Genomic DNA, 144,179 nt, shown 5'->3' on the forward strand with positions numbered 1-144,179 from the left:
CTTTGAAGAAAGAAATTGAAAAAGATATCAAAACATGGCCCAATCTGAAGCCTGGTGTGGTGGTGTATGCTTTTAATTTTAATCCCAGCACTTGGAAGGCAGAGGCAGGTGGATCACTGTAAGTTTGAGGTCAGCCTGGTCAACAAAGCAAGTTCAGGACAGCCAGGGCTACACAGAGAAACCTTATCTCAAACAAACAAACAAATAAACAAAAAGACGGAATGATTTCCCATGCTTATTGATAAGTAGGATTAACATAGTAAAATAGTCAATTTTACCAAAAAGAATACACAGACTCAACACAATCCTCACCAAAATTCCAACACAATTCTTTACAGACCTTAAAAGAACAATAGTAAACTTCACATGGAAAAATAAAAATTCCCAGAATAGCTAAAAACATGTCCAGGAGGATCACCATCCCTAATTTCAACTTATTCTACAGAACTATGGTAACAAATACCACATGGTAGTGTCATAAAAACAGACAAGTGGATCAATGGAATTGAACCAAAGACTCAAACATAAATCTTCACACCTATGCACACCTGATTTTTTATAAAGAATCGAGAAATATACAATGAGAAAAAAAAAGCATTTTCAACAAATGGCACTAGTCTAACTGGGTGTCTGCATGTAGAAGAATGCAAATAGATCCATATCTATCACCCTGCACAAAACTTAAGTCCAAGTGGATCAAATAAATCAACATAAAACTAGATACACTGAACCTGGTAGAAGAGAAAGTGGGGAAGAGCCTTGACACAGGAGGAAACTTTCTGTGCAGAATACCAATAGCACAAGCACAACGACCAATAATTAATAAATGGGACCTCATGAAACCAAAAAGTGTAACAGTGGGTTTTCCTCCCATGCCCCAGTTCCTGAAGTGACAACTCTGAGACTTCATTATTTATGAATAAATGCCTAGACCATAAGCTCATTTCCCCGACTAGCTCTTAACTTGTTTTGCCCGTTTCGTCTATTCTATGTGTGCCGTATGGCTGATTTCCTCTCCTCAGTTTCACACATCCATCTTCCTCAGAGTCCAGATAGTCTCCCACCTCTGACTCTATTCCAGAGCTCATCTCTTTCTCCTAGAATTCCCACATCCTGTTTCCTGCCTTAGCAATAGGCCATCAGCTTTTCGTTGATATATGATGCTTCCATACAACACACAAGAGAGTCTTTCTACACAAAAGCTTCTGTAAAGCAAAGAACACCATCAATAAGACAAAACAGCAGCCTACAGAATGGGATAAGATCTTCAGCAACCCCACATCTGAAAGGGGGCTAATTTCCAAAATATATAAAAAATTTTTAAAAACTAGACATCAATAAACCAAATAATCCTATTTAAAATAGGGTACATATCTAAACAAAGAATTATCAACAGAGGAATATCAAAAGGCCAAGAAGCACTTTTTTAAAAATGTTCAACATCCTTAGCCATCAGGGAAATACAAATCAAAACAACCCTGAGATCCATCTTACACCCATCAGAATGGCTAAGATCAAAGCATAAGTGATAGCTCATGCGGGTAAGGATGTGGAGAAAGGAGAACACTCCTCCATTGCTGGTGGGAGTGTAAACTTGTACAGCCATTTTGGAAATCAATATAACAGTTTCTCAGAAAATTGGAGATAGCTATACCTCAAGACCCAGCTATATCACTCCTGGGAATATACCCAAAGGATGCTCCATCATACCACAAGGATACTTGCTCAAAACTATGCTCATAGCGGCTTTATTCATAATAGGCGTAAACTAGAAATAACCTAGATGGATGAAGAAACTGTGGTACATTCACACAACACAGTATTGCTCAGCAGTTTAAAAAAATGACAGCATGAAGTTTGCAGGCAAATTAATGAAAATGGGAGAAAAAAAAAAAACATTTTGAGTGAGGTAACCCAGACCCAAAAAAACAAATATGGTATGTGCTCACCTAAAGTGGATAGTAACTGTAAAGGACAATCATGCTACAATTCACAGACCCAGAGAAGCCAAGTAACAAGAAGGGCAAATGGGGGGCAGGGGGAGACATATGAATCTCTCTGGGAAGGGGAAATAGAATAGACATTGTGGGTGGAGGAGGTGGGATGGGGAGATCAGGTCAAGGGAGAATGGAGGAAGAGAGTGCTGGGAGAGACAACTGGAATTAGGGGCCCTCTTGGGGATGAGCTAGAAACCTAGTGCAATGGAAACTCCCAGGAATCTACAAAGTTCTCCCTAGCTAAGACTCCTAACAATGGGTGATAAGGAGCCTGAACCAGCCTTCTCCTGTAACGAGGCAAGACTTCCAGTGGATGGATTGGGACACCAACCCAGCCACAAAAGCGTCCACTACAATTTGTCCTGTCTACAATATGAGCTGTAGTAAAGGTGGTGCAGGAATTGTGGGAGTGGCTGACCAATAACTGGTCCAGCCTGAGACCCATAACATGAGAGCGGGCCCATCCCTGACACTGCCTGGAGGACCAGAAGCCAGAAGCTGGATCACCTAGAGACCTAGGATAGAACCAAAGGTAACTGGCAAAAAATAAAAAAGTCAATGAAATGATGCCTAATGATATTCTGCTACAGTCACAGATTGGTGCCTCATCCAATTGTCATCAGAGAGACTTCATCCAGGAAATAATGGAAAACAGATGCAGAGACCCACAGCTCAGAGTATGATTGTAGAAGTCTAAAGGATCAAGGACACTACAAGAAATCAGCTAATCACTAATCAACTAATATGGATTCATAGGGGCTCATGGAGACTGTAACAAAACCAGGAAGGCTGCATGGGGCTGGTCTAGCCCCTCTCTCTGTGTATGTTACAGTGTGTAGCTTGGTCTTTTTGTGGGACTCCTAACAGTTAGAGCAGGGGCTGTCTCTGACTTTTTTTTTGGTTTTGGTTTTGGTTTTTTTTTGCAGGCTTTGAGGCCCTTTTCCTCACACAGGCTTGCCTCAACCAGTCTTAATACAAAGGGAGCGTTGGTCTTACTGGAAATTGATATGCCCTACTTGGTTGATATCAATGGGAGGCCCGCCCTTTTCTGAAGAAAATTGGAGGGGGAGTGGGTGGAGGTGAGTAGAGGGGAGGTGAGCAGGAGGGACTGGGAGAAGAGGAAGGGGGAAGAGGGGTGGAATTGCAGTCAGGATGTAAAAAACAAAAGCAAAAACAAAAAACAAAACAAAAAAAAAACTTGGTAACTTGGAACAGTTACCAAAGTCCATAAAACAAGGCTACCCGCCCCTCCCCCGGGAAGGGGGCTGAACTGGTGCCAGAGACCAGGAGGGGCCGAAGGTTAGAAGAGCAAATAGGAAACATGAAGGGCTTAGAAAGAATGCAGGCTTGCATTCAGCTTCCATTTTTTGTTTGTTTGTTTGTTTGTTTATGTTTTCCTTCTCTGATGAGCTCAGACTTTTCCATAACAAACTAGTCTGTTGCATAAACTTTCTTTACAAGTTAACGATATAAATTTCCATTCTCCTTTGCAGTGTGTTTGGTCCCCTGATGGACTGTGACCAGCTGCAGGAAGCCCTTCATCTTTGATGCTCAGCTATGATTCATTCCTGGGTCAGGTTCAGTCTCCACAACCTTTCCCCTCAGGAATCAGAAGCCAGGAGCTGACACCAGCTGGGAGGTGGAGAGCCACATCTCCCACCTCCTCCGTGGGAGGCTTTCTGGTTAATCATCCAGCCCCTGTGCTTTGAAGGAGGGATGAGAGGAAAGCTGCGAGTGACAGAAGCAGGAATATGAGGCAGTGTCCCAGAGGGTGCATTGTTACCAGGGGAAGAGCTCACATGCCTGAGGATGATGAGTGCTCAAGATCATTTAGGGATGATTTAACATTCTGTAGTCTTCAGATCAAACTGATTACCACTAAATAGATATTTACATGATTAGGACTAAGTCCTCTACCTCATCTTCTGCTAAAGGCCAATCAGAGCACTCTAATATCAGTAACAAGAACCTAAACTCTCTCCAGGTATCTTTCATTTGCAGCCTTATGTACCTCTAAAGATATTTTGTTGGCTGTCCCACATCCATCTCTGCACTGTGCCTCTGGTGGGCCTGTGCTAGAGATATCTTCCTGTTCCCCTCTTCTTTTCTTTTACCCAACTTTGCTCATCCATCAATATCCAATTCACACTCACTTTATTTCACTCATCTAGTACCTGCTGACTCATTCCACACTCATTGTGTGGAATACTGTCTGATGTTCAACTGTGTTCTGAGTGTAAAATGATGTCAATTGTTAAATACAGCCCCAACTTTCTCTCAAGCATAAGGTTTCTATTTGAGTTCCCCCTACACTAGATTCTATTCCTGGGTACCAATATATTCTAATGAAAGCCAAAAGAATCTTATATGTAAAAAATTTGACTGGACTTCATCCCAATACTATAAAGTAACTTATAAAGTCTTAAAATTTCCCAAGCAACAATAGTGACTTTGTTATATGTGATGGGCCCCTGGATGGTAGAGTGAGGGAACCTGCATGAGCTCCTGGAGAGCTATGATAGCAAGATGATTAGGAACTGAGCTAGCCATGTGAAATGTCACCATGTCAGTAGAGATCTGGTGTCCAGGTCTGGAGAAAGGGGAGGCTTAATATTGAGTTCAGTCATGAAGGCAATGGCTCAATGAATTAATCACACATAATAATATCTTGATAGAACTCTAAACACTGATGCTTTTCGTAGACATCTTCCCTGGTGAAGGCTTTCCGTATGTTGTCACATAATGATGGGCTGGAAAGATACATCCTGACTCCACAGAAGAAGAGAATGGAAACAGAAGCCCTTTCAGACTTTGCCCTCTGTGTCTTTTTGCTTCTTGACTTACTCTAATTTGTACAATTTTTTTGTGATAAAACTAAGTCACAAGGTGAGCATGGCCTGGGTTCTGTGAATCTTCTAGAAAAGTATCACCACTGACTCCAAGATCCATAGCCACTTGGTCACAAATGAGTATGGACTAAAACTGCTGGTATCTGAAGTAAAAATGTCCTACAAAAGTTCTGCCTCTGACCTGTAATGGTTGACTTAGCTGGGTAGTTAGCATCCACAGTCAGACTATGTTTTAAAAAATTAATAGCAAATATATGCATGGGCTAGAAAGTTCCAAATTAAAGCATTTAACAATTTATTTTGTTCTAGACTAGACACATCAGAAGAGAAAAATTAATAAACTTCAAGAAATTTGGCCATTTTGGACCAAAAAGAATCTCATTTTCTAAGACTTTAAGTGCAAATATGAACACTGTTCTTTTTATTGTATTTTGGTAAATTTCAACATGGTGAGTCTTCTTTTTGAGGCATCCAGGCATCCTGGAGAATAATTTCCTCTGCTTCCTCACAGGAGCTTCAGTTCTTGAAGTATTTAATATAGCGCTTGATAGCACTCATATCTTCAGTCAGCAGCTCAAAGAATGCCCCCATCACCTTCTCATTAAGTAGACACCCAGTCAGAACACTCAACCCAAGAGTCAGATGATGGAAATTTGCATATAAATAGTTGAAATTATCAATAGACATTTGGTTAATACCTAATAGGCAAAGTTAATAATATTTTCCTTTTTTCATTATAAATGGAATTCTTTTGTAGGTCTGTATCATCATCATCCTGTGTCTGGGATCTTATATGCTTATAGAAGTCAACAGCCCTCCTCCAGTTCCATAAACATATGTGTGGGAGAGGTTGCATGGCACCGTAGGGCTAAGAGAAGTTATCTGAAGTTTCCATGAGCAAAATTACAGTAAAGACCTCTTTGCCTTTTGCTAATTGAAAATAAACTGCTCTCCTTTGGAGAAGGCCTTGGCCCTCTGAGGGCTGCCATGGAAACAAGCTCGCTAGAGGCTCTAGCAACTGCTCAGACATTTAATTTCACGCACAGCAAAATGTACTCTGTAAATGCTCATAATATAAAACATATATTACCCAGGAACAGCATGCAGCCTCATTTTCTTTCTTTCTCTCTCTCTTTCTTTCTTTCTTTCTTTCTTTCTTAAGATATCCACATGGAATGTTTAGGGTGGGGGAAATCTAAGGAGCATCACCACAAATAGCTGTGAAAAACTGACCAAGAAGACCATAGGGCATATCTTCAAGGAAGGAAAAATGGTAAACACACACACACACACACACACACACACACACACACACACACACACACACACAAAATGGAGAGATGACTAGAAGACTCCAAAAAAAAATGTTACATCTTGGCTTAACTTTGCCCTAGCCACCAAACTCTGCTTTGATGCTCCAGTCATTTGTCCAAAACAAAACAAAGCAATATTTGCAACTCAGATGGAAGACAAGGCAAGAGTAAGAACAAAGAAGGATTTCTCTGTCTGTCTATCTGTCTGTCTTCTCTCTCTCTCTCTCTCTCTCTCTCTCTCTCTCTCTCTCTCTCTCTCTCTCTGTCTGTCTGTCTGTCTCTCTGTCTCTCTCTCTCCCTCCCTCCTTCCCTCCTCCCCCCAATAAAAAGGCAGAGTTCTCTGTAGTTTCTAAACCTTCTAGATATTTAGCACAACCTTCAGGACTGGAGGGGAAATGAACATTGAGATCTAACACCTTAGCATGCCAGAAGAGGAAATTAGATCCAAGAGCATAGGAGTGGTATGTCCACAAAAACAGATCTAGGCCCAGTTCCCCTAATGTCCTCAGATCCCATCAACCATAAGGTCTGAGTCTCAGTTCCAGCCTTTCCCATGCCAGTGCTTCTACAAAAGCTCTAGCCCTCATCACCTTGATCCAACACAGAAGAAAAAGTAGGTCAGTTTCTGTGCCAAGACATGGACAAGCATCCCTTTCCTCAGGACAGTCTGTAAGGTGAGTGAATATGCCAGCGTCACAGATAAAGCAACGGAGGCGTGAGAGTTAGGAGACGGTCACACTGATGCCAAGGAGCAAAACAGGACAGGACTCAACCACTCATCTGTCTGATTCCAGGTCTGTGCCCATTGTACCCATAAACCATTGCAATCACTATCAGGTTAATTCGCTTTCCACTATAACCCATGCCATTCTGTTAACTTGTGTTTCACCATATCACTGCCTTCTTCAAAAAACCCAACTCTCATCTTGTCACTGAGAATGGCCACAGTCCAGTCCCACCAATGGGTCTAGCTTTGTCTTCAGAATCTTACTTGCTGGATGGTTGATGAATTTTGCAACCTCATCCCCTCACTTCCTCTCTGAACACGATGTCTTCCTCCCCTGTCTTCTCGCTGCAATCCTCAGCTCTGGATCGTTTGTGTCCTCTCTGACCAAGTGACTGTCTATTAACTGTTCTGTGCTTTCTATCGCCTGATCCGAGTCTCTAACTGTGTAACCCTGGGTAAGTTTCTCGACTTTTCTGTGATTTCATTTCTGAAAATATAACATGAGGCTAATTATAACTCCCATGTGAAAGAGTGTTGGGAGGATAACGTCAATTAGTACCAAAAATAAAAATAAAAAATAAAAAACACTTTGAACAGTGTGCCAAACAGAGCGATACTCAAGATGCTTGAATTGGTCACAGCATTTATTGTAGGCATCTGGTAGTAAGATCCTGGGGGGGCAGGGACAGAGATAAGCAAGCCACAAGCATTTCATCCATTTCATCCAACCCAGTGAAGAACTTAGGCATGGCAATCAAGACTCCCAGTACTTTTAATACCAGAACAGGCGCAAGGTCACAGAGAAGCAGCAGGAGGTAGTGCCGTGTAAGGTTACAGCAGAGCATATTATCCAAAATTAAGGAGATGCAGGCTTCTTTCCTAGTGGCACCTGAGTGCTTCTGGCACTGTCCCACAGGAGTCGCTAGGAAAGGGAGTGGCTAGACCTCAGTGTCTGTGTCAAGTGACACTGGGACATAAGCAGGATTCCGTCTCACAGAGGGCCAAGTACCATCCAGAAGCCTCTTGACATTGTAGGCAGAGGGATTCCCACCCCGGCTTAATGAGCACACTCTCGGCTGGCCTCCCTGCACGCTTTACCAATGCAGCACTTACCAGCTATTCTTTCTGAATTCCAAGCAGCCCTTGCAAGGCTTTCTGAAACACTTCACCAAAAACCCTCCAGCAGCCCTTCTCTGAGGCATCTTAGCCTGGACTCATGGGTTTCGCCCCAGTAACTCTGCGACATTAGCTACAACTAGTGAGGCTGGGCATTAGCACATGATCTACAGACAACTACCTCATCCTTGGCAAGGGTCCTATTGGAGGTGTCCAGAGCAAAAGCCTGGCTCTGTGGTGGCCCTCCATCCCGGAAGCCAACTGTCTGTACAACCAAACTCCCTCTCTCAGGAAGTTGAAACATGAGGTGGATGAGGAGGAAAATAAGACTGAGGCAATGAAAGCAGAAAAGCTCACATTGAGGAAAGCAGTGAGCAGAGGGCACTACCAATCCTACAAGGGAGAGCATTAGCAGACCTGGAACAGCAAAGGCTCAGCAAAGAGCACGGCTGGCTGAGGAAGCTGATGAGAGAAGCAGGATGCGTTCGTTCCCTGCCACGGCCTTGTTCTCAGTCACCATGCTTCTACGTTTGAAGAGTGCAATTTTCTTTTCTTTATTTCTTCTTTTCCCCTTATTTCTCTGAACATCTTCAAAATGAAATCCAAAATACTATTGGCAAGTTCACTGTTTGCAACCAGACTGAGTCTGGGCAATGGAACAGGCACTTGACCTTCCTGCTGCTCTGCAAGGCAAGGTCCGCAAGTGCTTTCTCATGGACAGTCATGCACTGACTGAAAAGGAAGAATGGGCAAGGCTTATACTAAGAGACTTGCCAGATTTTATGAGAGGGGATACTGGCTTGTGAGAGGAAATGGGGAGACATGAAGCAGAAGTTGGGGGAACCAGCCCTGACAAGTAATCTAGACTTTACTCAAGATTCTGTATAAGAGATTAGAACTAGCCCAAGGGGCATGTCCCACGAAAGCCTTCACTTACCAGGAAACTGGGACAGAGGGGAAGGCATCCTATTGGGACTCTAAATGAGAGACGCATGGGAGAATAGCAAAATAAAAGGATACAGAGGGTCCTAGAAATCTACAAGTAGAACAATATGATAGGCAGGTTTGGGCCCAGGGGTCCCGCTCAAACTAAGGCACCAGCCAAGGACAATACAGGAGGTAAACTTTAAACCCCTACCCAGATCTAGCCAATGGTCAGAATATTCTCCACAGTTGAGTGGAGAGTGTGATACGACTTTCTCACGTACTCTGGTGCCTCACATTTGACCATGTCCCCTGGAGGGGTGACCTGGTGGCACTCAGAGGAAGGACAGCAGGTAGCCAAGAAGAGACTTGATACCCTATGAGAATATACCGGGAGAGGTAATCCCCTCAGGAACAGTCATAGGGGAGGGGAATAATGGGAAAATGGGGGTGGGGGGGAGGAATGGAGGATACAAGGGATGGGATAAACATTGAGATGTAACAAGAATAAATTAATAAAAAAAAAATTAAAAAAAAAAAAGAAATTCCAGAAGTGAGAATTCATGGAAATTTAGGCTTATGAAAGGAAGAAAGATAATTGTTTGTCAAAATTCAGTTGTATTTATATTATTGCATTGTTATTGTTGTTTGAGTTGATGTCTCACGATGTAGCCCTGGCTAGCCTACCAATTTGTTTTTATTTAGTTACATTTTCACATTAAAATCTATAATATAGTAAAAAAAAAAAAAGAGAGATTAGAAAAATATAAGCTGGGGATAGTGGTACCTGCCTGTAACTCCAGCACCTAGGAGGTGACAGCAAAAAGTCAGGTGTTTGAGACCAACCTGTGATACAAAAGACTGTCTCAAAGGAAAAAGCAAAATGTACAAGACAGGAAGATGGGAACGAGAGACAAAAAGAGAGAGGGGGAAGATCAGCTTTGCCGTTGCTAAATAAAATGTCGTAATTTCATCTGAAACATATTGTTGACCCCAATATGGACTCTCTTTTGTTACCATTACAAAATATCTGAGAGTAGTGCTCATAAAGAAAAGACGTTTATTTGGTTTCTTATTTGTTTCAAGGATCAAACAAACAACAAAGCATTAGCTTGTTAAAGGCTCCTTGGAAGCATCATCTCAGTGCCTCCATCCCGTAGCAGGTGTACAGTCTCAAGGCAGAGAGTCAGTCTTTTGACCTACCATCAAGCCCCACTTACTAAAAGTTTCACCACCTCTACAGCGCCACTTTGAGGACCAATCGTGCAGCATGTTTACTGGGGAACAAGCCACAACTCCATCACAGCATTATCTCAATGATAAAAGTAGATGCAAAGAATTTGGATATTCAAACCAACTCCCTTTAGCAAAAACCACTGACTAAGAAGGAAATCCACTTCTCCAGGGACACTCACCCAACCAAAAACATAAAGTAACTCATCAAAACAGCACACTCTGCAGGGGTGTCCAACTTTCAACACTATAACATGATGCTGTCTGTCACCTGCATTTGTGTTGGACCACATGTACCCATGGAATTCATGTAACCCAGGACACAGATTAGACACATTTTCTAGTGCCAATATGGAGGGTCCCATCCCAAGAGCAACATTTTCAACCAATATTTCCTTAAGACACATCACATGCACATAACAGAGCCGGGACACCTTTTCAGAAAGTGTATTGTGGTACAATCCAATTGAGCTCCCCCCCGCCCTTCTCTCTCTTTCAGAAAAGAAAATAAATTAGAGATTGTCCATGAATAGCCCCTACTTTACCTGACCCAAGTTTCACCAATGTCAGCTTCCACTCCACAAAGACGAACATTAAGAATTGTCAAGAAACACTCATGAGTTTCAGAGTTTCAGAGCATACCAAATTCCAAAGGGAATCCAGAACCTGGCCTCCAAAGCTTTCTCTGCTTCCTGCTTATCTTTTTTTTTTTTTTTTTTTTTCTTCTTCTTCTTAATTAATGCTTTCTAAGATCCCTGTGTCTTCAAAAGATCAGTGGTTATGCTGCCAATCCAAAGACCTGAGGCTTCAAAGGCAGGAATCATGTGCTCACCCCCAACCCACTCCCACGTTCCTGCGGGCTCTTCACAAGCAGAAAAGGCCTTCAGTGTGATTCCTGCTCACATCGCTGTGGGGTTAAGCAGGGTTCCTAGGCAGCTCCCAGCACCATCTGCTCGCACTGCCTTCTCCCACTGCCAGGGAGACTCATGTTGCTTTTCCTAACTTAAAGACAGAGAGATTCTTATACACGCACAGGACCCTGGGCAATTGGTGAAAAGGAGCCTCCTGGGATGTGGGTAAAAAGAAAGGCAGTGGGGACATCCTGCTAGGACGACATTAGCATCCCCAGCACTGTGCCAGGAAGGGCCATTAGAATGAGGATCTCTGTTTTTCTTCTAGTCTGCTGAATTTGACCCAGCTCCAGTCCCGTGGCAATCTCATTTTGAGAGGGACCACGGGAAGCACAAGACTGAAAGATGCTGTCTGAGACTCAGCAGTCTGTGACTTCTGTAGTCTTGCTCCGCTGCATTTTTCCCTCCCTTCCTTCTTGGGTCTTTCCAGTTTTCAGCCCTACAAAATCCACTTCTCAGGACTTTGTTCCACTTTCTGGGGTGGGGGAGGAGGGTAGGGGTCTTGTCACTTTCCCTTATTTGCCCTTTACTTTCTTTTCCCTTGTTATTCTGGCTTTTCTTCATTCTGTCTTCTTGTCTCCTCTCCGACTTAATGTAGAAGAAGAACCACAAGGTCAGAGTTGGCGTGACATTGAATACTGTTAGAAACCTGGACCACACAGTGATCTACTGGCTAAACTAACATTTAGGAACCAAAGATTCTCTGCTTTTTGGAGTAACAAAGGATGTGAAGAGGTATGAGAGAGATCACTAGATCAGGTACATGGCAATGCCCTCGGCAGTTTGATGACTATGGTTAATTGTTAATCAGTACAGAAGCCCAATCTTTTGATCATAATACAGTTACATAAGACTGTACACATTGAATGGGGGAACAAGTCCTGGCATCTAAGAACCATCCTGGGACTACAGGTTGCACAGTGTTTCTAGGAACACTCTGAGATGAGCCTTACTGAACAAATAATTCATATAATACCAATAAGAAATCAAGCCACTCTAGGACAAAGAAGACCCCATATTTGTGCCCAGACATAGGTAAAAATACCAACACTGCCCAAAGCACAAAAGTCACCAACTTCTGTTTTTTTTATTACATTTTTTTATTAATTTATTCATATTACATCTTGATTATTAGCCCTTCCCCTGTTTCCTCCCATTCCTCCCTCCCTCCCACTTTCCCCCCTTTCTCCCCTCCCCTATGTCTGTGATTGAGGGAGACCTCCTCCCCCTATATATGCTCTTAGAATATCGAGTCTCTTCTTGGTAACTTGCTTTCCTTCCTCTGAGTGCCGCCAGGCCTCCCCATCCAGGAGACATGGTCAGAAAAGGGGCACCAGAGTTCGTGTGAGAGTCAGATCTCACTCTCCACTCAATGATGGAGAATATCTTGGTAGGGGTTCAAAGTTTACTGCCTATATTCTCCTTGGCTGGTGCCTTAGTTTGAGGAGGACCCCAGGACCCAGATCTGCCTGTCATAAAGTTCTTCTTGTAGGTTTCCAGGACCCTGTGGGTCCTACTATTTCCCCATTCTTCCATGCTACTCTCGCCTAAAGTCTCAATAGGATGTCCTCTCCTCTGACCCACTTTCTTGGTACAACTTCTGTTTCTTTACCAGTTAAAACCACCACCTTATTCAGTCCTTCCTCCGTACAAAGAATTTTTATGGTATCCAACCACAGGAATCTCCTGCTTCCTGAATGCCTCAAACCCCTGTTCCTCAATCCTCCCCCAAACTACCAAACAAGCCAAAACACTTCTACAGGCCTGTCTTTCTGCTGCTGTGACTAAAAGACACAGTGGGATGATTAATAAAGCATAGAGCTTTAGTTAGTTCATGATTATTTCGAGCATGAGGCTAGAATAGCATCTGGTAAGAGTCTTCTTGTAGAGCCATGTCAAGACAGAGAGACAGAGCACAAAGATGCTTTCTTAAATCATGTCTCCTTATCTGGGGACAAGGTCTCATTTGCAGCCTGGGCACACCTGGAATTCGTGACCTGCCTCAGCCTCCTTAGTGCTGGGATTACAGGTGCACACCACACACAGCTCTTTTCTTACAAACCCACTAATGCATCATGAGGCACCACCCTGATGATCTCATCAATCCTAATTGCCTCTCAAAGAGCCCACATCCCCAGGCATGATTCTTTTGAACATGTGAATTCTACCTTCCTAACTCCTTTCCGTCTCTGCCATTCACCAATCTTCATTTCAACTAACAATTAACAACTTGCTCAACCCTAGATGTGCAGTCTTTGGCTGGAGGTCAACCATAAGCCATGAATTTTGTATCCTGACCAAAGCCTTGATGTTACTTAAGGATGGGCAGAAAGGACCTCACCTCATCTATTCAGTGAGACTAGCTAGTCAAGTAAAGTAGTTCCTGTTCTCCTTCTTATCCCCTTTTCAGAAGTTTAATCCTAGAAAACTTCTGAGGTAGGAACATAACAAAGAAAGTAACCTCTAGCAATAAAAAAATCCAGTGACTTCTGGATCTAGCAGACGAGACCCTGACCTTACCAAGAGAGCCCCACCTTAAGAAGACTTCCTTAATCAGGAGAAAACTCTGATAAGTTAGATAAAGGTGGATCTCTTTACCTATTTGAGAGAGAGTGTGATCACATAAGACAGCTCTCTTGGAGTCCTAGAATGGTTTTTAAAGCATCTGTGTCATTGCTGCTTACTTTCCTGCCTCAGCCCACTTCCAAGCTAGAACTTGGAGTCTGGGATGGTAGGGAGCAAGTGAGAACAATGGTCCTATTTCCCTCCTGCTGCTCAGTTTCCAAGACTGATCCAGTCTTGGTTCCAGGGTATATCAAACAGTCTTTTCCCTGTCAAGATTGTCTTCAACTAACCTGAAGGGAAAAGCTTGGAAAAAACAAAAATGTGCAAATCCATGAATGCTGCTATTGGGTGATAGAACCAACACTGGCTTTTCAGAATTAACTTCAGAGAAGTACCAGTTTGCAGGAGCCTGGCTGTCTATAAGACATGCCCAAACCTAGGTAATGAGTTTTCTCATAGAGTAGTTCTTTCCTGATTCCAGACACTTGTGTACAGCACACTACTTCTAAGAGATGCCTAATTGCCAGACAACAAATTAGTCACAAACAAAAATTGAAGATTGCTCTTAAATTATTCAAGATGTTGGAAAAAATACTTACACAAAACAGATCAATCAAAGGGATCAAACATATACCCTGCAGTTTTGAGTCAATTAGGTGAGACAAATTTTGCAATTGAACACTGGCAAGTATTTCTCCCACTGAGGGGTATCAGAAAACATAGAAAAATTAAATTGTGGTTTTCATATCACAAAATAGAAGGCTGCATTGTGAGCATTGGATATCAGCAAACAAAATTACAAAGCTTAATAGAATCCTAATACAAACCTCAGAGAATCACCATCTTGAAAATAAAATAATAGTTATCTCCATGTGTGATCCTATCCATACCAGGGGAGCCACTAGCTATTTCAAAGTTCTTACAGCAGTAGGACCAGCCCCTGCCGAGGTAGAGGAAGAACTGCAGCTTCAGTGTCCCCAATACCTGTGGTCTACAGTTTAATCAAAGAGAAGAGAGCAGCTGGCAGGTGTTGGGACTAAATGCCAGCATTCAAAGGAAGCATTTCCTCTGTGCTCATTAAAAAGTTATATCCTGAGCTACTGTAACAAACCCCAAGTTTCCAGGGGATTTCTGAAATGAAAGTTTCTAACTTAAAGTATAAGTGTTGTGACAAACGGGTAGCTTTCTTCCATCTTCTGATTCGACCACCCCACCCACACTTCCAGACCTCTGATGTTGACATCTGGAATCACTCTGTCCTGATCTACCCAGATCAATTAAATTATTTGTGGGGATGAGCTCTGAGTGAGAAGTGGCCCAGTTGGAACTCATGGACAGGGAAGAGGTAGGATTTGTTCTAGCTCTTCAAAGCCATGGTTCTGAAGTGGGCCTTATAGCTGGTGCCCCATTGCCAGGCAGTCAAAATTGTTACCACTGACTGTATTACCTACCCCTCCCAGTCACATTCCCACTTCATGGAAGGAGAGCTGGTGAGCAACTGTCTTAACAGAATACGTGGAAAGGCCTAAGTAGTATAAAGGAAAAAAGAGATGAGGGTTAGGAGTAGAGTGAAAGAAGTAGAGAGATCCATGACAGTTAAAAAGTCAGGTACTGTCACTCACCTAGGAATATAAGCTCTAATCCATGTCCTGCTCTATCCTGTTTTCTTTCTTTCCTAAACATATGTCAGTTTTATTTGTAGGTTAGTTTCCATATTGAGTCCTCTCCCTCTCTCCCTCTTCTTCTCCCTCTCTCTCTCCCTCTCTCCCTCTCCCTCTCCCCCTCCCTCCCTGTCCATGTATATGAGGGTGTATGTATGTCAGAATGTATACACCCACAGATACGTGTATGTGTGAGGGTCAGAGGTCCAACTCCCATCATTCCTCAGGTGGTGCCTGTTATTTGGGGGAGGGGGGCTCTTATTTGGTGAGGAACTAACCAAATAGTCTAGGCTGGTTGACTAGTAAGACACGGGGCCCATCTTTCTTCAGCTCACCAACACTGGGATTTCAAGTGCATGCCACCATCCCTGCCTTTTGACCTGGGTCTAGGAATGAACCTCATTTTTACAATGCAAGCACTTTACCATCTAAGCTATCTTCTTGGACCCAAAGTTCAATGAAAGACCTCACTGAAGAAACCATTGTTTCTGAAATCAGCATCAAATAGAAAGTCAAACACTGGAAGGCATTCTGATCTTGCCAGATCACTTGCAGATTGTGTTACAGAAGCATGCATAAACCCAGAAGCTGCCTAGACACAATGCGGCTGAGTGTGATTGTTCACAACAGCAAGGGAAGCAGGCCATGAGCCTTAGGACAAGAAACCCTTCTAACGACTGAGTTCACTGGGAAGCACAGAATTGCTAAGCCCGCTGAGGGACATCAAGCTCCCTTAAATGTCATCAACATACACCCTAGGATGAAAATGAACTTGGAGCAACAGCAGAGCTTGACCCAAAATGCTCTGCAGAGGCCAACAAGAGCCAGATACAAACAAACCTTGACGGGGTCAAGAACAGACAAGGTCACACGAGAAAAGATCACCCAGATGACGACAGTATGAAGAAAGATCCAGACCACAACTGAGACTGCCACTTTGCTAAAGTTTTCGCCTAAAAGCTAACAAGTAGAAATTAATCTCAAAAATGCTGCTGGAAGCTGTTACTGATGGCTGTCAAAACTCAAGTCTGGATTACCCTCAGTAATTTGAAGTACTTGGTTCTTCAGTTAGTGTTTGGTCATTGCAGCATACCATTTTTTACATATAAATAGTATGGTATGGTATGATATGGTATGGTATGGTATGTATGGTATGGTATGTATGGTATGTATGGTATGGTATGTATGGTATGGTATGTATGGTATGGTATGGTATGTATGGTATTTAGGTATGGTATGATGGTTATGTATGATGGTATGGTATGGCAGTATGGTTGGTATGTTGTAGGTATCATGGTATTATGTATGTTATGGTAGGGTATTGTATGGTATGGTAGGTATGGTATGTATGGTATGGTATGGTATGGTATGGTATGGTATGGTATGGTATGGTATGGTATGGTATGTATGGTATGTATGATATGGTATGGTATGGTATGGTATGGTATGGTATGGTATGATATGGTATGGTATGGTATGTATGGTATGGTATGGTATGGTATGTATGGTATGGTATGTATGGTATGGTATGGTATGGTTGTATGGGTATGGTATGGTATGGATGTATGGTATGTAGGTTGTTGGTATGGTAGGTATGTATGGTATGTTTATGGATGGTATGTATGGTAGGGTATGGATGTATGGTATGTGTATGGTATGGTATGATGTATGGTATGGTTGGTATGTAGGTATGGTATGATGGTATGGTATGTTAGTATGGTATGGTATGTAGTATGGTCTATGATGTATGGTATTGGGTATGTGGTATGGTATGTATGGTATGGTTATGGTGTATGGTATGGTATGGTATGGTATGGTATTATGATATGTATTGTATGGTACTGGTATGGTAATGGTATGTATGGTATGTGGTATGGTATGATGGTTGGTTTATGTATGGTATGTATTGTATCTGGTATGGATGTATGGTTGTCTGTATGGTATTGTATGATATGGTAGGTTGATGTGTATGGTATTGTATGGTATGGTTATGGTCATGTGTCTGGTATGGTATGGTATGTGTGGATTGGTTGTATGGTATGGTATGGTATGGTATTGGTATGGTATGTATGGTATGGTATGGTATGTATGGTATGGTATGGTATGGTCTGTATGCTAGTGGTATTGTATTTGTATGTATCGGTATGTGTATGGTTAGTATGGTATGTATGGTATGTATGGTATCGTATGTATTATGATATGGTATGGTATGGTTATTGTCTGGTACTGGTATGGGCATGTATGTTGGTAGTTGTATTGGTATGGTATGGTCTATGGATATGGTGTATGGTATGGTGTAGTTCTGTATGTCTGGCTGGTATTCTGGGACTGGTATGGTATGGTCATGTATGTATGTATGTATGGTAGGTGTACTGGTATAGTATGGTATTGGTCTGGTATTGGTCTGGTATGGCTTATTGGTATGGTATGTATCGGATTATGGTTGGTATGTATGTTGCTATGGTATGGTATTGGTAGTGTTATGGTATGGTTGGTCTGTATGGTATGTCTTGTAGTATGTCTTGGAGGTATGTATGATATGGTTCTGGTATGGTAATCGTATGGTATGGTACTGTATGGTATCGGCTATGGTAGGTATGGTATGTATGTATGGTATGGTATGTATGGATGTATGGTATATGGTATGGTATGGTACTATGGTTGGTTATGGTCTGGTATGGTATCTGATATGGTCTAGGTATGCCATGTCTGGTATGGTATGGTATGGTTATGGTATGGTATGTCTGGTATGGTATGGTTATGGTATGTATGGTCTTGGTTATGGTTTGGTTTTATGTTGTATGTAGGTATGTTATGGTACTGGTATGGTTATGTATGGTCTGTATGGTATGGTATGGATGGCTATGGTTCTATGGTGTTGTATGGTATGTGGTATGGTTGGTATTGTATGGTCCTTAGGGTATGTCCTGGTTGGTTGATATGGTTGATCTTGTCCTATGTACTGGTATGGCTATGGTATGGTATGCGATTGATCGTATGGTATGTATGGTACTGGTCTATGTATGTTTGTCTATCTGGTTTCTCGGGGGGGGTGTTATGGTTGTGGTTATGGTACTGGATGGTATGGTCTGGCTATGTATGGCTCTGTTATGTGATATGGTTGTATGTATGGTATGGTATGGTATAAGGTGGCATAGTGTGATATGTTTTGAAACTACCATGCTATGGTATGGCCTAACATGATGTTCACTGTACTTGCCCTAACTTATTTATACAGATACTTAAACCAGAAGTGCCCTGACAAGACTGACCCAGACATAATCGCAGTGTCTAGTGTGTGGTATCAGAATGGCATTTCTTCTAAACTTGCCATCAGTAGTACTGGGGGCGGAGGATGGGGAACAGAAGAAACAAAAGGAAAAAAAGAATGCAAAGAGGGAAAATAGGATGAAGAAAGGAACGGAGAGTGAGGAGAAGATGATTAAAAAGGTTCAGGCATTTGATAAATGTAAGATAACAGCCCCAAGCATGAACAAAGCATATGACTTACTGCAGGATCTAGAAAAAAAAAAAACTGATTTTTGTGACCTTTGAGAAGTGCTTCATTTGTGGACTTTGGTGCCTTCTTGTAAAATTAGAATGTGAGACTAGACTATCACAAGAATCCTGTTCTGTGACAGTCTATTCAGTGCTGGAGACAACTGTAAAATAAAATAATCTACAACAATCAAATTGGCATCTTTTAAGAAAGAACTCAGGAAAATCTCTAGACACCTCTAAGTCACTTATACAAAAAAAAAGGGGGGGTCAGATTAGAAGTCCTGCAGCTTTCCGCTTCCACCTGCTTCTTTCTGGTTCTGCCAACCTCAGCTGTTGCCCTGCTTGCCAAGGCTGCCACAGGTCAAATAGCAGAGAAAAGAATGTGGCTAAAATTCCATCATTTGGCTTTTCTTACTTAGTGAAGAGCAGATCTTGGACAGCATCTCAGGGTGTGCTACCAAGATTCAGCGTACAAAACAGGAAAGGCTGAGATTTGTATGCTGAATCTTGGTAGCACACACTGATATGTTGTTATTTAAGGTGAGAGCTGCCAGCCAGGCATGGTGGTGCATGCCTTTAATCCTAGCACTCGGTAGGCAGAGGCAGGTGAATCACTATGACTTTGAGGTCTGCCTAGTCTCCAAAAATGAGTCCAACATAGTCAAGACTGTTACACAGAGAAACCCTGTCTAAAAAAAACAAAAACAAAAACAAAAAAATTACCTGACCCTGTGTTTTGCTTCTCTGTCCTTGACATGCAAAGACCAGGCACAGGATGCCTATCTGTCCTTGCTCCCCACTGAGGCCTACAAGAGCATGCCAGAGGTATATTGATGACTTCTCAATACCTCAAATTTAGTGTGTGCTTTCCATTAAATATCTGGTCTTTTCATTCTTACAGATTAGTAGTTTTGTTCATTTATGCTGCTCCATGATGCATATAAGAAGACAGCAGAGATCGTGTGAATTTGCCATTTGTCAAGTTCAGTCATTTCTGAGTTCATGATGGGCTCCAAAACTCGCTGCTCAGAGACCACCACTCACACATGCAGTTGGCAAGAATGTTTTTATTTCTGGAAAGTAAGAATCCTACATGCAGGGATCAGCCACTTTACAAAAGGTGAGCTCTCAGGCTCTTTTTAAAGCCAGTTAGGAGAATTCTAGATACAGTTAGGTCATCTTTATTAGAACTGGTGTAAACTAGAGGTGCAACAATGGGTGCTTTGGGGATTGGCTGGTGCCAAGTCAGGAGTTAGCCATGAGTTAGGGGCCCACTTAAACCATCAGTTGAGCAAATTTATCTCCCCCAGCCAGAAGTCTTGGCCAATTCTGATTGGCTACCCATTTTCTGTGTTTTTTCCTTTAAATATAATCTCTATTTCTGTGAAACAGAAACTTAAACTTAGGATAAGTAAGAAAATGAAGCCTGTCATGAAGCCAGTTAGGCTAATTTAACCACGTCCTCTCAATGAGATTTTTGGTACATCCCCTCTTTTCTATTTTTTTCTTCTTCTGTTTCTTTCTTCTTCCTTCTTCTTCTTCTTCTTCTTCTTCTTCTTCTTCTTTTGGCAGAGTTTCTCTGTAGCCTTGACTGTTCTGGACTCTTAGACCACTCTGACCTCAAACTCACAGAGATCTGCCTGCCTCTGCCTCCCAAGTGCTGGGATTAAAGGTGTGCCCACCATGCCCCAGCCCACCACTCCTTTCTTAGATATATTCTACTCCTGTATGTTTACTGAGAAGTAGCTTCGAGCAGCAAAGAACAGCATTAAACAGAGGCCTGTATCACACTAACCAAATCTCCACTTGGTCATTAGGTGAGTGAGGACTACCTTACCTGCCCTTACAAACAACTGCAAAGATGCGGCAGTCTTCTTTACAAGCTGTGGGTGTGACAGGGGGCTGTAAGCTTAGATTCTTTAAAAACCTACTTTATTTTAGGTTTCTTAAAAACTTCTACCTCCCTTCCAACCCACTTATGAGAGGTTGGAGAGAACGAAGGTTGGTAGTGGCAGGGGATGTGGACATTTTTAGACATAGTTCCTTGGGCCACTCCCACTCTGCATTGTCAGGATATCAGCAAACACCAAACAGCAACACGAATCAGTGGTGGCAACATGATCCAGCAGGAACAGCAAGGCTCCACCGAATTGGCACAAGTCAGAGGAAGCATCCAGACTCAGCCAGAGTACCATGAGAAGTTCTCTGGAATGTTTCTCTCTGCAAAGCAAAGACAGTGAAGTGATGTAAACTGATGCAAGGTGTAGCGATGCAAAATCATCTCACTGTTTGTGGGCCTCTATTATATTCTTTCTAAACATCACACGCCCTCTCACGTGTCTATTCTCAGCAAAACATCACGTGCCCTCTCACAAGAAACCTTCCAGCAAAACATCACGTGCCCTCTCACAGGTCTGTTTTCAACTGACCAAGATCATGTTCCATATCGTGAATTTCTTTCAACCGAGGATGAGCTAAAAACATTTCTATATCCCACATTTGGGACCAACACATAAAAGAAACCAAAACTTTCTCTACAGAGGGTCAATGTCAACCCATATCAGAGAGTTTCCATTTGCGATGGATAGCCGTTAACACAGAGAACCATGGCTAGCCAAGATGCAGAGAATAATGGACTCCAGGATGCTCAGTCCTGAAGGGAACGCTACATGCGTGCTCGCGAGTGCACACACGCACACACACACAGAGCTCAGGTGTCATTGTAAAAGAGAAGGTGAATGAACGTAAAAGCCAAGGGTGGTGGATGAGCACAAAGAAACATCTTCTGCACACAGCAGGGCAGATGCACATATGAACTCACAGCAGCCGTGACAGCAGGCACCAGACTGATACAAGTCCAAGCCAGAACAACTCCTACAAACATAGGAGCTGGGCACACATGCTCACTCCTCGACCAAGCCAGAGCAAACTCCACACACATAGGAACTGGGCACACACCCTCACTCTTAGACCAAGCCAGAGCAAACTCCACACACATAGGAGCTGGGTACACACTCTCATGCCTAGATCAAGCCAGAGCAAACTCCACACACACAGGAGCTGGCCACACACGCTCACTCCTAGACCAAGCCAGAGCAAACTCCACACACATAACAGCTAGGCACACACTCTCATGCCTAGACATGGAGCAACTGGCAGTAGTTAGTGCTCGGAAGAGAGCGCCAGTAAGCTGACAACACTCCAGTGAAACACCACATATCCAAGAATATTTTGAGCAGCACAAATTGGGTTTTGAAGGGTTTTTCAAAAGAAAAAGACACAATGTTTTGAAGGGTTTTTTTAAAAGGAAAAGAGACAATGTTGGGTGGACCTAGGAACTGCTGGTGGGGGTAAATACTCTTAAAATACTTAGAAACTCTCAAAGAACTAATTTTTTAAAAAAGAATTTTTTAAGATTTAGCAGCCAACAGAACAAAAAATAATAATTTCTTTCTTCTACAACAGTTGAAGTGCCTATGCTGACAATGGCTCTGCCTCCTTCAGAAAGCAGGTGCTAAGAGATCTCTGGGAAGTGTGCACAGCTCACTGGGAAAGGAAAGAAATTCAAAATGACCTACCAGGGAGGTCTTTATGAGATATGCTTGACAGCATATAAATATAACTATTTCCACTGGAGCTGACAACATGGCTTACACCTAAATGCACAAGGGTCTCACTGTAACATCATGCCAACATGAGATCTGCTTGGGCACTCCAGAGTTGTCAGAATACATCTGTGTATTCATAGTGAAATAAAATTTGGATTGGAGTCAGCAAACCAGGCCTTATATTCAATGATTAGGCCATTTCACTCATGCATTTACTCTACAAACATGTACTGAGTGTCTAGTCTGTGCTAGGCACCACATGAGAGGCTGGACATAGAGGATAAAGCAAGGACCATAACATCACTGGAGGCTGGAGAGATAAACAAGAAGAAAGGAAACAGATGATGATGGAACATGAGAAACATTTCAACCTTTTAGTGCCTCTACTCTCCCACAAATGGTTGTTGCATAACGCATACCTTAAAGAAGTGTGAGCTAGCTTTGAGTCTAGACCTTGAGGAACTGGTGCTAATTTGTTTATTCAGCAACAACTTACTGAATCCTGGCCTTATGCCTGTTAGCCTACTAAGGCCATGGAGGTTAGTTACTAACAAATCAAACAACCTTGTTGTGAAACAACCTCACCTGGAGCTGTAGATTAAATCATGTATCCAGAAAGAAAAGTTGACGTTCTAATGCCAAGAACTTTAAAAGGTGATCTTGTGGAGGCAGAGTCTTTGCAGAAATATCCAAGGTAAAGCTAATAGAATTGGCCCTAATGCAGTCCAGTTTCTCAAGTAGTATTCATTGAAAAAGGAGGAAATTTCGGATGCAAACATGCATAAGGGAAAAAAGACACATAAAGATGAAGGCCTCGCCTGCTTGGCAAATTCTAAGAGAGATCCTGTTTTTTACCTGCCTCCCCAAAATATGTGGATGACACCAGAAAGGGTATCCCCTGAACTCCACATGAACATGGAGAGACAGAGAGAGAGACAGAAAGAAAGAGAGAGAGAGAGAGAGAGAGAGAGAGAGAGAGAGAGAGAGAGAGAGATTCACCTATGCGTTGGAGAATTCCAAAGGCTGCAGTAAAGTAGAGGGTGTTAGGAGGATGCTTAGAAGGAAGACTTCTCCCAGGACCCTGATCTCAGGTTTCAAGCCTAAAGAGCTGGGAGAGGACAGTAGAGTTTCTGCTCTCAAAGCACCTGGCATGTAGTTCTTGTCTAGGGCGGCCATGGCAATCCAGTATACAAGGGAAGCAAGAGCTGAGGGACAACATGAAGAATTCGGACAGCTTTGAAGCAGGGCTTCCTTTGCTGGGTGGACTACAGATTCTACGGGACCACAGGGAGATGGGTTAAAGGCCAGCTGCTGAACGGAAAAAACAGAAAATGACGGCCATGTTCATCAAATTATCCTCATTCTCTTTCTTCTCTGCAGGTGCCGGAAGAGGGAAGTTATAAACTAGATATAATGCCATTATTAACATCATTATCAACAACTCGCTCATTACAGAGCTTAGTGAGAAGTGCAGGGTGCCGGCTACACCCAGCTAATGCAGGGTGACAAAGCTGGGTGAGCCCTTACGTGATTTATTCTCACTCCTATGGGATGTTGACAGTTTCTTCATTAAACTACTCCCTTTACCATATTTCTAAATCATTGCTTTCCACTCTGATTCCGTCTAGTTTTCATTTCAGAGTTTCAGCTAGAATGGCTTTCATAATGAATTCTTTTTTTACCTGACAAGGCAAGTTAAAACCTCCCCCTACTGAACATTTAAAAGGGAAATTCAGCCCCTTTTGTCAGGCTGTTTATCATATCTCGCAAATACTCAAATCCATTTGCTTGGGAGAAGGTTTGTCTTTCTATGACAGCCATATAAAAGGGTTTTATTACAATGCGCTATTCATTGGCACTGCTCTGCCTGAAGATAAAAAGGAATTCATTTTCTGGGTTTTCCTTGAATGTCAGCTCTATAGTTTGCTTCTATTATCAAAGTTCTTAACCCAAGGAGAATGGAGGGGAGGGAGAATTTAAGCTGATATTTCAAGCTTTAGTATGGAGTAACATAGAAATTGAAAATTCTAAAAAAAAAAAAAAATATATATATATATATATATATATATATACTTAAATGTAAATAATACGTGAGGACAAAAAGCACTGTGGATATAGTATCCATTACTGTATTTATAGGGAACACAGAACCGTGCATGATTCCCCAATATCAAATTAATGAGAAGGAGAGGGCCTTTGGCAGGTCTAGGCAGGGCCTGAGACTGGACGGTCCTAGCCAGATCACTGGGGGAAGCTTTAAGTCAAAAATAACACATCAAGTAGCAAAGAGAAACAACTTAAAAGGCCAAAGTGCGTGCTCCAGGCCTTGGAAACATTAGCTTCTCTCTAACCCCAAGTACCAGTCTGGAGATCACATGAGAAGCTGAAGCCAGGATCGCACCAGCTGTACCCACTCCTTGCACTCACTCTTGAGCAGGGTGTGTCTGAAGGGCAAACGGTGTCTATGCTTGATTCTGACCTCAGCCATTTTCCAGGGCTCGTGTAAGAGAAGGCTGTATTTGGAGAAGGCTCCAGAATGAAGCTAAAGGAACTACATACGGATAGAAAAACTGAAGAAAAGGCGTAGAGCATAGCAGGGTCTTCCATGCAGGAAAGATTGCAGCGAGGATGGGCACCAAGGCCACAGTTATGGTTTGCAGTTTAGGAAGAATTAGGAGACTGAGCCAGGTATTAATAAGCTTCTGCTCTCAAACCATAGACATTGACAAAAGAGCACAAAATGGGAACAGGTAGGCCCAGAGGCTCCCAGCAACAACTTAGTGAAGGCATGAACAGAGATGAAGATTACTCGTTACACACCTGGAGGCATGAGCAGAGGAACTCAAGTTCCTAATTTGCATAAACTCGGGAGACTAAAAGAAATCTGGATTACAGTGAAATATAAATGAGTCACTGCAAGACTATCTCTATGACCAGGAAAGCAATGCAAACGCAAACAGCTTTTAAATGTGAGTCATCTTTCAGTCATAGGCTTCTGTTGCTTCATAAACCAGTGAGGTGGTCAAGCCCCAGGCATGAAAAATTAAGTATTCTATAGAGGAAAACAGGAGACTGGAGGGGGAGGCTGACCATCTACTCAGTGTCTGTTACATAAAAATCTGGGGAGTGTTGCACAAATTCAAGCCCAGTGAACAATAAATAATAGAAATCACCCTCCATCTTTCTTACCAAACTAAAGACATATGCAATACATTTCTTTATTTTTAATATTACAATTATTGTAATTTGATTAATTTACCTATACTTTTTCTTTATATTTGACAGTTTTATTTGTATATACAATAATGACCATATATACCTCTCACACTCCTCTTGTCCTACACTCCCAGTATTTCTTCTAGCACATGCCTCTCTCATATGCCCATGTGTCCGTGGGTATATGGCCATACACTAGAGCATGTGTTGAGTGACATACTTTAGCTATGGAGATGTTACACACGTATCTACTCACCCCAGATAGAAAGCCCATGACAGAGCAAAGTACCGATGTCACACATCCCAATTTCATGAACCAGTGAGTTTTATTGAGGTTACTTTCAGGAATGTGGGTAAGGGGTAACTTAATGGAACAGAAATGACTAAAAGACACATGTATCAGCAAAGCCTGCCCTATCTCAGAAAATCTGAGAACCAGAGGCACGTTGCGCAGCCTGCAGGCAGTTCAACAAATTGGAGAGGGCTTTTCCAAGACTCAGTTGATCTAAACCTCTCCCAGGTAGCCGGGCTGGTTTCTGCTTCTTCCAGGCAGTTGGTCTGGCCTCATAATCTTCTTTGCTTATCTGAAAGTGGCTCTCAACAGCCATTATTGTTTACTCTTGGAAGAGAGGGGCTATTGAATCTGATTAAGGTTCAGAGATTTCCTAAAGCTATTTTGTGTTGTTTATTTTCTATCTTAAAAAGCTTTCCTGTAGGGTGAAATGTTTCAACCTGGAAAGAAACTACTACCCAGTAGCCTGGGAGAAATATCAGTGGATACACCCCTCCCCAGAGAAAAATGATTCTCCCTCCTCCAGAATCTATCGACTGGCAATAGCTCTTCAGGAAGAGATGGGGCTAGAAAGTACCTCCCCAGTCTATGCTGGAATTATAGCTGTCTTGATCTTGTGCAGGTAACCACAGCTTCTATGAGTTCATGCGTCCTATAGCTATGTCACCTCCAGAAGACAAGGTTTCACGGCAGTCTTCTCTACACTCCATCTCTTAATCTTTCCCTGAAATTGGCCACATGGCTCCAACGTGTAGCCTTGAAGCTTTGCTTTCAGTGACTTTTAAATGCCACTGTTTGCTCTTCCTCTTTCTCACCCAAAATAGATGAAGAGTTGTACTAGTAAGAGGGACCGAGTGTTGTAGAGTGTGGTGTTTAATGTTGATTGTCAAATTTAAATGCCTATGGTACTGGAGAGACATACACCTCCAGGCACATCTATGAACATTTTTCTAGAGATGATTAACTGTGTGACTGTTGGGGAGAAAGCCACCCTTAATTGCCATAGACTGAGGTTCCAGCTTAAATAAAAAGAGGAAGCAGAGAAAGACAGCTGAGGACTAGCCTTCATCTCCCTTTGTATCCTGCTCAACCAAGACATGAGCAGGCAGCTCCATGCCCCCTGATGACACGGGTAATCTATTTCCACAGCCCCACCGTCCTCTCTGTGGTACATTACACCCTCAAACTCTGAGCCAGAATAATCCTTCCCCACTTAAGTTGTTTCTTGTCAGGTGTTTGGTCACAGTAGCAAGAAAAGTAACTAACAGGATAAATAAATCTAAAATCATCTCCCATTTTTTAATTATTATGAACAACCAAATGATCTTATCCGTCTATCTGTCTTGTCCATAGCCAACAACCAGAAGACTTTGCTATCATAGGCCTGGAAGGCTGCCATTAAGGTAGTGATATAATCAGAGCAGTGACAAGTAGGACCTTGCCAAAGGTAGTGTGGCCAATAGTTGCTATGTAAAACAGATTTATAGCCCCGTGGCTATGTCAAGGCCATTGCTCTGAGTATGGAACTCGCATACTTGTGCATGGTCAAAGCATTCTTACAATCAGTTTGTGATGCTCCAGGTTTAGCCTCCACAAAAACTTGCACACATCCCTAACTTGTGCTTTTAGTCAATGTGGTGGCCCTATTAGGACCAGCTGATACTTCACCACAGCCCCTACTCCCAGCAGCATTCTATTAACTATGTATTCTTTGCCTCAACTGACTTGTCTGTAAAATAGGAACACAGCAGTGACAAACTCATGGTGTTATTAACAAAAATAAGTAAATTACACATGAAGAAGAGTTACTTCAGTGCTTGGCATGTGGTAAGTACATGCATGCCTGCCCATACACACACACGCGGAGACACACAGATATAGACACAGAAAGAGAGAGGGAAAGGGGAGTGGAGGAAGAGGAGAGGAAGGAAGAGGAAGAAGAGAAAAACAAAAAGAAGAGAAGGAGGAGGTTAGGAGGAGAAGGAAGAAAAGTTTTAAAGCCTTATTAACACTACAAAAATAATTTTTAATTATCTGGATTTTTCCCCACTTTCTAATTTCTTACAATTTATCTAAAATATGAAGGCATATGCTTAAGTAAATGAAAAATATTTTCTTTGGGGGACTTAGGGGACAGTTTTTGGTGTGTGTGTGTGTGTGTGTGTGTGTGTGTGTGTGTATGTGTGCTGAGACAAGGTCTCCCTATGAAGCTCTGGCTTTTCTGGGACTTTCTATGAAGACCAGGCTGCCCTTGAGTCATAAAGATCATAGGGAGCCTCTGCCTCCCTCTGACCCCCAAAGCTGGAATTAAAAGTGTACTCCATTGCCTGAAATCACCACCTCCTGTAGCCAGGTGGGACTTCCAGTGGAGGGAGGGGCACACCAACCCACCCATAAAACCTTCTACAAACATATCTTTGGTTGGGTTTATTCTGTGTTGTCTTTCAGAGGACTAAGCACAGTCCCAGTATTTACATAAATAAAAATAGAGTACATACCAGATGCCAGGCAGTGTTAGGACCCAGAGACACACACACACACACAAAAAAAAGTCATATTCCTAACTTTGAAGACCTGTATACTATATGAGAGAGAGAGAGAGAGAGAGAGAGAGAGAGAGAGAGAGGAGGAAGAAGGAGGAGGAGGAAGAGGAAGAGGAAGAAGAAGAAGAAGAAGAAGAAGAAGAAGAAGAAGAAGAAGAAGAAGAAGAGGAGGAGGAGGAGGAGGAGGAGGAGGAGGAGAAGGAAGAGGAGAACAGGAAAGCAGCACCACCAGCAGCCATCCTGATTTTGGAAAAGCTGTCAAATTCCACAATTCTTACTATGGCCAACATCAAGCTACCCACAGCATGACAGCCAACTGGCAGCATTCCTAAACCTAGACCATCAGCTCTCACCAGGTGAAATGCTACGGCTCCTGTGTGAACAGACCTCACAGCGTGTCAAGGGACACCGCGTTTTAACCTCCAGACTCCAGAAGCAAGCACAGGGTGCTGCAGAACCACAAGCGTGGGAGGCAAAGTCAGCCTTCTCAGTGCCAAAGAGAAAGAAGCCACAGCGTTCAGCCACCAAAGCAGCAAGTTTAATTTTCACAATGTCCCTGGACAGAAGGCTATCCGAAGACAGACATTACTTTGTTTCTCTCACCATCTAACTTTCAGTGGCCTTCAGTCCATAATACAGATGCACATTATGGCTCCTACATGGAGATTCTGAAAGACGGGGCTACGATGAGCAGCTTGGCCCTTGTTACTGGTGGCTGCATGAGTGGTTCTCAGATTTTACAAGAAGAAATCTTGTCGTTGCTCAGTCCAGCCTGAAGACTCATCTCATCATTTTGACTTCTGTTTTAATTAACTGTGCATATGGCTGCTCAGTCATTAGGGTCAGGCAATCCAGCTGGGATGAATCTTCCTGGCATCTGGGCTGAGTCAGGAAGTGCCTCTGGGATTTGGGACTGTGACAAGAGGTCGTGAAGGAGAAATTCAGGAAAGGTTACGAGCTCAGGTGCCAAAAGCAAATGTGCTGGCTCCTCCAAAGGGAGACTAAAGAACAAACAGCTATAGAGAAATGTTCCAAAGAAACCAACCATTCATCCCAGTCCACACAGAGGTTGGATAAGGTCTGTGGAAGACTGCAGACAGTCTGGAAGGGACCAAGGTGTTTGCAGCCTTCAGACTAGGCAACTTTCAAAATAAGACCTCCACAACATGATACCCTAGCATCATATTCAAGGGGAGGAGGTCCCCATCAGTCACAGTCATAGGGAAGGGAAATGGGGTGAAAGCGGGAGAGGAAGGAGGAATGGGAGGATGCACAGGATGGGACAGCAATTGAGATGTAATACGAATGATTTTATTTTTCAATAAAAAAAAATAAGGCTTAAAAAAATAAAAAAATGGTTATTGATAATTTCGCTGGATATAGTAGTCTTGCCTGGTATCTAGGGATATGTACCATGAAAAACTTTACTTACCAAGAAAGTGGGTCAGAGGAGAGGACATCCTATTGAGACTTTAGGCGAGAGTAGCATGGAAGAATAAGGGAAATAGTAGGACCCACAGGGTCCTGGAAACCTACAAGAAGAACTTTATGACAGGCAGATCTGGGTCCTGGGGTCCTCCTCAAACTAAGGCACCAGCCAAGGAGAATATAGGCAGTAAACTTCGAACCCCTACCAAGACCTAGCCGACGAACAGGATATTCTCCACCGTTGAGTGGAGAGTGAGATCTGACTCTCACATGAACTCTGGTGCCCCTTTTCTGACCATGTCCCCCGGATGGGGAGACCTGGCAGCACTCAGAGAAAGGATAGCAAGTTACCAAGAAGAGATTTGATATTCTAAGAGCATATATAGGGGGAGGAGGTCTCCCTCAATCACAGACATAGGGGAGGGGAGAAGAGGGGAAGTGGGAGGGAGGGAGGAATGGGAGGAAACAGGGCAAGGGCTAACAATTGAGATGTAATATGAATAAATTAATAAAAAAAAGAAAAAAGAAAAAAAGAAAAACTGCCACTACACAAAGGTACAAGTTACCCTGACAATCACTTTTGTTTGTTCAAACCCTAAACCTCATCTTTAATGTAAACTCCAAAAGGCACATAGTACAAAACAAGATCATATAATCTCATAGGCCACATGGCACACTGCCTTCCAGCAAAGACGCCTCCTTCCCAGCAAGAGTGTGTGACACGGACTTAAAATGTAAAACTGAAGCCATGTCTGCCGGCGCTCAAAAGAAACCCAGCTCGCCTGGTTATTTTTGTTGTGAAAACATCTATCAATCCACAATTAATAGTGTGGAAACAAACAGCTGAGCCAATAAATTTTCAGCTGGCTGCGTAAAGCACCTGGGATGAACACACAACTCTAAACATAGAAAAGGAGTGGGGATGAAAGGGGTGGATGGAGGAAGGAAGAAGGGAGAGAAAGAAAGAAAGAAAAACAGTGGTTGAATTTTTTTTAATAAATTATGGAAATTTGTAGGGAGGTTCCTCAAAAATCTGCAAATAGCCAGGCATGGTGGTGCATGCCTATAATCCCAGCACTCAGGAAGGCAGACCTCTGTGTTCAAAGCTAGCCTGCTCTACAGGGCTAAGTCCAGTACAGAGAAATCCTGTCCCACAGAAAAACAACAACTCTGAAAAAAAAAAAAAAAAAAAAAACTAGCTATAGCGCCAGGCATGGTGGCACATGCCTTTAATCGCAACACTTGGGAGGCAGAGGCAGGTGGATTGCTGTGAGTTCAAGACCAGCCTAGTCTACAAAGAGAGTTCAAGGCCAGCCAGGGCTATTACACAGAGAAATCCTGTCTCAAAAAACAACAAGAAGAAGAACAAAAACTAGCTACAGCATTTTGGGGAACAGATACAGAACTCTTGAATTTACACAACACAGACACACATCCATATACTGCTGCAGTAGTCACAATAGCCACGAAATGGAACCAGCAGACAGGTCCATCAACAGTTGAGTAAGTAAAGAAAATGCAGCACACATACACAGCACACAGTGGAGTTTTATGCAGATACAAGACAGAGCTTTGAAAAAAAAAAAAAACATACAAAACCCTAAAAGGGGAACCAACTTGAGAAAGAAGGGAAAACAGCTTGGGGAGGGGCCCAAGAGTAGACCAACGGGGAGGAAGACACATGACACATACAGAAGAAGACAGCACAATAAAACTCATTACTTTGCAAACCAACCTTAAAAGGTAATAGGTAAGCAAATAAAAAAGAAAATGGCTGCCATGCAAGGTATTAAACCAAGTTTTGGCCTGAAGGTGATCTCATGCTTGTGCCCACAACAACCTGCAATTTAACTTAGTAAGTAAGCTATCTGAAAGCCTAAGTCAAGAGTAACAGTTGTGACAGTAACTGAGTTTTAGCAATCATGTGTGGCCAACAGATCAGACTAAGTTTAAATAAGGCAAAGACAACACTGTAGCCCAAGCCAGTCAAACCTTCTCTACAGCTCACTTGGGCTTGCCTGTCAGCTGTACAGGCAAGCGTTCCATTCCTGTCCCAGGAGTTGTCCAATTCACAGACACTTCTTTGCTCAATTCAATTCTGCTAAGTTTAATTTGTCAAAAGTCTTTATTTTAATACAAGTGATTTATATGTTAATTAGTTTGATGGTGACAATTCTTCCCCAGTGCATATGTCAAAGCGCTAAGTCATAAACTTGAAATGTACACAATTTTTATTTGTCAATTATATATCAATAAAGATGGGGAAAAAAAAACAAAAATGAGCAACACTGCACAACACAAACTAAAAAATGAGACACAAGGACAAACTTTTAAAAAATTACTGTTGAAGCCTCTAGCATCCCAAAATATTAATTATGAAAGACTAGCTACTACCATGTTTCTTTGATTCCTTTATTGAAATGGGTAATTCTGGCCCCTCTCCCCCCTTCTCAACAAAGATCTTTACATGAACTCCCTTAAATTCAAACCATCTACAACATAAATATATCATCAGATTGTTCCAGGGGCCCTGAAGACATGTTCTTCGTGGCAGAAGCGTGGTGCTAACTAATACCTCATTTACCACACGTTTCAGCATAGACAGTGTCTAGTCTGGCCACCCCCTGTAACAGCTGGTATTTCCCTAAGATCATCACGATTTCCTACTAAGCAACAGTATTAGTAATGTGTATTGGATCATATTTATTGTTTGCAGCATTGCTATTTCAAAACATTCTTGAAATGCTTTAGACAACAGACACATAGACTTTTCAATCATTAAAATAAGAATAAAATTCAAAAGTATGTAATTGAGAGATTAGTATACCAAAAAATCTAAAGAAAGTTATACTTAAGTCCTAGATTTCATCTTAAATTTTGCTAGTGAGAAAGTAGTAACGTTGGTAACTTTTATAAATTTCATTCACTTAAGTAGAAACAAAGTTCTTTCCCTCTTTGGCACTAAAAATCTTAAAGAAAATTATTGGAGAAACTGGTATAAAGAATTTTAAGCAATAATAGTAATTAACTTTCAAAACATTTCTAAAGATGCAAACAGGTTCTTTGTGTGCGCATTTCCATATTAAAAGTCAAGGGTGCAGTATTATCATAATTCTATAAATTCTATGAATGTAAATGATGCCCTCTGGATATGTGATTTTGTGGGGCGCTGGAATTTGATGAGGAGATACATTTCCGTTTTGGTGCATGCCTGACTCACATCTAGCGAATGCCTATGCTAAAAGGGTTGTCGCTGTTCTGGAGCCAGTTGGTGCTAACTGAGGCATTCTCTGCTACATGGAAGTGGGAGGTTTTCAAGAACTACAGTATAAAGGAAACTGACAAGGCTCTGGGAGTACCTCCAAGTCGCAAGATTCCCAAGTCCCCTCCCCAAGACCGTGCAATAATAGTTCCTGGGAGGAGGTGACTCTAAAATCAGCCAACTGCCTGCAAATTCTCGTGTGCTGTCAGCCACACTGGAGGATCCCTTGGGTGACGTGACTACTTTTGACTCACTTACACTCCTGTAAGTAATCCCACAAACCCGCTCTTTCCCTCAGGTAGACTTAAGTGGAATAGCTCCCTTCATCTCTTTCCTGTGCCCTACCTAAGGGTGGTAACATTTGCTAGTTCTACCCAGGAAAAGACACACAGCACTGACTGGTCAAATCTAATTGGACTGGGACAGTTACTTAACCACAATTAAAAACTTATGTTAGGGAATTCCAAGATGGCGTCGACCAGTATGCACCATAGCTGATCTACTCCGAGGAGACCAGGGATGTGAATGGAGCCACAGACTGCTGGATTTTGAGAACTGTAGGTGAGTGGGGCCCCAAACTCCGCAGACCACCAGTGGGTCTAACCCCGGGACAAGCAACAGCCCAGAGGTGCTAAACGTATTCCCCAAACTCTGAAACGGAATCCACAACCAAGCTGCAGCCGGCACATAAAACCCAAACTTGCCATTTGGGGAGGGGATTTTCCGGAGCCCCCAGCCTGAGGAGTCTCAGCGAATAGGGTGAAACTACCATTGAACCTCTCCATCCACACTGCGGAGTTCACCTGCCTAGCCCAAGTAGAAACACAGGTGGTGGAACTCACCAAAAACAGCTAGAACTGGCGTGTAGCTCGCAGTCCACGTCCTGGGCCCAATCTGAACCCAGACACAAAGGATTGACCCTGCAAACAGGGGCAGTTAGAAACCAGCGTGGACTGCTCCCACAGCCCAGTGGGACTGCCCACATTATCAAGAGATGTGGCTCTTGCTTGCGGTGCCTAACTGCTGACCTAAAGCGATCTGGGAGCATTCTGGCTTTCACTGGCGGAAAGAGAAGATACAGGGGATTCCCACCAGTGGTCTGAATCGCCATTGTCATCAGCCACCCGCCCGGGCTGCCGGCACTGACCCAGCATTCCCCAAACAACAGAACCTCACTGGGTCCATTCTTGCGGGCGCGACAGGACCTCCCATGATACAGGGAGCTGTGGGTCATGCTTGCAGGGTCTAACTGCTGATCTAAAGCAATCTGGGAGCGTCCTGGCTTATGGGGGCGTGGAAATTGCTGCCTCCTTGGATACTGCCAGTGGCCTGAAACCATATTGTATCAGGCCCACCAGGCACTGATCTTGTAATCTCCAACAGGCAGATCCTAGCTGGGTCAGCTCCTGCAGACCCAGCAAGAACTCCCAAATTCATGGGAGAGGCTGGACACTCCTACAGAGTATAGAGGCAGAGCTAAAAGACGGCTGCAGCCCAGAAGATCTGATCCACCTGGGGTCTTGGCTACAAAGCAACAGGAAGGACAGGCAGCTGGGATCAACCTACACAACCAGAGAGCTTGTGTGCTGACCTTACTCTAAAGCCCAAAACTGCTGTTCTGAATTACAGCAGTAAGGTGAAAAGGCCCAAACAGAAACCTACTTTGCATGGCTCAGCCTGGAGCCTAAGGTGTTGAAAAAAGTCTGCAAGCGTAGAATCTGAATCACCTGCCTGGTCCAGGGAAATACTCCCTGATCCCCACAGGCAACGGCACCCTATCTATAATCAAGCATCAACTATCCACTCTCAAAGAGGGAAGGTCACTACAAACCACCTCCCAACACCAGAGTCACCAAAATGACAAGAGGACAGCGAAAGAACGCTAACAAGAAACAAAACAGGTTGGCATCTCCAGATCCCAGCAATCCCAATGAAAACAACTTAGAGAACCCAACAACAACTGATATACAAGAAAATGACCTCAAGTCCTTAGTAAGTAAGATGATAAGGGAAGAAACAAATAAAATCTGTAAACAAATGCAGGAGGAGGCAAACAAGAGAGCTGAGGATTTAAAAGAGTCATATAAAGAGGCATTTGAAGAATTTCAGAAAAATACAAATAACCAGATGAAGGAAATCATTAAAACAGTTCAAGCCCTGAAGATAAAAATGGAAGCTATCATAAAGGAACACATGGAAGAAAAACATGATCGAGAAGCATCAGAAAAGAACGCAAGCATCTCAGAGGTGGCCTTATCTAACAGATTGCAAGAAATGGAAGAACGAATATCGGGACTTGAAGATACAATCACAGAACTGGAAACATCCATCAAGGGAAATTCTAAATCTGAAAAGTGCCTGACACAGAGCATTCAAGAAATCAAGGACACCATGAAAGGACAAAACTTGAGAATAATAGGGATAGAAGAAAGAGAAGGCAACCGACTCCACAGCCCAGAAAATATCTTTAATAGAATAATAAAAGAAAATTTCCCCAATTTGAAGAAGGAGATGCATATGAGCATACAAGAGGCATCCAGAACACCAAATAGAATAGACCTGAAAAGAAAATCTTCCCGCCACATAATAATAACAACACAAAATATACAGAACAAAGAAAAAATATTAAAAGCGGCAAGAGAAAAAGGTCGAGTAACATATGAAGGCAAACCTATCAGACTTACTCCGATTTCTCAACAGAGACCATGAAAGCCAGAAGGGCCTGGACAGAGGTTCTGCAAACCCTAAGAGAACACAGATACCAGGCAAGATTACTATACCCAGCGAAATTATCAATAACCATTGACGGAGAAAACAAGATATTCCATGACAAAAACAAATTAAAACAGTACCTAGCCACAAATCCGGCTTTACAGAAGTTACTAGAAGGAAAACTCCACCCCAAAGGGTCAAACTACAACCAAAACTACATAGGAAATAGGTAACTATACCATCGCAAGATCACAACCTCACAAAATCTCGACTATTACAAATACCAAAAATGAAGGGACTTAGCAATCACTGGTCATTAATATCTCTCAACATCAATAGTCTCAATTCTCCAATAAAGAGACACAGACTAACTGAGTGGATGCATAAACATGACCCAACATTCTTCTGCATTCAAGAAACACATCTCAACCACAAGGACAGACATTGTCTCAAGTAAAAGGCTGGGGGAAAATATTCCAAGCAAATGGTCACAAGAAGCAAGCTGGGGTATCCATTCTAATATCTAATAAAATAGACTTTCAACCAAAATTAATCAAAAGGGATGAGGATGGACACTTCGTACTCGTCAAAGGTAAAGTCAATCAAGAAAACATCACGATTTTGAACATCTATGCTCCTAATACAAGGGCTCCCACATTTGTAAAAGAGTTATTAACAAAACTTGAACCACTCATCGATACCCACACATTAATAGTGGGAGACTCCAACACCCCACTTTCACTCAAGAATAGGTCTTTGAATCAAAAACTAAGCTGGGAAATAACTTCATTAACCAATGTCATGAATCATATGGATCTAACAGATATCTACAGAACTTTCCACCCAAACGCAAAGGATTATACCTTTTTCTCAGCACCCCATGGAACGTTCTCTAAAATTCATCACACAGTTGGTCAGGAAGCAAACCTCAACAGATACAAGAAGATTGAAATAATACCTTGTATCTTATCCGATCACCACGGTCTAAGGCTGGACTTCAACAGCAACAGAAATAACAAAAAGCATACTAACACGTGGAAACTAAACAACTTTCCACTTAATGACACATGGGTCATAGAAGAAATAAGGGAAGAAATAAAAGACTTCCTGTAATTCAATGAAAATGATGGAACAAGTACAATGAGGCAGCGGGGCACGCAGGCTCAGGTGGGAGAGGGGTGGTTGGCCCACGCTACCCCTCCCCCCACTTGAGCACAGCGCACATGGGCTCGGGCATTGTCACGCTTTTTTATTTTATTTTTTGAAGGCTTTCTGGAAGGTTACGGTATGCTGGCAGAATTAGTAGTGTCTTTAGACTGTGTCACTGCCTGCAGTCCAATTCCAGGCTGGAGAGATGGCTCAGCTGTTAAAGGCTAGGCTCACAACCATAGATAGCTTTATTTTTTAAATTCGCATTTGTTTCATGGGTTAAGTCACAGAACCAGAGACGGCAAAACAGAACAGAAAGGCGGAGATAAAAAAGAGAGGTGTTAAAAGACCCCGAGAAGATCATGGCCGAGGATATTTTGAGTATATTGAAGAAAACAAGTACAGCAGAGCCAAGTCTCCTCAGCCACCTGTTGAAGAAGAAGACGAACACTTCGATGACACAGTGGTTTGTCTTGATACTTGTAATTGTGATCTGCATTTTAAAATATCAAGAGACCACCTCAGTGCTTCTTCCCTTACTATGGAGAGTTTTGCTTTTCTTTGAGCTGGAGGAAGAGCATCTCATGGTGTATCAGGAAGAGCATCTCATGGTGTGTCAAAGGGCAAAGTCTGTTTTGAGATGAAGGTAATGGAGAAGATCCCAGTAAGGCATTTGTATACAAAAGACATCCACATACATGAAGTTCGGATCGGCTGGTCACTAGCCACCAGTGGGATGTTGCTTGGCGAAGAAGAATTTTCCTATGGATATTCTCTGAAAGAAATAAAAACCTGCAACTGTGAGACAGAAGATTATGGAGGGAAGTTTGATGAAAATGATGTGATTACATGTTTTGCTAACTTGGAAATGGATGAAGTTGAACTCTCCTATGCAAAGAATGGACAAGATCTTGGTGTTGCCTTCAAGATCAGTAAGGAAGTTCTTGCCAACCAAGCCACTGTTCCCACATGTTCTTTGCCACAACTGTGCAGTTGAATTTAATTTTGGTCAGAAGGAAAAGCCATACTTTCCAATACCCAAAGACTGTACTTTTATCCAAAATGTCCCCTTAGAGGACCGAGTTAGAGGACCAAAGGGACCTGAAGAGAAGAAGGATTATGAAGTTGTAATGATGATTGGCTTGCCAGGAGCTGGGAAAACTACCTGGGTTACTAAGCATGCAGCTGAAACCCCTGGGAAGTATAACATTCTTGGAACAAATACCATTATGTATAAAATGATGGTTGCTGGTTTTAAGAAGCAGATGGTAGATACTGGAAAGCTGAATACACTGTTGCAGAGAGCTCCACAGTGTCTTGGAAAGTTTATCAAGATTGCTGCCCGCAAGAAGAGAAATTTTATTTTGAATCAGACAAATGTGTCTGCAGCTGCCCAGAGGAGAAAAATGTGCCTGTTTGCAGGCTTCCAGTGGAAAGCTGTTGTAGTTTGCCCAAAAGATGAAAACTATAAGCAGAGGACACAGAAGAAAGCAGAAGTAGAAGGGAAAGACCTTCCAGTACATGCTGTCCTTAAGATGAAAGGAAACTTCACCCTGCCAGGGGTAGCTGAATGCTTTGATGAAATAACTTATGTTGAGCTTCAGAAGGCAGAAGCCCAAAAGCTTTTGGAGCAATATAAAGAAGAAAGCAAAAAGGCACTTCCGCCAGAAAAGAAGCAAAACACTGGCTCAAAGAAGAGCAATAAAAACAAGAGTGGCAAGAACCAATTCAACAGAGGTGGTAGCCATAGAGGACATGGAGGATTCAACATGCAAGGTGGCAATTTTAGAGGAGGAGCTCCTGGGAACCGTGGTGGATATAACAGGAGAGGCAACATGCCACAGGGAGGTGGCAGTGGTGGAAGCGGTGGAACTGGCTATCCATATCCTCGTGGTCCTGTGTTTCCTGGCAGAGGTGGTTACTCAAACAGAGGGAATTATAACAGAGGTGGAATGCCCAACAGAGGGAACTATAACCAGAACTTCAGAGGGCGAGGAAACACTCATGGCTACAAAAGTCAATCTCAGGGCTACAACCAGTGGCAGCAGGGTCAATTCTGGGGTCAGAAGCCATGGAGTCAGCATTATCACCAAGGATATTATTGAATACCCAAATAAAACGAACTGATACATATTTCTCCAAAACCTTCACAAAAAGTCAACTGTTTTCTTTAGTAGGCTAACTTTTTAAACATTCCACAAGAGGAAGTGCCTGCGGGTTCCTTTTTTAGAAGCTTTGTGGGTTGATTTTTCTTTTCTTTTCTTTTTTGTACATTTTTAACTTCAGTTTTAAAGCAAACCGTAAGAGAACCTCAGCATTGAACACGATAAGAGAATGTATCAGTATTTCAGGGTTCTACATTTTATCTGTAAAATGTAACTTTTTTTATCACAACAAAAGCAAAATGTTGCTTTGTAAAAAAAGAAAAGAAAATGATAGAACAACATACCCAAATTTGTGGGACACATTGAAAGCAGTGCTAAGAGGAAAATTCATAGCACTAAGTGCCTCTAAAAAGAAAATGGAAACATCCCACATAAACAACTTAACAACACATCTGGAAGCTTTAGAAAAAAAAGAAGCAGAAACACCCAAGAGGAGTAGACTCCTAGAAATAATCAAACTCAGGGCTGAAATCAATAAATTAGAAACAAAGAGAACAATCCAAAGAATCAACAAAACCAAGAGCTGGTTCTTTGAGAAAATTAACAAGATAGACAAACCGTTAGCCAATCTAACTAAAAGACAGAGAAACACTATCCAAATAAACAAAATCAGAAATGAAAAGGGAGACATAACAGACACCCAAGAAATACAAAGAATCATGAGAACATACTTTAAAGGCATTTATGCCACAAAATTTGAAAATCTAAGGGAAATGGACAATTTCCTCAACCGATTCCATTTGCCAAAATTGAATCAAGACCAGATAAACAAATTAAATAGCCCTATTTCGCCTATAGAAATAGGCAAATTGATAGTCTCCCAACCAAAAAAAGCCCAGGGCCAGATGGTTTCAGTGCAGAATTCTACCAGTCCTTCAAAGAGGAGCTAATACCGATACTATTCGAGCTATTCCGAAAGATAGAAGTGGATGGAATATTAACAAATTCATTCTATGAGGCCACAGTCACATTGATACCTAAACCCCACAAAGACCCAACAAAAAAAGAGAATTTCACACCAATTTCTCTTATGAACATTGATGCAAAAATACTCAACAAAATACTCACAAAGCAAATACAACAGCATATCAAAGACATCATTCACCATGACCAGGTAGGCTTCATTCCAGGCATGCAGGGATGGTTTAACATATGGAAATCCATCAATGTAATCCACCATATAAACAAACTGAAAGAGAAAAACCACATGATCATCTTTTTAGATGCTGAAAAAGCATTTGACAAAATCCAACACCCATTTATGTTTAAAGTTATGGAGAGATCGGGAATACAAGGCACTTATCTAAACATAATAAAGGCTATATACAGCAAACCAATAGCCAACATTAAATTAAATGGAGAGATACTCAAGGAATTCCCTCTAAAATTGGGGACTAGACAAGGCTGCCCACTTTCCCCATATCTCTTCAATATAGTTCTTGAAGTTCTAGCCAGAGCAATAAGATATCAAAAGGAGATCAAGAGGATCCAAATGGGAAAGGAAGAAGTCAAATTATCCCTATTTGCAGATGATATGATAGTGTATATAAGTGACCCCCAAAATTCCACCAGAGAACTCCTGTAGCTGATAAACACCTTCAGCAAATTGGCAGGATACAAAATAAACTCAAAAAAGTCAGTAGCTTTCCTATATACAAATGACAAACAGGCAGAGGAAGAAATTAGGAAAACTACTCCCATCACAATAGCCACAAGCAATATAAAATATCTAGGAATAGCCCTAACCAAGCATGTGAAGGACCTATTTGAAAAAACCTTTAAATCTCTGAAGAAAGAGATTGAAAATGAGCCGGGCGGTGGTGGCGCACACCTTTAATCCCAGCACTCGGGAGGCAGAGGCAGGTGGATTGCTGTGAGTTCGAGGCCAGCCTGGTCTACAAAGTGAGACCAGGACAGTCAAGGCTATACAGAGAAACCCTGTCTTGAAAAAAAAACCAAAAAAAAAAAAAAAATGACATCAGAAGATGGTGGGATCTACCTTGTTCATGGATCAGGAGAATTAACATAGTAAAAATGGCCATCTTACCAAAAGCAATTTACAGATTCAATGCAATCCCTATCAGAATACCTACAAAATATTTTGAAGACATTGAAAGAACAATTCTCAACTTCATATGGAGAAACAAAAATCCCAGAATAGCAAAAACAATCCTATACAATAAAAGATCCTCTGAAGGAATCTCCATTCCCTGATCTCAAGTTGTACTATAGAGCAACAGTAAAACAGCATGGTACTGGCACAGCAATAGGCTAGTGGATCAATGGAATCGAACTGAAGACCTAGAGATGAATCCACACACATTTGGTCACTTGATTTTTAACAAAGAAGCCAAATCCATTCAATGGAAAAACGATAGCATCTTCAACAAATGGTGCTAGTCTAACTGGATGTCTACATGTAGAAAAATGCAATTAGACCCCTATTTGTCACCATGCACAAAACTCAAGTCCAAGTGGATTAAAGACCTCAACCTAAAACCAGAGTCATTAATCCAGTTAGAGGAAAAAGTGGGGAAGAGTCTGGAATACATAAGCACAGGAGACAACTTCCTGAACAGAACACCAATGGGACAGGCCTTAAGGTCAATAATTAATAAATGGGACCTCATGAGGCTGAGAAGCTTCTGTAAGGCAGGTGACACTGTCAAGAGAACAAAGCAACAGCCTACAGACTGGGAAAAGATCTTCACCAACCCTACATCTGACAAAGGTCTAATATCCAAAATATATAAAGAACTCAAGAAATTAAACACCACCAAACCAAATAACCCAATAGAGAAATGGGGCTCAGAACTAAACAGAGAATTCTCAACAGAGGAATATCAAATGGCTGAGAAAAACTTAAAGAAATGCTCAACCTCCTTAGTCATCAGAGAAATGCAAATCAAAATGACACTGAGATTCCATCTTACACCCATCAGAATGGCTAAGATCAATAACTCAATTGACACCACATGCTGGCGAGGATGTGGAGAAAGGCGAACACTCCTTCATTGCTGGTGGGAATGCAAACTAGTACAACCACTTTGGAAATCTATCTGGCGCTTTCTCAGAAAAATGGGGATAGGGCTTCCTCAAGACCCAGCTATTCCACTCCTTGGAATATACCCAGAAGATGCACTACCACACAACAGGGACATATGCTCAACCATGTTTATAGCTGCCTTATTCATAATAGCCAAAACATGAAAACAGCCTACATGTCCCTCAGTAGAAGAATGGATAAAGAAACTGTGGCACATATACACTATGGAATACTACTCAGCTATTAAAAACAAGGAATTTCCGAAATTTGTAGACAAATGGATTGAACTAGAAATTATCATAATGAGTGAGTTCACCCAGAAGCAAAAAGAGTTAAACAGTATATACTCACTTATATCGAGACACTAGTCCAAGGGGTACGTCCCCATGAAAAACTTTACCTACCAGGAAAGTGGGTCAGAGGGGAGGACATCCTATTGAGACTTTAGGTGTGAGAAGCCTGGGAGAATGAGGAAACAGAAGGATCCAGAGGGTCCTGGAAAACTACAGGAGGGTCTGGGCCCTAGGGTCCTCCTCAAACTATGGCACCAGCCGAGGAAAATATAGGCAGTAAACTTCGAACCCCTACCCAGACTAGCCAATAGACAGGACATTCTCCACTGTTAAGTGGAGAAGGAGATCTGACTTTCACACAAACTCTGGTGCCCCATATTTGACCATGTCCCTTGGATGGGGATGCCTGGTGGCACTCAGAGGAAGGATAATAGGTCACCAAGAAGAGACTCGATATCCTATGAGCATATACAGGGGGAGGAGGTCCCCCTCAGTCACAGACCTAGGGGAGGGGAATAGGGGGGAAGCGGGAGGGAGGGAGGAATGGGAGGATACAAGGGATGGGCTAACAACTGAGATGTAATATGAATAAATTAATAATAAAAAAGGAAAAAAACTTATGGTACATTGTAGGTAGAAGAGAAAAAATCGTGAGTTTTTTTTTTTTTAATTCAACAATAAATAGGCATTTTTATTGGCTAGGATGAACACATTGTATCTTTTTTTAACATTTTTTATTTTTTACATATATTTATATTATTATACATATATGCACTAAACTACCTATATCAAGAAGAACCATGACACAACCAAGAATTATATAAATGTTACATTCTTAGTGTTTTGGCTATTTGTGTTTGACAGCCTTGAAGAAAACATCTTTCCTATCTTGGTGCATCTAAAATTCTGAACATAAATCAATCTCCATCACATATTGTCATTATCAACTTAAAACATCTATCTAGACCTAAAAACATCTTAACCCCTAAACAAGCTTCATTGTAAAACTAAGCTACCTGGTCTTCAACTCCATCAGAGACTTGAGAAGGAATACACTTGATTACCTGAGTATGCTGGGAGTGCAGGTTCATATCTTTCTAAATGAGAAGATGACAGAGATAGTTTGCTGTCTGAATAGTCACTCAAAATTCTCTATAACATTGGAGCATCTTCTTCAGCCTTCTAGCCCAATATATCTGACCAACATATTTGGGAGGCAGAAACTATTGAAGGCTTGTATACCCTGTCTTGGCAGAGTTTGGCTGTCGACTCTGCCAGCATCCAAGCTTGCTCTTTTTTATACAGGTTTCTGTCTGTGGTAGAAATGAAGACATTTTGCCCAGTGGGTTGTTTGCCACATTTGAAGACATCTCCATAAGGAGGTTCTTTGATGCTCATCATCCTCTTTGTGGTAGGCTGGGTGTTGCCAGGAGTTAAATTGTCTCATTATCAGTGAATCTTTAAAATAATAAAAACATTTTTAAATGCCGTATGCTGCATTTCTCTCAGGTGTTTGAAGACCTTATCTAACTATCCTACCTTATCTTTCTATAGAATCACATCTATCTGTTGCACCTAAGATGTATATTCTTCTGATAAAAGTAGACTAGTAATTAACATGACCATGATTTGAGCTAACAATTAACTTGTATAACTTATTTATCCTAAACAGCCTGCAATAGCACTTTCAAAGTATTGGAAGTAAATGTTGCTTTATAATTGAGTTATATGGTTACAATACCTCATATTAAAGTAAAAATATGCACATAATGTATGTGAAGAATAGTCTTATATTTGAATTCTATATCACCGTATCTAGAATTAAACTTATTTTGGTTATATATACAAAATTCTATACCAGTAAATTAAAAATATCCTTGTGAGTGACAATTGAAGCATTAAGTTGAGGAGTAGATTCACTAATCTACTTTTTGTTCTATCTTCCCTATATATTTCTATATTCTCCTTCTTTCTTTTCAACCCCTATCTCCAAACCTAAGAATGTAAGATAAGGGAAAAGAGAGACATGGCTGAGTCTAACCTTGATTTATCTTTGAATAAGACCAACAATAACTTGTAACCAACTCCCATTGATAATAACCCTCTATAGCCCAAAAAAGCAACAAAAACCTACCCCATAAAGGAAATGGGGCATCATTCTCTTAAGGTTTCTTCTGGCTGATTTGAGACAAATAATACCTTTGTAGGGTCCCAAATAAAATTGAGGGAATGGTTAAACAAGCTAGCAATAGCATCTATGGTCCAGTTGAGGACTAAGGGAGGAAGGGAGAGAGGATGAGTGAGGGAGGGGGTATTGGGAGGGAACGAGGGAGGGGGATGTGAAGAATTTAAACAGCTGAACAAGCAGGTAACATAGTGCTAATCTCACTATATGGGACTAGTCCTGAGACTGGATGAGACATGAATGTCTAGGCATAGACAATGCTTCTTGTTGATTACAGAACCCCTATGAATTACTATTAGATTCTATTCTTCATATGGCCTGAATGAAGATTTACAGATGTCTTTTTTTTTTTTTTTTTTTTTTTTTTTCTGCTCAAACAAAGAGAAGAAAACCAGCCTTAATTGTTCTGTGCCTCAAGCACACTTTATACACTTATAATTTTAGGACTGTGTAATGCTTGTGAGAAAGTATATACTTTCAGAGCAAAAGAACTGGACACTGACATTGGATCAGACCTGACAGGATCCATTCCTCCTAGCATGCTGGACATTGACATCCTGTGTCTTTCATGTTCCAGCACCAAGTGCTTCAGTTGCTGCTCCTCATCAGAACAAGACAGCTCCCAGGACATTTTCAAAGAAAGCTTCCAATCCCAGTCGGTCCAGCACTTCAGACTGTCCCACACAGGACTCTAAGTAAGCCTGGAAAATTGTGTGGTTTTTTTTTTTTTTTTTTTTTTTCATCACCTACTGCAAGGTTCATGGCAAAGTACTTCATTAAAAAACAAAACAAAAACAAAGACAGCTGAGCAAAGTGGCACACACCTGTAACCCCAGCACTTGGGGAGTCAGAGGCAGGAGCAGCTCTGTGAGTTTGAGGCCAGTCTGATCTACAAAGTGAGTGCAGGACAGCTAAGACTACACAGAGAAACCCTGTCCCAAAAATAACAACAAGAAAGACAGATGAACAAAAGTATACCATGATCTAAGTGGGTGACTGGCACATTGATGCTTAGCAAGGCCTGTTCAGTCCTCTTCCTGTCCCATACCCTGAATGTCAGGATTGTCCTTTATTGGGGAGGGCAGGGGAAGAGAGATAATCTCTGGGATGTGGAAGGTTCACTAGATTTTATAACCTTCTTCAGAGGAGAAGGGTGCTGATAAAACACACCTGCCACTCTCAAATGTCAAAACTGCCACATTTGGGGATGGTGTGTCCTGAATCCCACCACAAACCTTGACTTGAAAACATAAACCTGTCCATTCTAATTCTCTTCCCTCATATTAGAGCCAAGAAACACTGAGGCAGGGGCAGTAAACTTTTGAAAACGGAAAAATGGAAGCCAGGATTTATGTTGCTTTATATGTAAAACAAAGATAGAATGGAGAGAAAGCTGTGAGAAGCAGATCGTAGACATACTATGTAGAGAGAAAGAAGAGAAAGCTGAGGTCGGGGGAGACCTCCTGGTGAGGGAGGGGGGAGGGCTGAGCCACATCAGTATCTCCTGCTCTGAAATGAAAACCTCCTGCCACCTCCTGCATTACGGGTCCTGCCCTTTATTGTTTGGTTCTTTGCTCTTTCCTGTTTTCTTTGTGTTTGTACCCTTGTACAAAAATGATGCATTGCCCAAGAACATTTTCTAAGTCACTCTTTTACACTCAAAAAGGAAAACTCAAAACAAGTCCTTTGGAAGCCTAGGAGAAAGCTTAGAGGGCTGGCCTTTACAAGCATGAGAAACTGAGTTTGCTTCCCAGAACCCATATTGATGATTCAGTGGTTAAGAGCACTTGCTGCTTTTGCAGAGTTCCTGGGTTCAATTCCCAGCACCTACATGATGGCTTATAGTCATCCATTTCTCTAATTTCAGGAGATCTAACACCCTCCCAGCGTTCCAGTAACACACATTTGGTACATATACACACATACGGGCAAAACATTAATGCATCTAAAATAAAATAAATCATTTATAAAGAAAGGAAGAGAAAGCAGGGTAGTAGCATGCGCTTGTAATTCCAGTGATGGGGAAATCAAGTCATATAGACCCTGCACCTCACTGAGAGTCCAGGATAGGTTACTCAGCAAGTTTCAGACCAATGAAAGACCTTGTCTCAAAACAACAGAGAAGATGACAACACCTTAGGAACAACATCCAAGGCTGCTCTCTGGCCTCCCCACATACATACATATGTGTACATGCACACATTGTATGCACCCATATGAACACACATACACTACATATAATAGTGTGTGTGTGTGTGTGTGTGTGTGTGTGTGTGTGTGTGTGTGTGATTTTATCCATTGAAAGTGCTTTTGATCTCTGCCATAGATTGATTTCAGGGGCACATTTAGCCAAGTAAAATCTTCTTAAGGTACTGGACAAACTAACACCAACTAGATTCTGCCCATTTTTACCAAAAAGTACAAAAAAAGGTATTTCTGAGGGAATATTAAGAGCAAACATAAGTCACCAGCCACCTGCTTCCATGGAGGAAAGAAGTAGGAAACAACACTATATATTTCCTGTACAGCTACATTTAAGCCCTGTGCTTCCAGGCCAGAGCTAGCTGGGTGTGGAGAGATACACATAAGTTAGCCTCAACCAACAAGACATTTTGTAGTATAGTTCATCTGAGTATTGAAAACTAACCCAAAACAGCTTGGGTTTTGATTTTTCAAAGTTAATGGAAGACAAATAGATGGTAAAATTGACGAATGTATTTTCAGGGAAAGACAGGTTGGGTTTGGATTCACCAGTTGAAGGACCTGACCAAGCAGCTGTGCCTGTTTCCTCGTCTGGAACATAAGGTGTTACAGACTTGTTCTGAGTTTTGAGCAAAATGATCTATGAAGAGACTGAGCACAGAACCTGGCATAAAGTAGGCCAGCCAAGGACTGCTTCTGGTTACCCTCCTTCCGGTAACCCCATTTCTATCACCCCAACCACCATTTGAGGACTCCATGGCCAAGAATCATCTGTGCAAGTTTCAAAGAAAAGAATCAAAAGTCAAAAGGCATGCACAGAAGTGATCCATATAGCCATTGTGACATGGGGATATTTGGGGTTAGACTTTGTGGCTCTGAAGAACTCAAGTCACAAACAAGGGCTTGGCTGGAATAAAGTAATCATATTATCATACTGAAAGTCTATTACCCTGTAGAAAAATACTTCTAAACAATATTTTTACAATGCAGCCAAGTGTGCTGTAACACATCTCTAATCTCAGCACTCACATGGTGGAGGCAGAAGAATAAGGAGTTCAGGGACAGCCTGGGACACACAGGAAGTTCAGGGACAGCCTGGGACACACGGCAAGTTCAAGGGCATGACTACAAGAAATCCTGGCTCAAAGAAAAAGAAACAAAGAGAGAAAAATAGAAAAAGGAGACAAGAAAGGGAAATAAGGGCGGGAAGGAGAAAGAAAGGGAGAGAGGGAGGAAAAAGAGGTTACAAAATACTAAATAAAATGGCAAAAAAGCAATTTTTAAAGTTTGAGTTTTATCAGTTTTGTACCATTGTTAGTACTGCTGGTGTCACCCAAGCTTGCTTGACTAGAACGTTTCTACCTTCCCAACGTAAAGCCCCCATTATGAAAACCTACAAAGGAATGTCAGTGTCCTACCTATTTCTCATCCAGGAGGTCATTACCACAGGCATCTACATCTCTGTGACTTTCTGCCTTTTGTAGAAGTCAAAGGCAAGCTCACCCTGTGTGGCTAGGAAGAAATATCCTTGGGAGTGGCTTTCAGCTAGACTGGAAGTCCTTAGGTCCCTCCCCCTCTAGCTACAACTCAAAGCAAGTGCTTTGTTCATCTCACATTTTCTTCCTGTGAACACATCCTTAATGGTTCCTGCGTTAATAATATACCTTTATCAGCTGCCTTTTTCTCAGTATTGCCCACTCATTAATATTCTCAGGGACTCTAAAATAAATTAAATGTCCTAAACCGTTGTCTCAGATTCTGTCCCTAACAGGACTCAGATATTTGCAGAAGCCTTTTCCCATGGAGCAATCTAAACTGTTCAAGAGAGCAGTTATGGCTCTCTCATCCAGTCCTCTGTGCTGATTTTTCCTCTTCTTCCCCATAGATTTGCCAAACTGTCTGTCAAGACATGTTCTCTGAGCCTAAGACCTCCAGTGGATTCATGATGAAAACAACCTGCAAGAGACAGCTTTCCTTATCATGGGAACTGCACTGTCTTGGGAGACTGCAATGGATCTCTGTGGCTGCCTTTAATCTTGGCTCTCAAGTACAGAGTGGCTGGCTCACCTTTGCTAAGGTTTGAGTTTTCCCATGGTGAACACCACCAGGCAATTAGATTCTTGCTCTCTCCACAAATTTCAGTAGAACATAAGCTTTATTTTTAACTGTGCAGGAAGGCATTGCCATGGTAACATAACTAACTCCAAGAGCAATTTGATTGATTGGTGTTGTGGGATAGGGGGATTGATGTGCATGACAGTAGGTGGAAAATTCATACAGCTTTATGACTTTGGACCAAGTATATAGACTTTGGTTATTAAACAATAACAGCATGCAATGGCTACTATCATATGCAAAGGGAACCATGTGCCCCAAAACAAGATGTTAAAGAAACTAATGAACTGACCACCAAGGAAGTGAGCTGCTCTCAGGATTTAAGAGACGTGTGTGTGTGTGTGTGTGTGTGTGTGTGTGTGTGTGTGTGTGTGTGTGTGTGTTAGTTAACTGGAGATGAAAGAATTTATTTTTAAACAGAGTATTCAGATCCTTCACCCACCAGGTGAACAATGGCAAACATCCAATTACTCTTTGCTCTGAGAACATTTCTCTTTAACCATCATCACATTTCAATTAATATTTCTCTTGAATTTCTTTGCCCACAGCCTAGGTTGTATAATCTTGCTGTGGGGAAGATAAGAGAAAATCTAAGCAGGAAGGGAAGGGGAGATGACACAAAGCAGGTCCCATGTGACAGCAAAAGTATTTGGGAAGCCAGCTATCTGGGCCAGGAGAAAGTCCTAGAGGAACCATTCTGCTTCTGTCCTTGTAAACCTTTGAGGAATCTGAAGGTCAAAGCTAGTTTCATGGCCCTGCTAAGGTATTGGTGCTTTTTCATCCTCACTCAGGAAAATGCACCACTGTTCTAGTGTCCAAAATCTCAAGAAAGTTGGAATGCAAAAGGACGTAGCTTCTCCTACTGGATATGTGTACTGAAATAGAGGTCATCTTCTATGACACTGACTATCAACAAGAATCTATGGGGACCATAAAGCAATGCCACTTCTTAAAATACTTTTTGTTTCAGAAAATAAAACTGTCTTTTATTTTTAAATATTATTTTGTTGACATAGAATGTGCTTCTTATTTTTAAATGAATTCAAAAGTTCTTAAAGATTTGGGGTTGCCCTTTTACTTTTTTCTTTTTAAATTATTTTATACATATACATTTATATTATTATGCATATACACAATAAACTACCTATAGCAAGAAGAACAATGAAACAATGAAGAATTATACAAATAGTGTTTTGGCTATTTGTATTTGGCAATCTTGAAGAAAACATCTTTCCTATCTTGGTGTGTCTAAAAGTCTAAATGTAAATCAATATCTATCCTAACTCATCTTTATCAACTTAAAACATCCATCTAGGCCTAAAAACATCTTAACCCCTAAACAACTAAGCCTAATTGTAAAACTGAACTACCTGGTCTTCAACCCCATCACAGACTTGAGAAGGAATAAAAGTTATCTGAGTAGACAGTAAGTTCAGGTTAGAATCTTCCAAAATGAGAACATGGCAGAGTCAGATATACTGGACCAGAAGCCTGAAGATGATGCTCCAATGGTATAGAGTGTTTTGGGTGACTATTCAGGCGGCAAACTGTCTCTGTCTAAGCTGCTAAGCTTTGTTTTTTATTTACAATACAGCAAGCAAAATGGATATAACTTGCTTAAGTAGGAGCTCTTTAGGCTCCAGTAATGTATCAGGTGCTTAGGGGCCCAGATTGTTACTTCTCTCATTGCTAAGAAAAGAATACCTGACAGAAACATCTTAGGAGAGGAAGAATTTATTTTGGCTTACAGTTTCAGAGGGTTCCACCCATCGTGGTGTGGAAGGCAAGGCAGAGGTCCTGGTGACAGGAGCATTCACCTGGGACTCTTCACATCTCAACAGACCAGGAAGTAGAAGCTCCTGGTGGAGGCAGACACATCTCTACACCCTTAATCCCACCCTGGTAGCCCAGAATCTAGCAGCAAGTCCCCAGATCCAACAGGGTCAATAACCTCCCCGAATAGTACCACTGTCCAAAGCAGTGGTTCTCAATCCCATTGAGAAGTAGAACAACACCTAAGACCATCGGAAAACACAGGTATTTACATTATGATTCATAACAGTAGCAAAATTAGAGTTATGAAGTAGCGTCCAAAGTATTTTTATGGTGGCTCTACCCACATTCCTGAGGAGGCTTGCTGGGGCCACCGGAACATCTAGCCTCCAGCTTATGACGCCACCCACCTTCCTGGGGAAGGCTCCTAGGCCCCAGCATCATCCAGATTAGAACTCCCCACCCCAACTGGATCCAACCTGCCTGTGGGTCCAACCGGAACACTGCCAGCATAGGAGAACTGTGGGCTATTCCTTGAGTTAGAGCCTACAGCCTACAGCTCTACTGCCCTTCCCAGGGAGGCCCGCCAGGGCCCTATGGACACCTGGTTCCAGCCGATGGCCCACCACTAAAGAGGGCTGTTTGGTCCCCAGGAACATCCAACCCCTGGCCCAAAGCTCTACCCACCTTCCTGAAGAGTCCTGTGAGCACCAGGAATACCAATCCAATGCCAGGGACAATGCAAAACCATCATAAAACCTAAAAGCCAACATAAAAACACAACCAACAAGGCAATATGGCACCACCAAGCTATTCTACTACAACACTACAACAAGCTCTGGCTATCCTAACACAACTGAAACACAAGAACATGACCTTCAATATATTCTTTTTAACAGACTTAATTCACTTTATTTTTCTTATATAAAAACCCCTATGTGGTAGCCACAGCTGGAGCCTGAGTCCTCTGAACAGAAACTCTGGTGTGGGTTTTTCCAAGATGAACAGTGAATTCCTGATAAGGAGATTGGTGCAAATAGTCTCTTTCCAGGGGTCAGATGTTAGGTAGCTATAGGTCTTGAAGATGGCATCAAAAGTGATCTACCTGTTCTGCCTGCCCATTAAGGAATCCGAAATTACTGACTTTTTCCTGGGTGCATCCCTAAAGGATGAGGTTCTAAAAATCATGCCATTTGCAGAAGCAGAAACGGACTGGCCAGTGGATCAGGTTCAAGGCTTTTGTTGCTATTGGGGACTACAATGGTCATGGTGATCTTTGTGTTAAGTGCTCCAAGGAGGTAGCCACAGCCATCCGAGGGACCATCATCTTAAGCAAGCTTTCATTGTCCCTATGCGGAGTGGCTACTGGAGGAACAAGATTGGCAAGCCAATGTTCCATGCAAGGGGACAGGCCGCTGTGGCTCTGTTTTGGTGCATATCATCTCTGTCCCCAGAGGCACTGGCATTGCCTCAGCTCCTGTACACAAGAAGCTACTGATGATGGCCAGTATTGATGACTGCTATACATCAGCAAAACAAATCCAAAAACACATCAAAAACATCATTCACCATGGGCAAGTAGGCTTCATACCAGAGATGCAGAAGTGATTCAAAAAATGAAAATCCATCAGTTTAATCCACTAAATAAAACAAACTGAAAGAAAACAATCACATGATAATCTCATTAGCTGTAGGAAAAGCCTTTGACAAAATCCAACACCTCTTCATGTTAAAAACGGCTTGGAGAGATCAGGGATACAAGGCACATACCCAAATACAATAAAGGCTATATACAGCAAACCTATAGCCAACATCAATTAAATGGAGGGAAAGAAATTGCACTAAAATCATGGACAAAACAAGGCTACCCACTCTCTCTTTATCTCTTCAATATAGCACTTGAAGTCCTAGCCAGAGCAATAAGACTACTAAAGGAGATCAAGGGGATACAAACTGAAAAGGAAGAAGTCAAACTATTTCTATTTGCAGATGATATTGTACATAAGTGATCGCAAAAAATTCTACCAGAGAACTCCTACAGCTGATAGACACCTAAGTGGATGAATACAAAATTAACTTAAAAAATTCAGTAGCCCTTCTGTATAAAAATGATAAATGGGGTGATAAGGAAATTAGGGAAGCAACATCCTTCACAACAGCCACAGACAATATAAAATGTCTTGGTATAATTCTAAGCAAGCAAGTTAAAGATCTGTATAACAAGAACCTCATGTCTCTGAAGAAATAAGTGGAAGAACATATCAGAAGATGGAAAGATCTCCCATGCCGTGGATCTGCAGGATTAACATAGTCAAAATGACAATTTTACCCAAAGCAATCTACAGATTCAATGCAATTCCCATCAAAATAGCAACATAATTCTTTACAGACCTAAAAAGGACAATTCTCAACCACCTATGGAAAAACAAAAAACCCAGGTTAGCTAAAACAATACAATAAAAGAACTTCTGGAGGTATCACCATCCCTGATTTCAAGCTGTATTGCAGAGCAATAGTAATAAAAAACAGCACAATATTAGCATAGAAACAGACAGGTCCATCAATGAAATTGAATCAAATATCCAGAAATAAACCCACACACCTACAGACAGTTGATTTTTGACAAAGAAGCCAAAACCATACAATGGGAAAAAGAGTGTATCTTAAACACATGGTGCTGGTCTAATTGGCTGTCTGCATGTAAAAGACTGCAAATAGATTCATATTTGTCACCCTGCACAAAGCTCAAGTTCAAGTGAATTAAATACCTCGGCATAAAACCAGACACACTAAATCCAATAGAACAGAAAGTAGAGAACAACCCTGAAAGAATTGGACACTACCCAAGGGGCACATCCCATGAAAGTCTTCACTTATCGGGAAAGTGGGATACAGAGGAGGACATCCTATTGGGACTTTCAGTGAGAGAAGTATGGGAGAATGGGAAAATAGAAGGATCCAGAAGGTCCTAGAAGCCTACAAGAAGAACATTATGACGGGCAGATCTGGGCTCAGGGGTTCTGCTCAAACTATGGCACCAGCCAAGGACAATACTTGCAGTAAACTTCAAATCCTAAACCAGATCTAACCAATGGACAGGACAGTCTCCACAGTTGAGTGGAGAGTGGGCACTGACTTTCATACGAACTCGGGTGCACCATATTTGACCACGTCCCCTGGATGGGGAGGCCTGGTGGCACTCGGAGGAAGGGTAGCAGGCTACCAAGAAGAGACTTGATACCCTATGAGTATATACAGGGGGAAGAGGTCCCCCTCAGTCACAGTCATAGGGGAGGGGAGTAGAGGATAAGCGGGAGGGAGGGAGGAATGGGAAGATACAAGGGATGGAATAACAATTAAGATGTAATATAAATTAATTAATTAAAAATATATATATTTATTTTTAAAAAAGAATTGGCACAGGAAGCAGCTTCCTAAGCAGAACACTGACAATTAAGACACTAAGATTAATAATTAATGAAAGAGACCTCATGAAACTGAAAAGCTTCTGTAAGTGAAAGGACATTGTCTGTAGGACAAAATGGCAGCCAAAAGAATGATAAAAGGTCTTAACCAATCCTACATCTGACAGAGGGCTAATATCCAAAATATATAAAGAAGTCAAGAAATTAAGCACCAAAAAAAAACCCAATTTAAAAATGGGGTACAGAGCTAAACAGAGAATTCTCAACATAGGAATCTCTAATGGCTGAGAAACACTTAAAAACATGTTCAACATCAGGGAAAAGCAAATCAAAACAACTCTGATATTCCATCTTATACCTGTCAGAATGGCTATGATCAAAAATGCAAGCAACCAGCAAATGCTGGCAAGGTTGTGGAGAAAGAAGAATACTCCTCCATTGTTGGTGGGAGTGAAAACTTGTACAACCACAATGGAAATGAATTTAATGGTTTCTAAGAAAATGGGAATAGTGCTACCTCAAGACCCAGCTATACCCAGTTATATAATAATAATAACAACAACAATAATAATTCTGTGGTTTGGGGTCACCACAACCTGAGGAACTGTATTAAGGGGTTGCAGCATTAGGAAGGCTGAGACCCACTGGTCTAGAGAATGAGTGTTCAGATGCATGAGCCTATGAGCAACATTTCACACTCAACCGTAATGGTGTCCTCAGATCAAACTGTTGACGTTTCCTGACGTTCAGAGTGGCAACTAAGTTGAGCGCTTGACAAAGCTCTCTGAGAAAGGACTCAGAAAGCAATGTTCTGCAGGGCCAAGCACATCAGCTCAAAGTGTTTTCAGAGGAAATTCCACACTGTCCTAACCATCTTGAGTGATGCCAGGAAGGTTCAAGAGAAGGAGAGAGCTGCAGCAGAGGCCAATTCCGAGTAGGAGCCAAGCTGCTATTTCTGTTTCTAGATGTCAATAAATAGTAGCGTGTGATGTGAAGATTTTTCAGAAGCTAAAAACCCAGTGTGTGAGGGCAAAATTGAAGATAATGTTGTGATTTGAATGAGAACGGCCTGAGTGGGCTCATATGTTTGAACGCATAGTCATTAGGAGGATTAGGACGTGTGGCCTTATTGAAGGCAGTGGGTCACTGATGGTGGACTTTGAGGTTTCAAAAGCCCAAAGCAGACCCCGGGTCACTCTCTCCTACTTCCTGCAGATCTGGATGTAGAGACTTCAGCCACCTCTCCAACACCATGTCTGCCTGTGTGTTGCCATGCTTCCTGCTGTGGAAAAAGCCTTGCTAGACTTAAGGACAGTTAAGCTTTCTTTTCAGGACAATTGAAATCATTGCTCAGGGCCATGCGAGAACAGCATTGTTTATATACCTGAGTTGAGGTGTTTACATTTTTACTTCAACTAAAAGTTCTTTTTCTTCCCCTCTTATTTCTCTCTTAAAATATTTTTTTGTAGCACAGTGTTCAGAAGCACTGGTCATGCCCACAGTGGGCTGGGCCCTCCCTCATCAATCATGAATTTTTTTAAAAAAATGTCCCATAGACTTGCATGCTGGCCAATCAGATTAATACTTTTTTTTTTTTTTTTCACTTAAGGTTCTGTCTTCCCAAATAACTGGCAAAAATCTAACCAACACACATGGGTTCCAGGGATTTGAACTCAGTGATCTGGCTTGTACAGCAGGTGTCTTTTCCCACTGAGCCACCCTGCCATCCCCTGATGGTTTATCTACCATACTGCCACACTTGAGCCGTCATCATCAGCCAGCCTCCACAGAGCAGTAGTACCAAGTTACAACCAAGACCTGTTTGTACCCCAGCTTCCCGCCCTCTCACACAGATGCTTTATCCTGGATGCTTCTCCTGTGTCCCTACTCTTTATGAGTTGACGACTATTAACAAGAAGCAGAAATAATCACATACAGCTGGATTATCAGACTGAGAGTGTGTGCTTATGTGAGGTTGCAGGTGGAGGCCAGAGTTCAGCCTGTTGTTCTTGGGTGGGGGGGGGGGTTGTCTTTGTTTGCTCCTTTGTTTGTTTTGATACAGTGTTTCTTACTAGTCCGAAGCTCCCCAACACAGAGATTACAAGGGTTCCGGCACACCTGATTTTTTGTGTAGACTCTGAGCCGAAACTTGGCTTTTCATACTTGCACAGCAAGCACTTCACCACCTGAGTTTGCTCCAGCCCCTATGCCTGTCTTTAATTAACAATCCTTAAGAGACAACATGCTGATGTCATGCTGAAGTCAAGTCGTTGCCGAACTATGTTAGACATAACTTAAAGCGTTCTTCTTCGGGCATTGACTCCATACCATGCACACTGCTAGTTACTTTCAGAGTATTACGGTGTCTCATTCAGCTCACCATGCGTGACAGATTTTGTTAACTATCTTTTCCAGATGAGGAGACCCAAGTCGCAGGGATGTAAATGTACTTCCTTATGGAGTCACAGCCTGTAAACTGAAACTCATGTCTGCCTGATTCCAAAGTGTTCTTTCTATCCCTTACAAAGATCATATTTCACTGGTGCATTTTACAGTCCCACTGCTCACATGTAACTTGGAATTATTAAATTTTTTTTCATTTTGCTATAAACCTTTTCAGATTCCGTTTGTCACCCCAGGCAGAAAACTGTCACATAGATCTGATGCAGGAATGTGTTTCTTATATCAAAAGTAATATCAATTTATCTGCTTTTATGTTTCATGGGTGTCTTTCCTCCTATTAAAGTTCTCCCAAGCGATGGGAGCATCTCAAACAGCATTTTGCAAGCTATTTGGACTTCTATCAGCCAGCTGCTAACTTTGACCTCTCTCTTCCTTCTCTTTTGTTTTCATTTTCATTTTGGTTTGAGAAAATAATGAAACAGTTTATGTATTAAACCATATATTGTATCCAAAGTGCAAGTAATAGTGGGAGTTTTATAGTTTGCTTAGAAGGGAGCAGAGAACGAAGGGAAATAAGTGTGGCATTTCTGCATTTGCCTGACGAGTATTCCCACCACCAGGCCCCACTTTAAGTGGGGACTGTGCTCACCCACCCCCACTCTCCCACACTCACCCACCCCTCCACCCCCGCTGCCCCGAGCTGAAGAACACAAAGCGATAATGAAGGGAAGAAGGGCAGTGCTGTAACTATAGGACTGCCATTGTATCTGGGCCTTGGTGCTCTTGGGCCCTTTGCCATTGGGTGGCAGTGGGTTCACCAGAGTCTTCCCCAGTGACCTCTCACACAGTCCCCTTGATACCTAATGGCCTCCAGCCAGCCACCTACTACCACTCTTTTTGAGGCCCTGTTCCTGGCAATATCTTGTTTGTGTGAGGAATTGCCTCCATCAGATTGGCGTGTGGGCGTGTTTGTGGGACACTTTCTCGATTTCTAACTGATGGAGAGAGGCCCAGCCCAACATGGGTGGGCCCACCCCTGGGTTGCATACAAAAGCTAGCTGTGGAGAAGCAGGGATGAGGCTAGTCAGCAGCATCTCTCCTCGGTCTCAGTTTTGGCTTCTGCTTCTAGGTTCCTTCCCTGAGTTCCTGCCTCAGTTTCCTATGATAATTAATTGTAACATTCCAGCTGAAACAAACCTTTTCCTCCCCAAGTTGCTTTGGCCATAATGTTGCATCTTGACTATGTAAAATCAAACTAGGGGGCAGATATCTCACTAAAATCACTCAGTGACATGGTCCACAGTGGTGTTATTAGATATATGCATCTTTCGCTTCTATGAGCTAGCGGTGCATGCTGCTCGATAAGCAGCAGCTTTTTCTTCTTCTATCATCGATCAGCTGACTGTCACAGTCATCTGAACTCCATAACCTACAGAGCTATGACACGCACAACTCACGTCTTTTGTTCTCTGAGTCCAGTGTTATTCCTTGCTGTCTAATAAGGTGGATCAGTTAGTCATCGCTATATAACAAACCGAAAACTACGTGTTTAAATAAAGCACCATTACATGAAGACTGATTTCTTCACTCTGGCAGCTTATCTAGGCCAGGTTAACAGGCCTCAGCTGAGCTTATATATGCATATGCAGCCAGGTGTCAGGGCAGCTGAGAGCTGCTGGCCAAAGGCATTCCACTCTCACATGTAGCAGTTGCCTGACTCTTGACTGACCTGGGGGTGTGACTAGGCGATGTTTCTCATCAGTCAGGAGGCCAGCTGTGGCTTGATCATGTGGCAGAAGCAAGAGTTCAAGAAACATGCATGGGCTCATGAAGCCTAGACCTAACAGTAGCATAGCCATTTGCATCATATTCTATTCAGGGCAAAGAAAACATAAGGTTTGATTCAGAGGATAGAGACATAAACTTCACTCCCTCTGGGAGTAGCTGCATAGTCAAACTGCAAAAGAGCTTGGAAACTAGGAGGGAGAAGAAATTCTGGCTATGTTTTTTTAGGATTGGTCTCCTGTGTGGCCATTCCCTGGCCTTTGTCCTTAGGCCACATGAGTCCCACTTAGTCCTCTCTCGGTTAAGGCAGAAGAGAAGCCATAATAAAAAGCCTTTGCTAACACTAATTTTGTTTCCTCTTTTCGTCTCCATGCTGCCAAGGCACCTAAACTCACCTGGCAGATTTGTTGGATTCCTAACTGCTAACCATACATACACATCCTGCCAAATTTCATCTTGTTATTTTAGGAAGTTTTTTTTTTTTCCCATTCCCCTTGAATCTCTCAGAGTTCTTGGTCAAACAGCCTGAAAAAACAATTCAAGCCATTTCCTGTCAGACAATCCAGAAAGCTTCGGCCCAACCAAAACTCTTAGTCAAGCCAACAGTTCTCTTCAGACATAAAAGAACATTCTAATCTGCTTCACCTTGAGAAGTCAAACCTGCACCCATGCTCTTTGCAGTTTGTGGCAGGAAAATTATGACTGATGTAAAATCAGGGGAGGGGCTTTCCTTATGCAGCACAGACTCATAGTGCCAAGTCAATCCTGCACCCCTCTGTGGTTATAACCCTGAAATAACTCAGAAAGCAAAAGCAAAGAGGAAATCAAACTTCATGACAGTTGAAAAAATAAATCAAAAAGAGAATCCAGGGAAAGGAAAAATAGAAAGAAATTAGCCAGTAGCAAAATTTATTTTTGTAGGGCGGGTGGAACATGTTGGAATATGAGAGGGAGAAAGAAAGTGGAACAAATCCCTGATGTGTTCCCGGCCCTTTCTTTGCACTGCAAAAGCTATTACCTATTGGGAAGGTCCCTTTTAAGGGACTCTCTCCATTCCAGTCCCAGCAGGGAGCCATTTCCACCTCCCATCAAAGGACTCAGCTACGATTCTCTCACCATAAAGATGCATCTTAAGACCCATGCCACAGTCACTGACGCTCTGCTTCAAGCATTTTAAAACCCAAAGCTTTTAGCCTGCATCTTAGAAATTGCTCTGGTAGACAAATATCGGTCTAGAAATCACATTAGCTGTTTTGGGAGCCATGTTGGCTCCTGCTTCTGAATCTTCTCCATGTGGAAATCACAGCTCTCCCATACTGTGTGAGGACTTCTTTCATTAATGCATTCTGACTGCAGAAAGTGTATACTCATACATAGGATGAACAGTTTTGAAGCAAGTCATAAAGATAAGAGAAAAATAAAGGCAAAAGCCTAAATTGTTACATATGTGTCAGAGGCAGAAGAGAATGGGGGATGAGGAAACTATAATTATTTTCAAACCAACAAGATAAGTGGGGTCTCAGAATCGCCAAGTAGTATTAATTAGATCTGAGGGAAGAGTTGAAGGATGTATTCTAGGAGACTTCCAGAATAAGTTGCTGACCTAATGCCTTAAAATAAGAAAAATTTGCTCTCTTATGTCCTAGAGTCAAGATATCTAACTCAAAAGTTTGTCAAGTCCATGCTCACTATGAGCCCTTAGATAGGACCTATACTCACCTCTTCTGGCTTTTAGTTGTTGTCAACAAACCTTGGTGCTTATTGGCTTATGGCAGGGAAATTCTATCTCTGCCTGGCTTGATCTTTATGTGGTCTTCTTTCGTGGATGTCTGTATCTTTGTGTCAAAATTCTCCTCATTATAAGTGCACACATCATGTTTTGGTGGCCTGAGAACCCACCCTAATCCAGTATGGTCTTCTCATAAGTTGATCCCATCAGCAAAGACCTAATTTCCCAGGTTCTGGATGAATGTGAAATTTTGATGGATAATATCAACTTAGTACAGGAGTGAATACCAGTCCAGGAGCTTTTATAATTGGGATAAGAGAAGGAAGAGAAAAAAATCAGAAGGGGGGGGGGAGGAATGGGAGGATACAAGGGATAGGATAAACATTGAGATGTAACAAGAATAAATTAATAAAAAAAAAAAAGAAGGAAAAAAATCAGAAGAGAAGAGAAAGGAGATGTTTTTAAACATGGTGGTAAAAGATTAAGTTTTCGAACCAATCACATGCTGTCTCCATTGTACTGGGCACTTAGGGAAAAAAAGGAAAAATAAAATAAGTCAAACTCTCTTTAGCAGCAATTACTAGGCCTGTGGACCACTTAGATAAATATGAAAATGGTTCAGAAGTCAACAAGCTGACAGAGAAAAATTTATCTCCAATACTTGAGCAAGCACTTTGAACAGCTATGTACACAAGAGTATTTCTTCCATGTTCAACTTATCCCTGACATGACAATAGAGGTGAACAAATCATACAAAAATTTAGTGGGTGGTAAGGTGATAACTGAAAACTTTTAAATACAGTACCGAGTATATATGGTGTAATAGTACTGTGGGTTAAATAAGCATGGAGAGGGGGACTAGAGAGTGCCATTTTGGGGTAGGAAATGTTTGGTCCTCGGAATGAGCTGGCAGCTGATCTGAGATGACAAGTTCATAACACTTAAGAGAAAAGCAAACTCTACTGGGGGAATAGGCTGTGGACAAAAGCCATCTTATCATGGTCCAGAACCAGCAATCAAACCATTATGTACAAAGTGACATGGTAAGACAGGTGGCAGAAACCAGATTAAAATGAGCCTTGAAAGCTACAATAACAAATGACTTAGTGAGGTATTTGCATTGGCACAATAGTGGGCAGAATGTTACGGGAGTAACCAACCACTCTCTGATTGGCGCAAAGGCCCAACATGAGACAACTTGATGGGAAGAGGAAAAGAAGAGGAAGAAGAGGAAGAAAACTTGAAGTTGGGTGAGAGGAAGTGGGAGGAATCAAGGAGTTGGGACAGAGGAGGTAAATATGATCAAAAAACATCATGTGAAATTCTCAAATAATTATTTTCTTTTTAACAAAAAGAATTTGACATTTGACTCTGGGTGATATAATAAGCCATAAGATGGTACTGAGCATAGTTATGCAACCTGGCCTGGATTTTAACAAATTCATGATGACTGCTATGTTAAGAATATATTGAGGATTTTGGACTGTGGTCATACATGCCTTTAATCTCAGCACTTGGGAGGCAGAAGCAAACAGATCTCTGAGTTTGAGACCAGTATGGTCTATATGGAGCAAGTTCTAGAATAGCCAGAGCTTACTAGAATCAATCAATCTCTCTCTCTCTCTCTCTCTCTCTCTCTCTCTCTCTCTCTCTCTCTCTCTCTCTCTCTCTCAAAACCAAAGCCCAAAATCTAAAACAAATATATTGAGGGCTAGAAGCTGGGCATCATAGAACACATATTTAATCCCAGCATTTAATCCCAGCATTTGGTACTCAGAGACAGATGGATCTCTGTGAGTTCAAGGTTAACCTGATCTGCACAAGGAGTTTTAAGACAGCCAGGACTGGGAGTATAAAGTGACCCCCAACTTTTCCAGTTAAAATATAGAGTTTGGAATATACTCACTGTATAAGACTACCCCTCCTCCAGTGCATACCCTGTGCCGCAGACACGAGCATATGTCTATTTGCCAACCTACACTGCCCCTTTAAAGCATGGTCCACTCAACCTGAAGACCTGCAGCCCTCTGAGTAGAATGGGTAGGTTCTGGAGGAGGGCCAGTCCATGCTTACGTTCTCTTACTTGAGGTACAGGAAGATGTGTACAGCTTGCTTGCTCCTCCCTGCTTCATACTCCCACACAGAGTCGGGAATCAGCAGTGGCACCCCCCGCCACTATCTGAGCTGAACATATGAAGCAAAGGGAAGCAAGCTGCAGGTAAGTACCTGGCCTCTAAGACAACCCCTGACTTTGGCATGGATTTTGGGGGGGTTAAAAAGTCATTTTATATGCCAGAAAATATAGTACATGCAAATTTTTTAAGAATATATTAAGGCTACTGAGATGGCTTAGTGAGTAAAAGCACTTTTCATACAAGCTTAATGACCTGAGTTCAATCCCAGATACCCACAGTAAAAGGAGAGAATTGACTCCTGAACATTGTCTTCTGGCCTTCATGCATGTACTGTTGTACACAATAATTAATTCATTAATAAATAAAAATATAGATTTTCTTGCTTTGGCAGCATATATACCAAAATATGAATAAAACAGAAGAGATTAGCATTGCCTCTGTGCAAGAATGACATGAAAATTTGGGAAGTGTCCTATGATTATTTAAAAAAAAAAAAGCAAGTTGAAGGTAGCAAAGACAGATGCATGTATGCCAGTTAGAAAAGCAATCCACAATGAGAAGCAGATGATAGTGGTTATTATGATGTTCATAGTAACAATAGTAATGAGTGGACAAATCCTAGAGGTATTTTGAAGGTAGAGCCAATACAATTTGCCAGCAAATAGAATATGCAGGCAAAAATAAAAAGAAGGTAAGAGAAAGAAAGAAAGAAAGAAATGAGAAGAGGGTAGAAGGAAAAAGAGATAAGAGAAAAGAGAATAAAGGGTGAATCACAGATTTTTAGACTGGACAACTAAAGTGAGAGTGGGCATTTACTGAAGTAAAAAGAAAAAATGAAGAGGCTTAGAGGAGACCAGGAATTTGATGTTGAGTATTAGGTTTTATATCAAAGCATAGATGTTAAATATATGTGAATCTTAAGTTCAAAGAAGGAATCCTTTGTCCTTAAGTATGAAAAATATTTAAAGCACAGGACTCATGACATCCATTACACTAAGTTGCTCATGTTACACAAATGACCTTTATGTCAACCTTCTAGTTTCTATAAGTGGTGTCCCCTGAAGTTAGATGCACCATAGTGTACATACAACTATTTATGATGGCCCAAGATGAGGCCCCCTAGAATATGAGTATTGATAGAGTGCTAAACTCTGGCAGCCTCCACTACTCAGAAGCAAAAGAGATGAGTTGGATGAATACTCCAACTCTGACTGAGAAGAAGAAATAAGGTGAGTGGGAAGCCAGGAAATTAGAGACTCAAAAGTTAGGAGTCTTAAAGTTCCAGAAGCCAAGTGGGAAAAAAAAAGCATTCAATATAAGAAGTAATCAGCTCTGTCAAACGCTTCTGAAAAGTCTGTGATGATGATGACAGCAAAGGCTGGTCACTACAGTCCTGCCACACACAAGTAGGCAGAGGTTCAACCCAGGCTTTGTGTCTTAGAGTGCCGTCCTCAGCCTGTTCCTCTTCCTTCTGCATCCAGTTCATGGTCCAGCCATGGCCATGAGTGCCATCAAGCCAGATACCCAGAATTACTTTTTTAATTTTCCCAAGTATCCAGGCTCCATGCCTTTGTGACCCATGCTCAAGGAGGGCAGTGTAGTGAGTGGTTCCCTTCTGCTAGTCACCAAAGGTTTTTTTTCCTTAGAATTGTGCAAGAACAAGAATTGTGCAAAACCATTAAAGTGGTTTTGAGCCATTAATTTCAAGTGACTCATACATAATACTGGATGAGTTCAGGCTTCTGGGCTGTGAGTGGCTTACTACCAACTACTCCTAGGGGGTGAGAAGACTGTAGGACCACTCTGACCCATTTTAATTCAAATACACTGTCACATCTGACTATGGAAGTAGTGCCCCCTCCTCCCCTGTGTAGTCCTTCCCTGGAGCCCAGGATGGTCATCATCCTCCTCTTCATGCTCCACTCCACGTATTGAGCAATCTTCAAGAGAAGACAAAGCTTTCTACTCTAACAAGTTTTTTATATCATTTCTCACAGTACAGTAGACTCTTTCAACTAATATCCTCTCTAGACTCCAATAAGTGTGGTGATGCCATACTCCCCATAGTATTTTAAAGCTGTATTGGACTGTGTTCCTGAAGTGAATATGGCTACCCTTACCATTTAGCTCATAGGTTTATTTTCTAATCTTTCTGTTTGGTGGCAATGTATACAAGTTCAACATTGATATTAATCACATCCTTGAAAGCCATGAATACAGACCAAAAAAGTTCAAAAAAGACTGTGGTTTTTTGTTTAACCTTCCTACAATAAGCTTCCTACAGTTATGTGGAGAGCAGGGACTGATCCTGACATAAACTCTGGTGCCCCATATTTGACCACCTCACCTTGGTGGCACTCAAAGAAAGAATAAGCAGGCTACCAAGATGAGACTTGATAGCCTATGATCATATAGTGGGAAAGGAGGTCCCCCTTGGTCATAGACCTAGGGGAGAGGAATAGGGTGAAAGCAGGAGGGATGGAGGGAAGAACAGGAAGATACAAGTGATGGGATAACAATTGAGTTGTAATCTGAATAAATTAATTAAACAAAATAAAAGAACTCACAAAAAAGCAGACTTGCAACAAAGTGTTACATTGCCATTTTCTGCACCCTTTGCTTCTGTGATGGAGGCTTGCATCTGTGTAGTCAGCAGTGAAGCTGAACATAATGATTCTGAGGGAGTCATTAGAAACTGGCTTTCATAGATGTGTAACAGACAATACAACATCATGAGCCTAATGAACATTTAGTAACATTTAGAAAATATAGAATACATAGTCAGTCCTATTTTTATACAAGTCATGAAGAACTGTAGCAAAGTAACTACAGTTTTGTCATCACTATCTTGTAATAGGAAATAAGAAATTACATGTATCACTTTTAGTAATAAAGAACCTAAAAATATCTGAATAGGAAGAAAAGGATAGGTTGTGGACACCATTAGATTCTTTATACTGACAGTAATAAATTATCTAACAGACATAATAAATTATCTAACCATTACCCTATATACTCATAAATAAGTAACTATAGCTCATATGAGCCTATGAATTTTGTGGCATATCTTTTTTAAATTTTTTAACTAGATTTTACATTTATGTGAGGGCAGGCATGCAGAGGTCAAAGGACAACTTTCTAGAGTTGCTTCTTTCCTTCCATTCTGTGGGTCTCAGGGATCAAGCTCAAATCATCAGGCTTTGAAGTAAGCATCTTTACCTGATGGGCCATCTCCCTAGCCCTATGCTACTTTTTTTCTCTTGCAGGCTTGGAACTCTCTATGTAGACCAGGTTGGCCTCAGACTTACAGAAATCCTCATGTTTACAGGCATATACCACCATGCCAGGCTCTATGGTATATCTTTTAAACAAACTTTTTATGTAGACAGGCCTTGAGGGCACACCTACACACACACACACAGAGAGAGAGAGAGAGAGAGAGAGAGAGAGAGAGAGAGAGAGAGAGAGAGAGAGAGAGGTGATAATTGCTTCTGTTTTCTCAGTTAAAATAAGCAGCAGCAAGCAGTGAGTAAGGACTGTGGGAAAGACACTTGGGAAGAACAAGACCAATGAGAAATTTCAAATCAGAGGAATGAAATTTAGCCAAGAAAAATAAAGTCAGGCAGTGGTGGCGCGCTCCTTTGATCCCAGCACTCGGGAGGCAGAGGCAGGCAGATCGCTGTGAGTTAAAGGGCAGCCTGGTATAGAACTCTAGTCTAGGACAGCCAAGGCTACACAGAGAAACAGTCTTGAAAAAAAATAGAAGAATACGAGCAGCAAAAAGACCCACCTAAGGTTACTAATCACACATTTAAAGGAGCTCCAGCCATCATGATTGTAAGAGGTTCTTCTCCAGTCATGCCTAGGCATATAGACACCAAATCAGCAGAATCAGATTTAAGCAGGAATTTCCAAAGGAACATTTTGGAGAAGGACAAATAAGGAAACTAAGATGTACTATATATACAGGACAGAGGTATAATTTAGAACGTAGACTCTAAGCAAAGTAAAGAGGAACATGAAGACATGTGAGGTTGGTACATTGTACATGTTGGTGGTGCTGACGATGTTTTGTCACTGAGGCAAGAAGAAGGCTGCAAAGAAAGAATATACGAGTATTACAAGGCATACTTACTGGCAATGGTATGCTAAAGGAACATTGAACAGAAGGCTAAGGTAGGATTGAAAATGGGGTCATTGGAAAACGGGGTCATTGGAGACCTTGGCAAAGCCAAGGGATTGCAAGGCAAAGGTGACAGAACATCATTGACGTGGATATTAAAGACTTCTTAACTATATCACAAGGACTGATGCCTTATAGGACACATGACTCTTTAATAAACAATGGGTAGAGGGAGGGCCAAGTTAGAAGATAAGAGAAATCATAGAGACTATGACGACTGGATTTCAAAGATGATGTTTGCAAAACGGATGTTACAAAATGATCTAAATGTAGCAATGAAGGACAAGCAGGACACTAAGCCTATCTACTGGCCACTGGGATGTGGAAGGCGTACAATAGTGAGTACTTCGGTGGAAAGGGAGGCAGGGGGAGGAGGAGACAATTGTTGGAGCAAAAAGATGAAGGAGAATTTCATCTAAAAGGCTAGAGATACAACAGTCATCTATTGTCATAAGTCCCAGAGGGGACAATATAAGAGATATGAGAAGTGAAGGTGTGAAGAGCAGGGACATTATGTCAGATAAGGTGATACACAGAGCTTTGTCAGCCTTAGAATCCTAAGGACAAACCCAAAGATGGAGATTGGGTGGCTACAGGATGGTTCATTCTAAGAGTTTTAAGACAGAGAGATTTCAGTGTCACAGAGGGAGTAATGAAGGGGAAATTTACAAGGTTCTTGAGACTGTTCTCTACAACAACAGAAATGGAGGTGGGGGAGGGCCTGGTTACCTGCGTGTTTCCTGATCTCTTAGTGTTCACTGGGTTAGAAATTATGTACAGTTTCAGTTACAGGTTGGTGTTTTGTTTTGTTCTGTTTGGTTTGGTTTTGTTTGGCTCTTCTGGTTCTAAACTTTCTATCATGAAAGTACATTCTCCTGGCCAACCGGAGACTCACCCTATGGGAGAGAGCCAATCCCTGTCATATTAACAATAATCTGCCATGTTTGCAGGCAGGAGCCCAGCATAGCTATCCTCTGAGAGGCTCCACCCAGAAGCAGATCTAAACAGACTCTGGGTCTCACCCCCAAAAACATTAGGCAGAGCACAGGGAGCCTTGTAGAAAAGTGAAGAGAACAAAAGAACCTAGAGAAGACAAGGACTCCACAAGAAGACCCACAGAGCAGAGTAAACTAACTAGGGCCCAGGAAGGCATTCAAAGACTGAAGCACCAATCAAGGACTATGAATAGACTGGACCTAGGCCTTCTACACATAGGTAGCCAATGGGCAGCTTAGTCCTCATGTGGGTCCCCAAGTAAGGGCAGCAAAGGCTATCTCTAACATGGATTCTGTTGCCTGCTTTTTGATCGCTTCCCTCTGGTGGGACTTCCTTGCCTAGCCTCAGTGAAAGAGGATGCACTCAGTCCTGATGTGACTTCATATGCCTGGATGGGTTGGTGGGGGGCTCCTCTTTTCTGAAGAGTAGAGGAGGGGGTGATTGAGGAAGATAGAGGGAGGTGGGACCTGGTGGAGAGGAAGGAGGTGGCTATGAATGGGATGTAAAGTGGATAAATATCAATCAATAAATAAATAAATATTTTAATCTTATAATAAGATTTTTCCCTAATCCAAGAAACTTTGAATTTCTTCAACAACCACATAATTTTGAATTAATCATTTTAGATGTATAGGCATTGTCTCCATCTGTTCATAAAGGTGTAAAGGAAGGCTAAAGTACTTGTTATGTGACAACCATAAGAAAGTATCCTATTACTCACATAAAGGAAGCTTTCATATGTGTGAATCTATATTCTGGAATCATCATGAAGAAATTTAAAGCCAAGCCTCTCCATGCAGTTGCTGACAGTTACTCCTAGGAATACCAGTGTTCTACCTACTTTCTATCTATACTTGAAAAGTTGAAATTCAGGATAGTATGAGCCAGCACAAAATGAGAGGAGGCAACTATTAAGTTAAATCAACCTCAGAAGGTGTCTGTAGCAAGCCACCTAAGTATCTATGCTCAAGTTTTAGCAAAGATTATCCTATTCATCTGTGAAAAGCCATCAAAAGGTTACCAAAATGATCTTTAAGGCATTATGAGGCAGGTTGTTACTAATGTCAGGAGAAACTACATGTACAGCCCGAGCCCTGTTAAACCAGGCAGAACACACTCTTCTCTTCAAATGCCAAGAAGGTGTACTATTGTCTTGTCCCCTTGTGAATTTGTTCCCACCAAGAAACCTCAGCAGCACTCCCATAAAATCAATTCCTTTATAACCAACAGACTATTCTACTCTCCAGATTGCAAGAAAGACTTCAAAATGGGTCATTTAGAGTAAAATGTGTTTCCTGGAGAAGTAATTGGAATGGCCGCTTAGAGCATTGAGAGCTTGCATTTATCCAGGGAACAGAAACTTCTTTTGGACTTTCTTTTCCCTAGAATGGTCAATCTTACTGTTACATTGAAAGAAAGAGAAAGGAGGGGAAGGAAGGAAGGAAGGAAGGAAGGAAGGAAGGAAGGAAAGAAAGGAAGGGGAGAAAGAAAGAAAGAAAGAAAGAAAGAAAGAAAGAAAGAAAGTCTAGCTTTCAGCCAGCCCAGTATTTATTAGCCTTCCTGAGCATTTTGCAACAACAATTGTGAGCCCTCTACATGGACCAGCCAGCCACACTCTAGCAACAGTTTCAGGCTAGGTAACATCTTTTTTAAAAAAGAAAGAAAGAAAGAAACACTAACCTGACATTTTCCCATTTCTTTATTGACCTGTTAACCTAGACACCTGGTCCAATCTGTTTTGGCTTTATGTCTTATTTGGAAGAACTCTGTTCTCAGTCAAGAGGTTATTTTCAATGTCTCATCTTTTAAGTTCTCTAAAACTCACAGGCTAATGCAATTTGTCAGCAGGAAGATCACTGGGGCAAGAATAGATGCCCATTTGCCTAATGAGATTTGGATACTAGACTTTACCAGCATGTTGGTTCCACTCTCACAGCAAGATGCCCAGAAGTTCTTTCCATGGAATTTTTCTGTTCTCTTATTCAGTGACATTTTAAAGAATCAGAACATGGGCCCCGATGGCTTTCTCAGAAGACATCAGAAAGGCATTTCCTTCCTGAACTTAAAAAGCTTTTGTTGCTCAGTCTGGAGGCATTCTTTTAGATGTTTCCTCTTGGATATCAGTAAAACATTTACCTCATTCTGGATGTCTATACTTCAAATAGTTGTGGTTGGTTTGTTATACTTCCACTTCCCATTTGACTCCTTTGTTCATAAACCTAACCAATTTACATCCTTTTCTGCCCATGATAAATCAGTATTTATTTCAGCTAGCTACTGCTTTTCTGAATTTTAACTTTCAAGTTTCCTGGCCTTTAATGAATTATAATTGAATTGTTCTTTATTTCTGAGTATCAAATAATCACCATACCTTAGGATTTATGTAAATTACATATTGATGGGCCACATTCAGACAAGATGTCTAGGTGGGGTAGATTCAGTTGGGTTGGTCTGCTTCTCACAACTGTTACCCTCCTCCTAGGACCAGAAGGCTAAGCCCGACATGTTCCCCTCATAACAATGGCAGACTAACACCCGAAAAACAAGGCTCAGCAATGATATACTTTTACATTCTGTCTACCTCTTTCTGTTGACCAACGAAAAGCATATAGCCAAAACCCAAAGTGAAGAACAAGAAAATATGCTTCCCTTCTCTTTTCCAGATGAACTACAGTCACATGACAAATACCATGGATACCAAGCTAGCATTTTTCATTGTTGGAAAATTTGGGCACTATTACAAATGAGACTGCTAACATTTTTAGCAGCATTGCTAGTGCTTATCAGATTCATGAGTCCTTCAAGGTAACCTGTTGAACCTGACTTACAAAAACTGTCTAGGAGAATGGAGATAGAGCCTGTTTAGGAAATAAAATCAACCTCTGCCCAACTCCAGAACGTGATCAAGATGAGTATAGGAACACTGAAATCAACCAATGTCATTCTAAACTACAGTGGCTAAATGATAACTATGGACAGTTTATTAGTATATTTTCTATTGCTATAACAAAATACCCTAGTCTGGATACTTTATTAAGAAAAGAAGTTTATTTAACTCACATGTTTAGAGTCTGAAAGTTTAACATTGGTAGACTCACTCACTTAACACATAGTGAAATTCTCACCATGAACAGAATCCAAATGATACAAGCATATTTTGGAAAGACAGCGATGAGGAAGAGATCACATAGCAAGACAGAACAAAAGAGAGATTCAGGTGTCAGCCATATTCTATCAACTTGATCTCATAAAAAACTAACTCTCCACAAAATTAGCATTAATCCCACTAGGGCAGAATTCCAAATGACCTAGTTATCCTTGTCATTAATAAGCAGCTAAGTACCTATGATGAATGGAAGGAAAGTGAGGACAGGAGGGAGGTTCCATGATGTGTCCTGCTGTTTTGAAAAATGTGAGGACCAAAGCCAGCAATTAATTTAAAATTTGTGACAAATGAATAAATATTTGACCAAACAAGAATAAGAAATGTCAAAAAGGAATAAGAAATGCAAAAGAAAATGAGATATGCTTTAAAGCATTTACTGTCGGTATCTACAAAGTCACATCCAAAGGGCAGCAATTGGAAGGGGTCATTTGGAAACCCGTTGTCTCATTATGACTTGAACAAGAAAGCTTCTGCATAGACACTCTCATCTAGAGTGGCTGCCAGGAGAGTAACCCAAAATCCTTAATTCGAACAGCAAAAACAGTCAATGCCATCCCCCGGTACTAGCAGGCTGGGTTTACTGGGTCCCAAATGGGACTGACAGGGTTTGCTGCCTGGGATCTTAATATCTCTTTCTCGCTCATGTATACTCCTTTTTCCTGGATGCTGTCAGGCCTCTATCTGTTCGCTTCTTGCTACAAATTAATTTGAACTATGTCTCTTATATAAGAGGCTGTTTTCACTCTTTACAGATCACGATTAAACATTTATTTAGTATGAGATCTGACTATGAAATAGAGTGAATATGTTAACACAACATAACTTGAGCTTATAAATGAATGTTTTCATTTCAAAGTAGTTACTTTCTCCTAAATTTGTATGTCCATAACAATGTAGACATTATACTCACAAATGTTCCACCAAGAAAAAAACATCGTGATGCTTATTCTTGACACGTTCATCCTGTAAGATCCAGTTCTGAGTTCTTCTCCTCCCTGGGGTCTTTGGGTATTCTTTCTTTTCAATGCTGTAGTGTATAATCCTGGAAGATTGTGTTTTCCAAGATGATTGCAACAGCATTTCCTTCCACGTACTGCTCTTCAATAACTTTGAAGCTTCTTCAATCGAGTCAGGGAGGATGCAGTAGTTAATCTTCCTTGTCAAAATGACAAAATTTAGAATCACCATGGAAACACATTTGTAGGTGTGTCTCTGAAGATGTTGCCAGAAAGTTTAATTGAGCAGGGATGCTTCATTCTGAATGTGGTAAACACCATCCCATGGGCTGGAGTCTCAGAGTGAATGAAAAATAAATAAATAAACTGATCACCAGCATTCATCTCTCCCTACTTCATAACTCCAGGTGGGCTGTGAGAAGCTGCCAGATGCTCCTGCTGTCATGAGTCAAAATAAACCTTTTCTTCTTCAGGTTGCTGTTGTCAAAAGTTTTGTCATAGCAACAAGAAAATTAACCAGTACAGTTCATCACAGCCATTCTGAAAGTCATCTAAGTGAAGAGACAACCTATAGAATATGAAAAATGTGTTTCCATCTACCCATCAAACAAAAGATTAGTATCTGGGGCATAGTAAGAACTGTAAGAAAAAAATTAACAAGTGTAAATAATCCAACCAATATATGAGCTAATGAACTGAATATAATAGCTTCAAAAACACAGAAATTCGATTGGAAAATAAATACTTGAAATTAGCTATTAAAGAAATAAAAACTAGAATGGTTTTAAGACTCCATCTCACTGCAGCCAGAAGGACTAAAATTCAGAAAAGAAATGGCAGCAAACACTGGCAAAAAGATGCAATAAGAGGGACCCTTATTCACAACTGGATTGCAAACTGATACAGGCACTATGGAAATTAGTATGGACATACCTCAAAAAAATGAGCCAGATGGGTAAATATATGCAAAAAAAACTAAACCAATACATCAAAAGAGGGGGCTGGATAGATAGATCAGTGCTTAGGACCACAATCCTTCCCTCCCAAAGGGGTAGGATTGATCACCAGCATCCATGTGGTTAACACATCTATAACTGCAATTCCAGGGGATATGACACATGAAACTAAGAAAGAAGATCATGAGAGGCAAGGAAGATATCTTAAGGAAGAGAAGAAAAAGAGAGGATAATTTTAAAACTAAAAACACCATTTTAAGGAACTATCTAAGGAAGAAAGGGAACTGGCAACAGGGATGCAGTGGAGGAGAAGAATGAATGAAACTCATTATAATAAAGCGTATTTATGAAAATGTCATAATGAAACACATTACTTTGTATAATAACATTAAAATAATGTTTAAATGTATATATTTTTATTCAGGTTTAGATAGGCTTATGAGCATAAAAGAATAGATGCCAGGTGGCTTTTATAGACTTAAAGGGTATTATGGTTCTCTGTTCTCTTAAAAATTCACTCCTCAAACCCAACCACGAAGCCCAAGAAAACACTAAGAGGGCCCATATGCAGGTTGTTCTGACTGACATGCCCGTTGCCTAGTGTGTTCGCAGTTGGTTGGTAGAGACCTATAAGACTTTGAGAAGGCTTTGGTGAAATGTTAAAGGAACATTTTTTAATGTTATTGAAAACTAGAGAGAGAAAACTCTTTGTCATCAAGAAGTAGGAAGTTTAACGATACTGCCCCTTGAAGAAACATCTAGTGAACTGGATGTTCAGGGTTAGAGTCCCATCAGAATATTTAAATGGCACCTGGCTTCTTCTAGATCCTTGTAATATACTGTCAGAAAGGGAGTCAGTTAAAGAATGGAATATTAAAGAAACACTAGAACATCTTGTGTCCAAAAGTAAAATAATATCTAATTCCCAACATCTTCCACAGTAAACAATTATCAAATTATAAAAGGACCTCGGGCTGAATAACAATCTCAAGTATGATTACTAAAACCTCAATGAATCCTCCAAACAAAGGCCTTGAAATATGTGAAGGAATACTTAACAGACAGTGTCTCTGAACGTAAAAGATACTGTCCTACAATAACCTCAGTGGGAGCCCAAAGAAGAGTTCCCAAGAGTTTTGTGGGCATGCTTTTTCTTCTACAGGATTAGTTTATAAATAGGAAGCATGCGCTTTTTTTGTTTTGTTTTTTAACTTTTATTGTATCAACTTTACCTTATTTTCTTTTTCCTCTTTTTTGTTAATTTATTTAATCAATTTATAGCCTGATTGTAGCCCCTCACTCATCCCCTCCCAGTCCTACCCTAACTCCTCCCTCCTCCCATTCCCTCTTCCCCCTTCTCCTCAGAGAAGGAGAGGCCCTCCATGGATACCAACCAACCCTGCAGGATTAAACGCATACTTCCCACTGAGGCCAGAGAAGGGAACCCAGCTATGGGAAAGGCAACAGAATCAGAAACAACCCCCACTCCAAATATCAGGGGGCCAATATAAAGAACAAGCAGCAATAGGTGTTGTTTAAGCCTTGAACTATTATGGGCACTAAACTATTCAGAGCCCAAACATCCACAGCTTCTTACAGAAGGATAATTCAGAAGGTAGTATCAAAATCCAAAAGCAAACTGCCAGAACTTCATCAAAGAAGTGACAACAAGATACAGCTGTTTCAAAACTGCTGGGGATCAGTGGCAATTACATGCTTCCTGATTTCTCTCTTTAAAAAAAATAATGTGTGTATGTGTTGTGTATTATATATGCTTATATGTACTCAGATCTTCAGGCTTGACCACAAATGTCTTTACCCACTGAGCCAACCTCACTGCCCAATCTTATATCTCTTGAAGTGTTATTACTGTTACTCAGTCCCTGTCCCACAGTCATCACTAGACAGGGAAGGAAAGGGGTGGGCAACTTCCTCTTAGGTCCCTGACCTGCAGAGGAACTGCACTGAAGAGTTGTGTGACAAGCACTTCATCCTCACCAGACCTGGTCTGAATGATGCAGTCCTGGATTGATGGTTGATGTTATGGTTGGACCTGCCTCAGGAACCCCTAACATGAGCTTCATAATTTTAAGAATGGGATCGATCATAGCCAGAGGGTGGACTGGGACAGATTACATTTCTCAACCCCACTATTCTTACCTTTTAGTCCTCTCCCCTTTGAAAGATGCGTTAAGTCCTCTCTCTGTGGACTCGGGCGAATGTGAGTCTCAGAACTGGCAGAAATAGCTATCCTCACAGGCCGGTTCCTAGCCCAATCATCATCAGAAAGGCTTCCTCTGGCCGCTGGTGGGAGCAGATACAGAGACCCATAGCCAGCCACTATGGGTAGAGAGAGCACAAATTGAAGGTGTCCATTGCCCTGCCCCCCTTGGAGCTCAGAGAAGTCCATGGAAAAGAGAAAGAGAGAATTATAGGAGCAAGCCAGAGAGGTCAGGACCACCAGGTAAACACACACACAGGAACTAAGCAGGGATCACATGAGTTCACAGGGAATGAAATGACAAGCACAGGACCTGCACGGGTCTGCATCAGGTCCTCTGCAAATATGTTGTGGTGGTTAGCTTGTGGGGCTCCTAACGGTGGGAGTGCGAATGTCTTTGACTCTTTAGCCTGCTCTTAGGACCTTTTTCCTCTTACTGGGTTGTCTCTTCTAGCAGTGACATGAGGGTTTATACCTAGTTTTATTGTAACTTGTTCTGCTATGTTCGGTTGATATCCCTGGAAAACGTGCTCTTTTCTGAAGGGAAACAGGGGAGGAGTGGATCTGGCAGAGAGGGGAGGGGTGAGAGAATTAAGAAGAAGAAGAAGAAGAAGAAGAAGAAGGAGAAGGAGAAGGAGAAGGAGAAGGAGAAGGAGAAGGAGAAGGAGAAGAAGAAGAAGAAGAAGAAGAAGAAGAAGAAGAAGAAGAAGAAGAAGAAGAAGAAGAAGAAAAGAAGAAGAAGAAGAAGAAGAAGAAGAAGAAGAAGAAGAAGAAGAAGAAGAAGAAGAAGAAGAAGAAGAAGAAGAAGAAGAAGAAGAAGAGGCAGAAATAATCCTGAGTAACTTCCAGCGTATGTGACTAAGTTATAAAAGGCTACGTACAGCCTCTACCTGGTTCTCAGGGGGAAACTGGCTCTCAAACCTAAACATCCTACAGTGAAGAAACTCATTCAGCTGCACACAGAGGCCACAAGTGGGATGCTGAGCTACTGGTCCCAGTTGAGGCCCCAGCTGACCAGCTATCACCCACCACCAGACCTGCAGTAAGTCAGCTCGCTCCACATGGCTGTTGAGTCACCTTACCCTTCAGTCTCAGCTCACTCCGCATGGCTGTTGAGTCACCTTACCCTTCAGTCTCAGCTCGCTCCACATGGCTGTTGAGTCACCTTACCCTTCAGTCTGCCCTGTTAAAACCCACTCATCCAGGCAAAGAGGTGAGCAACTGTTCTTAGAGTCATGGCAGATTCATAACCCACGCCCATGTCCATGGACCTAAACAATAGCTGTTGTCTTATCTACTAAGATTGAGGTAGATGGTTGTACAGTCATAAAAACTGAACAATTATGAAATAAATGAAAAAGACCATCAGGCCACAGACTGAAATAGTGCAGAAATCAGTCCCACTTGCACCTTTTACCAACTTCCCTGAGTTTAGGCACATCCCTCAGATAATTACTGCTGCGGCAACACTATAAAGTACACTGCAGACTCCTATGTTTCTGTCTGCTGTGATTATTTTTCCAGCTATACCTTTGTCATTGTTGTTCCCATGGAAATTATATGTATGTGCTTATCTTTTCCATTAATCCAGGAGGGTCTTGATATCAGGAACTACCTATTGTACATCCATATAGCTTACGGCCCAGTTCAGTTATTTATTTCATTATTTTAAATCTTATATAAGGACGAGAGAGAGAGAGAGAGAGAGAGAGAGAGAGAGAGAGAGAGAGAGAGAGAGAGAGAGAGAGAGAGAGTGCTCAGTAGTTAAGAGCTCTGGGCTGGAGAGATGGCTCAGAGGTTAAGAGCACTGACTACTGTTCAAAAGGTCATGAGTTCAATTCCCAGCAACCACATGTTGGCTCACAACCATCTGTAATGAGATTTGTATACATAATAAATAAATAAATCTTTTTTTTTAAGAGCTCTGACTGCCCTTGCATGGCAGTTTAGTTCCCAGCACCTACACCAAGCGTCTCAGAAGTACCTATAGCCACAGCTCCAAGGGGTTTTATGGAGTCTTCTGGCCTCTGTGGGAACTGCACTCACATGGTGCACATACCCACACATATACACACATAATTTAAAATAAAAACAGATGACAGAGACCTGCCAAGAGCCGTGCCATGCAGTGCAAGCTGGAAAAGACACCCATAGACCTGACTCAGGTATGGGTGGAGCCATAAACACTCAGACCCTGGCCCACCACCACACAACCTTGTCTGGAAGGGGAAAGATGTCCACAAACACCCCGCCCCCCCCCCACTGCTACCATGGCACACCAATGGGCTGTAAGCACCTACAGTCCTACTAGCCACCGTGCCATGCAGCATGGACAGAGGAGATTACCCAAAGGCCCACCAGCTGTGTGTCCAGCCTGCAGGGTGATGCACAGTAGAGCTGGCCCTAGTGGCAGGGGTATAGGCGAGCTTGCCCTGAAGGCAAGAGCATGAGAGAACTGGCCCTACCACTTGCCTACCATGAGGTGACATGGAAGCATAGGTAATATTCTCCCTCCCCCGTCTCCACCTCCCATGGTCAGGAAAGCTGGACCAGGTTTTTATGAGAGCTGGAGAGCTGTCCCTGCCCATCACCAACTGTGGGTAAGACTGTAAGCTTTGTCACAGGTAAAAGCAGTCTTGGCGGGCTTTACCCTTGGACACCCCATGGATACCTTGTGATAGACTGAGTGGAGCCATCCTGGGCCTGGAATTCAGGAAGCAGACCTGGGGACTCCACCTGGACTATTGTTTTTCTAATCGACCCTCAATGGGAGAAGGAGACTGCCCTTCACCTGTGACACAGGCAGGCGGGAGAGCAGAGAGCAGCAGCAGGTGCAGACCGGGCTTGAGCACACGTGGATCAGCGAACAGGCTGGACCAGCACGCAGGCCAGAGACACCTAAGGACCTGTCCCATGGAACGGATACCGGAAGGTTCACTCTTTTTTTTTTCTTTAACCTTTTTTCCTCTTGTGTAAGCTAGTTGGGTTGTATAATAAAGTTTAATTGTTAAGAAACAGAGCCTACAACCAGCAGCAGCACTCAGGAAAGTGGGCCCTGTACTCCACCTGGGCAGCACAGTAGAGCTGGCCCCACTATTGGGGCCATGGGTAAGCTGGCCCTGAGGGCATGACCGTGGGAAAGCCGGTCCTAACACTCATCAGCCTTGAGATGGCCTGCGTGCTGGGCAAGGTGGTGTGTGTTCTCCACTCCCTCACCCCTTGCCACCTGAAGCAATCAGGAGAGCTAGCCCCTGGAGTCATGAGCGCAGGAGAGCTGTGCCTGCCCCTCATAGGCTGCAACACCGACAGAGTGAGCCCTGCACCTCACGTGGGCAGCACAGGAGAGCTGGCCCTGGTGGAGGGGGCACTGGTAAACCAGCATGAGGGCAAGAGTGAAGGAGAGCTGTCCCTGACACTCATTGGCCTTGAGGTAGCATGGATGCAAGCATGATGCCCTCCACCCATTTGCCCCTCATCATGAGAGCAGGAGACCTGGCCCTACTCCCTCAATGGCTGTTTTACTCAGGAGAAGGGGCCCTGCGCCTCACCTGAGCAGTACATGGTGCTTGCTCTGCTGGCAAAGGCTTAGGTGAACTAGCCTTCAGGGTGTGAGAGCCTGAGAACTGGCCCAGCCCTTCACTGTGGCACTCGGGAGAGTGGGCCTCACACTTTGACTAAGCAGCACTGTGGAGCTGGCTCTGGAGGTACGGGTGCAGGTGAGCCAGCTCTGAGGGTATGAGAGTAGGAGAGCGGACCCTGCCTCCTGCTGATGGTGGGCAGCATTGAGTGCCCTAGATAGAGCAGTGCTAGAGAGCTGGCCCTGGTAGTGTGGATAAGGGAAAGCCGCTAGGTTGACCAGCTCTGCTCCCACCTAGGCCCAGATCCAGGGCTTTAAGTTGGCTCACCCCAAAATCTACATAATCTGTGAAGTGTTTCAGATGTGAATAAGGCCGGTTCTACCAATCCAAACTGCAGGATCTCCATGACATAGGGCAATAACAGAATAACCAGGACGAGTCATGGTGAGGATCCAATATTGATGGTGTCACAGAAACCAGAAACCTTGAACTAAACCAATTAATTGCAAGTGAAGATGTGTGAACAGAGAGGTACACTGTAGGACACACTGCAGCTTCTAATTGTGGGACACACTTTGACACACTGCAGCTTCCAACTGTGGGACACACTGTGACACCCTGCAGCTTCCAACTGTGAGATACACTGTGAGACACTACAGCTTCCAACTGTGGGACACACTTTGACACACTGCAGCTTCCAACTGTGGGACACAATGTGACACACTGTGACACACTGCAGCTTCCAACTGTAGGACACACTGTGACACTCTGCAGCTTCCAACTGTGGGACACAATGTGACATGCTGCAGCTTCCAACTGTGGGACACACTGTGACACACTGCAGCGTCCAACTCTGAGACACACTGTGACACACTGCAGCTTCCGACTGTGGGACACACTGGGGCACACTACAGCTGCCAACTGTGGGACACAATGTGACACACTACAGCTTCCAACTGTGGGACACACTGTGACATGCTGCAGCTTCCAACTGTGGGACACAATGTGACACACTGCAGCTGCCTACTGTGGGACACACTGTGACACACTATGACACCCTGCAGCTTCCAATTGTGAGACACACTGTGACACACTACAACTTCCAATTGTGGACATACCGTGACACACTGCAGCTTCCACCACAAGATGTTTACTATGCATTGTCTTATTTATTTGGTGGTTGGTTGGTTGGTTTTTGGTCTGTTTGTGTTTTTCATTTTGAGGTAGAGGGGGAGCTTGCAAAGGTGGATATGCAAGGGGACAGAGAGACAAGTGGGACTGGGGTGATGTGAAATTCACAAAGAATCAGTTATTGAAAGTTTTTTAAAATCAAAACTATCTTTTAAAAATTACTTTAAATCTCAGATAATAGATCATGTCCAAAATGTTTAGTAAATGACAAGACATTACAAAAGTTTACATATCAAATTCAGATTTTATTCATAACCACAGAGCAATTGTATGGTCAAGAATTTTCACTCATCTAGTCAGAAGCCAGATGGTAAAGTAGTATTTTCATTTTGCACTGAGACTCCAGTAAGGTGAAAGCAAGCTCCACATCCCCAGCAGGGTTCAGATCCACCTATGCTGGCCCCACGGACCCAGTGGTCCCTTCTCATTGCACTAATAGGCTGAACTAATAGCCTCAACAAACTTCAGACATCCTCACCATGAGCAAATTTTCATCAAAAAGTTCAAAAAGCATACAAAGATTACATGACGTGATCAAGAAGATCATCTATTTTCTTCATGAAAAACGAAAATAATGTCCTGTCCATCTGAGTGGAGAGTAGGGTCTGGCTTTCACACGTACTCTGGTGCCTCATGTTTGACCACGTCCCCTGGATGGGGAGATCTGGTGACACTCAGAGGAAGGATAGCAGGCTACCAAGAAGAGACTTGATACCCTATGAGCATATACAGGGGGAGGAGGTCCCCCTCAGTCACAGTCATAGAGGGGAGTAAGGGGAAAATGGGAGGGAGGGAGGAATGGGAGGATACAAGGAATGGGATAACCATTGAGATGTAGCAAGAATAAATTAATAAAATTAAATTTTAAAAAAAAAGAAAAAGAAAAATAAAAACAAAAATAAGCCTCGTTTTTAATACCACCCTCTTTGGCATGGCAAGATGCTTTAAGGCATCTGGGGTGTATTCTTTTTTTAATATTTATTTAAATACATGGATGTTCTGGCTTTGTGATGCATGTTAGTGTGAGGGTGTCAGATCCCCCTGGAACAGGAATTACAGACAGCTGTGAGCGGCCATGTGGGTGCTGAGAATTGAACCCAGGTCCTTTGGAAGAACGGTCAGTGTTCTTAACCTCTGAGCCATCTCTCAAGCCCCTTGGGATGTATTCTATGGGGACATTAAATCCCCTATAGACATCAAAAGCATAACCCTCTATACCTCATCTCAGCCCCAGTGCCCCGCAGTTTATAACACCTCAGTTCTCTGTGGTACTCAAGGCTGCCATCCCTCTACCTGCTGGTTGGTCAGGAGTTTGCACACTAGTATTTCTCTTCCCCAAGTGTGGGGTGATACATAGAGAGGAGCCCCTAGTGATTCTGGTTGTGGACTCAATAGCTGCCAAACATAATAAAAAGCAGTTCAAATCTTGCCCCTCCTGGCTGTTCCAGGAATAACTATGGGTGTCGCCACTGGACCAGCAGGACTGACCACTTCCCTAACCCTATATCATTAGCTTTCTTCCCCGTTTATCCAGGACCCCCAGCAGGTGGCCCAAAGTATACTCACTTTTCAAGGACAAATTGACTCCCTGGCCACAGTAGTTCTTCAAAATCAGTGGGGACTAGATCTTCCTAGAGCTGAGAAAGGTGGCCTCTGCCTCTTCCTCCAAGAGGAATGCTGCCTCTATGCCAACCAATCAGGTATAGCAAAATAATCCAACAACTCCAAATAGACCTCCAAAAACTTACATTTACAGGACAACCAACCACTAGCCACTAATCCTGAGGCTCACAATTGTTCAACGTGCCCTGATGGTGAGGATCAACAGTACCCCGAAGATGATGACACCCCCCAAACAGCAGGAAGTAGTCTAATGAGCACATGCCCACATCCCTACATCACCATCACTTCCTTCTAGTTCCTCCTCTTTTATAATAAGCAAAAGGAAGGAACATTAGCAATGAGGCACCTCCACTGCCTGCCCCCAGGGACCCAGCAACAGCAGGATATGTCATCACTAGCTGCCAAGATGCAACACATTCCTACTGCCATCAAGAGCCACACATCTTCTCCTATGTCCCCTTATAAAAGGCCAGGTCCCTCCTTTCTTCACTTTCTTCCTCCCTTCCTCCCTTCCCAGAGGCAGCTGTTGTATACCCCTTCCCCCAAAAAACGCCCTACATGGAAAAAAAAAACTAAAATAACAGCACACTGATCTTTATGTGTTATAGAAACTCTTTCAAAATAAAAATTACAGCAACGTTTCTAACAGCGTCATGTCACATGCACAAAGGAAAAGAGACAAGTTTCAGAGTAACGTGATAGTTGGGCATAATGTTTTTACTTCCTAAGTATTCCTTCCAACCACAAGGGAGACACTGTACAGTCTATAACAGCAGCCGAGCAGAAAGGTGTAAGGCTCTGAGGAAAGGACAGGGAAAGCATTCCCAACAAATTGCTGGCTCATTTCCTATCTAGACAATAGTCATCCTGTAAATAGTAAACCTTTCACGAGGATATGAGAAATGCATTCGAAATTAAGTTTTATGTAAGAGAATGAAGAAGGAGATTTCAAACAATTGAAGCAAAGCTTGTTTTTAATCCCACACTGTTTCTAACTTGAGAACTATTTGTACATGAGGAAGCCTAAATATTTTTTCAGTAGGTTGAAGAAAAACATTATGATTATGTATAAAAAGACAAGATTTCAAGTTTCCAAGAAAGCAATCCCTCCTCTAAATTAAAAAGTTATAACAAGGAAACTTCTATTCATGAAGTATTTAGCCCCCAGATAATTTTAAAAAGCTGGAAATCAATTTTTTAAATATAATTTAATCATTATTTACTGACTCACTTGCCAAGTGTTTCAGGAGTAGATGCTGAACACAAGCAGAACACAGCTGTTGGGAATGAAAAGCATCCATTCAGCTATGGGAGACAGATGCAGCAGGAATTGCTAAACATCTCTTCCCCAAGTATGGGGTGATACGTGGAGAGAAGCCCCTAGCGATTCTGGTTGTGGACTCAATAGCTGCCCAACATAATAAAAAGCAGTTCAAATCTTGCCCCTCCTGGCTTTTTCTTCACAAGAAAGAAAAAGATATCAGAGGTGGTAAAGGATCATGTAACAGGAGGATGCACTCTAGGTCATGTGGGTGTGTCTGGAAGTCTCCACAGGCAATATTAGAACTGAGAGCTAATGGATGATGTCTTGGTTTCCAGGGGATACCATAACAAATCATCACAAATCAGTGGTGTGACACCGCAGATGTTTATTCCATAGTGAAAGGTTGGAAGTACAAAATCCAACACCCCTTCATTTTAAAAATCTTGTTGAGAGCAGGGATGTAAGAAGCATACCTGAACACAATAAAGGCAACATACCGCAAGCCAATAGCCAACATCAAATTAAACGGAGAGAGACTCAAATCAATCCCACTAAAGTCAGGGAAAAGACAAGGCTGCCCGCTCTCTGCATCTCTTCAGTAAAGCACTAGGAGTTCTAGCTAGAGCAATAAGACATCTAAATGAGATCAAGGGGATGCAAACTGGAAGGAAAGAAGTCAACATGTTATTATTTTCATATGATATGATAGTATACAAAAATTCCACCACAGAACTCCTACAGCTGATAAACACCTTCAACAAAGTGGCTGGGTACAAGATTAATTTTTAAAAATCACTAGCCCTCCTGTATACAAATGACAAACAGGCTGAGAAAGAAATTAGGGAAACTACACTCTTCACAATAAGCACAAATGATATAAAGTGTCTTGGTCTAACTCTAACCAAGCAAGTAAAAGATCTGTATGACAAGAACTTCAAGTTTCTGAAAAAAGAAGTTGAAGAAGATATCAGAAGATAGAATGATCTTCCATGTTCATGGATCAGTAGGATTAACATAGTAAAAATGCTCATCTTACCAAAAGCAATCTAAAGACTCAATACAATCCCCATCAAAATACAAACACAATTCTTCACAGACTTTGAAAGAACAAACTTCATAAACTTCATATAGAAAAACAAAAAGAAACAGAATAACTAAAAAGCAATCCTTTACAATAAAAGAACTTCTGAAGGTATCTCCATCCCAAATTTCAAGCTATCCTACAGAGCAATCGAGTAAAAACTGCATAGTACTGGTATAGAATGGACTAGTTGATAAATGGAATCAAATCAAAGACCCAGAAATAAATCCACACACCTACGGACACTTGATTTTTTTTTTTTTTTTTTTAACAAAGGAGCTAAAACCGTACCAAGGAAAAGCAATAGCATTTCCAAAAAATGGTGCTGGTCTAACTGGATGTCTACATGTAGAAAAACCCAAAGAGATCCATATTTATCAACCTGCACAAAATTCAAGTCCAAATGGATCAAAGACCTGAATATAAAACCGTATGTACTAAATCTACTAGAAGAGAAAGTGGGAAATAGCCTTGAGACCATTGACACAGGAGACAACTTCCTGAACAGAACACCAACTGCTCAGGCTCTAAGATCAACAATTAATAAATGAGACCATGTAAAACTGAAAAACTTCTGTAAGGCAAAGGACACTGTCAATAGAACAAAATGATAGCCCACTGAGTGGGGAAAGATTGTCACATCTGGCAATAGGCTAATATCCAAAATATATAAAGAACTCAAGAAATTAAACACCAGCAAATCAAATTACCCAATTGAAAAATGGAGTACAGAGCTAAAGAGAATTCTCAATAGAGGAATCTCAAATGGCTGAGAAGCACTTAAAGTAATGTTCAACATCCTTAGTCATCAAAGAAATGCAGATCAAACCAACTCTGAGATACCATCTTACATCAGTCAAAATGGTTAAATTAAAATCTCAAGTGATAGCGCATGCTGGTGAGAATGTGGAGAAAGGAGAACACTCCTCCACTGCTAGTGGGAGTGAAAACTTGTACAACCACCTTGGAAATCAATCTGGAGTTTTCTCAGAAAACTGGGAACAGCTCTACCTCAAGACCCAGCTATATCACTCTTGGGTATATAGCCAAAAGATGCTCTACCATAAAAGGATACTTGTTAATTATGTTCATAGAAGCTTTATTCATAATAGCCAGAAACTGAAAAAACCCAGATTCCCTCACCCACAGAACGGATAAAGAAACTGTGGCACATTTACACAAGGGAATACTACTCAGCTGTCAAAAACAAAGGAATCATGAAATCTGCAGACAAATGGATGGAACTAGAAAAGATCATCATCCTGAGTGAGGTAACCCAGATCCAGGAAGACACATATGGTATGTTCTCACTTATAAGTGGATTTTAGCCATCTAGTACAGGATAAACATACTACAATGCACAGACCCAAAGAATCTAAGTAACAAGGAGGATCCAGGGGAGGAAGCTTAAACATCACCCAGAAGGAGAAATAGAATAGACAGAGGTAGTGGTTGAAGAGAGGGAACAAGGCAGGAGAGGGAGCACAGAGAGAGATTAGGGCAGAGATAAGACCTGGGGAAAGCTGGGGCAGGAGAACAGAAGACCTGTAGAGAAAAAGAAAACTGGGCAGGAGGATCTCTGTGAAAAGCTGCAGGCCTAAGTCAGGGTAGACTCCCAGGAAGATACAAGAGGGGCTCTACCTGAGACTCATAGTAGCAGGGGCTGTAGAGATTGAAGAGGACACCCTCTGACTAGACAATTCTCCTAGTATAGCGAGGCTAACAACAACTCACCCACAGAAACTTCAACCCAAAACTCACCCTGCCTACAAGATGTGCAGGGATAAAGAGGAAGCAGATGGAGCAGAGATTGAGGGAATGTCCAACCAATGCCAGACCCAACCCAAGACCCACACCCTGGGGGAAAGCCAACCCCTAACACTATTAACAATATTTTGCTGTGCTTGAAGACAGGAGCCTAGCAAAATTGTCCTCTGAGAGGCTACACTCAGCAATGCTTTGAAACAGTTGCTGAGACTCACAGCCAAACATTGGGTGATGCATAGGGAGTGTTGTGGAAAATCAGGAGGAAGGCATAAAGGAAGAGACAGGCTCTCTACAAGGAGACCAACAGAGCCACGTAACTAGGACCCAGAGGGCCTTGCGTGGACTGCTCCTAGGCCCCCTAAAGAGATATAGCCAATGGACAGCTTAGACTTTGTGTAGGTCCTTTAGTAGAGGACATGGACTCTGTTGCCAGATTTTTGATCACGTCCCCATTATGGGACTGATTTGCTAGACCACAGGGGAAGAGGACATGTATTGAGTCCTGATGTGACTTGATGAACTGGGTGGATTGGTAGTGGGGTTCCTCTTTTCTGAGGAATAGGGGAGGGGGAGGGGAAAGAGGAAGGGAGGTGGAGCTGGGAGGTGAGGAGGGATGGGGCTATGATCAGGATATAAAGTGGATAAATAAATAAATAAATTTGTTAAAAAATAGTTCTCCATATTCTAGGATAATTGTGGATCAATTAATTATATATGCAATGTCCTACTTTCAAAAAAAAAGGTCACATTCTGAAGTCCTAGGAATCAGAACACTAGCATACCTTTTTAGGAATCAATGTAGCTCATTAAATATAATAGGACAGGATCAGCAAGATGGTCCAGTAGATAATAAAAGCACTTGCTTTTTTCCTGAGCTCAATCCCAAATTCATATGAAAGGAGGAGGAAAAAAAAAACAACTCCACAAGGTGGTCCTCTGACCTCTGGCCATGTACACACACACACACACACACACACACACACACACACACACACACACAGAGTGAGAGAAGAAGAGAGAAAGGTGGTAGTGGTGGTGATGATGATGATGATGATGATGATGATAAAGAAGAAGAAGGCGGTGATGATGGAGACAATGATGACTGTGATGATGTTGTAGGGCAGAAGGAAAGGCCTGTCAAAGGCCCTGTGGTGAGCATATCTGAGGATGTCTGATGTTGTCCTGTGGTCTCCCTACTTGACTTATTTTACTGTTCTAATCTTTTGTCATGACAATTATTTAGAAAACTATGATGACAGTGACCTTGATCAGAATCAGAAAGAGAGAGACATAATACTTATATTTTCCTGTCTATTTTTCTGCAATCCTCCTAGGCTATCCTTGAAGGTGGAACACAGATTTTTCTGAACACTATTGCTCTCACTAGCCACTACTGTAATAAAATTAAAATAGTTTGCCCTTCACTCCTTCACATCCTGGGGGGATTGTGCATGTAGTTTGAAGTCTCAGAATAAATTACTAAACCAAGCCTTGCTTTAAAAAATTAAACATAAACAAAAAATAAAAACATCTTGATAGTCTCTTTCATAATACAGAGGGAAAAAAAAACTCCTTCCCAGAAGGTGACATCCCAGTGAACCTCTGCCCTTGGTTTTAATGGTAGCTTGCTTCCTGATGCTGTGGCCATTTGTTTCCTTGAATCTATAACCAATTGTGGTACCACAAATAAAGATGCAAAGCCTGATTTACGCAATTCCTGTAAACCCTTCTTACGACACTGAAGACTGCAACAGATCCCAAAGGGTGGGGAATGCCACAGTTCATGCTGGGCTGCCAAAAAAAAAAAAAAAAACTGTGCACCAGCCCTCAGGGGCGGGACAGTTGTCCTAGGAAAAGCAGAATGGGTGAGGGTATGTGTGTTGTTGTTCAGAATACAGTTTACTTTAGAACAGTTTCTTCTAAGAAACTTCATGGGATTCCGTGAACACTGAGTCTCCCCAGGTATTCTAAAGTACAATGCAAGTCTCCCACTCACAAGTTTGGCTTCTGGGAGCCTGGACATCTATGAAGCACTATGGTTTGTTGTTAATATGAGGTTCAAAGCTAAATTCCCCTGATTATGCCACCTTGGTTGTACTTCAAAGCACTAAGAGCCAGCCTAGCTAATGCAGTGTGCAGCAGAAATGATCACACTATTTTCCTTCAGGCCTTTCCTGGTCTGTGTACATCTTTTCTTGGAATGGCAAAAAAAAAAAAAAAAATTTAAACCACCTCCTCCAGATCCTTTCATTGTAGAGAAGGAAGGTCCCTAAAACAGTGCCAATAAGAAACCACTAGCAGGTAAGGAGTTAAGTGACACAATACATCCGAGAAAAGCACCTGGAACCAGGAGATGGTGGTTTCACTGTGGCCTCTTTACCTGGTGTATTTGACTAGGGGAAAGTAGCCAGATGTGCTTAGAGCCCAGTTTCACTGCCTTTAAGGGGACATATATCCTCTGTTCATGTTCTTTACAAGGCCACTGAGAGGGTTTGGTGAATTATTTTGGGGGGAAACACTGAAAATGGTAAAGGGTCTGATGATTGATTTCTTATATCTGAGCATCTCTCTGAAATCTCCGGCCACTCAATGACCCATTCACAGTAAGTAGCACACCCTTGTCTCCATGAGGACACACCCAGCCTTGCACAGTCCCTCCCTTAACATCAGCTATTCTCAACGACCGCAAGGTTTTATTACCTTTGCTGCTCTTGGGATAAAATGCCCTGACCAAAGTAAGGTCTGTTAAAAAGGTTTGTTTGGTTCCAGGACACAATTTATCATGGCAGCAGGAGCTTGAGGCAGCTGCTCATACTGAAACCGCAGTGAGGAAGTAGAGGAAGATGAAAGCCAGTGCTCAGGCCACTTGCTCCAATTTGTACAGTCCAAGATCCTCCCCTCGGGAACGGTCCCACACACGGTTAGGATATGTCTTCCCACGTTAATTAATCTAGTCAATGTAGTGCCTCACAGGCGTTCTTGGGGATAACCTTAATCTGCATCGTCTCCCATGGGTAAGCCTTGTGTCTAGATGATCCCAGACCCTGGCAAGCCAAGTGGACAATCAAAACAGCCTCTCACAGCAGGGTAGTTCAGTCCAGTGGCTGTCAACCCTAACTAAACATAAGAATTAGCATAGTAATTTTTCTTATATTATCAAAAGCTTTTATTCAATTGGTCTGGGCAATCGTTGATTTAAGAGTTTGAAAAGCACTTGTATTGACCCTAGCCGGCAGCCGGAAGTGTCTTGGAGGCTCATAACCTGAAACCACAAGACAGCATAACAGCTGACAGCATACCAAACGCCACGATAGGTATTAAACAACACTGGAAGATGCCGCAGAACCATCCTCTGCGTGGGCGTGGCTAGAGCCCTCTTCTTTCCTGTAGCTCAAATGTATGAGTGGCTCTGGAGTATATTAAAAGTTTAGGTTTAATTTAATTTCATATTGCCTTCCATGCTTTCATCCTCATGCTTCATAATCCAAAATAAAAACTATAAATGATGGAATTTAGGAGAAAGGAGCCTGAGAACTTCCAAGTCTCTTCTAGTTGAGGGATACACCCTTTTCCTTCCCTCCCTAAAATCCACAGCAGTATTTACTGTGTAGTTAGCTGTCATATCTGTTTTCTGAATTTGGGTAGAACAGAATTCATTCTCATGACTGTCTTAGGTTCTGCAGTTTCCTAATTGTGCTGACAAAGCCCTGGGTTTCCTCTGGGAGTCAGAGAGTACCTAGAGGGAAAACTCAAAGTGGATCCAGGAGATCTGGAGCCTCTCCATTATAAATCCCAAGACCTTCAACTTTCCTTTCTTTGACCTTTTAACTATATTTAAATTTCAGTTTGAGGAATGGCTTGTTCCTTTGTTTGAAGGTTTGAGTTGAGGGCTTAGTGGTACACGTCTGCAGTGCCAGCACTCGGAGAAGTTAGAATCAAGAATTCAAAGCATACTTAGCTACATGGGGCATTCAAGGCCAGCCTGGGCTGTGTAAGACTGTCTTAAAACAACAAATACATACATACATACATACATACATACATACATACATACATACATACATACATATTATAAATGAAGGAGTTTGGAAAACACTGCTATAATCAATAAGCTACAATTGAAACCCTTCAAGGATTGCCAACACTGAAAGAAAGGGACTGAAACAAAATTTATCCATCCATACACTGTTCTGAGTCTATCTGAATGATTCTAATGGTAGCATGACATATCACCATGGAAGTGGGAATTGACACAAGGCTATGACTAACAGCTTTGGCTTTCCCAGTAAATTGTATGTATGTAAAATAAGCCTTCATTGTTGCTCTCCGAGGAAATCAAGGCTTAGATGTGGATTTGAAAGGAGTTTGGCAGCCCCCAGAAATGCATGAGTGCTCTGAAACCTTGCCCAGCCTCTTGTCCCATGCAATAGGAGTGCTAGTTACGGAAACCCAGAATATTCACCAACAGTGGCAATGGCTGCTGTTCTGACAAGGAAGGAACACAATTTTGTCAAGTAATATAACGTAATTATTACCTTGATGTTTAAAGTGAGAATTTTAATAGTATTCTAAATAACATTTCTGCCATTTTCTGGTTGCAGAAGTAATATTTTGGTAGGCATCTAACTTGATCCCACTGCTTGCTGCTCAGATCTCAGAAGCCAAGAATTACAAAGCCTTCCTTCTTATTTTTGTTGTTGTGTACAGAAATGAGATTGAACTGTACAAATGTTACTACTATTTTCTAACTTGAGTGAGAACTCCTGAAGACACTCGTGTCTACAGCTGTATGAGAATAGGCACACTGAACTTTAACTATTCTCCTGTTGTTGACCTTTAAGATTATCTATTCTTTGGAGCTATGCTAACTAGCATGGTGATGGACATCTTTGATTATGAATCTTGGCCTGCACATTGGATCATGCCCCTTGCACAAGCAACAATAGGCATCAATAGACCAGCTCTGCATAGCGTATTCTAATGAGATCCCCCTTTTCAGCACCCCCCCCCCAACCTCTAGCTATCCCACACTCATGTATTATTTGTGACCTGTCTTTGTTTGGTGCCTTTAACAATTTCTGGCTATGCCTCTAGGCTTCTGTCCGATTTTGTTTTCAATGATTCTTCTGAGGATTCTATTTTCATCCAGTTGGGTCAGGTGTTCTGGCCATCAGATCTGAGCTCCTAATCAGAGCAGCACTCTCCTCGCTGATGCATTCTCTTAGCCTCTTGAATCCTATTACATGCTTTAGAAGCCATTTCCCAGGATCTTTGAGGACATGACTTGACTCTTACTTTCCCCTCTTCTAATTCTCTTGTGTTTTCAAAGTATGTATTAAAATGAGTAGAAAATAGCCTTTCTGGCACAAGCCTGCACTTTGTGAACTCTATCTTTTTCCATGGGAAATCCCTATGCTTAGAGAGTGTGGCTTTGTGTAATTCCTTTAGATCAGAGGAAATGTGTCTGGAATTTGCACTCATTGGCATCCAAGTTGTAGTCAAACACCTTTCTATATTCTGTGCTTAAACTGAAGAGGCCAAGAAAACTACACCAGCCATCTCCCATGACTAAAGTGTAGGAAACCAAGTTTTAAAGTCTAGAAATACTTGCTGTCCTTTCTCTGAGTGCCACCAGGTCTCCCCCTCCAGGGGACATGGTCAAATGTGAGGCACCAGAGTACGTGAGAAAGTCGTATCACACTCTCCACTCAACTGTGGAGAATATTCTGACCATTGGCTAGATCTGGGAAGGGGTTTAAAATTTACCTCCTGTATTGTCCTTGGCTAGTGCCTTAGTTTGAGCGGGACCCCTGGGCCCAAATCTGCCTATCATATTGTTCTACTTGTAGATTTCTAGGACCATCTGTATCCTTTTATTTTGCTATTCTCCCATGCGTCTCTCATTTAGAGTCCCAATAGGATGCCTTCCCTCTGTCCCAGTTTCCTGGTAAGTGAAGGCTTTCGTGGGACATGCCCCTTGGGCTAGTATGCAGATATAAGTGAGTATATACCATTTGATTCTTTCTGCTTCTGGGTTAACTCACTCATTATGATCATTTCTAGCTCAATCCATTTATCCACAAATTTCGGGAATTCCTTGTTTTTAATAGCTGAGTAGTATTCCATAGTGTATATGTACCACAGTTTCTTTATCCACTCTTCTACTGAGGGACACTTAGGCTGTTTCCATGTTCTGGCTATTATGAATAAGGCTGCTATGAACATGGTTGAGCAAATTTTCTTGTTGTGTGCTGGAGCATCTTCTGGGTATATTCCAAGAGGAAGGACAGCAAGTAGCCAAGAAGAGACTTGATACCCTATGAGAATATATAGGGGAACGTAATCCCCCTCAGGAACAGTCATAGGGGAGGGGAATAATGGGAAAATGGGGGGGGGGGGAATGGGAGGATACAAGGGATGGGATAAACATTGAGATGTAACAAGAATAAATTAGTAAAAAAAAATAAAATAAAATTCTGAATGTAAAAAAAAATAAAAAATAAAAAAAATAAAAAATAAATAAAGTCTAGAAATACAAAGAAAGTTTCAAGCATGTCCAAGTGTCTTCATGTCTTAGTAATTTCACACTTTGGCACCTTTGACTAAAGATAGTCCACTTGAGGATGCTTGTTTCAAGTTCTTGGAAACTTGGGAGTTTCCACCACTTCTCATTGCAGCTTCTCCAAGCCTTGCTCTCCTTTAGCCTGGGGAGTGCTCAATGCCACAGCAACAGAGATAATTTTGCCATGGGGGCTGTGTGAGCCCTTTCTGTCAGGCAGTGAGTGGGGACAGTTGTAGACAGAACCAATGTTTCTCCACTCTGCCATTTATCCTGTGTAACGAGTTTGGACTACTCCCCAACCTCCCCACCCCTTTAGTCTCATTTTCTCATTTATTATCATTTTTAAATATTCAGCAGATAGGCTTCTTTCTACTCAGTGCTGTTCAAGGCATAGTCATGCCTCAAGGAAGATAATAATCAGGAACAAAGATAACCAAATAAATTGTTTCAGTACTGTGTGATAAATACCCCAGTGTGGCAGAGTCAGTGTTCTGAGAACTCAGAGGTGGAATAAGTTACAGGAACAGCCATCAGTGAAGATGAAAGTTTTGTGCCATGTCATCATAAGGCACAGTCATGGTAGATGGCCTACAGAAAGCTCCAGAAGCCCAATGAAAGTGGTCACTCATTCATGAGATTGAGTATAAAGAAGGTAAGACGATAGCCAAAGAATGATCTTCATACCACACAAAAGATAAACTGAAGTTGGCCGTTTTCATTCCTGGGTATTGCATAGTAATTATTGTACCAAATTATCCTTTTTAAATATATTTTATTAATTTATTCATATTACATCTCAATGGTTATCCCATCCCTTGTATCCTCCCATTCCTCCTTCCCTCCCATTTTCCCCTTACTCCCCTCCCCTATGACTGTGACTGAGGGGGACCTCTTCCCCCTGTATATGCTCATAGGGTATTAAGTCTCTTCTTGGTAACCTGCTGTCCTTCCTCTGAGTGCCACCAGGTCTCCCTGTCCAGGGGACATGGTCAAATATGAGGCACCAGAGTACGTGTGAAAGTCAGACCCCACTCTCCACTCAAATTATCCTTGCCACAATGCTGAGATTCCATTGGTAAGACTGCTCTGAAAGTCTATCAAGATTCCCCAGCCCAGCAGACACATTCGCCATGAGAAAGACAATGAGCATGGAGGAGTCCAAAGTCAGTTCCTGGGGCGATAAGGCAACAACAAGCTTCCTTAAGGCTGATGGCCCCAGTATGGTAACACACAATGGCAGGTAGTTAGTGAATGTTGTGTGAATAAACAGACTAATGGACAGATGGACAGACAGATGGATGGATGCCTATGAAGTCTGAAGAGTTTAGAAAACATTCCTACCACTTTATACCTCTTTCATCCTTTGTTCTTTGCATCTTCACCTTGTTGGCTTTCTTCCCTTCTGATTTTTCAGTGGCTGGTGGCCTAGAATTACCAGTTCACCCAACTTTCCCTTGTACTTCTGTGCTTTTAGCACTGAAAACCTACATCCTTGGACACATTTCCTCTTATTGGCAGCACCAGCAAACTGGAATGGTTTGTCACCCTACTGGTGAGTGGCTTCTACTGAGAACGGGGAAATTCTGAAGACAATAAGACCCTTTAGTCAGTTCAGTGGCAGGAAATCATTCCAAGGTAGAGGTCCCAAAGTCTCTCATAAATTCTTTTAAATTAGGCAGGTGAGGTGGCGCACACCTGTAATCCCAGCACTCAGAGAGGCAGAGGTAGGTGGATCTCTGTGAGTTCAAGGCCAGTCTGGTCTACAAAGTGAGTCCAGGACAGCTTAGGCTACACAAAGAAACCCTGTCTTGAAAAACCAAAACAAAGCAAAAATATCTAAGTTTGTCAGATGAACACTGCAGGAAAAAGCATTCTAAGGAGAAATAATGTAGGCAAAGATAGAGGAGTAGAGGTCCAGAGAGAGAAATGGGCCAGTGTAAGCATGAACTTTTCAGAACTGAAAAGCAGGTATGTCCATGATCATCTGCAAGTCAAAGCTAATGGAAAGAAACTCTTGTGAAACCAGTTTCAGTGAGCTGTGCACTTACCCTTATGCTCTGCTCTGAATAACTTCCCAGAACTCCCCATTTATTCCCAAGGGAGAGTGTGGTCTGGAGCCCTTCTTATCTTTTGTTCTCACCCTGTCAGTTTCTACTGTTACTGTGAGTAAATAAGAAACGTGACTAAGCACTACCACAGGCTGCTCTGTGCAGCACCTGTAAGCGTCTGACTCAGAGCACATCATCTCCGAGGGGACTCAAGCCCTTAGCTGATGAAAAACAAGTATAGTGGGAAGAATGTGGGTTCATTTCTTCTCATAGAAGAACAGCCCAATGGTGCTGTTCATGCATGGATTCTTGACTAAGGTACTTCAATGTGCAGGCAGTAATATTTGCTCATTGTAGCTTCCTTACCTACCCTGACAACTAAGTAACTTATGCTAGAGATCTTTTGCATTAATCACCTCACCTGAAGTAACTACCTTGTATGGCCACTGTGTTAAGTATTCCAGCTTTTCATAAGGACTGTGGTTCATTACCTACCAAGCACTAGCCCCATCTCAATTCTTAAAAGAGCCATGGTTTTGTTCAGGTGTCCCACATTCAAGTATCTCAGGGGCAGGCCACTTACTCAGCTAACAGCAGTCCAACTAAAGATAGCAGCATATCAAGCCTTTGGAATGTTCATTTGTTACTTTTCTGTCCTGTGATAAACCACCATGACCAAGGCAACTTTTAGAAGGGTTTGTTCGGCTTACGGTTCAGGAGAGGTTAGAGTCTATCACTGTCATGGCAGGGAAGCATACCAACAGTCTGACGTGGTGACTGAAGCAGCAAGCTGAGAGCTCACATCTTAAGCCACAAGCAGGAAGCCAAGAAAGTGCACTGGGAATTGCACACCCAACTGACATGCTTCCTCCAGCAAGGCCATGTGTCCTAAGCCTCCCCAAGCAGCATCTCCAACTGGGAACCAAGTGTTCAAATGCAGAGACTATGGAAGCATGTATCATTCAAACAATGACAGAATGGTTGGCTTACACCCAGCATATAAACTAGTGATGGCCAATGATATGCAATAAAATGTCTAGAGGCGTCTGTCTAGGACTCTGAATAGAATCACTGGAACACTGTGTATTGTCCTTTATACTCAACACTGCCTATTATTACTGCAGCCATCTTGCTTCCAGTCTGAAAATGTATTAGACACAGAGAAGAGGAGAGGAGCGGAAAGAGCAACTGACCAGAACATGAGGCCAATGCTTTTATCCTGAAATAGAATATCCCCCAGATATTTAATGGGAGGATGTAGGGCGCTTAAAAGTTCTAGACTTATTTCTTAAAACTAATTCCATTCAGCTAGTCCATGCCTAATCTTTTTTTTTTAAAAAATGGTTTCAATAATCTGCCACAGCAAGAAATAATAATGCTTTATTCTGATATTCTTTTTAATTAATTTATTTATATATTTCCTTTACATCCCAATCATAGCCCCCTCCCAGTCCCACCCTTACTCTCTCTTCTCTGTGTCCCTCCTCTCCTATCCCTCAGAAAAGCCACCCCCATCTACCCATCCCAGAACATAAAGTTAAATTAGGACTGAGTGCATCCTCTACCACGGTGGCCTGGCAAGGAAGCCCCACCAGAAGAAAGTGATCAAAAAGCATGCAAGAAAGTCCTTGTCAGAGACAGCCCCTGCTCCCTTTCCTAGGGGACCCACATGAAGATCAAGCTGCCTATCTGGTACATATGTGTAGAGGGCCGAGGTCCTGTCCATACATGGTCCTTGGTTGGTGTTTCAGTCTCCACAAGTACCCCTGGGTCCAGGCTCTTTGGATCTTCTTGTAGAACTACTGTTCCCTCCAGGTCCTTCTATCCTTCCTCCCACTCTACCACAAGGCTTTCTGCATTCCACCCAATATTTGGCTGTGAGTCTCAGCATCTGTTTTGATCTGTTGCTGGGTGGAGCCTCTCAGAGGACAGATATGCTAGGCTCCCATCTGCAAGTATAGCAGAGTATTGATAATAGTGTCAGGGGTTGGCTCTCTTGCAAGTGGTGGCCAAGCATTAGTTGGACATTCCCTCAACATCCGCTCTTTCCTTACCCCTGCACATCTTGTAGGCAGGGTAAATCTTGGGTCAAAGTTTTTGTGGGTGGGTTGGTGCTCCTCTCCCTCTAACAGGAGTCCTGTCTGGTTAGAAGGTGTCTTCTTCAGTCTCTATGTCTGCCACTAGTAGAGGTCTCAGCTAGAATCACCTCCATATCTTCTCAGAAGCCTACCCTGTCATGGGTCTCCAGCCTATCTCAGAGACCTATCGAGGCCATGGTTTCTCTTCTCTCTGCAAACCCTCTGTCTTCCTGCCCCCTCCACACATCAGATCCCCACCTATACTCATTTCCCTCAAGTACTTCCTCTGTCTATTCTGTCTCCCCTTTTTAGTGAGATTGATGCATCCTCCCTTAGGCCCTCCTTCTTTTGGTCTGTGAATTGTATCCTTTACTGTATGGGTAATATCTGCTTATAATATCTGGTTATAAGTAAGTACATATCATGTATGTCTTTCTGTGTCTGGGTTAACTACTCGTGATGATCTTTCCTAGTTCCATCAGTTTGCCTGCATGATTCCCTTGTTTTTTTGTTTTGTTTGTTTGTTTGGTTGGTTGGTTGGTTGGTTGGCTGATTGGTTTTTCAAGGCAGGGTCTTTCTGTGTTGTTCTGGCTGTCCTCGATTCGCTTTGTCGACCAGGCTGGCCTTGAACTCACAGCGATCCAGCAGCTTCCTGAGTGCTGGCATTAAAGGCATGCACTACCACACCCAGCTTGATTCCTTTGTTTTTAATAGCTGAGTGGTATTCCATTGTGTAAATATACCACGGTTTCTTTATCCATTCTGCAGGTAAGGGACATCTGGGTTGCTTCCAGTTTCTGGAAATTACAAATAAAGCTGCTATGAATGTATGTTCATAGGTTCATACGAACATTGAGCAAATATCCTTGTTGTATGATGGGGTATCTTTTGCGTATATGCCCAGGAGTGCTATAGCTGGGTCTTGAGGTAAAACTATTCCTAGTTTTTTTGAAGAAAAAAACCCTCCAGATTGATTTCCAAAGTGGCTGTACAAGTTTGCACTCCCACCAACAATGGAGTAGTGTTCCCCTTTCTCCACATCCTGATCAGCATGTGCTGTCTCTTGAGTTTTTTTATCTTAGCCTTTCTAAGAGGTGTAAGATAGAATCTCAGAGTTGTTTTGATGACTAAGGGCATTGAGCATTTCTTTAAGTGCTCCTCGGCCACTCAGGATTCCTTTGTTGAGAATTCTGTTTAACTCTGTACCCCATTTTTTAAGTGTATTATTTGGTTTGTTGGTGATTAACTTCTTGAGTTCTTTATGTGTTCTGGGTATTAGCCTTTTGTCAGATGTAGGGTTGGGGAAGATCTTTTCCCACTCTGTGGGCTGATGTTTTATTTTGTTGACAGTGTCCTTTGCCTTACAGAAGCTTTTCAGTTTCATAAGGTGCCATTTACTAATTGTTGATCTTAGAGCCTGAGCTGTTGGCTTTCCAAGAGTTCAAAGATCTTCCCCACTTTTTCTTCTAATAGATTTAGTGTTTCTGATTTTATGTTAAGGTCTTTAACCTGCTTGGACTTGAGTTTTATGCAGGGTGATAAATATGGATCTATTTGCACTTTTCTACATGTAGACATCCAGTTAGACCATCGCTATTTGTTGAAGATGCTACTGGTTTTACATTGTATAATTTTGGCTTCTTTGTTGGGAATCAAGTGTCTTTAGGTATGTGGGTTTATTTCTGTGTCTTTGATTTGATTCCATTGGTCAACCAGTCTATTTCTAAGCCAGTACCATGCCATTTTTATTTCTGTTGCTGTTATGGTACAGCTTGAGATCAGGAATGGAGATTCCTCTGGAAGATCTTTTATTGTACAGGATCGTTTTAGCTATTCTGGGTTGTTGTTGTTGTTGTTGTTTTCCATGTGAAGCTGAGAATTTATCTTTGAAAGTCTGTAAAGAATTGTTGGGCTTTTGATCAGAAACGCATTGAATCTGAAGATTGTTTTCGGTAAGATGGCCATTTTTTACTGTGTTAATCCTGCCGACCCATGAGCACGGGAGATCTTTCCATCTTCTGATATCTTCTTCAGTTTCTTCCTTCAGGGACTTGAGGTCCTTGTCATACTGGTCATTCACTTGCATAGTTAGAGTCACACCAAGATACATTATATTATCATATTATTCCTAATTTCTCTCTCAGCTTGTTTGTCACTTGCATACAAGAGGGCTACTGATATTTTTTTTTTTAATTAAATTTGTTGCCAGCCACTTTGCTGAAGGTTTCACCTCCCTGGCCTTCTCTGTGAAGATAGAATGATATCCTATCCTCCTGTTTTCTTCCAAGGCTTGCAGCCACTTAAGGCACCCGTCTTTCCCCACTCATCTTTCCATCGCCCCTGCCTTTCTTTCATTTTTCTCTTTTTCCTTCTTCCCTCTATCAAATGCTAATGAATATTTGCAACATTTATCAGTCTCGTGTGATGGCTATGAAGGATAGAAAGGTAAAGCAGATTGAGAGCTTAGCTCAGTCGGTAGAGTGCTTGCCTGGCATGAACAAAACACTGGGTTCGATACCAAGCACTGCACAATTTCAGCACTGGTGAAATGGAGACAAGATCAGAAGTTCGAGGTCATCCCTAGTTACATAGCAAGTTCATGGCCAGCCTGAGATAGCTGAGACCTTGTCTCAAAACTGAACTAATAAATAATAAAAAACTAATAAAGCAGGAATCTCATATTCAAAACTGAGACTCAGACACGATGGTACAGAAAAACCACTATACAAAGCACAAAGAGAAACTTGCCATAAGAGAGCCACAGTGGCCACAAGAGAGAGCGGACCCCGTTCTGCTTGGAAGAATCAAACAAGACATTTGAGCCCAGCTTTTTCAAAACATACGTAGGAGTTGGATTTTCAGAAATATTCTCAGAGAGATTTCCCAGATGTGCTATGAGAAAGGACAGGAGATGAACTCACAGGATAGGCATACATTTCCCTCTACTACAAATTCATCTGAGAAACTTTAATAGCAAAAGCAGATGGCAACCAAGAAAGCATCTGAACTCCAACAGTAACATTGCCAGCAACCTCATCTCTGAGTAGCTTTTTCTCGTAATGTGCTTTTGTTTTTTTTTTTTTTTGTTTTGTTTTGTTTTTTTAATCTTTGAACTTTTTCTTTAATTGTCATGCATTATTTTTAATAAAAAAATTGTATTTTGTTCAAATTGTTTAATTACATATTACACCTCCAAATTATTGTCACATAATCTTCTGAGATGAAGAACTGTAACTGAGCCCAGCTATGCTATGAGGACAGTGGGGAGACACCAGCTAAGGATTGTCCCTGGATCTGACCTGGATTTGTGGAGGGCTGCAGCTTAAGTTTTAGGTAAGCATCGCCTGCCCTCTGCTGGCGACTCAAAAGTCACCAAAAAAGTAAAAAAAAAAAAAAAAAAAGTAAAATCATTCTTCTGATATTAAAATGTAAAATCATAGTTATGTTTCTGTGACCCGTTTTCACCTTCTTTCTGCTCGTCTCATATTGGAGGGAGACGTTCACGTTCACTGCCCTCCTTGGCCCCATAGTCCTCAGCAAGGATTCAAACTATCACCCAGACAGGAGGACCAGCTTGGGCTCACTGTTTGGTTTACAGGGTGCAGGGGATCATGGTGAGTGACTGCTGAGTGGCTGTGGTCAGGGAAGAGGGCTGCAGTCAGGAAGCCATCAGATGGGTCTCCTACTTACGGACTAAATTCTCAACCTCAAGAATCGGCAGTTCTCGGTTGTGGGGATATCCTATGTAATGCAGGATGCTTCCAAGTGTCCCTGGCTTCTATCTACCAGGCACCAACCCCTCAGGGACGGCAGCCAACCATACCTCTGGGCGCTGCCAAATGCCCCTCTGCCGTGAATGGGTGTGCGTGCGTGGTGCGTGGTGCGTGGTGCGTGAGTGCGTGCTCGTGCGAGCATGGAGATAAAGACTGCCTATTTCCTCCTTTATCACTCGCCTTTTGTTCCTTTGAGACAGGGTCTCAAAGGGCCTGAGGTTACCTCAGCTTGAGTTTCCTCAGCTAGCCCCAGTACCGCTGCTTACCTCAGAACTAGAGTTATAGGGGTGTTTGGGATACTTGGGTCGTGACCTGGATTCTGGGACACAACTTCATCTTCGTGACTACACAGCAAGTACTCTTAGTAACTGAACTGCTGGGGCTAGTGAGATGGTTCAGGAGTTAAGAGCATTGAATGTTCTCCCAAAGGACCCAGGTTCTTCCCAGCACCCACTTGGCAGCACACAACCGTCCCTAACTGCACCGCTAACCCAGACATACATGCAGGCAAAGCACAAATGCGCATAACAGTTTTGGTGTTTTTTTTATTATGTAAATTAACCCATTTATTGCAGACTGGGCAAGTCTCAAACGGTAGCGCTTCTACTGGTCTTTCAGTTCCTTGAGTCTTCTGATGGCAGACTTCACTGTGACCGCAGAAGTGGTGTAGGTCCAGGCTCCACCAGCCACTGTTTTCATGCAGGAACCACAGTGCCAGATGCCAACGGCTCGTCTCTTCATCTTGGTCTTGCCACAGAAGGAGCAAGTGTACTTGGCGTGCTGGCTGATTTCAGTTGTCTTCACCATTTTCCGGAGAGACGCACCATAGCGGGTCCCGTATTTCCCGACGATCCCGACCTTCTTGGTGAGTTTAGCCATCTTGCCGGAACCGAAGCCAGAGCCCGAAGAGGAAGAGACGCACTGCGTATGTGCCACGCATAACAATTTTAAAGTAATAATAACTGAACCACCTCTATAGCCAGAGATGCACATCTTCAGTGCCACCTTCAGTTTCCTCTTAAACCATCAACCTTTGTTGTTGGTTTTGGTGGCAGTAGCAGCAGGGTTTTGTTGTTGCTGGGGACTCAGATTGCATTAGATTTCAGGAAAAACGAAACCATGTCTTTGATGTTATGTAAGGCACGCTGTCCCCTGTACCCCAGGCTGCTCTCATAGTTACTGTGGGCCTTGTGGACCATGCCTCCAGAGGAACTGGCCCTGAACTGCCAAACCCAGGAAATTTCAAACTTGAGATTTAAAATCTCATCCTGAGAATGGAAGGTGTGGGACAAAGTGCCTGCCTCAAGAGCAGGTGACACGACTCCAGGGTGGTTCAAGGTGGTCAGTCACGTGAGCTTGCCACCTGTTACTTTTCCCCATGAAAATAGAGCATCCTAGTCAGCCAGTCAAACTCCCACTGCCCAAGGTGGGTTTTTTTGTTTGGTTGGTTTTTGGTTTTGTTTTGGTTTTTGTTGTTGTTGTTGTTGTTGTTGTTGTTGTTTTTTAATACAGATTCTGCCTGCATGTGTGCCTGCACGCCAAAAGAGGGCACTGGATCTCATTGTAGATGGTTGTGAGCCACCATGTGGTTCCTGGGAGTTGAACTCAGAACCTTTGGAAGAGCAGCCAGTGCTCTTAACCTCTGAGCCATCTCTCCAGTCCCTGCCCAATGTTTATAATGTCCCTGTCCACGAAATAAAGCACAACATTTATTTCATCAAAGATCGTCTGAGACCCGCTGTTTAATCTGAGCTCTGACGCTGAGGAAAGAAGGGTCTCATTCTACCGGAAGAATCCATTGTTGGACTCCCAAACTTGACTGCCGGCCAGGCTGCCATCTTGAAGAAGTTCGCCTGGTCGTTAGCAGGCATCTGCTGTTCATCATCGAGTCAGCGTAGACCGTCACTGCGGTCTTTCACGCCGTTTCATTGGCCACAGTGCCCATCTGCGGTAGTGAGCTATTGGTTGTTCCCAAAGCGCCATTCTGTCTGCCCACTGTTGTTCCTGAAACACTGTTCTATTCGCTATAGTCAGGTTGGGCTTCCATCTCCACCTGTCTCAGGCTTGCGCTTCTGTGGCCATTGCGTGTCAGCGATCCAACTAAAAGAGCCACAACCCTTTGCTGTGCAGAAATCTTTTTCTCCCTTATGTCTGGCCATACATGACCTCATTTCTCGCTCCACCCTTTTCCTCCTGGAGACGGACAGCACTCAGACCTTCCAGCAGATACGTGCACACTTCAGCTCTGTGCCCCGTGGCGTCCCGCCATTCCGGGAACACAGAGCCACAAGTCGCCATGCAGGCAATAATGTTCTTGAACTTCTAATCATTTCTGCCTCCATCTTCCAAGCACTGGGATTCAGACACGCCTACAAGATGCATTTATGTGACGTTAAGAGATATAACTCAGGGCTTCCTACATGGTAAGCAAGCACTCTCCAGTTAAGTCACATGCCCGGCTTTGTGTTGTTTTGAAGGATTTTGTTTTATTTTTAAGATACAATTTTGTTATGTAACCAAGGCTGGCCTTGGACTTGCCTTTTCCCTGCCTTGACCTGCCCAGTACTAGGATTACATGTGTGTGGCACCATGCACAGCTTAAACCAGCCATTATTGATAAGCACCAATCTTCTGGTGTGAATAAGCAAGGATGGCAAGAATAAAGGACTCCCCTTGTCACCAGCCAAGTGACATCAAACTTGTACATAGGCTGGTGGCATGGCTCATCAGGTCACGGCACTTGCTGCCAAGCCTGACCACTTTTGTTCCCTGGAACCTACACGATAGAAGGAAAGAATTGACTCTTGTAAATTGTCCTCTGACCTTCATGTGTACACACACATACACACACACAAATAAATAAATACCAAAAATTTTACTTATATTTAACATATCTTTCAGGATTGTTGTTTGTGAAGTAACCAAAACCTAGGAAGCAGCCACCATAGGTAAAGCAGTGTGCTGAGAGACTTAATGAGGAACAACCAATGAGGCCCCTGAGAATGGATGGCGGACGAGATGCACCACTCAGATAATCACAGAAGGCCCATGAATCGTGAGGCTGGAATGAAGCACCTACCTCTCCTCCTCCTCTTCCTCCTCTTCCTCTTTGTCTCCTTTCTTTTATTTTTGGGTTGCTTGTTTGTTTTTGCATTTGACATCAAGAGTTACTTGGGGCCGGGGCCAGGTGTGGTGACACACACCTCTAATTTCAGCCCTCAGGGGCCAGGGGCTGGCCAATCTCTGAGTCTGAGGCCAACATGGTCTACAAAGTGAGTTCAGGCTAGCCTGGGCTACATTGTGAGACACAATCTCGAAACTTTGTTTTCCCTTGATCACCTCTAATCCAGAATTTGAGAGGCTGAGGTGGAAAGACCTTGAGATCAAGGGAAGCCAAAGCTATGTAGTAAAAACTATTTCAGCAAAACAAATTGTTGTAAAAACTTTACCTAAGGTGACTGAGGTTTTTTTTATTCTGTTTCTGTACTGAGACTGTTTGGGTTTTTTCTGTACAGATATTGTGTTGTTTGGTCCAAGGACCAAACAGTCTCCTGACTGTATTAGGTTTGTCACATAACTACACGGACACGGTTTAAACTCTCTGAAACCCAACACCTAAGGCCCTAAGGCCTTTTGGACAATGGACTATAGATAAGTATGCTCAAATTAACACAAGAATTCAAGAGGCAAATTTTGACCGTGTGTTGATGTCTCGTTTGCATCCACATCGTGTACAATTGCTTCTGGTGTTAAGTGAGGAAAGACGGGTATGTGGCCTGCAGATGGGGCTGCGGATTTTGCTGGCGTTCTCATCCAGAGACCAGTCACTATTTACCTCCATTGCCCTGAGGCAGAAGTCATCCCTCATTCCAGCAGCAGCCAGATCCCTCTCTCCTCACTACTCAGAACAGCCTCTGCCACAGATAATGCTTCTGTGCATCTTGGGCTAGCAAGGGCCTGCGCCAGCCTCCCCCAAGCCGTGCTGCACTTCTTTCTCCTTAGCTGGGCAGGCTGGGTCCAAGACTGTCCTAACCTCAGCCCTGCTCTTCTCCAAGTGGACGCACGAGATATTTTTGAGCATCCAGTGTGTGCTGAGGTATCATCCTTGCCACCGTGGCCTTTCTTTCTGCTGCTTTTGGGGGGAGAAGGAGGCAGAGCTATATCAGCTTCTTTGTGTCATTACTTCATAGCCACTAGGATACAAGGAAGATTCGAGTCATCATCTGAAAGACGCCGTGAGAGGAGTGGGTTGGGGACTAAAACACTGGCCTGGCATGTACAAGACCCTAGAGAGACCCCAGCCCTGGAAAGTAAAAACAAGAACACTTGGTAATATAAAAGACACCCTTATAGTGCTATGATACCAGGCTACCAAGAAGAGACTTGATACCCTATGAGCATATACAGGGGGAGGAGGTCCCCCTCAGTCACAGTCATAAGGGAAGGGAGTAAGGGGGAAATGGGAGGGAGGGAGGAATGGGAGGATACAAGGGATGGGATAACAATTTAGATGTAATATGAATAAATTAATAAAATATATTTTTAAAAAAGAAAAGAAAAGAAAATCTCTGTCATTAGTCCAGCAGCCGTGAGTTTCCCTTTTTCTCTATCACACTGGTCCTCACTGATGGGTTAAAGCAGTTTATTGCTGCTGACGCCAAGAGAATCTGCGTCTGCACGTGTTCATCACTGTAACGTTCATTACGCTTCTCTGCTCCCCATTGAATATTCTTTAAAGCCTTCGTATGTGCTTACCTCGGGTGCTTAATGAAAGTTTGATGAGAAAATGAAAGAGTGTGTGTTAGGATTCCCTGCCTTCCTAACTGGGCTCTTCTTGCTCCCTTGAGGCAGTCGTAAGCATTACTTAAGTATGAGTGGAATTCTGTGGGGAGGAGTGTAAGCTTTGTCACAGGTGAAAGCAGTCTTGGTGGGCTTTGCCCTTGGACACACCATGAATACTCCCTGAGATTAACCTTGAGATAGACTGGGTGGAGCCATCCTGGCCTGGAATTCAGAAAGCGGACTGGGGGACTCCACCTGGACTATTGTGTTTCTAATCAGCCCTCAATGGGAGGAGGAGACCGGCCCTTGCATGTGAGAGACAGACAGGTGGAGAGGACGAGAGGGGCAGCAGGTTCAGACTGAGCTCGAGTGCATGTGGATCAGGAAAAGGATCAGTGAACAGGCCGGACCAGCACGCAGGCCAGAGACACCTAGGGACCCTTCTGTGGAACAGATACCGGAAGGTTCACTCTTGTTTCCCTTTAATCTTTTTTCCCTCTTGTGTAAGATAGTTGGGTTGTATAATAAAGTTTAATTGTTAAGAAACAGAGCCAACAGAACTCTATAACTTTCTGAGGGCGTTCATGCACATTTAAAAGTCTTTTTGAAATTAAATCAAATTAATATAAAAATGCACTTTGACCACAGGAATGGCACCAATTTTCCATTTTACACTGAATGGAGTTAAGGAGATGCTGTTATCTTCCCTCCCTTTAAAAGCAGGAATTGATAAGGGGCTAAAAAGTTAAACAGCATTGAAAGGAATCCAGGAGCTTGATGTGGTGGCTCATGCCCATAATCACCGCACACACTAACTCCAAAATTGCACTATGTAAAGACATTTTGGTTCAATTCCCCTGTGGAAAAATCTGCAAGAAAATGGTTGGCCACCAGGGGGTGCTGTACCAAAGTCCAAAGGAACTGTTTGCCGGAGCCACAATGCACTTGAGCACACAAGAGCCCCAGGTGTGTGAATCGATTTCCGAACCAATTCTATAAGAACCACCACGTTCCATGGAAAAGCACTACATGAAGACTTTGCGGCGGGACACCAATTCATGACGTCTGAGCCTGCAACGGTTTTGGCGACAATCTAGTACCCTCTCATTAGTGGAGCCTCCTCTCCTATCCTTGAATCTGCTGGTAACAATAGGAATTTACATATGCTTAATTTACATTTTACAGCTCCCTTATGTACACTGATAATAAACAAAACAGAGCTATTAAAAAATATGAGGCTGTTACATTCAATTTAGCAGTTAATAATTAACACTAACAGAACATTTACCGCTAGAAACACCAGGACCATGCTTTAGTTACCATCTGGAATTCCTGTAAATTGTTCGGCTTCAGTAAGCCTTGGTTACTTCCACTTAGAAGCTCTGAAGTTTTGTTTCACAGATGCAGAGCTGGTCACCTTAGCATAAACAAAATACAGAGCCAGCGCTCGTGTCACCGTAGCAGTGAGGAATGTGTGGGGAGAGATAGAGGCCTGCCTGCCAACCGCCTACCAGTGTCTTCACGTTCCCAGCCTCAGAGAGCTCAGACTGTGTTGGGTTTTACATTTAAGTGAGCCTCTGGAACAAAAAGGGAATCTTTTCCAGTGTCTTGGGTCTAAGGAAATGATAGGGATTCTATTTGGTTCTTCCCCCCCCCCCCGCCCCAATCCCGTACCTTCCCCTGGGTCTGCAGAACCAGGTCTCTCATCAATCACAGGTGAACAAGTGTTTCAGTCCAGATTGTCTATACAAAGTAGGTCTCAGGTCTCAGGGTCGCAGTGTGCTCAGCTGTGTGAGCGAGAAGCCAAACAGTGGATCAAAGGAGACGTTAGTTTCTTTCAGGAGACCAGACACAGAGTCAACAACAGCCAGCCCCAGCGTGGCTGCTCAAGCAACAGCCTCCTCACATCTCCCTAGTCTTCAGCAAGTTGTCACAAAGTGACTAAGAACCTTCTACCATCGTGTTCCTTCTACGGACAGTAAAAGAAGAAAGCAGTCTGTGCCGTCTAAGTTGGGAGTGGTGGGGGAGGGGCGGATGGTGGGGGAGGGGCGGGGTGGCAGGGGGAGGGGCGGGGTGACGGGGGAGGGGCGGGGTGGCAGGAGAGGGGCGAGGGGAGGTTGGATCGCACCCTCCCTGAATGCTTCATTAAGTGAGAGATGAGATTATCATTTATATGTCAATGGGTGACCTTGATGGAAGCCTTGTGGGTTTTTAAAGGACACACCCCTCCCTTGAACCACATTGGATAGATACTAAAAGCAAAGCCTTTAGAAATTGAGTAAGCCCCTAGCTGATTGTCACAGGAGGGAGAAAACAGAATGCAACCACCAACTAGTAAACAATTGTTCAAAATATGAGCCTGTAGCAGATATTCTACAGCGAAACCATAAGACCAAGTGAATCCTCACCAAAACCAACAAGAAATTCACTAGAAATCCAATACCGCTGTGATGGTTTGAATGAGATGCGGATATTTGAATACTTAGGCCCCGGTTTGTGGAACTGTTTGGGAAGGACTAGAAGGTGTGGCCTTGCTGGAAGGGGTGTGTCCCCGGGGACGGGCTTTGAGGTTTGAAAAGACTCAGCCATTTCCAGTTAGCTCTCTCTGCCTCACACTTGTAGACCAGTTCTAAGCTCTCAGCTACTGCTCTAGCACCATGCCTGCCTGCCGCGATGTCATGCCTTCTTGCCCCATGTCCTGCCTGCCTGCCATGATGTCATGCCTGCCTGCCGCGATGTCATGCCTTCTTGCCCCATGTCCTGCCTGCCGCTCACTATGTCATGCCTGCCTCGGTGTTCCCCACCATGAAGATCATGGGCTCCAACCCTCTGAAGCCATGAGCCACAATGGTTTAGAGTTTGGGAGTTTGTTTGGTTTTTTTAATAAATTGCCTTGGTCACAGTGTCTCCTCCCAGAAGTAGAAAAGTACCTGGGACACATGTAGACAACTGTTAGAAGTTTTCTTCTCATAAGGGATGCAGCAGCCCCATAGACACCGGCACCAGTCAACCAACCATCCATCAACAGAGTCCAGCAGCCTCTGCCTCTCCCAGAGCCCAGCTCCTAATCCAAGCCACACTGAATCCCTCCTTTTTTCCCTTCCATCTTTAAATCTCCTCTGGCTCTGAGAATCCTGGGTGCAACCTCAATTTCCAAATCCCTAACCTACTCACAGGAACCTGTCCTTTCTGAAGCCCGGGATTGTGAAGCTTAGAATCAAGAATGTTCCCTCTCCGATACCATCCTGCACTTCTCTGAGCCAAAGCTGCACAATGCCATGATAGCTGAATGAGAAATAGCATATAAGGAAGTGCCAGGATTTTTTTTTTTTTTTTTTTTTTTTTTTTTTTTTTTTTTTTTTTTAGCCAGGTATGGTGTGGCTCATGCCTGTAATCCTAGTGCTTAAGATGCTGAGGCAGGAGGATTGCTAGTGCTTGAGATCAGCATGTGCTATCTAGTAAATTCCAGGCCAACCTGTGCTTACAGAGTAAGACTCTGCCCACAAAAAAAGAAAAAAGGAAATCTAGCTGACCATGGTGGCACATGCCTTTAATCTCAGCGCTCAGAGAGACAGAGGCAGGCAGATTGCTCTGAGTTCGAGGCCAGCCTGATCTACAAAGTGAGTTCAGGACAGCCAAGGCTACACAGAGAAACTCTGTCTCAAAAAAAAATAATAAAATCTATCTCAAAATATTATCCTTTCAAGACAGGAGGTGGTAGTGTACACTTTTAATCCCAGCTCTTGGGAGGCAGAGGCAGGTGAATCTCTGTGAGTTCTAGGTTAGCCTGGTCTACATAGCAAGTTCTAGGACAGCAGTGCCACACAAAGAACCCCTGTCTAGAAAAAAAAAAACAGTATATATGTATCCTCTGCTACATAGAGAGTTTAAAGCTAGAATAGAATACACAAAACCCTGTTTTTAAATAAATAAATGAAGTGAGTGTGTCTGCCCGACAGTGTGACTCTCACCAGCCTTCAGTGTATGCCATCTACCGTTCTTTGACATTTGTTTTCCTAGGTTCTTCTCTCTGACAAAAGCATCAGGAACTGAGCCAGACCAGCTGTGGTGTTGAAATCTTGTGTCCATGCTTCCCTGTTCTGCACCTGTTTAATAGAAACTTTGAAACACTAAAGATAACATCTTCTCCCCTGATACATACATACAGCTCAGCCTCTTTTAGTAGACTCTCTCCCAGGCCGTAGAAAAACAACCAACTCCGATATTGTTTTGATCTTTCCCCTGTGTTAGTTTCTCAAGGCTGTAACGACAGTACCACAGAAGAGTTGACTTAGAACAATAGAAACATTATCTCACACTGTTAAGTCCAGCTGCTCCCAGGCTCCCTCCAAAGCTTATAATGAAAAAAAAAAAGCCTTTTATTTCCTCTGCGGGCCTCTGGTGACCCCAGAATCCTTGGCCTGTAACAGAAGAGTCTCCATCTGGGTAGCCAACAGCTGCTTTAATGTCCTCCCATCATCCTCCCTTCACGCAGGTCTGAACCCAAATTTCTCTCTTCTTGTAAGGACAACAGTTGTATTGAACTAAAAGATACTTTCCAGTGTGGCCTCAATTTAGAATAACTACAGCTAGACTCGCTGTCAGTCATCCTGAGGTACTGGGTCTGGGGTGTCAACAGATCTCTTGTGAGCCAAAGTCCAACCCATAGCATCTGAAGACCCCTGTAGTGCTCCTAACGTATCCATAAGTTCCACCAGAGTGTCTCTGTGTGTGTGTTTTTTTTTCCCAGATGCATTAGTTGATGAAACAAAACTGGGGGAGCAAACAGCACCCACATGCAGACTCATCTCTCACATGATTCACAGTACTCTGCGCATGTAATGTTTTGGAACATGCAGTCAGCTTGCTGGTCGTGGGTGTTCCTCTGCACATCTGTGAGCTGCAGGGTGGGTAGGGACCACATCATGTTTCACAGTGAATGGAAGAAGTGGATTAGAAGAACCCGATGCGTGCGTGCACTGGATGAGAGATGAAAGAAAGAAGTAAAGGAGATGGTGAAATAATACATATATGCAATTACTAGTCCCCACCTGTGAGTGGCATCCTGACACATGCCCCCATCTTTGATCCTGTCAAGGCTTTGTTCTGAACTGTCACTAGCTACAGGCTGCAGCTCCTAAGTGACATGAACTTCGCATGGCCACTATACCAACTCCCATAATGTTTTAGCCTTCACTGTCGCTCTCTCATAAAGGCTGCATGTATGGGCGTCAATCCTCCTCTTGAAAACATCCAGCTCAAACTAATGCCCACAGTGTTGCAGGATATTTGGTCACACTGTGAACCGCAAGATTGTGCACTGGAAAAAATCTGTGTTGTGTCTCAGCCCTAGCACACACCATTAATCCCAGGGCCTCAGGTGTAACAGGCAAGTGCTTTACCTACAGGCCAGCTCATTGAATTATTTTTGAGACAAGTTCTCACTCTGTAGCCCTGGGACTTGATATATGTAGACCAGACAGGCTTTGAGCATCCATTTATCTGCCTGCCTCTGCCTCCTGAGTGCTGGGTTAAAAGCATATACCACCATGTCCCAGTAACTGTTTTTTTGGTTTTTTGGGTTTTTTTTTTTTAGACATGGGCATTGAACTTATGTTCTCAAGGTTTTGCTGCAAACAACTTTTACCCACTAACCATCTCACTGTCTCCTCCTAGGGATTAAGTTTTTCCTCCCACCTCTTTGATATACACGTGAGGCCCTGGGCTTAATCCCCAGCATAGAAAGGAAAAGAGCTGGAGGTGTGATGGCTCAGTGGTTAGCGAGCTCACTGCTCTTGCAGAGGACAGTGGCTTCGCTCCCAGCACTGACAAAGGGGGTCACGCTATCTGACAACTTCAGTTCCCTAGACTCTAATGCCTTTTCTAAGCTCCAAGGGCATCAGGCACACACACAGTGTCCATACATACAAATAAAACATTCATGCATGTATAGCAAAATAAATAAATCTTTAGAAAATTACAGTTTGGATATGAACTATCCTCCCAAAAGACTCCTAGGTTGAAGCCTTGGCCAGTTGGCACACGCCACCACTGAGTGGTTGAGTCAGGTAAGGCCTAGCTGGAAAGAGGATGCCGTGTCTTTGAGGTGTATATTCTGTCATGGCCGCTGCCTGTTGCTTCCTTTGTCCCTGTGAGATGAACACCTTTCCTCCATCATGATCTTCTGGTATGCTTCTGCCACAGTTCTAAAAGCAACAAAGCCAGCTGACCGTGAACTAAAACTCTAAAAGCAAACACCAAAAAAATTAACTTTTCCTTTTCTACCAGTATTGTTAACAGCAGAGGAAATAACTAGCAAAGGATCTTGACACAAGCAATTTTTCTACATTGTGAAAATAAATTTGTATCATTTTAAATACATATTGTTAAATATACCTACTCTGTTATCAAAACTAAATTGTTAGGGAGTTCGGAAGTCCTATCACTTCCCTGAACCAATTTAAGGATTCCTGAAATGTTATTTGACCAAAAAGCATTGACCTGCTGTCTTCCGTGTCCCAAGCATTCAGGGTACATTTGTGGGAATAATAGAGGAAACAATTAGTCATGTTGTGGTGGGTGTTCAAATACCCAGTGCTTGTTTTGTGTCAGACTCTGACAACACTCTGACAAAGAGCAACTGAAAGCAGAAAACCTATTTTTTAAGCTGACAGGTTACAGCCCATCACTGAAGGAAGCCAGGACAGGAACTCAAGGCAGGAACTTGAAGTAGAAAACCTATTTTTTAAGCTGACAGGTTACAGCCCATCACTGAAGGAAGTCAGGACAGGAACTCAAGGCAGGAACTTGAAGTAGGAACCATGAGGCTGCTTGGTGGTCTGCTCACTATTTACTGCTTACCTAACATCCTTATGCAGCCCAGGACCATATGCCTAGGTATGGTGCCTCCCACATCAGTCACCAATCAGGACACTTCCTCACAGACATCCCCAGAGGCCAATCTGATTGTAGCAACTCTTCAATCAATTAGACTACAAAAACTACTCAGAATACCCTTTGTCAACTTGGCCAACCCATCATTGCTAAACTATGATTCTTTTCTAGTCCCTAAGATCTTATGTTAGTGCCATAGCACAAAATGTGGTATAGCTTTAAAATTACCAGTCTTTAAAAATTCCAATGCTCAGCCGGGTAGTGGGAGTGCACGCCTTTAATCCAAGCACTCGGAAGGCAGAGGCAGGTGGATCAATGTGAGTTCTAGGCCAGCCTGGTCTACAGAGTGAATCCAGGATAGCCAAAGCTACACAGAGAAACCCTGTCTCGGAAGAAAAGAAAGAAAGAAAGAAAGAAAGAAAGAAAGAAAGAAAGAAAGAAAGAAAGAAAGAAAGAAAAGAAAAGAAAAAATCCACTACAGGATTGTGCACAGGCCAACCTGGTTAGAGGCATTTTCTTAACTGAGTTCCCCCTTCCCAGATAACTCTAGATGTGTTGAGTTGACATAAAACCAGCCAGCACACCAACACTAGGTAGTTTTTTGAAGAAATTATTTTCTTATAATGGGCTGCGAAGTCCAGAAGCAAAACACCAACATCTGCTTGGGCAGAGAGGCCCTTCCTGCTACATCACCCCAGTGCAGACACTACCACACGATAAGACTGGCAATGCCCTACTCAAGCCCCTTCCTCTACTTGTACAGTAATGTGTGCCACTGCAGCAGCTCCAGCCTTAAGAGCTTATCAAATCCTAATTTCCTTCCCAAGCCCCATTTGCAAATACCATTAGCATATGGATTTTGTGGCTAAGTTTCCAACCCACAAGATGGGGTCTTAAGGACCACCTTCAAACCATAGCACTTAACATGATCCATTCATTACTTACAAGGCTATTGTTCTGTGGGGAATAGAACCCATCCCTCCCAACAGCCTTCACCTCCAAAGGGTCAGCCACTTGTCCCATCTACTCTGCCAATGTCATCTGGTCATGATCATACTTTAATCCATACTCTGAAGAAGTAGGGGAAGGGAGGAAAAACAAAAGAGGAGAAAATGATAGTGGACATGAGGGTTAGTTTCATAGTAAAAAAAACAAAACAAACAAAAAAAAAACTGTAATCTGTGTTTCTGTCAGGGAAATTGAATGGACCCGAGTCATGTTAAGAAAAAAAAAAGCTAACATTAGTTAGTTAAGAGTGTCATGTACTGGAATAAATATGTTTGGAGGGGTGGGGACTGTCCCAGTGATGTTATTGCATTTTCTCAGATGACTTTCACAATCAATGCCAAGTTAGTAATAGAGACCACTCAGTCACCAGGCACAATGGCCTCATTTTAAAACTGTATAACTTAACACTAATGTAAATGGCACAGTCCAAAAGCATCACGATCATTTGAATTATTAAGGAAGGAAAATGGCATGCACTGTTGTCCTGGAGACAGAGCTCTTTAGATGTACCATCATGTGTCCTTCACTGGGTAGCACGGCCATGAACTGCCAGTATCTTTGGACACCTACCAGATGCACAGAGTAGATGTACTGCAGTGCACTATTCAATGTATAGGTAAAAAGAGATTTTTTTTTTTCCTTAAAGTGTACTAAGAAAAGCCAATGCCCACTGCATAGAGGACAAAGCTTTCCAGCAGGCAGTAATCTTTTTTCTCTGCCCCTGTCTTGGGTGAGCTGGAACAAAAACCAATTACCCTCTGAGATAAAAATCTTCAGATGTCCCAAGAACTGTTTTAACTAGGTTTTAGAACTGTGGGCTGACTTTCTACCAGCCTCCCTACTGTTGTCAAATGCAGCCAAATTTAAAACATCACCAACTAGTGGGAAATTGCTCACCTCTCCCTCTCTCTCTTAAACTATGTTCTACTTACAGCCATTATGATCATTTTTGGGTGACCCTCAAACACAATTTTAATGGAATGCCCTATAGCTCATTTTGAGATGTTTTTCTCACCCTCTTTATCAACCTCCACCCCTTCATCTCATTCCCTTGGAAGCCTGAAACACAATTCCATAAATACAATAAAAATTACAACTGACCCCATTTGGAATGAGGTCTTATTGCTGAATGCACTCTTTGATTATGCCATGACTTAAACATTCCTGGTCAGCTCTGTAATGTAACTAAGGTCCAGGTGTGATTAGATTTCAAACTCGTGGCATTACAGTGGCCACAGGGAGCTGCTCAGGCCACTCTGGCCACACCCACACTTCAGCTGATTGCTGCTCTGATCCTGCCTGGTCGATGGGGTGGGTTGTCCTGCCACATCTCAGCCCCTGGCTCAGCCCTTGACCATTTAGTGGCTCCAAGCAATAACCAGGCGTGATTCTGCTTCAAGCCTGAGAACCATCTAGTCTGAGGTCTTAGAAGCCATCCTCTGCAAAATGGTGGCCTCTGCCTTAACATGGGAACAGGGCAGGAGAGCACTTCAGGACAGAAGCGAAGAGAGGGGCCGGTTCAGGAAGCGAAGGCAGCTGACAAACAGGACTTAAAAGTTTCGCACAGCAGAGCAGAGGGGACAATTCAGTGGACAAAGCATCTGCCACACAAGTATGGGGACCAGAGTTTGGATTCCCAGAGCCCATGCAAAAGACAGATGTGGTGGTGAGCATCTGTAATCCCAGCACTCCTACAGTGCTGAGGCAGGAGAGTCCCCAGACAGACCATCTAGACTGGCTACAAGGTGGCCCAAGACAAAATCTTAAACTTACTTGAAGTGCTGTGAGTGTTCGTGTGATAAGGTTTAATAACTTGCCTGTGCCATTCATAGCACAAACTTGCACATTACAATGTAATGTTAAAAGGATTGGCACCAGTGACTGTTGGCATCATTTCCCCAGTGACTAGAGTCCCTTTCAGAAAATCCTTCCCTAAGCATCTGTCCGTTACCGCTAACGGTTTCAGAGTTTCAGTCTTACATTAAGGTAGAAGCCACTTCTCTGCAGAGGACAGCTTCTGAGATGGTGAGCTGGAGAGTCCTCGGGCCAGGAAGTAGAATCGTACTGGACAATTACTTGTAGCATTAAGTGAGCAGGGCCCAGGCCAGGTGCTGAGATGAGGGAGGACGTCCATCTCGAAACAAGGCAGCCTCAAAGCAACAATAAAGGGGACAATGGGACGAAAGAGAGAGATAAGAGATTGGAGGGAACGAGAGTATGGGGAGACTGTACTCAACATGCTTCTATGAATATACGACATTTCATATAATGTGCTTGCATGAAAGTGTCTTCATGTAACATAGTGCAATATATACTATGCTACATGTACAATAAATAAATACAATGAAATTTTTAAATCTTTAATTTTAAAAAGGATGGTCATTAGTCTTGACAAATACAGTAGTGCTGTTCAATAATCCTTCCACAAGTGTCTCTTCACTAATTTAATTCACTGGATTCATTGCCTCCTAGGAGCACGGCATTTCATCAAATATGAGTCAATTGTTTACAGACAGCTCATCTCCTATTGCTCTTACACATGTTTCCTAACATATATTGTTCTTGGGAAGCCCACAATTCTAACCCTCCCTCATTTTATTTAGTGGCAACCTATCCTGACTCAACTTTCTACATACCTTCCCAACCCTCCTACCTGTGCTGTCCTTCCCACCCTCCCACCTGCCCAGTCCTTCCCACCCTCCCACCTGCCCTGTCCTCACCCTCCCACCTGCCCTGTCCTTCCCACCCTCCCACTTACCCTGTCCTTCCCACCCTCCCACTCACCCTGTCTTCCCATCCTCCCACCCGCCCTCTCCTTCCCACCCTCCCACCCACCCTGTCCTTCCCACCCTCCTACCCGCCCTGTCCTTCCCACCCTCCCACTCACCCTGTCTTCCCACCCTCCCACCCACCCTGTCCTTCTCACCCTCCCACCCGCCCTGTCCTTCCCACCCTCCCACCTGTCCTCACCTTCCCACCCACCCTGTCCTTCCCACCCTCCCACCTGCCCTGTCCTTCTCACCCTTCCATCCGCCCTGTCCTTCCCACCCTCCCACCCGCCCTGTCCTTCCCACCCTCCCACCCGCCTCTCCTTCTCCCCTCCCACCCGCCCTGTCCTTCCTCCCACCCTCCCACCCGCCTTCTCCACCCTCCCACCCGCCTGTCCTTCTCACCTCCCCCCCCCCGCCCGTCCTTCTCACCCTCCCACCCGCCCTGTCCTTCCCACCCTCCCACCCGCCCTGTCCTTCCCACCCTCCCACCCACCCTGTCCTTCCCACCCTCCCACCCGCCCTGTCCTTCCCTCCCTCCCACCCGCCCTGTCCTTCCCACCCTCCCACCCACCCTGTCCTTCCCACCCTCCCATCTCCTTCAGCAGGATAGGACTTCTTCCTTGTTAGTGGTTCTTTTTAAACAATTCTTTTTTAGATTTACTTATTATTTTGTGTCAATTTATGTTTTGCCTGCACATATGTATGTGTAACCAGTGTTTCTGGTGTCCATGGGGTTCAGAAGAAAGCATCAGATCCCTTGGAATTGGGGTTATAGATGGTTGTGCTTCTATATGGGAACTGAGAGCTGAACCCAAGTCCTCAGAAAGAGTAGCAAGTGCTCTTAACCACTGAGTATCTCTGCAGCCCCCACAACAATAATTTTTAATGTTTGGGTTGATCCTGAACTCAAGCTAAATGACCCACTCCCCAAGTCTCTCTCTATATATCTGTGTCTTCATGGTCAAGCTTCATGGTCAAGCTTCTATCACTGTATATGCCCCAAAGCAATTGAGATCATTTGTTCCCTGAAGGCAAGCAGGTCTCTAATGTGAAGACAGTAGAAGGGTATCTTCTCCTCATGCCCAGTTCCTCCTCAAACTCACTCCTTAGTAGAGATAAAGTGCTAAGAAAAATGTCATCCTCCTGGAAATCAGAGGAATTAGAGAATCATTTCCTCTAATACTGAATGGTATATTTTCAATAAGAAGGACTATGAATAACATGCAATGGGGCCTAAGACAGCAGAGACTAGAGAGGTGGCTCAGTGGGCACAATGCTTGTCATGCAGCACAGGGATCTTGGTTTGGATCTGCAGCATGCATATAAAAATTCAGCCATGGTAGTGCATATTTGTAATACCAGAACTGGCTGGTGAGAAAGGGATCCCTTACAGCAGACCTCAATGCTCATTGGCAGTCTATTTGATTCTGAATGTTCCACGTTCAGCTTTGGACTCTAGAGAGAGAGGGAGAGGGAGGGGGAGGGGGGGAGAGAAAGAGAAGTTGGTGGAGCCTAGAGAAAAACACCAATGTTGACCTCTGGCCTCACACCACACACAGAGAAATATAATACACACAAGAAGGAAAGAATTAAGGAAGAGAGGGAAGAAGGGAGGGGGAGAGAGGGGGGAGCAGACAGGTGCAAGAGAGTAGTGGGGGCAGTTGTCATAAATGAAATGCTCCAAGAAGGCCTGAGGAGATGCATTTGTGCAAGTCAGTGAGTGGAAAAGATACTCCAGCTAAAGGAGAACTAGATAGCACTGAAAAGTGAATTAATTGAGTGGGAATGAGACTTAAAAGGGTCACTGAGGCTGGAGCTGTGGTTGAGTGATATCAAAAAGATGTCCATACCATAGTTCCTACGGTCTGAGAATGTTACCTTGATGGCAACAGAAACTTTGCAGATACCATTAAATTTAGAATCTTGGCATGGAGTAATCATCCTGGGTTATCTGGAATCACACATGTCCTTACAAGATGGAAGCAGGAACATCATAAATTGGGAGTAAATGTGCTACACTGTTGGCTTTGAAGAGGAAAGACGGACTCGTGAGCCAAAGGCTGTAAGTGGCCTCCATTAACTACACAGCCCTCCCATGACCTTAGCACTTCTGACCTTGGGGACTGTACAGGAATAGGGTTGCTAAGGTCTGTGATAGTTCATCACATCAGTGACACAAAACTAATGCAAGCCAAGTGAGTAAGAGGAGAGTAGGAAAGACAGAGTCCAAGAGCTTGTTAAGGACCTGCTCATGCCTTGCAGTCATGACGCAGCATTTGGGTTCCATGCTGATAGTTCTGGGAAGCCATGGATGTTGATTTAAGTACATGAGTTATAGTTTTTACCATGTACTTCAGATAGATTATTCTGGCTGCTACAGAGAGAAACAATTAAGAACAAGGGGCCAGGCAGGAAGCCACTGCCATAGAAAAACCAGGGTGAAAAAGCTTTGGGGTTGTCGTTTATAGACCAAACAATGATAACACTTTTGGCAGATTGGCTGTGAACGTTAAAGAACAAGGAATTGAAAAGGATGCTGAGATCTCTAAGCAGACACAAACTAAAGACAACAGGTAGCAGTGCTTCTGACAAGCGAAGGCTTTGGTGGTGAGAAAATCAATCTCAGTATTTATTGTGCTATGCCTCTTAGACTCGCAAGTGAAAATGGTTACTTAAAATGTGAATATTTAAGTTTGGAGAGAAGAGCGGAAATTTACATTGGCAATTAAAATTTGGATTCCATGACTCTATAGGCCTGAGCTGAAGAAAACTACTGATCAGAAGTGTAGATGGAGGAAGAGGATTGAGTTCTAGAATGTTCTTCCCCTTTAATGGGCTGCTAAAGGAGAGAAATGAGGAGTTAGCGATCAGTGAAGAAGAAAGGAAATCAGGAAGGTAGGTGCTTCAGAATCCAGAGGGAGAGAAGTTTCCAGGTAGAAACAGTCACCAAGGAGCTCTGTCCACCAAGGGAGCTGTTTGCAGCAGCCGCTTCAGTTACCAAATCTAGTGAGAGACAGAGAGCTGAGTCAGAGCCTCCCAGGCCTAACAAGGGAAAGGATACATAGTTCTTCTCCCTAACAGTCCAGCCTGGGAACAGGAGGGAGAGATGACTCAGCAGATAAGGAGGGCACTTGAGGACAGCACGGACGATCTGAGTTCAGTCCCCAAAACCCTCACGGTAGAAGAAGAGAACCAACTACTGCAAGCTGTACCCTAACCTACACACACACACACACACACAAAAACGTCAGAGGGTGCAGATTTAGCTCAGTGGTATTGCCTAGTATCTGTAGGCCCTGAGTTCTACCTCTGGCAGGAGGAGGAGGAAGAGGTAAAGGAGAGAGAGAGAGAGAGAGAGAGAGAGAGAGAGAGAGAGAGATGTCAGGATCATCCTACACTTTCTTTTCTCTAGCCCTAAAACCATCTACTTCTCCTGTAGGTGCTGGGTCTATTTAATGAAAGGTGTTTTTTAGGTCTTATCTAGTTTTGGTGAAACTGGGGATCAAAACCAGGCCCTCATACCTCAAAACCTAGTCAGAGTAACCTTTTGGCCTACAATCCCAGCAATTGGAGACATAGGCAGAAGGATTAGGAGTCCAAAATCATCTTTGGCTCTATTACAAGTTCATGGGCTACATGAAACAGCTCGTGCAGTGCTGGGGAATCACTTGCTAACTGAGCTACATATCCACTGCCTGTATACACTTTTTTTTCCTGAAAGAACAAAGAAACAATAGTAGCCCACACTTGTCCTCTCAACACTTAGGAGGCAGAAGATGAAGAGTCACCACACACTCACACCAGTCTGGTGTTAATAGGAAGTTCTAGGCCAACCAGAGCTACACAGCAAGACCCTATCTCAAAAACAACAGCAAAAAGAAAAATAGAAAAAGAAAATGGAAAGAAAGGAACAAGGACTAGAAAATAAATTATAATGTATACTCAGCTACTTGAATGGCTTGTTTTAAATTCAATTGTTAGGATAAATGCCTAAATCATAAGTGTAACATAGACTGATTATAGAGTCACATTTTCATCCTTTGGAAGTTTGCTTTTTTGTTTGTTTGGTTTTCTATTTGGTTTGATTTGGTTTGGTGTAGTGTGGTTTGGTTTGATTTGGTTTGGTTTGATTTGGTTTACTTTAATTTGGTTTGGTTTTTGGTTTGGTTTGATTTGGTTTAGTTTGATTTGGTTTGGTTTGGTTTTTGGTTTGGTTTGGTTTGATTTTTGGTTTGGTTTGGTTTGGTTTGGTTTGGTTTGGTTTGGCTTGGTTTGGCTTGGTTTGGATTTTGAGCCTTTTTTGGTGGTGGTGAATTTTTGGTTTTGGTTTTTGCTTTTTGCTTTTTGCTTTTTCAAGACAGGGTTTCTTTGTGTAGCCTTGGCTGTCTGGGATGAGCTTTGTTGACCAAGCTGGCCTTGAACTCACAGAGATCCCCCTGTCTCTTCCTCCTGTGTGCTAAGATTAAAGGCATGCACCATCACCACCTGGCTGTTTTTTTGGGTTGTGGGTTTGGAGGTTTTTGCAGGGTTGTTTTGTTGGTTTTGGTTTTTTGAGACAGAGTTTCTCTGTGTATCTCTGGCTACCCTGGAACTCACTTTGTAGACCAAGCTGGCCTCAAACTCAGAGAGCCCTCTGCCTCTGCCTCCCAAGTGCTGGGACCAAAAGTGGGGACCACCACCACCCTGTGGAAGAATTTCTTGAATTGGGCATATCTATATTGTAAAAACTAGCAATGATCACAAAATAAAATGTGTATATCATATGAACCAGCAAGTCAAAATCAATTCCTTAAAGGTGGCATGCTGGGAAATACTGGAAGAGGACAAGATTCCATCGAGATGCATCCAGTGCTTGTGATGTAATGCCCAAAGTTAACCTGTAAGCCACATCTGCCCAGGAATCAGGTAATCTCCTGGAAGGCTGGGAACTGTAGTTCTTGGGAAATAACAAAGCCTCATGGAAAAGTATGGTGACCTATAGGTTTGTGCTTATAAGGCCATTCTCAGGTGGGGAAATCCCAGGGATGGTCCTGACCAAAGTGTTTTGGTTTTTTGTTTTTTTCTTTTTGGTCAGCATTTACTATTTAATAAATTTAAATTTGGTCCAAAATTGTGGAGTTAGTTTTTCTGGCAAATTGCAGGATTAACAGTGAGAGGTTGTGTAGGCATAAAATGCAAATGTTTCTGAGGAGAATTCATCATAGTCAGACCATGGGAATGTGAGTCTAGAAAATAACATCTGTCCAGAAATGAATGATAACCTCTAATTCTGATCTAAATAAAACCTTGAGCAGTAAAACAAATGAAAAGCATGTCACTGTCCCCAAGTACAGTAAGTGTGCCTTCTCTATTCCCAGCTGTTTCTGCAGCTTCTGGGTGCCTTCAAATACAAAATAACTTTTGTGTTTGTTTTGGTTTCATTTTGGTTTTTTAGGCAAAGTCTCACTGTGTAGCCCTGGCTGGCTTGGAACTATCTAAGCCATGTTGTCCTAGAACTCACAGAGATTCCCCTCCCTCTGAGTCCGGGTGCTAGGATTAAAGGCCACGTACCACCACGCTGATTGTCTTGTGGTTGTGGTTGCTGTCGTCATTGTGGTGTGTCTGTTTCCCACTGCCCAGCATTTCTACGAAGAAGTGAGTCTAGCAAAGAATTAGCTATAGCTGTCGTGTGAGGGTTAAAGCCCGTTGCCGAGAAGGTGGGGTGCAGATGTTAGGAAGGCCTGTGTGTGCCTTCATCGCTGGTTTACCCAGACTGGCTGTGTTGCAAGGCCATTCCTTTCCCTCAGAGAGGGCCCCATCTGGTGGGTGAAATGGGCAAGGAAAACAGCAAGTGCAGCACTGTTAAAAATGAAAATCAAAAGTCACTAACATATACTAGCCACATTTTGAGAAGTCAAAAGTCACGTGTTGCTAGTGGCTTCAACACCAGAAAGTACAGATATAGAATAATTTGTTATGAAAACATTGTCTGGGAAGCACTTCAAGTCCTAAAGACTTCAGAGGTGCCTTTTTGATGGCCCAGATGCCTCTTAAAATGCATGAGTTAGAGAGCCGGCTCAGCAGTTTTTAACACTTGATGCTCTTGCAGAGGATGAGAGTTCAGCTCCCAGCATCTGCTCACATGGCAGTTCACAACTCCTTATGACTCCAGTTCCCCTCTGGCCAGTGGTGATTTGAGTGAGAATGGCTCATATGTTTGAATGCTTTGGTGGAAAGATTAGGAGGTGTGGCTTTGTTGGAGGAGGTGTCAATGGGGGTGAACTTTGAGGCTTCAAAGGCCCATAACATTCCCAGCCAACTCACTTCCTCTGCATCTCACTTGGGCATCAGATGTGAGCTCTCAGCTACTGCTCTAGTGACGTCTTGTCTGTGCTGTACTCCTCACCATGATGGCCATGGGACTGACTTTCTGAAACTGTAAATATGACCCCAGTTAAATGCTTTCTTTTATAAGTTTCTTTGGTCATCGTGGTTCTTCACAGCAATAGGAGAGCAACGAAGACATGGCCTCTACAGGCACCACGCACACATGTGGTACACACACCTATATGCAGACAAATGCTCATATGCATGAAATAAGAATAAATAAATCAGAGCTGGGTGAGATGGTGCATGCCTGTATTCCCAGCACTTAGGAGGCAGAGGCAGGTGGATAGATGTGAGTTCAGGGCCAGCCTGGTCTACAAAGTGAGTCCAGGACAGCCAAGGCTACACAGAGAAACCCTGTCCCCAAAAAAATAAAAGGAGGAGGAAGAAGAGGAGGAGAAGGACGAAGAGGAGGAGGGAGGAGGAGGAGGAAGAAGAGGGAGGAGAAGGATGAAGAAGAGGAGGAAGAGGAAATAAGAAATCCCTTTTAAAATACATAGAATTTAGGCAAGCAAAAAAGAAGAATATTGTTCCAAGAAGAGAAGATGAATGTGTGGAAGTGGCTAAAAAGAATAAGGCGAATCTATGAGCTGGCACAGCAGTTCAGTCCTGCTTATTCGCTGTGTGAGATCAGAGTTTAGCCTATGTGCAGGAGGGTACCAAATTAACTCTCAGTTCAGCCCTGAGTGCAAGTAAAACAAGATGCTTTTAACTGTGTCTTATGTATCATCCCAGTGCCAAGGAAAGCAGATGTCAGAACGGCATCTATCTATCAGTATTAAGTCCTCAATGAACAGAGACTAAGTTTCAACTCATGACAGTTGTCCCTGAGAAAACAGAGACATACGGGGGTGGGGGGTGGAGGGGTGGGAGGGGGGCGGCTCTCAAAGGAAGATGTTCTTTTCTGTGAGAAGGAAAGATCCACAGCCATGAAAAGGCTGAGAAGAACCTCCTGCACCATGTCCTCTCACACTGGTCCTTGGATGGGGAGAATAAAAGACCTCAGAGAAAATGATAATTTTTGTTGTTTTTTAGAATTGAACCTTTTTTTTTTTTTTTAAGATCAAGAGAAGGAGACAAGACCCTGAAAATTACTGAAGACATGGAAGTGTTTTCTAACACTTAGATAAATGCTGAGTGAAGAGGAAGAAGGGAGGAAGAGGATTCATGGCCAGAAAAATCTCAGAATACAATGGAAAAGGTGCAGAGAACAGGAGAGAAGAAAGTAGACAAAGGCAAGAAAGGTAGATTTAATTTTGGTCATGAGAGTCACAGAAAGGAAACGCCCAGTGAGAGTGTCTGACAGGGCTGGGGTTAGGATGCAGCCAGTGAGACAGTGATGTGGCGGTGTCCTCTACCTGCTTCATACAGCCTAGAATCATGTAAGAAAAGCGTTTAAGAAGGGCTTGCCTACACTGGTGTGACCTGTGAGCACGTCTGCGAGGAATTGTTTTGTTGTTGTTTGCAGTGGGCTGCTAGGCTAGGCTACGGAGAGAGTCTGCGGATTGAAAAGACGACACAGCAGCGGGTCATTCATGCTAAGAGAATGCCGTTTATTGGGAGTAACGGAGCTGCTTATATAGGGGAGGAACCAGCAATCAAACAGCACTGTGGAAAATCCCCAGGAGGAAGCAAACCAAGGGCCAAGTTGCGAGACTAAAAGCAAATATATAGAGCAAGGTCAATAGGATCTGTTCTAATCTCACTCACCCTAGCCCCCGGGCAAGAATACAATAGCCTGAGTCACTGTAGAACTGTAGAATAGCCTGTAGAACTTCTTATTTCTCTGAGTAGATCCCTGTAAGAGCTTCCTTGATCCTCTGGGTGGTTCCAAGTTGGGGTTTCCCTACTTCTTTCAAAGGTAAATAGTCCAAGGATAGCCTAGAGCACAAGACCTCATGAGGCAAAGGTCAGCAACCCGAAGGTCACAGCATGCAGCCTAAGCACAGGATTTCTGACATGGCAGAATTTGGCAGTTGTTGTTGCTGTTGTTGTTGTTGTTATTGTTGCTGTTATCTTGAGACAGGGTCTCATTATGTAACTCTGGCTGTCCTGGAACTCACTATGCAGACTCAACCTCACAAAGATCCACCTGCCTCTGCCTCCAGAGTGCTGAGATTAAAGGTGTACACCACCACGCCTCGAGTGAGGTGAGGGACTGTTTCGATTAAGTTCATTGATGTGGGAAGACCTAGCCTATTTCAGACGGCACCATTTTCCAGGAGACGGGTCTGAACTATATAAAGAGTAAAAAACCAAACTAAGCACAAGGAAACAAGCAAGTGAGAATATATGCTTCATTCCTTTCTGCTCCTGACTGTGGACATTGTTGAGGCCTGCTCTTTGACATAGCTGTGGCCATTCCTGTATTCAGCTTCCATTTTGTTTATAAGGTGAAATTAAATTCAAAATTTTTAAACTTCTCAACTCTGCTTCCCTGAGGCAGTTATTCATAGCTGACACTAACATTCCCTGCCAGAGGGTCAAGTTAACCGACACTAGATGATTCAATGGCGTCATAATTCATACATCGTTACTTACATAGTTAGCTACCCTCTGGCTGCACTCTTGTTCTCTACACACTTGCTTACACTTTGGACGTAGCCTAAGCACTTCCTCGTTTATCTCACTCAGGACCAATCAAACTGAAGGTCAATTAGAACTGCTTGATAGCAAAATAACTAGAGTCAGAGCAGACCACCCTGTTTCACCATCTTCCCCTTTGTATGAGCTAATTGCAGTTTTTGCCTTTATATTACTGACCCTGTAAAACATGTCAATGTCACAGTTGGGCTCCCGAGTCCTTCCTGTGGCCCAGGTTGCAATCTGCCTTGTTTTGGGGGGCAGGGGGTTCCCTCAATAAACCATCCATATCTGCCTGAGACTGGAATCTGAGTGGTTTCTGTGGCTATCCTTGTACTACAACATTTAGAGATCCCATCAAGATTGCCTGCCACCCTCAACTACCCCTCAGTTTGATAAGTGGGCACCACCAACCGGCCAGCTCCTCAATAAGGATTTAAGTTTTTCTCGGATTCTATGTTGTTTCTGGTACAGACTAGACCATTGATGACTCAAAAAAAGAAAATGCTGGACACAGGGTTAAATTTTGAGTCTGCAAATGGAAGACATTTCATTTCTCCACCTGGCAAAGGGGAACTCATTACAATCTACCCCTTCAAACTTGGGTGGGATGCTTTTCCGAAGAGTCCCAAGGGCAGTGCTCCATCTGTCTTTGAAACTCAGTTTTGTTGGTGCCTATCCATTGTTTGTTTAATTGCTTGAATGTTGCTCTGTGTTTCATATTCTGGGAAAGAGACCAAACTTCCACTGATGGCCCCTTGACTTAGTTTTAACTCATTTCAAGGATTTTTCAGAGAAAAGCAGCTAATTTGGAACAACAAAAAACTGATAACTGGTGCTGCTGGAAAAGCCCTGCCTCTTGCCTGAATCAAGCTGGCGGCAAGCCTGGGGCTGCCTGTACAAGCTGCTCTTAGAGAGGCACCAGCAGCTCCTTAGCTTCTCTGATAAGAAAGTTTATGGCTAGTGTGCTACAAAGCCTCTGCAGTCATGAGAATTGGATTCAACAGAGAGCAAAGTACTCTTTCCTTTAAACTACAGCTAGAAAAGTACAAAAAAAAATTTTTTTGTCAGTTTTAAATATATAAATATGTGATCACTACATGTTTATTTCTGACTTGTCTTAAATGTACAAATTTACTATGCTCTTTACATCTTGGTTTTAGATTATTGGCTTATAAATTAGTGTATATAGTTAAAAATCTCTAACATCTGTAACAAAAAGTTACCTTAAACTCATAATTTAGGGTTGGAGCCATTATGAACAACAAATGGCATGAGCCAACTTAGAAAAACATGGGTGATGGGGGTGCACGCCTTTAATCCCAGCACTTGGGAGGCAGAGGCAGGTGGATCACTGTAAATTCAAGGCCAGACTGGTCTACAGAGTCCAGGACAGCCAAGGCTACATGGAGAAACCCTGTCTTGAAAAACCAGAAAATAAAAATAAAAGAAGTGGTTTATTTTTATATTGCAAAAATACACAATTGAAACATTTTAAACTTCTTTAAAGAAACTTTTGGAGTTTTACAGAAAATTAAAAACTGGATTTTTTGTTGTTGTTGTTGGCTTGGTTTTATAAATGTTTAATATATAAAGCTAGAGGACACTTTAAACTTCATTAGATATTTTATTATAATGTCTTTATTAATATATGATCTTGATACGTAGGCTTTGAACTTTTTCAAACCTACTTTATTTGAGGTTCTTTACCTACCCTAGATAGGAGAGAAAAGAGTTTAATGGTAACAGGAGAGGCAGACTTTTAAAGACTCAGTTCCCTGGAGCAATTCCACTTTTCATTGTCTGGATTTCAGCAGACCCATTAAGGAACAAACCATAAATGCAGCAACACTGACTGCAACTGAGGCAGCCAGAATCCGGAGCAGCAGCCGGAACTCAGAACCTCGAAGCGTTCTCTGGAGCGTTTCTCTCTAGAAGCGTCTAGAAGCAGAGAGATGAACAGTCGAACCATGGGAAGCAATACCGAAACCTAAAGCCCAGTCTCTCGTTCTGGACATATCTGTCTCCTCTCAGAGTCCATACCAGGATGTTCACCAGTTGGCAAAGACCATGCCCCTACAGGAGGCAGTTCCTCTTCTACTGAGCAAACGTCACATCTTCTCCCACAAGTCTGTTTCCAGTGGACAAATCCCGCACATCCTCACACAAGTCTGTTTCATATCCCACATTTGGGATCAAAACAAAACATGCTTACATCCATTACATTGATAAATTGATAAATTAAAAATGTTTTGATTATCTCTAAATCTAGTTCCTTTTTACTAAAAATTGTTCCTCTTGTATGGTTACTAATTGTATTAATTCTTCTTTGGAAGAAAAAAACATGTTTCATTACCTGTAAATCTAAGCTAGCCTTGGTTTGATGACCAGGCACATATGCACTGAATAGCATTGCCAATGCTGTTTCTAGAGCCAAAAGACTTATTGCTGTCCTTATAGTAGAAATTGCTGCCTTAATTGGAATTTTGGAGTCAGTCAGCCTCTGCCACAGCACTAGTTTAACAGGTTCATACTGCAGAACATGTTGGTTAGCTTTCACAAAATATGTCCTTGTCACTAATTACTCAATAAAAATTGATAAAAATCTAGAGGGTAGGATAAATGATTTGAAAAAACCAATCTTATTTATGAGTAATCAAATTCAAAATATTGAAGTTAGATTAATTGTTCCTCTCATTTACGATTGAAACAGATGAGTCACTTCACTTCCACACAATGCTTTTAAGGTGGCCTGGGCACAGGTTAAGTCCCACTTCCATGGGCTATGGGACACTTCTGAGTTAGCCATAAGCATGCAGTCTTTACATTAACAAATTACAGCCTTTAGTACAGCTCAGTTGGAGTCCACCTCAGCTTCCAATGCTGCAAATCAATCCTTCCAATCTCTCACTTCTTTTGTCTCAGGACAACTTTTGATCTATTATCATCAATTTGGAAATAAACCCGAGAGTTATGCTCATTTTGATTCTTGTCATTCCAGCCATCATCTGATGACTGACAAATGCCCTACATCCCACACAAGACCTCTAGGCCCTTCAGTTAACAAATAAAAGGGGGAGATGGCACAGCCATAGCTAATGGGAACAGTCGAAGTCATAAAGTCTGTGTGACAAAGGTCCAGCAAAGCTGAGCTGAGCAATGCAATAGCTATGTTGCAGTCTCCCACTTTTTGACCTTTATTTCCACATGAAGCATGTTTGGGGGGCTTTAATTGTTTACACAATTTGAGTATATTGGATTGAGGAAATTTTTCTTATGAATCGTTTACATCTTTTCCCAGGAACACTGCTTCTAAACCTCCTCAAGAATGTCATCACCGTACCGCCTGTCTCACTTCTAAAATATATTCAGCTTATGTGCCTGATCTTTCTTTGCTTTGCTTTGTTAACTGAGAAGAAAATAATATTCCTGTTTATATCAATAAATTTTAGGACATGAATGCCACTGTTTATGACTATTGATGTTCAGGCCTTGCATGATATAATATTAACCATTTAGCATTCCAAATGAGATGAATCACCCTCTTCATCACTGCATAAACACCTGACAAAGTTAATCTTGGTCATTAGCTTTGTGTTTCTAATTGGACTTCTAAACTATGGTCCATAGGAATGTCTCTGAAATGTTTGGTATTGGTTATACTGGACAGTGTAACAACAGCCTTAAGAATAATTTGTTACTCTGTGCATGCTTTGAAGATTGACTTGTGTGCCCTAAAATTAAAAATAAAAATAAAAAGGGAAATGCCTTTAATCCCAGCACTCAGGAGGCAGAGGCAGGCAGATCTCCATGGGTTCAAGGCCAGCCTGGTCTACAGAGCAAGTTCCAGGACAGCCAGGGCTACACAGAGAAACCCTGTCTTGAAAAACCAAAAAATAAAATAAAATAAAATAAAAAGGGAAACTGTGGTAAATCATGGAATTGGCCTGATAGAGCTGTTTTGAGAAGCAATATTCAGCATCTAGAAATTGGAATATTATCTCAGATAAAGCAAAGTACAAGAGGGGTTGAGTGTTTAGAGACAGAAGGACAAAGAGAAAAATTAAAGCCATTTGTGGCTAATATAGCTGTGAATGTATAGGGACCTATTTGTTACAGCAATGGAAAACACAGATTAACATTCCTCTAATCTCAGAAACAAACTGTAAAATAAAGAATGCCTCTGAAAAAAATATTACAAGGTATTCCTGAAAACAGTCACAGACTGTCAAGGGTGTCCATTAGCAGGGCATGACGGGTGTTGGTCTTTCTTTCTTTTTTTTTTTTTTTTTTTTCTTTTGGTTTTTTGAGACAGGGTTTCTCTGTGTGACCTTGGCTGTCCTGGACTCACTTTGTAGACCAGGCTGGCCTCGAACTCACAGCGATCCACCTGCCTCTGCCTCCCAAGTGCTGGGACTAAAGGCGTGCGCCACCATGCCCGGCTGGGTGTTGGTCTTTCAAAGCTACCAACTATCCTACCTGTCAAAAGGTTAATCGGGCAAAAAAATAAAAATTAAAAGTAATAATATTTTCAAATAATAACTTATCAAAGGCCACTTGCCTTACTGGCATGAAATGAAAAATGGATTTTTTTAAACCACATGATTTAAAGCATGTTAGAAAGAGTATAGATTGTCACATGGCCCACACCATTTTGGACACCAGCTTTTGAGTATTCTCAAAGTTAAAAATATATATATATTCTTATTGTTTGGCATTAAAAACAATTAAAACATTTCTGTTTTAAATAACTTCAAAGGATTACTACAGTTTTCTAAATCCCTAAGAGTTTGGAGTAAATTGGAGCTAAATTAAAATTTTAAGCACAAGCTGGGTACGGTGGCACACATCTTTAATCCCAGCATTTGGGAGGCAGAGGCAGGCGGATCACTGTTGAGTTCAAGGCTAGCCTGGTCTACAAAGCAAATTCAGTACAGCCAAGGCTACACAGAGAAACTTTGTCTCAAAAAAAAAAAAAAAAATGGTAGCCCATGCCTTTAATCCCAACAGAGACAAACGATCTCTATAAATTACTAGTATTTTTTCTAAATTCTAGAATTACAATAAACAGGATGGTGGTAGTTCACACCTTTGATCCCAGCACGTGAGAGGTAGAGGCAGACACATAAGAATTACAAGTAGTCTAGATGATCCAGCCTCACAGACTGTCTCCATAGTTGTTTCCTTAAAAATATGCATCTAAAACAAGTTCAAAATGGCTAGGTAAGATGGCCCATCCTCACAGACTGTCCCACTCAGGACTTCATTTAAGCCTGCATTTTCACAGTACATGGAGATTAGCCAACAAATGTTACAACTAGCTTTCTTAAGACTTGATCATTTTCCTAGGTTCTTGGGCCCCTAAAAGGACACTATGTCCCAAATCAGCAGGAAGCAATTTTGAAAACGACACCCATTCCCAAGGTAGGATGGATAGTTTTTGGTTGTTCAATGGGTGATTGATTTTTGTAGTTATTTGGGGGGGGGGGGGGGTTGTTTGCAAGTTGTTAATGGCCTTGGTCATGGAGGAAAAGATATAAAAAGTTAGACTTAAGAATTTCTCTCTTTTCTCTTTTTCTTTTTTTGGTTTGTTTGTTTTGGTTTTGATTTTCGGTTTTGTTTTGTTTTTGAGACAGTTTCTTTGTGTTAGCCTTGGCTCACCTGGACTCATTTTGTAGACCAGGCTGGACTTGAATTCACAGCAATCGGCTTGCCTCTGCCTCCTGAGTGCTGGGATTAAAGGCGTGCGCCATCATGCCCTACTCAATCCTTCTCTCTTATGTAGGGAGAGAAAGGTTGAAAAATTAAAAAAAGGTGGGCTACATAAATAGGAACAATAGGGGGAAAGGGTAGATTACTGAATTTACCTATACAGCTTTCTATATTGATATAAAATTAAGATTATATTTCATTACATTGGTATAGATCTTTTGTATATTAATATAAAATTAAGGTTATATTTTTGGTTATAGCATACTATGTACCAACTCTTTTTAAGGTATTGTACCTATGTAATTCCTTTAAATGATATATGCAGTTCTAGTGTTTTTGAATGCTACTATCACAAACTGGGATAATTAAGAAATACAAACTCAGAAGCAGCCACCAGGATGGACGTGTTTCTCATGATCTGGCGCCACAAGACCACCCTCTTCATGGATGCCAAGGAGTTGAGCACCATGTTCACGCTGAAACGCATCCTCAAGCGGCCACAGGATGAGCAGCAGATGTACAAGGACAATTGACTCTTTGAAGATGGAGAAACTCTGGGCGAGTGTGGCTTCAGCAGCCAGACAGCAACAGCCGCAGGCCCCAGCCACAGTGGGCCTGGCCTTCCGAGCAGATGGCACCTTTGAAGGCTTGCGCAGGGAGCCCTTCTCCAGCCCTCCAGAGCGTCCAGATGTGATGAAACCACCGGGTTCTGGAGGCAGTGCCAATGAACAAGCTGCGCAGTGAGGCCCCAGGCACAACCCTTAGAGACACATTCCCCCAATTAAAAAAAAAAAAAAAAATTTGGCTGTGAAAAGAAAGAAAGAAAGAAAGAAAACTCATAGTCAATCAAACTTATGGTTTTGTTAGGTACTAGTTTAGTTAATCACAGGCATTTTCTAAGTTAACCAGTCAGTATATAGCTAGAAACAAGCAATTCAGATATAATAGAAATAGACAACTGGTCTTCAAAAACCTTAGGGATCTACAGAAGATGACATTTAAAGATGTTTTATTAATTTGAGACATTTTTTTGGCAATGAGACATGTCAGTCCCTGGTAGTACACTCTTTTTTACTTCAAAGAAGATGATGAGCATCAAAAAAAAAATTCTCCTTCAGGAGATGGCTTCATATGTGGCAAGCAACCAAGAAATGCCCTTGTTTCTACCGCAGACAGAATACTGGACAAACTGGATGCAGGAAAAGTGACTGCTGAGCTTTGCAAGGACAAGCTGGGCAAGTCCTTCATATTGCCTGATTCACAGAAAAGTCTGTCAGGTATTCTGAGCCGGAAGGCTGAAGATGATGCTCCAACATTACAGAGATATCTTGGGTGACTGTCCAGGCGGGCAGCAGCATCTGTCATTTCTACAGTTTTGGAAGCTGCTTGCACTGCACTTCCTGTTTATTCAGATAATATTTATCCTTCTCTGGTCTCTGATATATTTGAAGATTAGTTTAACAATAGAAACCAAGGCTTCAATAGTCTTCTTTTTAAAAAAAAAGTTATAAAGGTTAGAGGAGTTAGAAAAAAAATTGAGGGTCTAAAAAGACATTTTAAGGTTGGTAACTAAAAAGATATTTTAATATTGCTAAATGCAAGTTATAAAGGTTAAAAGACATAAAAACTTTAGTGATGATAAATTGTTTAAGGTTCTGTAGGCTCTGTTTCTTAACAATTAAACTTTATTATACAACCCAACTAGCTTACACAAGACGGAAAAAAAGTTAAAGGGAAAAAAAAGTGAACCTTCCAGTATCCATTCCACGGGACAGGTCCTTAGGTGTCTCTGGCCTGTGTGCTGGTCCAGCCTGTTCACTGATCCACGTGCACTCAAGCCTGGTCTCAACCTGCTGCTGCTCTCTCCTCTCTGCCTGCCTGTGTCACAGGCGAAGGCTGGTCTCCTTCTCCCATTGAGGGTCAATTAGAAAGACAATAGTCCAGGTGGAGTCCCCAGGTCTGCTTCCTGAATTCCAGGCCCAGGAAGGCTCCACTCACTCTATCACAAGGGTTTATCCATGGGGTGTCCAAGGGTAAAACCCGCCAAGACTGTTTTTACCTGTGACAAAGCTTATTGTCTTTCCCACAAGGTACTGTTGTATTAAGGTACTGTTGTGTTAAGACTGATCAAAGTTTTAACATTAATTAGATTTTAATTGTTTCCCGAGCCAATTTTTCTTCTTTTGTAAACCTGAAGATTCTTACAAGCTTCGGGAAATGACTTGGACTCACCTGCCACAAGTCAAATGGACTACAGGTAAGTACATCTACATGTTCCTTAAAATAGAAATTCTCCCCAGTCTTGGGATTCTTCACCTTCCCCGATTACTAGAAAATTTTAATTCTGTCTCTAGGCTATATTTGTCTCAGCAGATTTTCACTTGGCTGACAGACTCCAAGCAGGGATCACCTGCGGACTGCAAGCTGCTGAGCTCTGGACTTCCTGAAAGCTGATGTAAACCAGTCCAGCCAATGTGATTGCTCCATCTTTCAACTGAATCAATGAATTATATACTTCTGATAATTGTCCCATGGCTCATTTCAGCCTTACTGGACCTTGATAACAATTTCCTAATGTCAGCTGGAAGTAGTTAAAAAAAAGAGAATACTTCATCCATTGTCTCACGTAACAGGCTGAAATGCTACCTCAAAGGAATTCCCTAGCATAGGGGACAAACGGGTTCCTGTAATGCCAACTGATGTACCACCCTTATCATTAAGTCTGATGGGGCCCCCTTAATTCTGTTCCTTCTTGTTATAAAATCTCAACAATTAATCTTATGGTCTTAAGGATCCACCATAACTATCTGGATACAAAGGATGGATTAGAGTCAACGATTTGACTCTAGGACCAAAACTCAAAGTGGGGAAACTATTGAGGCCTGCTCTTTGACATAGCTGTGGCCATTCCTGTATTCAGCTTCCATTTTGTTTATAAGGTGAAATTAAGTTCAAAATTTTTAGATTTCTCAACTCTGCTTCCCTGAGGCAGTTATTCATAGCTGACACTAACATTCCCTGCCACGCGGTCAAATTAACCAACACTAGATGACTCAATAGCGTCTGAATTCATACATCGTTATTTACATAGTTAGCTACCCTCTGGCTGCACTCTTGTTCTCTACACACTTGCTTACACTTTGGACGTAGCCTAAGCACTTCCTCGCTTATCTCACTCAGGACCAATCAAACTGAAGGTCAATTAGAACTGCTTGACAGCAAAATAACTAGAGTCAGAGCAGACCACCCTGTTTCACCATCTTCCCCTTTGTATGAGCTAATTGCAGTTTTTGCCTTTATATTGCTGACCCTGTAAAACAGGTTAATGTCACAGTTAGGCTCCTTCCTGCGGCCCTGGCTGCAATCAGCCTTGTTTGGGGGATGTGTGTACCCTCAATAAACCGCCCGTATCTGCTTGAGACTGGAGTCTGAGTGGTTTGTGTGGCTATTCTTGTGCTACAACGTGGTGTGATGTGACCAGCTGTCTCAAGCTCCTGCTGCTGTGACTGCCCTGCACGGATGGACTGTGACCTGGGACTCTAAAGTAAGCCCTTCCTCTCCTAAATTGCTTTTCAAAGCTGAGCATCCAGGGTACAAAATTTAAAGCAGCCCTTGGGGAAAAAAAATCATTAACTTAAACAAGTACTTTAAAACAAAATTTTAAAAATCAAGGTCAATATTTTTTTTTAAAAATTAACAAACCATGCCTTTCAGCATCTGGTTGGGACCTGGGTTCCACATCCGGCAGGCTGGTCCAGCCGCTGCTTGCTTCCAGATGAGAATAGACGGATCTCAAGGTCAAAGGTCCCATTTCTCACTCATGGGCAGCTTAGAGCACTCAGGAAGAGGCCTGTGCACTAGGCCAGGCTCCCAGTCTCATGGGGGAGGTAGAAATGATTTTCCACTGAGTGTTACAATTCAGCTCTTTTAGAATGAAATTGTCAGTATTGGACAGCAATGAAAACTCAGGCATTCCAAAGGCCTGTGGTGATACCAAAGTGTTATAGGCCCTTGGTTCAGTTGCTGTGCTAAACACAGCAGAGGATTCATGCAGATGCCTGAAACCAGGCAGAAGGCAGGTCCAGTGAGATGGAGGCCCAGCAGGTACTTCACTGGTGAACAGCACCAAGCTAACAGAGATGGAGTGGGCTTCAGCAGCTGCCAAGACAATTCCGCCATCACTGTCTTGACTGCCTTCACCAGCAATCAAGCCCCAAGCATCCGGAAGTGATTCTTCCCCAGAATAAATGGAGTCCAGACAATCATGGTGGAGGAATGGCAAGAGTATGAGAGAGAGCAAGCCAGCCTTTATTTTCATGAATCAGGGATTTGTAAACTTTAGGCCGTGAGGAGAGGTTTGAAGGCGTATGTGTCTGATTCTCTAGGGCTAGTGTGCTACAGATACTTGACTTACACACAGTGGTACAGCACTTCATTTATATGTAATAGCATAGGGTCCTATCACAAAGAGGGGTAACATAGTATTTAATTATCCTGTGAGTTGGGGGAAGAACTTCCAGGTATGATTAAAAGTCATTTGATGAAGGCTAGGGTCTCCTTAGCATAGAGTGGAATATTTCTAGGAATACCCAGGTGTTTGCTGAACAGGTTCTATCAGGAAAGGGTCAGGCATGCAGTCTTCCCTGAGGGCTATGTGATACTCCTTACAAGATCTGGGGTTCTCGTTGGGGTGGTGGCGCATGCCTTTAATCCCAGGACTCAGGAGGCAGAGACAGGCGGATCTCTGTTTGAGTTTGAGGCAAGCCAGGTCTACAAAGTGAGTCCAGGACAGCCAAGGCTACACAGAAAAAAAACCTGTCTCAAAAAAAAAAAAAAAAAAAAAAAAAAAGATGTCGCAGCCACCATCAGAGAGCAGCAGCCATGGCCCTGGCCTACCCCATGGCCGTGGGCCTCAACAAAGGCCACAAAGTGACGAAGAACGTCAGCAAGCCGAAGCACAGCCAGCGCCCCGGGCGCCTCACCAAGCACACCAAGTTTGTGCGGGACATGATCAGGGAGGTGTGCGGCTTCGCGCCCTACAAGCGGCGCACCATGGAGCTGCTCAAGGTGTCCAAGGACAAGCGCGCGCTCAAGTTCATCAAGAAGCGGGTGGGCACGCACATCCGGGCCAAAAGGAAGCAGGAGGAGCTTAGCAACGTGCTGGCAGCCATGAGGAAGGCAGCGACCAAGAAGGACTGACGCCCCCTCCCTCAATAAACGTTTGTGCACAGAAAAAAAAGAAAGAAAAGAAAAACTAAAACAAAAACAAACAAAGATCTAGGGTTCCCCAGATGAGGAAAAGAGAGAACCCGACGGAGAAAGGGAGTTCATTGTAATAGACTGATCTCAGTTGGCTATCCAGAAATGCCAGACTTTGACCTTAAAAAGCATGGTTCCACAAAGCCACATTTCAAAATATTAACTACAGACTGTGTTATACACAGTGCATGAGACCATCACCCCCCTACTCTCAGACCTATTCTATTGAGCCACTTGCTGTATAAGAGATAACAGTAGTATGCAGATTAGTCAAGGACAGACTTTATATATAGTGATATTGAGGAGTGTTTACAATATGAGAGGAATTTTTGGTATCTGTGCTTTCTTAGTTACTATTTCTATTTTCTATGATAAAAATGCACAACCAAGGAAACTTATCAAAAAAAGAGTTTATTGGGGCTTGCTTACAGTTTCATGGGGCTAGAGTCCATGACCACCATAGTGATGAGCAGGGCAGCAGCAGGCAGGCAGGCATTGAGGCATGGTGCTGGAGCAGTAGCTGAGAGCTGAAATCTTCATACACAAGCACAAAGCAGAGGGAGACTGAGAATGGGCTAGGTTTTTGAAACCTCAAAGCCCATGACATACCTCTTACAACAAGGCCACACCTCTTAATCCTTCCAAAACAATTCCACCAACTGGGGACCAAGAATTAAAACATATGAGTCTATGGGAGACATTCTCATACAAACTGCCATGTGTGTATAGGAACCCACACCTCCCTAATGTCCAGGTCCCTGTATGGTCCATCAGAGCACTGGTAATTGACATTGATATCCAATAGCCTTACTATGGAAAGGATTGTAAGCTTTGTCACAGGTGAAAACACTCTTGGCGGGCTTTGCCCTTGGACACACCACGGATACTCCCTGAGATTAACCTTGAGATAGACTGGGTGGAGCCATCCTGGGCCTGGAATTCAGGAAGCAGACCTGGGGGCTCCACCCAGATTATTGTGTTTCTAATCGACCCTCGATGGGAGGAGGAGACCGGCCCTTGCACGTGAGAGACAGACAGACCGAGAGGTCAAGAAGGGCAGCAGGTTCAGACCAAGCTTGAGCGCGTGTGGATCAGCAAAGAGGCCAGACCAGCGCGCAGGCCAGAGACACCTAGGGACCCATCCCGTGGAACAGATACCGGAAGGTTCACTCTTGTTTCCCTTTAACCATTTTTCCCTCTTGTGTAAGATAATTAGTTGGGTTGTATAATAAAATTTAATTGTTAAGAAACAGAGCCAACACCTTACATTAACTCAAATCACTTGTTCTGTACAGGAAGCGATTGACAACCCTAAAGATCTGGTGTGGTCTCAGAGAGAAGGAAGACTTCCAAGTGCATTAGTTACTGTTTCTGTGCTAAAACACCATGGTGAAGGAAACTTATGAAAGCGTGTATATAGTTTATAGTGCCAAAGAGCTAAAAGTCCATCATGGAGGGAAACGTGGCAACAAGCAGACATGGTGCCTGGAGCAGCAAGCAGAGAGAGATAACTGGAAATGGATTTTGAAACCTCAAAGCACCCTCCCCTCAACTGACACACTTCTTCAGTCAAGTCACATCTGCTAAGCCTCCCCTAAACATCACCAACAACTGGGAATCCTCTCTTTTGAGCAGGATTGAGCCACCAGCTCCAGAACCATGGAGACACTGTGGTCAGCATCAGGAACCACACGCACCTGTGTAGATATGACCAATCAATGCTCCCCAGAGAGAGACAAGGCACTGAGAAGGGCAGGAAATGTCAAAGTCCAATAAACGGTCTAAGACTGAGTGGTCTAGAACAGAAACCCATTCTCAACACTGAATCACTGTCCATGATCACAGAGTGGGCATGGGGCTCCGTGTAGGAAGAGAAGGTAAGGCTACAAGCACAAAGTAAATCAGGGATGACGCTTACACCAGGAAGGGAAAGAAAATTGTTCCCCATCTCATCCCAGGAAGGTGGACACCAAGTGTTTCATGATTTGTTTTTTGTTTTTTGTTTCTTGTTTGTTTGTTTGTTTGTTTTTAGACACAAGGTTTCTCTGTGTAGCCTTGGATGTCCTGGACTCATTTTATAGACCAGGCTGGCCTCAAATTCACAGAGATCTGCCTGTCTCTGCCTCCCAAGTGCTGGGATTACAGATGTACACCACCACACCCTGCTTGTTTCATTATTCTTATTCTAATTGGGTTGAAGTTTTCTAAGTCAGGAATTGGAGTCTTGTTTTCACAAAGGTCTGTGATGGAGAAAGGATATCAAAGAGACAGGAGACTCACCACTGCCTTGAAGTATGACCTTAGGCAAACATCTTTTCTGCAAACTGGCCCTGGTGATACCTACTCAGCCAATCACTAAACAGATGTCAACATCCAAACTGACCAAAAGAACATAAGGAAAGAACTTGCAGAAAAGCAATCTCTAGGCCAGGCGGTGGTGGCGCACACCTCTAATGCTAGCACTTGGGAGGCAGAGGCACGTAGATTGCTGTGAGTTCCAGGCCAGCCTGGTCTACAAAGCAAGTCCAGGACAGTCAGGGCTATACAGAGAAACTCAAACAAAAAAAAAAAAAGAAAGAAAGAAAAGCAATCTCTAAAAAGAAGTGCCATTGTCAGGCACACCTTTAATCACTCCAGTGAGAGACGCAGGAGCATCCCTGTGAGTTCTATGTTAGACTGGTCTGCCTGCAGCTCTTAAAACCCTTTTCCCCCTATTGGGTTGCCTCATCATTCCTTGAGAAGAGAGTTTGTGCCTAGTTTTATTGTAACTTGTTTAACTGACATCCCTGGGAGGTCCTTTCTAAAGTGAAAAGAAGAAGCAATGGGTCTTGGGGAAAGGAGAGGTAGAGAGGGTGACTAAGAGAAATGGAAGGAGGGGACATTGCTGTTGGGTATCTTGTGTGAGAAGAATAAATAAATACAAAACAAAATTTTATTTTTTTAAAACATTTTTAAAGAAGAAAGAAAAAGTTGACCATCTGCAAAAAACACTATACTAAATTTGTTGATTGAATACTTGGTTTTTTTTCTTTTTTCTTTTTTTTTTTTTTTTTTTAATCAAAAGCTGGACGTACAGCCTGGCATAGTGGTGCATGACTTTAATCCCAGAATTTGGGAGGCAGCGGCAGGCAGATCACTGTGAGTTCGATGACTGCCTGGTTTACAAAGTGAGTCCAGGACAGCCAGGGATATCAGAGAAACCCTGTCTCGGAAAACAAACAAACAGAACAACACAAAAACAACCACAACAAGAAAAATCTGGATATAGAGGTACACGCGTGTAATCTCAGCACTTAGGAGGTTCAGGCAGAAAGGTTACACATTCAGTCAGCTTGGGCTGCATATGAAGACACTGTCTCAAAAGGAAAAGAAGAGATATTTGACACTATGAGCTTCTGCTAAAAAAAAAATGTTTTTTCAAATCTGACCCCTGTTTGCTAAAGAGGTCAACAAGTAAGTCTAAACCCTTAAAATAAAACTTCCAAAGAAATATAATCAGAATGGATGAAAAGAAACAACTTATAAGATAAATTTATATTTAACTGGTTAGATACATTGCATGTTCTGTTTATGATTCTATTTTAAACTTCAAGCTGAGTATGACCCTTACACCTGTAACCTTAGCACTCACGAGGTCGAGTCTTCTAACTCTGCCTGGGCCAGCCATACCTACAGAACATGGTCCTGTCTCAAAACTAAGCAAACTGGACCAGGGCTGGAGAGATGACTCAGCAGTTCAGAGTGTGTACTGCCCTGAGTTTTGTTGTAAGTACCCACGTCAGGCAACTCACAGCTGCCAGCAACTCCAGCTCCAGGGAGTCTAAAGCCCTCTGCTGGCTTTTTCAAACACTGAACTCATGTGCACAAACCCAAACTCAAATACACACTCATGCACATAATTAAAAATAATACATTTTTAGCCAGGCATAGTGGTGCATGTCTTTAATCCAAGCACGTGAAAGGCAGAGGCAGGCAGACCTCTGTTAACTCGAGGCCAGCCTTGTCTACAAAGTGAGTCTCGGACAGGCAAAGCTGTTACACAGAGAAATGTTGTCTTTAAAATAATAATAATAATAATAAAATAATATAATAATAATCTTTTAAAAATAAATAGGGCCAGCAAAATGGCTCAGCTGGCAGCGTCACTTGCCATATAACCTTGGTGGCCTAATTGATTTTCAGAACCCACATAAAGATGGAAGGAGTTTGAACCAACTCTACAAAGTGGTTCTGATCTCCACATGTTAACATACACATGTCACAAGTTACACATAAATACCACAAAATAGTATGTGGAACCCTGCTGTTAAGGTCAAAGCCTGGCATTTCTGGATAGCCTCTCACCTCAGTATAAACTGACAGACTGCCTTTCTCATTGAGTTTCCCTCTTCATCTGATCTGAGAAAGCCCAGATAATTTAAGGAGCTCACCCAGCCCTCAGGGAAGACCCTTTCCTGATAAGGCTGTTCAGCAAGCACCTGGGGATTCCTGGAGACACCCAGGCTATGCTAAGGAGGTGATTTGGTGCCTTGGCTTTCAACAGTGACTTTAACCCTATCTGGATATTCTTTCCCACCCACAGGATAACTCCATTTCCCTCTTATAATAGAGTTGCTTTGCTACATGTAGGCCAAGTATTCCTGGCTCCCCTAGCCCCAACAAATCAAACACATTACCCTCAAAACCCCTCTCCCTGCCCAAGATTTATAATGTCCCTGATTTATGAAATAAAGGCTTGCTGATCTCTCTCTTCATTCCTCTGCTGTTGACTGGCTGAGACTAATCATTTATTCTGGCAAAGGAAGGGCTCTCCTCCTCCTTGAAGGCAGCCTGGAGCCTCAGGACCACCCCCTATCCCTTACCCCCCCCCCCCCGCCCAAGCCCCCAGCTGCCAGTAGCTTCCACTATTCAGCCAGGGCTACAGGAGAAACCCTCTTTAAAAAAAAAAAAAAAAAAGCTGGGCGTGGTGGCGCACGCCTTTGATTCCAGCTCTCAGGAGGCAGAGGCAAGCTGATCACTATGAGTTCAAGGCCAGCCTGGTCTACAAAGTGAGTCTAGGACAGCCATGACCGCACAGAGAAAAACCTGTCTCGAAAAAACAAAAAACAAAAACAAAAAATCCCAGAACCACAGAGGGAGCTCAGCTGAAAAGGCACCTGCTACCATTATGATTTGCATCTGATCTCATGGTGAAAAGAGAGAACCAACTGGCAGAAGTTATCTTCTGACCTCCACATCTGTGTCCACACTCAGATAAAATAAATAAATTTAAAAATAAAATAAAACATTTAAGTGTGTGGCTGGAGTGATGGCACCTGTATGGCAGATCACACCTGTCTGTAACTCCAGTTCCAAGGAACTGGACACCCTCACACAGATATACATGCAGGCAAAACACCAATGGACATAAAATGAAAAATAAAGATTTTTTTTTAAAGAAAAGAAAAAATTATTTTCAGGGTGGTAATGGCACACAACTTTAACCTCAGTACTCGGAAGGCAAAAGCAGGTGGATCTCTATGAGTTCAAGGCCAGTCTGGTCTACAAATCAAATTCCAGGACAGCCCAAGCTATACAGAGAAACCCTGTCTCCAAAAACAAAATAAATAAATAAATAAATAAAAATTTTAAAAAGTAAATGTTTTTAAATGTTACTTTAAGAGCAGTTTTGAATCTGGGCATGGTGGTAAGTTCGAGGCCCCCCTGGTCTACAAAATGAGTCCAAGACAGCCAAGGCTACACAGAGAAACCCAAAAAACAAAAATAAAGCTGGGTGGTGGTGGTGCACGCCTTTAATCCCAGCACTTGGGAGGCAGAGGCAGGTGGATTGCTGTGAGTTCGAGGTCAGCCTAGTCTACAAAGCAAGTCCAGGACAGCCAAGGATACACAGAGAAACCCTGTCTCAAAAAACAAAACCAAAAAGCATTTTTGACGGCTAGTTAAGTTAAAATGATTTTTTATGTTTTAATGTTTTTTTTCACTCTGTCATATGCAATATGCATATGCAATAAATATAAATTTATAAGACAAAGATTAATGTTTACATTCTTTGTCAATGTGATAAGAATCTAGGAATGTATTCTTCAGGAAATAATATAAACCATGAATTTATCTGATGTTACAATATTATTTACAGTAGCAGAGAGAAAGAGGGAGTGGGGAGGGAAGAAGAAAAGGAGGGAGGGAGAGGGGGCAGACAGACTGGCTTAGGGCCATTTCCTGGATCCTTGTTGAGAGCAGTTTGTAACTACAATGAAGAAATTGTGCCACAGGGTGGCAGTAGGGAGCCGGATAAGTGGTTCTCTTCAAGGTTGAAAATAATTTCAAAATCTTATCAAAACAACCAGATCTTTTAACCCCAAATTTCCTTTAGGTATTTGACCTGTGAGGCGTCTCATCAGGTAAAAGTGCCTGATGTACAAGCCTGCCCTCCTGGGTTCAATTCCTGGAACACACAGTGAAAGAAGAAAGAAGTGCTCATTAAAGTTATCCTCTGACTTCAGCAGGTGCTCAGTGACACGTGCATGTATGTACACACACACACACACACACACACAAACTTAAGGGAAATAAATTCTTTTTAAAACTAATAAATGAACAGAGACCTTACTTTGGGTAGTCTAAAGAACCAACATCAGTGCAAACCAGAATCAGTTATCTAGATAGTAAATAGATTAATGAAAGATAGGTAGATGGTACATAGATAGGTAGATAGATAGATAGATAGATAGATAGATAGACAGACAAACAGATATATAGTGATTGATTAAAATAAAATAAAATGGGGAAACAAAGCTATATTATATAAATGCAGGTCTGGGAACATCAGAGGAGGAGGAGGGAAGGAGAGAAAGGTATGCAAGCAGCGAAAGAAGAGAGGGCAGAGGAGAGAAAGAGGAGGGGGGAAGGGAAGGGAAGGCAAGGCAAGGCAAGAAAGCTGGAAGGGAGGAAAAAGAGGGAGGAACGAAAATGTCTGGAGTATATGGTGAAGGGTCTCTGGGAGAGGGGAACCCCGCCCCTAGGTAGAGGGCAGAGCATGCCAGCCACGCCCTGCAGCTGGGCCTACCATCCCAGCCTTTTGATGGTAATAAATGGATAACAGGCAAAATAATAATAATAATAATTAATGATAATAATAATAATAATCGCCTTTGGCTGCTTCTGGCTGACATTGGGACATTAACTTGGGGGGTGAGGGAAGGGAGGCAGTACAAAAGGCTGTGATGTTGGCCAAGTCTGGAAGAGCAGGCTATTATATTTGCTGACCGGGATCTGTGAGACCATCTGTGGCTAAGAAACTGCAGGTGCAGCTGATGCAGCCTGTGAGATATGTTAGGGCTAGAACATAAAGTTAAGGAGTTTAGGGAGATAACTTTTTTTCCTTAGGGACATTTGAAATGTTTAGGCCCATCGACTTTCAGGCACTTGGTCTTGGTAGCTGGGGGAGGGGAGCAGCGAGGAATCCCATCCTCTGAAGCAGGAGACAGGTGGGGAACTTGAGCTGCTGCGTGGCACTGATCTGGAGTGGATCTCTTGGAGCTTACACAAATCTTTTTAGGTTTACAAAAAGAGGCAAATTGGCTTGGGTGACCATTTAAAATCCGATAAATGTTAGAGCTCTGAATGGTCTTAATACAACAGTAGTGTAGTGGGAGGAAGAGTTTTTATATACCTTAAATCACTTTCTTTTTTGTTTTTTTGTTTGTTTTTTGTTTTTTGTTGTTGGTTTTTTTTTTTTTTTTTTTTTTTTTTTTTTTTTTTTTTTGGTTTTTGAGACAGGGTTTCTCTGTGTAACAGCTCTGGCTGTCCTGAACTCACTTTGTAGACCAGGCTGGCCTCGAACTCATAGAGATCCACCTGCCTCTGCCTCCCAACTGCTGGGGTTAAAGGCATACGCCACCATGTCTCACTACCCTCAAACACTTTTTAGAGCCTCAGACCTTACATATAAACTTTATACTTTTCTGAGAAGGTACCTAAAGCCTCGGTTTTTGCTGTTAACTGATCTTCAAACCCATCAGAGACTCAAAAAAGATAAATTACCACAGGACGTGTAATCCAAGCGGCCTATGTGTTGACTAATATGCCAGAGTCTGACCCGTTATCCAGATGGCCTTGCCTCTAGGCTCCTGTGGTGTCGTGGGCAGAGGGCCTAGGGCAGCGTCAGTTTTCAGTTGTCAGGCAAAGCTAAGAGGTTTTTCTGTGCAGAAGGAACTTAGGAGACTGGCTGGCCTTATTTTGTCTAGGCAATATATGGCCATCAAGTCTTCAGATGTCCTGTGTGTCCACAGTTCAGACAGGGCCTTAGCAGCAGGTGAGTTGGGATTGGAGCAGCCTTGCTTGCCCAGTATCACAATCCAGGTGGAGTGGTCAGCCTTTGTACTCTGGTCTTCTTGGAGGCTTTGGAGTCACCGACAGTCGCTGGGGTCTCTGTCACAGTAAGCTTTTTTTATTAAGCATTTCAATGTACTTATTCTACAAATCCTCTGACAGGTTGAGGACCATCATCTATTAATTATACCTGAGCTAAACAAACTTTGCTTAACTAGGCTTAACCTCGAAAACATGAAACAAGAGACGAGGGAAATAAAGCTAATCTTGTAATTATCTGTGTCAGTTCTTAGCATGACTTCAAATAGATTTCTGAACTAGTACTAAAGCAAAACTTTCAATCATAAATACAATTCATAGAGAGACTAGAAATCCTGCTGGTCCTACCACAGTGCATCATTATAAACTGAACAGCAAAAGCTTAAAAGACAGAAGAAGTTGCACTTGATGGTCAGCAAGGTACTGAATGCACTTGGCAGCCCTCAATAAAGATGGCGACAAAGCCAGGACTCTCCCACAACCAAGATGGCTGCCGGTCATGAGCCTGCCCTTTGTTAAGATGGCATGAAGCTATGGCTCCACCCCTTTTATGCCAAAATCAACATGGCAATCAGCCGCATGTTCTAAGTGTCTGGCAGTGGGTGATTTAAAAATTCCATTGCAGGGCTGGAGAGATGGCTCAGAAGTTAAGAGCACTGTCTGCTCTTTCAGAGGTCCTGAGTTCAATTCCCAGCAATTACACAGTGGCTTACAATCATCTACACTGA

At 42.6% G+C, this 144,179-nt stretch overlaps 3 protein-coding genes, 1 non-coding gene and 1 pseudogene across 4 annotated transcripts; 4 read left to right on the plus strand and 1 right to left on the minus strand.

The window, feature by feature from the left end:
* Positions 1-33,113: 33,113 nt before the first annotated feature.
* LOC127201780 (heterogeneous nuclear ribonucleoprotein U-like) lies at positions 33,114-39,151 on the plus strand. The gene is given in 4 exon segments (XM_051160503.1): positions 33,114-33,307; positions 37,298-37,334; positions 37,336-37,959; positions 37,961-39,151. Coding segments are annotated over 4 exon segments (2,007 nt in total). The 3' UTR covers positions 39,113-39,151.
* A 23,491-nt stretch (positions 39,152-62,642) lies between these two features.
* Positions 62,643-62,745, plus strand: LOC127201938 (U6 spliceosomal RNA). The gene has a single exon (XR_007832272.1). It is a non-coding gene; the product is annotated as a U6 spliceosomal RNA (small nuclear RNA).
* Positions 62,746-100,290: 37,545 nt separating this feature from the next.
* Positions 100,291-100,625, minus strand: LOC127201118 (60S ribosomal protein L37a-like). The gene has a single exon (XM_051159457.1). It carries the CDS (start codon positions 100,583-100,585, stop codon positions 100,310-100,312), a length of 276 nt encoding a protein of 91 aa, XP_051015414.1. The 5' UTR covers positions 100,586-100,625; the 3' UTR covers positions 100,291-100,309.
* A 29,595-nt stretch (positions 100,626-130,220) lies between these two features.
* Positions 130,221-130,566, plus strand: LOC127201115 (elongin-B-like; annotated as a pseudogene).
* Positions 130,567-134,703: 4,137 nt separating this feature from the next.
* Positions 134,704-135,045, plus strand: LOC127201116 (60S ribosomal protein L36-like). The gene has a single exon (XM_051159456.1). It carries the CDS (start codon positions 134,704-134,706, stop codon positions 135,019-135,021), a length of 318 nt encoding a protein of 105 aa, XP_051015413.1. The 3' UTR covers positions 135,022-135,045.
* The last annotated feature ends 9,134 nt before the right edge of the window (positions 135,046-144,179 follow it).

Source organism: Acomys russatus, chromosome 17 (assembly GCF_903995435.1).
Source record: "Acomys russatus chromosome 17, mAcoRus1.1, whole genome shotgun sequence".
Taxonomy (NCBI): domain Eukaryota; kingdom Metazoa; phylum Chordata; class Mammalia; order Rodentia; family Muridae; genus Acomys; species Acomys russatus.

What these genes read in the sequence shown, in the direction of transcription:
- LOC127201118 (XM_051159457.1), bottom strand. Translation starts at nt 100,585, where the DNA reads ATGGCTAAACTCACCAAGAAGGTCGGGATCGTCGGGAAATACGGGACC.
- LOC127201116 (XM_051159456.1), top strand. Translation starts at nt 134,704, where the DNA reads ATGGCCCTGGCCTACCCCATGGCCGTGGGCCTCAACAAAGGCCACAAA.